At 49.5% G+C, this 142,456-nt stretch overlaps 4 protein-coding genes across 9 annotated transcripts in view; 3 read left to right on the forward strand and 1 right to left on the reverse strand.

Annotated features, from left to right (window-relative positions):
- Positions 1-10,659: 10,659 nt before the first annotated feature.
- Positions 10,660-16,716, reverse strand: Fitm2 (fat storage inducing transmembrane protein 2). The gene is made up of 2 exons (XM_075962970.1): positions 16,448-16,716; positions 10,660-14,339 (listed from the first exon to the last, which is right to left on the reverse strand). The coding sequence occupies exons 1-2, from the start codon at positions 16,618-16,620 to the stop codon at positions 13,724-13,726; spliced, it is 789 nt and encodes a 262-aa protein (XP_075819085.1). The 5' UTR covers positions 16,621-16,716; the 3' UTR covers positions 10,660-13,723.
- Positions 16,717-32,226: 15,510 nt separating this feature from the next.
- Positions 32,227-43,251, forward strand: R3hdml (R3H domain containing like). The gene is made up of 5 exons (XM_075963920.1): positions 32,227-32,487; positions 35,808-35,926; positions 38,111-38,243; positions 39,783-39,898; positions 43,119-43,251. The coding sequence occupies exons 1-5, from the start codon at positions 32,227-32,229 to the stop codon at positions 43,249-43,251; spliced, it is 762 nt and encodes a 253-aa protein (XP_075820035.1).
- A 4,322-nt stretch (positions 43,252-47,573) lies between these two features.
- Hnf4a (hepatocyte nuclear factor 4 alpha) lies at positions 47,574-111,849 on the forward strand. Of its 3 annotated transcripts, none has more exons than XM_075962973.1 (10): positions 47,574-47,941; positions 90,450-90,624; positions 91,513-91,607; positions 97,340-97,446; positions 98,042-98,197; positions 102,000-102,087; positions 103,017-103,172; positions 104,998-105,234; positions 107,891-108,043; positions 108,970-111,849. In XM_075962973.1, the coding sequence occupies exons 1-10, from the start codon at positions 47,893-47,895 to the stop codon at positions 109,110-109,112; spliced, it is 1,359 nt and encodes a 452-aa protein (XP_075819088.1). In that variant the 5' UTR covers positions 47,574-47,892; the 3' UTR covers positions 109,113-111,849. The 3 variants fall into 3 exon arrangements, with proteins under 3 accessions (XP_075819088.1, XP_075819086.1, XP_075819087.1); XM_075962971.1 differs by lacking the exon at positions 47,574-47,941 and adding an exon at positions 86,301-86,539; XM_075962972.1 differs by lacking the exon at positions 47,574-47,941 and adding an exon at positions 86,301-86,539 and having other exon boundaries at positions 107,891-108,013.
- Positions 111,850-141,400: 29,551 nt separating this feature from the next.
- The window catches only part of Ttpal (alpha tocopherol transfer protein like), a 17,078-nt gene continuing 16,022 nt past the window's right edge, over positions 141,401-142,456 (forward strand). For 2 of the 4 annotated variants that reach the window (XM_075962977.1, XM_075962974.1), the window contains exon 1: positions 141,401-141,513. The gene's annotated coding sequence lies outside the window, so the exon portion shown is untranslated. The other 2 variants (XM_075962976.1, XM_075962975.1) reach the window with 2 other exon arrangements.

The following is a 142,456-nucleotide window of genomic DNA, read 5'->3' on the forward strand; positions in this document are numbered from 1 at the left end:
GGGAAGTGAGCTGCTTTTCCTTATTGCTATAATAAAATACCCAGAAATCAACTTAAAGAAGGGTTCGTTTTTGGCTTATGGTTTAAGACCTGTTATGGAAGAAATGCATGGCAGCAGGAACATGAGGCAGCTACTCATACTGCATCGAGAGAGAGAGACAGAGACAGACAGAGAGAGAGAAAATGCTGGTGCTCCGCTGGCTTCCTTTCTTCTCTTTTTAAGTCAGTCCAGGTCCTCAGCCACGAATGGCTCCACTCACACGCATTCAGGGTGGGTCTTCTCTCCTCAGTTCCTCCTTCTAGAAACGCCATTACAGAGAGGCCCAGAGGTGTATCTCCTAGGAGATTCTAAATCCAGTCAAACAGATAATGAAGAGGAACGATCACAGGAAGCTACAGTTTTGTGACCTGGATACAAGCCATCACGGGAGTAAAGACTCCCATCCCTGCCTCAGCACTGCTGGACTCGGGGTTTCCCGCTGTCCCACTGCAGAGGCTGCATCCTGTAGCTCAGAACTCCAGATGTGGGGTCCACCAGCTACCCTGGAACACAGCCTTCAGCAGTCCACTTCAGTGGCCTGTAACTCCAGCTTCCGACTGAGAGAGCACATGATGGTGCAGGTCTAACCACCGCCACATTTCTTCTGCTGTATCCTCAGATCTTTAGTGAAAAGCCAGCCTGGAAAGAGGGCATTCATGAGCCCATGCCTGCAAGGGTCAGGGAAGACAAACGCAACTGGAGAATAAGTACCTAAAAGCGCTGTTCCCTCCATAATGGAGACACACGATTTAGTTGGTCTGCCATCTGGATGGCGAGTTTCTGTGGTGAATGGGGCCCTAGCAGAAACTTTAAATCAGTTTTGATGAGAGAAAGGCCATGTTAAATCCATTTGCCACCTGTAGGTCAGTGTGTGGATGAGCAATTGACTGAGCACAAGGGTGACTAGGGAAAGAAAATGCCTGACATCTCCAAAACAGAGCATCATGGCCAAGAGTCACAGGCAGGGTTCTCCTCTGCTGGACCAAATTATCCCCCCATCCTGTGCTCATTGTTAAAGCACCACCACATGTCGTCCCCCATGGGTATACTTGCTTCCAATCTCCCAGTCTTGCTCTTACGGTTTTCCTGAGCATCCAGGCAAACCACCAATCCTGTGCATGGGTATGAGGTCATATTTCTGGACCTCTGTCTCCATTCTCCATCTTGGTAAAATGGACCATCTTCGGGAGGTACTGCTTAGAATTCCCTCTTCTAGAAGCATCTGCCTCCTGCAGTGCCTGCCAGGGAATTCCTTCGGAGCTGCAACCATCCACTTCCACCTGGTATCCGGCCAGAGTTCCCTTCTTCCTCTGTCAACTGGTCACAAGGAAAGAATCCACTGTGAGAACTCAGAGGTAGGACGAAGCAGAGGCAAGGTGGCATTCTTGATGCTATCTCACTGTCTCTGGATGCAGTGTTGCTGGGTGAGCAGGCCTGGAAGGATAGACTGAGAGCAGCTGACACCGGCTCATGAACAAGAGCTTGGGTTGCACAGTTACTTGGTGTCTCGTGGACAGGTGTGCAGTGGCCTACCCAAAGCTGCTTCTCAAAAGGATCATTCTCATCTGCAGAGGAGGACACGACCTTGTGCCAGGTGATAGTGGGACTCGGGCATTTTCCTCCTCAGGACTTCTGTGGGTGTCATAGCGTAAGCATTGCAGTTGGGAATGAAAGGGATCCTGGTAGTCAGGAGCCAAGGACTACCACAGGTCACAGCAAGCATAGCAGCTTCCAGCCCTGTTCTAGGGAAAGGCTTCCCCAGCGTAACAGCTCTGCTCCAGCAGGAAAGAGCTTCCCCAGGGAAGCTGTTACAGTTAGGCTCCTCCAGTTCCCAGGAGTTTAACAACTCGGCTCTGCTAGGGGAAGGTTTCCCCAGCAAAAGTGTTACAGCCATGCTCTGCCCCACTGCTCCACTCTGGTGAAAAGTTGTTACTTCTCTTCTCCAGTCCATTCCAGACCTCATTCAAGAGATTTATTGGGAGGGAAGAATCCAGGAGAGTGGCTGCCTCTGGCAGGGTGGGAAAAGGGCAGCAAACTGAACAGGCAAGAGCTTATACAGGGCTTCCTAGGGGCAGAATTTTTCCAGGGAGAGTTTCAGGGTGGGAATTAGTCAGGTTTCAGTTCCTTGAGCTCAGTTTGGCTAAATCCCATGTTCAGGGATTGGTTTGTTTCCCTGCTCAGGGATTGGTTTGTTTCCCTGCACAGGGATTGGTTGGTTTTCTGCTTAGATGATGGGGCAGATTTGGCTCTGGTTTCAGGGCCAAACTATGTTTCTTTCACTGGCTCTTTTTAGCCTTTTTGCTCTAATTTCAGATCCAGGGTATATTTCTTTCACTGTCTCTGATCCTATGACCAAAGTGTGTTTCTTTGGCACTGGTTTCAGAGTCAGGGCGTGTTTCTTTGGTTCCGGGTTCAAGGCTAAAGCATTTCTTCCTTTCACCTGGGTCTCAGAGCCAGGGTGTGTTTTTTTAATTGGCTCTGGTTTCAGGCCCAGGGTGGATTTCTTTGTCTGGCCCTCTTACCTTAAACAGAGAGCATGCCCACCTCTCAGGCAACTTAAACACCATTGGCTCTGCGGAGTCGTGAGGTGAAGCTCAGCTGGCAGAGCATCTTAAAGTGCAACCTGACTCTGCCTTGGGACCCACTGAAATCTGCCAGTGCTATGGCCACTCAGTAAGCACTGGCAGTGCACACGAGTGGCTATGTGCTGTCTTCTGGATCCCGACCTAGGCACAGCTCTTTCCTGTTCTTAGCAGGAGGGAGGGGAAGGGCTCTAGAAAGAATAGTCCAACCATTTCACCTCCAGAGAGAAGGCAAAGGTGACCATTTGGGGAGCCCGTGGAGGATACTCTGTGTGAGTCTCCTCTATCTGCCCAAAGAGGAGCAGGACAGAAGAGCAGTGTGGCTGTGGGCTCAGGGTCTCTGGCAGGAGCTTGAGGAGAAGAATCGCCACAAACATGACCAGAGCGTGCTCTAGGCCACGCTCTATAAATAAGACCTAGTCCTCAGCCCAGGGGAGCCGCCAGCATGGAAACTGCAGAGGACTACCACACACAGGACTCTGGGGCGGTAGGGGAAGCAGCCGTGGCCCATGATAGGCCCTCAAAGGCTTTGCATAGAAGTGCTGACTCATTGGAGGAGTAGGAGGAGTGTGGTGTTAATTTTAATTATCAACTTAGCACAACCTAGAATCATGGGGGAAGAGTCTCAGTGAAGGAACGTCAGGCAGTGGCAAGTCTGTGGGCTGTGGCAAGTCTGTTGGGGACTGTCTTTTTTTTTTCTCTTTTCTTTTTTGGTTTTAAGAGGCAGAGTTTCTCTGTAGGCTTTGGAGCCTGTCCTGGAATTAGCTCTTGTAGATCAGGTCTGGCCTCAAACTCACAGAGATCTGACTGCCTCTGCCTCCCGAGCACTGGGATTAAAGGTGTGCGCCACCACCACCTGGCTTTTTTTCCTTTCTTTTGTGTATGGTGTTTTATATGCATGGATGTCTGTGCACCATGCACGCCTGGTGCCTGCAGGACCAGAGGAGGGCATTGCATCCTTGGGAACTGGTGTCACAGACTGTTGTGAGCCACCATGCGGGTGCTAGGAGAAGTGGGGTAAGGGAGATGGAGAATACTGTGTTAGGAAGGTGAATTCTCAGGTGTTTTAACAGGAAGGACACGACGCCAGGGACTCAGGTGAGAAAAAGACCTCCACTAGCAAGAGGAGCGGAATCTATTGTGAAGCCCCTCTGCCACCCCCTTGCTCTGTCCCTGCTGCTGGCCTTCACCTGTATGGTCAAACTCAATCACAGGGGCTGGAGGCCTAGCGTGGCATGGCCCTGAGTGTCACCCCGCAACCTCCTCACACCCAATCACTATGACAAACTAGAGTTAGACTCCCTGGCAGTCAGATCGATAGCCAGAGGGCCATGGTTAGGTAAAAAAGGTGGCGAACTTCCAAGGTGGCTTCTTCCTCACCCTCCTAACCTCAAACAAAAGCCTGGTGTCTTAAGACAAAGGCTTTGTAGACCGTTTTCTCTGCCAGTAGGTCCCTGCTGCTGGACCGGCTCAACAGGTTCAAGGCCAGATCAGGACGTGTTACACGACATTTGTGGGCCAATCGGCCCATCCTGTCTTTACCCCAAATTAGGTGATGAAGAGCCTTCAGAGACTTAAAAAACTACAGCCCTGAAGAAGAAACTGGATATTTGGCTTCATACCCCCTCTGCTTTGAAAAAGGTCTTTTTTTTTTCTTTTTTTCCTCTTTTTTTTTTTTTTTGGTTTTTTCGAGACAGGGTTTCTCTGTGGCTTTGGAGCCTGTCCTGGAACTAGCTCTGTAGACCAGGCTGGTCTCGAACTCACAGAGATCTGCCTGCCTATGCCTCCCGAGTGCTGGGATTAAAGGCGTGCGCCACCACCGCCCGGCCATGAAGAAGGTCTTTTGTTTTCTCTCTGTGTGTGGGGGAGGGGCACGGGTGTTTCTGCACCCCCGATAATCACCTTTCTTCAACTGTTGATTCTGTTCACTGTGCTCAAGATTTCCCCACTGCTACCCACCCCCACTTGAGATTTTTCCTGCCCTTTGATCCCTTAACTGGCAGAGAAAACAAACCTGATCAAGATCCGCTAGACCAGTGGTTCTCAACCGTTCTTCCCAACCCTGCGACCCTTTCAAACAGTTCCCTGTGTTGTGGTGACCCCCCAACTATAAAATTATTCTCATTGAAGCTTCACAACTGTAATTTTCCTACTGTTATGGATCATAATATAAATACCTGTATTTTCAAATGGTCTTAGGTGACCCCTGTGAAAGGGTCATTCAGCCCCTAAAGGATAGAGACCTACAGGTTGAGAACCACTCCCCTAGATGGGAACAACAAGCCCAGGTTTTTGTGTGCTAGGATATGGAAGGACTGATACAGGAGCACACGTGAGTCCTTAACATGGAAGGATTTGATTACAAGGCTTCATGCAGCTGCAAAGGAGGCTGGGAAACCATCTCTGGTTGGGTCACCAGTTGCAGGAACGGGTTTGGGGAGACAGGGAGCTGCCTCTGACATAAGGAATAGCAGAATGGGAAGAACCGTTGAGAACGGGAGAGCCAACGCCTAGGCTGGAAGGCTTTGACTGCAGCCTGAGGAAGAGATGAGAAGCCAAGGCCCTGGGACATTAGTGCTCATTGGATCCTGATCCCATTATGAGAGAGTTGGGGCCAAGAGTCCTCTCTCTTATCTCCTTCTGTCTTTGGGAATATTATGAAGAAAATCTGGGGTGCTGACAGGCAAAGCTGCTATCCAAGTGAGAACTCTATCACTCTATCCGCTGAGAATTATCTGTATGCTAGAATTTCACACAAGCACTTTTATACAAAATCATACAATTTTGACTCATGGATGGAGAAGTTGAGGTTCAGAGCCCAAGTACCCGCATATCAAGCAGTAGACTGAATTTGAAGTACACAAGCAGCCTTTGCTACGAACTGCAGCTCCTCCCACGGAAGGTGGGCTTTATCCATGCCCCACCGATGACAGGCATGTTGGTGGAACAGTGTGACATGAGCAAGGTCTTTGCGTGTGCTGTGTGGTTGGGCTCAGGTGTGGGCACTGTAGTGACCATTTTGAAGTGAGCATGCGCCCAGGCAGGTGCTGTCCTTCCAGTCTGGAACCCGAACAGATCAAGCACAGGGGTTCCTGAGGGGGGCACAGGGGTACCTGGGGGGGCACAGGGGCACCTGAGGGGTTTGCAGAGGCACCAGACAATGCACGGAGTGCCCAGCAGTTGAGGTATGCCCTGAGAGTTAAGGCAGAAGTCAGGGAAGCACAAAAGGCATGAAGAGAGATTTGAGCTACTGCAACCTCTCGGGGCAGGACCGGAAAATCCCCCCTGGACACAGAGGTCTAATCCAGGCAGTTCCCTGGTGGCCCGTCCTCTTCCCTCCTGGGCACTCAGACACTCATGAGTATGTACACTGGGCGACCACACCCGACAGAGGGCAGCAAGGGGCAGCACTTGGAGAGGAGCTGTACCCCGAGCCTCAAAAAAGCTGGAGCCAGCATCTGGCAGCCCTCAGCACTGTCAACAGCATTGCCCTACTTCACCCCGGTCGGCAACATGGACACCACAGATCAATGTCCTTTTCTGTTAGCTGTCCCAGAAATCAGCTCCCCTGCTTTCGGTTACCCAAAAAGCAGACTAGAGCTAGACCCTGGGGACATGACTCTCCGCATCTACACTGCACAGCTAACCTATCTACACTGCACACCTACACTGCACAGCTAACCTACCTACACTGCACACCTACACTGCACAGCTAACCTACCTACACTGTACAGCTAACCTACCTACACTGCACAGCTAACCTACCTACACTGCACAGCTAACCTATCTACACTGCACAGCTAACCTATCTACACTGCACAGCTAACCTATCTACACTGCACAGCTAACCTATCTACACTGCACAGCTAACCTATCTACACTGCACAGCTACACTGCACAGCTAACCTACCTACACTGCACAGCTAACCTACCTACACTGCACACCTACACTGCACAGCTAACCTACCTACACTGCACAGCTAACCTACCTACACTGCACAGCTAACCTACCCACACTGTACAGCTAACCTACCTACACTGCACAGCTAACCTATCTACACTGCACAGCTAACCTACATACACTGCACAGCTAACCTATCTACACTGCACACCTACACTGCACAGCTAACCTATCTACACTGCACAGCTAACCTATCTACACTGCACACCTACACTGCACAGCTAACCTATCTACACTGCACAGCTAACCTATCTACACTGCACACCTACACTGCACAGCTAACCTACCTACACTGCACAGCTAACCTACCTACACTGCACAGCTAACCTACCTACACTGCACAGCTAACCTACATACACTGCACAGCTAACCTACACTGCACACCTACACTGCACAGCTAACCTACCTGGAAGTCTGTCAGAACTGAGACCATTCCAAAGGAGAGATGTCAACAACAGCACAGCTTAGGACCCAACATGCATCCAGAAGCCATTCATATAGTGACCCACAAGTGCTGTGACTTCTCCAGTGTTAATTCATCCCCAAAGCCCTATGAAAACTAGGGCACAGAGAGGTCGAGGAACTTGCTCACCATCACACAGCCAGCATGACGGGTGGAGTTAAGATGTGAACTCAGGTACTCTGGGCTAAATTCCTCACTCCATTGTGTGTAGATGCTCTAGGCAGGGTGTATCTGACTAAGTGGTGACCTCAGGGCAGTGGGATGGTCAGCCCTGACTGTCACCCTGAGTGATCAGGAGATGCCTGTGAGATTAGGAAGGCACAGAGACAGGTAGACTGTGAGCCCTTTGACCTATCAATGGTTTAATCCATGGACGGGCTCCAAATCTAAACAGGTCATCGGGAGGTGGTGGAACTGTGGAAGGTGAGGCCTAGAGGACCCTCGAGCTGGGTCCCGAGGATGTGCCTTTGCTGTTTTTGTTTTGAAACAGGGTTTTGTGTGGCTCAGGTTGACCTCACACTTGTTATGTATCTAAGGACGACTTTGAACTCTTCTTTCTAACCCCACTTATCAAGTGCTGGGATTACAAACACGTGTCTGAGCATTGTCCGCTGTGGGTGGCCACTGCCCTGTCGGGTTACCATGGCTGCCAGAGGTAAGCTGTTTCCTCTCCTTCATGCTCCCGCCTGGGATGTTCTGCCTCCTCTCTAGCCTAAAGAAATAAGAGTCAGCCCAGCCATGAATTGAAACCTCTCAAACCATGAGCCAAGATGATAAGATTTGGTGGCACACATCTTTAACCCTAGCACTGGAGAGACAGAGGCAGACAGATCTGCATAAGTCCCAGGACAGCCATGCATACAAAGCCTGTCTCAAAAAGCAAAAACATCTCCCCCACCCATACATTGTTCTCCTTAGTTTTGTTTTGTTTTGTTTTTTTGGTTTTTCGAGACACGGTTTCTCTGTAGCTTTGGTGCCTGTCCCGGAACTAGCTCTTGTAGACCAGGCTGGCCTCGAACTCCCAGAGATCTGCCTGCCTCTGCCTCCCGAGTGCTAGGATTAAAGGCGTGTGCCACCACCGCCTGGCCTCTCCTTGGTTATTTGTGTCACACTGAGGAACACTCTGCTCTGGATGGTCCATGCACTATTGGGATCACTCATTCCCTTGTCTGCCCAGTCAACAGAAGTCCAGTCCAGGCCCCTGTCTTAATGCTGTGTCCCCTGAGACTGGGGAATCTCAGTACATCAGGGCTCTTCTCCTTCTAGTCTGTGCCTCTTGAGTGAACCCCAGAAACAGGCTCAGAGGCAGACCTGACCGAGGGCACACAGCCCAGATCTTCTGCCTTCACAGCTGACACTACCTACGTCATGCATTCCTCACTACGGCTGTGTTCAGTTATTAGTAAGGAACTACAATCACCACGTGACTAACTGGCATCTGGGTCCTTGACATTTTTGCAGGCAGCTGTCAGGGAGTCTCCCTGCAAGCATTTCAGGGCACAGCCCCTACCTGGAGACGGTTAGGCCTGTGAGCACGAAGCGTGACTACTACCCGGTCATCGTTTGTACAGGAGGTGCTGCTCAACAGTAAAACTCCCCAGTCACTCCCCAGAGGTGCCGAAGCTGGGAAGAGAGCCCATCGGGGCCCAGGTGCTCCTGTCAGAATTCATCTGGAGGTCCACACAGAGACAAAGGCAGTGGGCAGTGAGCAGCTGCAGCCCAAAGTTTGCTGCCTGTCACTCACTGGAAAGCCAGCTGCCACTCAAGCCAAGTGGGCGTTCCTTCTCACATTGTTTCCTAAAATAAGTCCTAATGAGTTCGGGAGGGACTTTTTACCAAGCAAAACAGAAACAGAGAGTGGGGCGGATCCCAGGGTTGCCAAGGTACTCTAGTCTACCCACTGCTCACTGGATGAGGAAACAAGGCCCAGAGATGCTGTTACTAGTTCAAAATCACACCAGAAAAAGCAGTGGTGGAACCTGCCCGAGCCAGGCACTCTAACAGAGCCCAGAGCAAGGCACGCCTACAGGTTCCACCAGCTGCCCAAGTCTGTCTTTAGTCTCCAGGGCTTTTGTGATGAGGAAAGTTAGGTTCTCCAGATGGGCAGAAGTCATGGAATTATCTACATGACCTTGCATGTGCCGTTCCTGTCTTGGTTTTCCTTTCCTGCAGGAGAGTTTGAATTCCTTATCCTTTCAGACCAAAAGGAACGACACCTTCTATGAACGTGCTTCTGGATCCCCAGGGCAGCAGGTTCTCAGTTCAACGTTCCCAGGTCCTGACCTTGCACCTACACTCAGACACTTGATGGTGGCAGGGGCTCTCCTTCCTGAAATGCAGCCGTGTACCACACTTGGCTTTGTAACCCCAGCACACCACCTTAGCTAGGAGGGGGATGGCTCTGACTCAAAACTCCTGAGTTGGCTGCTGCAGGACCAAACAGCGTGAGAAGATTCTAATCTGGGATCCGAAGGCTTTCAGCACACACCACGCAGAGGTGCCAAGTAGGCCAGGCTGCCAGCGAGTGGGCAGAAAGGCACAAAATGTTATTTGGTGTGTGGAGGGTCCCAGGGCTGCCAAGTGACCTTGCCCCAGTACACAGTCACTGCTCTATAGCATTCTGTCAGCGAGGCCTACCTTTCTTTTCTTTCTTTCTTTTTTTTTTTTTTTTTTGATTTTTCGAGACAGGGTTTCTCTGTAGCTTTGGTTCCTGTCCTGGAACTAGCTCTTGTAGACCAGGCTGGCCTCGAACTCACAGAGATCTGCCTGCCTCTGCCTCCCGAGTGCTGGGATTAAAGGCGTGTGCCACCACTGCCCGGCTGAGGCCTACCTTTCTGCTTCTGCCAAGGGGCCAGCTCTCAGGCCTGGCTGGCCCAGACCTCAGGATCCAATGACAGAGAAGAGAGTAAGGCAGGTGAAAGGATATCAGTCTTTTGACCTAAGTGTCTCTTAGAGACACTCCAGCCGTGAAATGAAGGATCAGAAGGTGGCCTGAGTCTGCGCCAGTGAAGTGGCTCATGGGTAAAAGCACCTGCTGCCACATCTAAAGGACTAGGTCTGACACCCAAGGTCCACGTGGGAGGAGAGAACCAACTCCACAAAGTTGTCCTCTGACCTCCACGTGTAGATTATGGCTCATGTGCACAAACGCATGCATCATACACACAATAATAATAAGTAAAGTCCTAAAAAATAGAATCAGCAAGGTGACTCCTGGGGAAAGGCACCTGCTGCCCAGCCTGACTACCTGAGTTTGATCTGCAAGTCATACATGGTAGGAAAGAATTAACTCATGCAAGTTGTCCTCTGATCTTCACATGTTTGCCATAGGGAGTGCACACATACGTGCATACAACACACACAAATAAATTTAATTTAAAAGTTAAAGTTAAGTCAGGCGGTGGTGGTATACATCTTTAATCCCAGCACTTGGGAGGCAGAGGAGGGTGAATCTCTGAGTTTGAAGCCAGCCTGATCTACAGAGCAAGTTCCAGGACAGCCAAGTTGTCTTGAAAACCAAAAAATAAAAAATATAAATAAATAAATAAAAATGTTAAAGTCAAAAAAGTCAATTAAAAACAAATACAGGAAGGAACACACCAAACTCAATAGTGTGGGATTCCATCATCTCTGGTGTACTTTAATTTGCTTGTTTACACATGGGCTCTGTGTGTACATAACAGTGGCATGAGCCATTCCTAAACACAATCTGGTACCCAGACAATGACAGATGCAAGTGAGCAAACCTCCACCCGGGGACGCAAACACAGCATGGCATGACTCTGGTCAGATGCCCCAAAGTCTCATCTTCAATACCTTGGGACAACAGACACTTTGAAAGACGATAAGAGATTTTCAATAGGACACCCAAACTCTGAGTGTTCCCTAAAAGATGTTGGCTTCTCTGCTTTCTCTAGAGGAGCCAGACCATTCTAAACGATGTCAAGAAAAAGGCTTGGAGGCAACAGCCTGATTAGCCCTCATCCTCAGCATCTTACAGGTCACCTCCTTTCATGCTGAAAGAATCGCCTCCACTTTACGGGCAAGGGTAACAGGGCTCGCACGCTGGTCAGGTGGGTTGGGAGTGATGCCGAGACTCAAACCTACATCTCACGGCTGCTCCAGTCCAAACACTCACCCATGCCAGCTTCCTTGCACAGGAGGGAAGGCAAGGGTTCCAAGGAACTCGGGGTGTAGCTCAGGGGTAGAGGGCTTGCCCAGCATGCACAAAACCCTGGGTTCCCAGCCCTGGCATTGAGAGAGGAAAGGGAGGAGTACCACGAATATGCACATGTAATATAATCCATTAATATGTAGAGAACGCTGTGCACCTAAGAGTTCCCACACATAGTCAGTTTAAGGTTAAACCTGGTCAGACCCTGTGAGAAAACTGTCTGGGGCCTTGACGTGACAATAAACTTCTGGGTGCACTATGGCTGTTCCCTTCTGTTGTCACATGACGCCCGAGGGACTTTGCCCGGACCAGCTCTACCATCTTCCCCAGGCCCATTCTCACCCGGGGGATGGGTGGAAACTCCCAGAAGGTGAAACACATTTTCAGTCCTTACCAACTCACCACAGCCCCTCGCTGACACCTCACTGCCCGCCTTCCTTTCCCTTCGGTAACACCATCTTACATCATAAATCATCATTGGTCAAATTGATCTGTAGCTCAACAGGTTACGAAATACATATTACAAATATATCCTTATATTTAAAAAAATTACTTAGTAGCCAGGTATGGTGGCTTTAATATTAGTGTATTTTTAATCTCAGCACTAAGGAGGCAGAGGCAGGCAGATCTCTGTGAGTCAAAGAACAGCCTGGTCCACGTAGTGAGTTTCAGGAAAGTTGGGGCTGCATAATGAGACCCTGACTCAAAAAAACAAACAAAACAAAACTAAATTAAATTTTAAAAAATTAAATTAAAAGTAAGAAAGAAATTACTCTTAACTTAACTAAGCACCTAACAGCCCAAGCTCGAGTCAGGACAGGCAGGCCAAAGCTTATCAGGCAGTGCCGTTACCCAGCTCTGCTGGGTATGAGGCGTCAAAGCAGCTACAAGGGTGATCATCCAAAAGGCCAGGACTCAGTGTGACAGGCTTAAGAGATCACCTGGGAGAGGACAGGGGTCCTCTTATCGGAGACTGGAAGCTTGCCGTGTGGGACAGGCATGATGAGACTTCTAACCCTAGCAGTTTCAGTGAAGGTCATATAATGATATGGCTGAAAACCAGGAGGTGCTGCAGAGAGAATGTCACTCCTATTGAATGTCCTCCTTTTAGGGTGGTTCTGTTGATGGGACAAGGAAAAGGAGGCGGGGCCAAAGTCATGCCACTATGTAATCTGGATAACTTTGCATGGTGGCAGTATGTAATATGGGTGGCTGTTTTCTTGCATCAGAGGGAGACCTTTTATTTCACTTCTGAATTATCATAATCTTCTCCAAAGGTAAAAATTCCTTGCCTGTGGTACTTGTCCTATGATCGTATGACCCTGAACCTTATTCCATCTCGACCAACAGTAGGTGGGCAGGAAGGCCTCAGTACCAACAAGGACTTCACAGAATTACTCTCTCAGCTCAAAATCCATTAAATAATAAAATGTCTGCTTTCCAGTTTGACTCTTGTTATTTGTTTTATTTTTTATTTTTATTTTATTTTATTTTTGAGACAGGATCTTGAACTCTACAGCCCTGGCTGGTCTGGAGCTCACTATATAGACCAACCCGGCTGGCCTCAAACTCACAGAGATCCGCCTGCCTCTGCCTCCCGACTGCTGGGATTAAAGGCGCGCAGCACCATGTCCCCTGGTTCCAGTTTTATTTTTAACAGAGGGAACAACCCTATCAGGTGGGATTTAATACAATATGCCAAGAGTTTTGTTTATAAAAAGTTAAGTTAGTGTTCTAAAAACAAAACAACAACAAAAAACCCTCAAAACAATTTTCACACGCCGAGTGCAGTACTGAAGTTTTGTCATCAAAGAACAAATGCCACGGTGATGATTAAACCATAAGCTCTCACGCAGGGGGGAAGAGGGGGAAATGCGGTTCTCGGTTTCTGCTCCAAAAACCAATGTATAACAATAGACAGCGCAGACGGGAAGATCTTACCAATGTTCACTACATAAAAATCATCCAGGCACTGCAGGGCTGTGGCCCCCGCTGGGAACTGGCCATAGCCAGGTACAAATGTCAGTACTCCAAAGAGGAGGTGGATTACGATAGCCGGAGAGTGTGCTTTAGGCATCGGGGTGTTTAATAAAGAACCTGCCAGAGATAAATGCTCATCTTAGGATAGGCTGTGGGGAAACACTGTTAAAAGGACCAGAGCCAGGGAGACCACAGCAGAGGGAGTCCTGCAGCTCTGGTTCCCCCTGACCCACATCATGAGGCTGTCTGCCGTCCCTCTGCTGAGCCTTAGCTCTCCCTCAGGGAACAGATCAAGGTCACGTCTTGCCAGAGATGAGAAGTATCGGGCAGGAATGGTGGTGCGGCCAGCATGGATGGCATCACCAGCAGAGTCTGAGGCCCGAACGTTTCTCAGACTCCACCCCACCACAAAAGTGCCTCGTAAGCATGGTCTCTGAAGTGGGACCAATAGTTCAGCCAGTCACCGGACAAGGTAGGTGGAAAATCTATCAGCCATTGTCCTCCTGTCCCCACTTGTTTCTCCTTTACTTCTTGTAAGTTTCTCGCTTCAAAGTCAAACTAGAGCTCTGGGGAGGAAGCCCGGGAGAGAAGGACTTCAGGTACCAGTACCCATATGTCCCGTACCAGCCCAGCAAACCAAAAAAGGTGCCAAACACCTTCTGGATCAGGTCGTGGAAATAAACAGCTGTGCACAAAAACATCCATACCCAGATGAAGGTCAGAAAGCCCAGGGCGACAACCAGGGTGGTGATGGCAATGTGGAGGCGGTGGCTGCGATCCGTCTTCACCTCGTCCAAAACGGCCATCTCCTCCACGATCATGAGTGCACAGAAGGTCAGTAGGAAGGAGTGGCCTGAGATGTCAAAGCCGTGCCAGAAGCCCCCTTCCCGGTGGCACTGCTGCTTGCTCCGATGCTCCTGTCTGATGCCTTCCAGGGCTGGGGACTGGTAGCAGCTGCCTGTGTAGTGTTCAATGTTGGAGAAGAGGGCTGTGCAGACATACCAGATGGCCGTGCCCACGAGCAGCGTGCTCAACCGCCTCAGGACCAGGCCGGCCTTGCCCGTCAGGTGGTAGTTGGTGAGGGCAATGAAAGGCAGGAGGAGACAGACTGTCCAGGCCCAGGCCACTTTAACAAAATACCTGACAGAAGAGGAAAGAGCAGGTGAAGAGGAGACATGGCAGACAAGAAATGGCGTCATCATGCTTTGGGTATCTAAGCTCCCTGAGGAAGTTACATGAAATCAATCAAAGTTGTCCACCCAAATAGCTACTGCGTTTGAATTCCTACAACATGCTTACCCAAGCTTTATTTCCTAAGTAGTGAAATTAGTTCATCCATAACTGAGCCACACAGATGTGTCATGACAGAGAGGAGTTCGTAAGTAGTGGACTGGGGTTCAAATCCAGGGCCTGCAATTTTCCAGTTGTGCTACCTGCTCAGGAAAGCAAGACCTGAGCTTCTATCAAAAGTCAGATATGTTTACACAATTCACTTCCACAGAAAAATTCACAATCAGCTGAGGAGGAAGGGGTCATTTGTCTTTAAGTACAGCCCAGGCTGGCATCACACTGCCTATATAACTGAGGATGGTCTTGAACATGGATGGATCCTCCTGCTTCCACCACCCTTGTAGCACCATTGCAGGTATATGCAACCACACCCAGTTTTACATGGTGCTGGGGATCAAACCTGGGGTACATGCTAGGGCAGCACTCTCTCCACCAAGGTGTACCCCCGGCCCTCATTTGTCCCATTTTACAGACAGATTCTGGGGGCTCAGAAAACCGAATACTTTGCCAGCGCCACACGCCAGCAAACACAGACTGAGCTACCCTTTGCCCAGCCCCAAAGCCCTTTTCTACCACACTAGTGGTAATAAGGCTAGCAAGTCTGAGAGAGAGAGAGAGAGAGAGAGAGAGAGAGAGAGAGAGAGAGAGAGAGAGAGAGAGAGAGAGAGAGCGCTTTCCTTCAAGCCACAGGACCAGGGTTCCAATCCTGACTCTGACTCTATTTGTGTATCTTCATGCCTCAGCTGGTGAAGCGGAGAGCGCCAAGCAGTTCTCAAAACCTCTCCCAGGTTCAGATTCAGTGAGTCTGTCAGTTCCCTCCCATCAATCAGCACCATGTCTTGAAACAAAACATTAGAATCCATGGCTACCCTTAAGCAACAGACTAGCATGCCAGCCTGCTGGGCTCCTGGTTCATCAGGCCAGATAAGACAAGAGCTGTCAGGTCTGCCTGCCCGGTGCTCATGAAGGTGGCTGACCTGGGAGTGAGCTGCAGAAAACCCATGCAGAGATCTCAGGCAGCTATCACCATCACTCTCTATTCTTAGCCCGGCCACTCAGTGGGTAAAGATGAAGGGGGGCCAAGGACAGAATGCCTCGTCCCTAGGTTCCAGTGGTTTCTCAGACACCACCAAGGAGACTCACACTAAAACCGTCACCAGCATTGATAAGGAAAGCCTTGCCAAAGCTAAGGGCTGCCAGAAACCCGACCCAGCTGCCAAAAAAAGAAAACAGAGTTTTAAGCAGATAAGAAGAGTTAGGCAGACTCTCAGCTTGCTGGAAACTCTGGTCTTAAGTTCACAGCGAAGGCGCAATTTCAGCTTCCAGACTCCCTGTACTTGCTGCAACGGGGTTTTGTGCAAGAAACGTTCGATATGGGTGTTTTAAAAGACTAGGAAAGAAGTGGGAGGAGTTAGAGAGATGTCCCAAAGAAGTCCGCCGGGGTTGCTTTCCTGGGCAACTGCCATGCACTTTAAACGACTGCGAAAAGTCCAAGGAGATCCAGGAGAAAGGTCACCGGCGCGGGAGGCTTCACTCTTCTACTAAGACAAGGCCGGGAGGGAAAAACTTTGCAGGGTGGCGGGTGGGTCTAGAGGTGGTCTTTAAGACAACGGTGGGGATTTCTGTCACAGGGGTTAGGAGAGAGGTGCCTGACAAGCCGGCAGAAGGGAGGTGACATCTCCCCAAACAGGACAGGGGCCAGAGCCTAACTGGGAGGGAGGGGACGGTGAGCAGCAGCTACAGAGCACCTCAGACACACTGCCACCTCCAGCCCAGCCTGTCACCGGCCCGCCCGTCAACTCGGTCCTCCTATCGGAATCCTTAAACGTAAGGCGCGAGTGTCACTCGCTTTCCCAGGGTCCCCGCGTCGCCACCAGTGCGCGGACGCGGCTGTCAAGACAGGTATCCCTCCCGACAGCTCGCCCACCCAAGCAGCGCCCAGAACCTGGTGCACTCACACGTTGAGGACGTTGCGCTTGTTGCTGAGGTAGCACTCGGGCAGCGGGGACAGCTCCTTGAGGGCCGAGCCCGCCAGCATAGCGGCCACCAGCACCCAGGGCAGGTAGCGTCGCACAGCCGCCCTCACCAGCGTCCCGCGGAGAAACCACGCGCAGCGCTCCAGGTGCTCCATGCCGGACCTTCTCGGCCACCGTCCGCCTCCCGGAACCCTCTCGGCCACCGTCTTGCCCTTCTCCCGGGCTGGTGCCACCGACTGCCTCCGGGCGCATGCGTGCTTCCCGTAAGCTCCGCCCCCCCCAGGGGAGCGCGTACTCCCTCTAGTGGCCTTGAGTGGACTTTGCGGAGCGCAGGTCTGTAACTACCTTGGCCGCTCTTCCTTCTCTAACCTGAGCGCCTCCAGGCGACATGCTGCCAGTACTGCAGGTTTCACTTGGCTTGCGCAACCTGCTCTGCTCATGTTTGTGCTGTAGCTCACTAGGAATTAGATCAGGGGTCAGGCATTATTTGGTTCCTCGCAGAGACATCTCCGTGGGATACTTGCTTTTCTGATCCGCAAACGACAATAAGAAGGTCACTCTTCTTAAGAGCTAGTTTGTGGACTTAGGAGTTCCTTACGGCAGTTCAGATATAGGGTTTGGGGATTTTATTTTTATAAATTTTACCGGAAAGTAATTCCACAAAATAATTACTAAATTTTATTTACTTTTGTTTTGTTTTGTAAAGACGGGGCTTCTCTGTGTAGCCTTGGCTGTCCTGGAACTCACTGCCGACCAGGGTGGCCTCCAACTCAGAGACCGTCAGACTTTGACTCCCGAGTGCTGGGATTAAATGCATGTGCCACCATGCCCAGCCTTACTTTGTTTTTTGAGGCAGAGTTTTACTCTGTCGTTTCGAAAATCCTCTTGCCTCAGCCTCTCAAATGAACTAAACTTAAAATTTAAATTGATAAATGTATTCTTATTTAAAATGTGGATGTCTTCATTACTTTTCTATTGCTGTGGTAGAATACCATGACCAAGGCAGCTTATAGAAGAAAGAGTTTATCTGGGGCTATGGTAATCATTTTTCTATTGCTGCAAAAAGACACCATGATCAAGGCTTTCGGGTTCAGAATTTTAGTCCACTGTCATCATGGTGCCCAGCTTGGCAGCAGGCATGGTAGGCACTATGCTGGAGAAGTAGTTGAGAGCTACATCCTGATCCACAGGCAAAAAGAGAGAGAGTCACTGGGCCTGGCGTGGGCTTTCAAAACCTCAAACCCTACTCTTAGTGACACACTTCCTTCCACAAGGCCACACCTCCTAATCCTTCCAATTCTATCACAGGTTACATTCTTTTGTGACTAAGCATTCAAATGTATGAGCGTATGGGGGTCGTTACTACACAAATATGGCAGGGGCTTACAGTTTCAGTGGGTGGGTCCACGACCATCACGGCTAGGAACATGGCAGCAGGCGTGGTACTGGAGTAGTACCTGAGAGCCCACATCTTGAGACACAACCTCTGGGGGAGAAGGAGGGAGAGAGCTAGCAAGAGAGAGGTAACTGGAAATGGGTGGGCTTTTGAAACATCATACCTCCTCCACCGAAGCCACACTTTCTAATCTTTCCCAAATAGTTATATCAGCTGGGGGCCAAGCATTCAAATATATGCACCTTTGGAGGCCATGTTCATTCAAACCACCATAGTGATTCTGGAGAGATGGCTCAGCATGTGTGGTAGTTTGAATGTAACTGACTCCATAAGCTCAAAGAGAGTGGCACTATTAGGAGGTGTGGCTTTGTTAGCGTAGGTATGATCTTGTTGGAGTAGGTATAGCTTTGATGGAGTGGTGGGGATGGCCTTGTTAGAAGAAGTGTGTCACTATGGAGGCGGGATTTGAGGTTTCATATATACTCAAGCCACGCCCAGTGTTTCAGACCACTTCCTGTTGCCTGCACAAGATGTAGAGCTCTCAGCTACCTCTCCAACACCATGTCTGCCTGTATACTGTCATGTCCCACAATGGTGACAATGGACACCTCTGAACTGTAAACCAACCCAATTAAATGTTTTCCTTTATAAGCGCTACCGTGCTCATGGTGTCTCTTCACAGCATAGAAACCCTAACTAAGAGAGCATGTAACAGCACTTGCTGCCAAGCCAAACAACCTGGGTTTAGTCCTTGGGACCCACACTGTGGAAGGCAAGAACTAACTCCTGTAATGTTCACACACACACACACACACACAAATAAACAAATGTAATAATAAAGCGACTATTTTGTTGACTGAAAATCCTGGGGACTGGGAGTTAGTGGAGTTCACATGAGGTGTTGGTGACTCACTCACTTGGTTTTGTGCCATAGCTAAGCTCTTAGCCTGTGAAGCTGGGTGTCAACAGGGATTCCCAGCCATGAGTCCTTCCTTAGCTACCGTGTTATAGAATCTAACACTTAAAATCAAGATTAAAACCTCAAACCCATCACTTTCTAATTATTTTTCTATGTTTTATTATTATTTCTATTCTTGTTTATCTATTTAGAGTCAGGATCTCATTATGTGGCCCTGGCTGGCCTGGAACTCACTATGTAGAAAGGGCTGGTTTTGAACCTGTGGCCACCTTCCTGTCTCTGCCTCCTTCTTGGGTGTGGGGATTATGGACATAGGTCATCACACCCAGCTTATCTGTGTTCTTGAACTACTTGCATCTGTTGTACCTGCCTGCTATGCCTCTGTGCTCTCTTCCTAGCTCTGTGATATCACACAGAAAGCTTGAAAGCAGCCACAGTGTTACACTAAAGAAGTTGGCAAGTGCTCCAAAGCAGGGCTTTATTTCATCATCGACTATCTTCACTGGGACTTGACTTCATTGGCCAATGTGTAGTTGAATTGAAATCATAGGTGGACAATGGAAACAAATGTCCAGCAAAAATCAATAAAATTGCAAGCAGAGTTTTCATGTCCTGACTGCCCACTCCCAAATAACCACCCAGAGTCTTGATATTAACTGTAAACACTTGGCTGATAGTTCAGGTTTGTTATTAGCTAACTCTTACATTTAAATTAACCCATATTTCTTCTTCTTATCTGTGCTTTGCCATGTGGCTTGGTACCTTTTCTTGGTACGGCATGCCCATCTTGCTTCTCTCCGCATCTACTGGCCACTCCTCTGACTCTGCCCTTCATCCCAGCACCCTTAGTTTGGCTGTCCCACCTATACTTCCTGCTGGCTACTGGCCAATCAGCATTTTATTAAATCAATCTGAATAACAAATCTTCATAGTGTACAAATGGATTATTCCACAGCAAGTCATATTTACAATAAAGAATACATGCTGTATGAACTAGACATGCAGGACCCACAGAGAAATAACTGCTGAACTTGTCTAAAGGTGAGATGGCCCTTCAGGGTTCCTGCTTCATGAAAGAGTCTGCCAGACATTCTGCAGGACTCAGAAAATTGTGACTGACAAACTGCCAATATAGGCAGAACTGTCTTTGAAATTTCCTGCTTCATGAAAAAGTCTGCCGGATACTATGGGCCTGTGGGCTGAAGATTGGATGCTCCAATGGTACAAAGAACTTTGGGTGACTGTCCAAGCAGGGCAAAGTCTCTGTCAGTTCTAGAGTTTTGGAAGTTCCTTACAATGCACTTTCTGTTTACTTAGGTAATATTATATCCTTCTGGAGTCTTTGACGGAGTTGAAGACTAGATAATTTAATTATAGTTTTTCTTAGTTATAATAAAAGATAAAATAGATATAAATATTGTGACTATAATTCTTGCTTGATACCTGTTTTGTTATATGTAAGTTTACTTTGTTAAAGTTAAAACCTCTCCTTTTTTTTATTTAACCAGAAAAGGGAGGTGATGTGAAATTCCCCTCTGTATGCTGTGAATACCATTGGTTAATAAAGAAAATGACTTGGCCTAATAGGACAAAACTTAGCTAGGCAGGAAAAACAAAACTGAATGCTGGGAGAAAGAAGGTGGAGTCAGGAGAGAAGCCATGGAGCCACCACCAGAGACAGACATGCTGAAACCTTGCCGGTAAGCCACAAACCTCATAGTAAAATATAAAATAATGGAGATGGGTTAATTCTAGATATAAGAGCTGGCTAGCAATATGCTTAAGTAATTGGCCAAGCAGTGATTTTAAAAATATAGTTTCTGTGTGATTATTTCGGGAGTGTGGGCAGCCAGGAAACCAACAAGCAGCCTTTTACAACAGGAGAATGACTTTGAAATTCAGATTCCCCTGCCTCTGCCTCCTGAGTACTGGCATTATAGGTCGGTACTGCCATATTTGTCTCCCAAGCTATAATTTATAATTTCTTTATTCATGTGTTTATTTTCTGTCTTACCCCAACTGAGATGCCAGTTCCAGAGAGCATGTGATGTGTGCTGTTTCCTTCTCTGATGGACAATGTCTAGAGCAGAATGTGGCCTTTACAAAGCAGCCAAACATTTGTGTTACTGGATAAATTAGTGAATTATTACTGTTGGTGTGAGGTCTTGTTCATGTTAAGTAAACATGCTCCCCCGAGCTGTATCCAGAGTAAAGACTCATTTCTATGGCTAGAAACACTTGCTTAGCAGTTTAGAGCACCGGCTGCTCTTTCAGGGAACACAGGATGTATTCCCCACACCTGCACAGCAGCTCATTATCCCCTGTAACTCCAGTGCTAGGGGATCCAACACCCTCTTGTGGCCTCTATGGGCACCAGGCATGCACATGGTATACAGGCATACATGCAGACAAAATGCCCATATACGTACATACATAGGTTAAATTTCTTAGAGAATCATTACTAAAGCAGTGAGCAAAAGGAAATTGTTCATGTTCTTTAAATAGACTCTTTGTGAATAGAAAATATATAATGACAAATAACAAATATGAAAGGATTATGTCTTTGATCTCGAGGAGCTCCCACCATTACAAATGGCTGTGAAAGCTGCCTTGTGGTCCCCAGAGTCTGGAAGATGCTGAGATGAAACGATGAGTTTGGCAGAGTCAGTTTAGGCCCTGGAGGAGAGGGAAGAGTCAGGGACAGCTCCTGGAACAGCTGAATTCTCCCCACTCCGAGGTCTGAAGGCTTGGCCAGTGGTCAGCCAAAGGAATGGTGAGAAGCAGCTATTCCCAGAAGAGTGACCAGCCGTGCCCTTTTGTTGGTTGGTCCCTGTGAAATAATTCATTCAGATTGGGAGAGAGACTCTCCCAGTAGGAGGCTCTCTCATCTTCAGTTCCTGGCCAACAAGTTGGATGCTCACCCCAGCACCAAATCCTTCCTCCTGAACTCTTTCTGCAAAGTTTTGCTCCTTCGTCACCTCTGGCTGCCGCTCTATCTGACCCCAGGGAATAACCAGCCTCTCCTGGAGCAGCTGAGTAAGGCTGGTGTCTACCAGAGGCCAGATCTTAGGCCTTTCTAGCAGGAAAGGGTCGTACCCGCTGTCTGTGCCTCCAACACATACAGACTTAGGTGAAGGGACAGCAGGGGTGTGCTATGGGGAGCACCCGCCTTTACCCACCAGCAGCTGTGGAAAGAAGAGCGGGGCTCTTGCTTGGGACCCTCACTACCCCCAAGCAACTTTGTGATCCGCTCCTCCCCAACTCCCAGCTTCCTCCTCTGGACATGCCTCTTACAGCCTATCTTATCTCGGGCAGTGGAGGGTCCAGGCTTTGGAAGAGGTAGCTGTCATTGATGAAAGAGAAACCAGAAAGAGAGGCAAGGACAACCTCATGCCAGGATATGGCTGTCTGCAGAGTAAAAAGGGTGGGGGTATTGGGGTTGAACAGTTAGACATTCTCTGTTTCTTCACCTGGGTTTTAAAAAAATTACTCGTTAAATCCGCACTGACTTCTCATGACTCTCAAATATATGTTATATTTCACAACGCTCCATTAAAGCAAATACATAAGCAACCAATGAAACCATAGCAAAATAAGAAATAGGTAGAGTATGCCAGGCACTGGGCTCTGAATTAAAATCCTCTCGACTGCTCTCTTTCCCACAAGGATGCCCCTCCCCCAGGTAGGTACTGTTATATTCCTTTCTACAACAGCAAACACTGAGGCACAACAGGCTAAGACACATAGTCAAAGTCACACAGCCGGCAGAGCTGGGACTCAAGGTAAGAGATATGTATGCCCCACTGGACAAAGTGCTTCATTCCTGATCCTTACCTGACTCCTGGGTCTAGAGGGTGCGGCTCTAACACTCCCTGCTTTGGGATAATCCAGCACCCACAGCACTTTGCCAAGCTTACCAAGTGACAAGCTAACAGGGTATAAACATCTATTGCTTTGGTTAAAAACACAGATGTGAATTCAAGACTAGCTGCGTGTTCATTACCTGCCCTACCTCTGACAAGTTCCTTGTCCATCTGTTTCCTTGCTGGAAAAGCCAGAAACCTTGTCAACTGCGTTGCCTGCGTAGTATGTGAAGTCTTATTTTGTTCGGGGTCAAGCATCTAGTTAGGGGTACAATAAACGACACCTCTGAAATAAAGATGGTCTTCGGGAGACGTTTAGAGCCACTGGTGAGACAGAGAAGGCAGTGTAACCACCCCCATTTAACAGATGGAGAGTGGCCCAGAGGGTCCCACGGTCCCTTTCCACCCCGCCCTGTCGAATTCTTAGGGTCCAGCTGGGCGGTGGCTGCGGGCCTTGCAGGAATGCGAGGCTGGATGCTCAGACAGGGGGTTCTGACGCCTGGGCTTTTCCGCTCCAGCTGCGCGGGCAGGCGACACAGCAAATTCCGCAGCCACACCTGGCGGGTGCAGCTGTCCTGGACCAGGAGGAGGATTTTCCTAGTCCTGCGGCCGCCAGCCCCACGGGCATGGCTTTGACCCGGGACTACAGGGCCTTGGCGCAGCAGGACCACAGGGTACCCTCCGGGCTTGACGGCCAGCTCACTCTATGCGACAATACCAGTCACCCTCGGGCATCCGTGACTAGCAGCTCAAGCACGCCATCTCTGCTCTCCCGCTCCTCTCTCTGCCACCTCGGGAGGGCGAGCGGCTCTCTGGCTTGGCCTCTGCAAACACCAGGCTGATGTCCGCTGGCCTCTCAACAGAGGTGTCCTTGATAAGGGACATCTCCGGGCACTTCTCCGGAGGGTTCCAGGGGACTGTGGGAGATCAGGCCTTGGCGGTGGTGTAGGGTGAAGGGCTCAGAGCTGCTCTTACGCATATTCCTTCCTCCGGTGCCATCTCCCATCCTCAGCCTTGTGCTTCCTGTAGACTGGCAAAGCGCCGAGGTCCCCTGCTGAACAGTTCTGCTGACCTCCTGGTGCCTCCCTGCTCTCCATTCCCAGTTAGTCTCCGTACCCCCAAATGCTCCCCAAGGTGCACCTGGCGAAGAGGCTGTTCTCCCTGCCTGAGTCCTCACTCTTTCCAGCCGACCCAGCTCCTCAAGATTAATGAAGGGTTTTGAAAATCCCTTGGCAGCGCGTCGGGGAAGGTATTCGTGTATGGTTATGAATTGTATGTTAGGAGGATAAGAATGTCTCCCCATCCCCACATCGTCAGGGTTAACCCAGTTACACTCTGCACCTGGCTAACAGGTAGCTTGCAACTATGTAGTCTAGGCTGGCATCGAACTCACAGAGATCCTCTTGCTTTGGATTCCTAAATGCTGGGATTAAAGGTCTGCACCACCATCTCTCTTTTAAAAAGATTGTGTGTGCGTGCGTGCGTGCGTGCGTGTGTGTGTGTGTGTGTGTGTGTGTGTGTGTGTGTGTGTAATCTCCTGGAGGTGGAGTTACAGGTGACTAGGAGCTGCCGACATAGGTGCTTGCAACCAAATTCTTGTCGTCTGTCTGCAAGAGCAGTAAACACTCCTAACTACTGAACCATTATCTTTCCAGCTCTAGTGTGTTTCTCCTTATGATTTTAAATTGCATTGTTATTCACAGAATACTTTATTAGTTTTTTAACATTAATTTATTTGCTGAAGGAAAGGGCACTTATCATGGCAAGCATGTGGAGATCAGAATGTGTGATCGAAACTGAGACCTCAGCCCCTATATCCAAGGAGTCTGGGATGTTTGGTTCAAAGCATCACCTCAGCCCCTGGCGCCCATCCTTGGAGTGCCAATGGGAGCAGGAATAGAGCAGGAAGCTCCATTCCAAGCCCCCTCCCTGGAAGTTGCCTTGGTCCAGACTCCATCTCCAGGAAAGTTGGCCAAACAGTGACCCCTCCCCAGGAGGGTCAGGATCACTTCCACGGGCTATTTAGGCTGCTCCCCAGAAAAGGAACACGTGGTCTCTGGGTTTTGCGTAGTCTCCCCTTTTCTCTCTCTCTCTTTCCCTCGCCATGTTTTCCTGGGCCACCCCGGAGCGCTGCAGTAAACATGGGCATCTTTTATTCGGTCTAATTTGGTCTGATTGGAATTATTTGCATGGGCAGAGAGGCATAGGAGAGAAATATTCCTAACACAGAGGGCAACCTTCAGGAGTTACTTCTCTTTCATGGGTTTTGAGGAGAGAACTCAGGTGGACAGGCTTGTCGGCAAGTGCCTTTACCAACTGAGCCATCTTGTCAATGCAAGAGAGAATTCTTTTAAACAGATTTTTAAAAATTTTGCAGAATCCTTAAAATTGTACTGAGGTGTAACAATTTTAACCCAATCTTGTATACAAGTAGGTACATTTTTACATACAGTCACCAGCACAAATGTCACCCAGATCCTGACATAAACTACATACAGTCACTGTATCAAGAGCTAGGGAAGGACTGAGGATATGGGTCAGTAGTAGATAGAGCATTCGCCTAGTATTCATGAAGTTCTGTGTCCAATCTCCAGCAAGCATGAGAACCTGAGCTGGGACTCCAGGTACCCACTGAGGAAGCTGGCCATGCCTATAATCCTATCACTGAGCAGGCAGAGACAGGAAAATTTGGGGGCTTCCTGGCTAGACAATCTAGTTGAATGATGAGCTACAGGTTCAGTGAGAGATACTACCTCAAAAGAAAAGTGGAGCCCGGTAGGGTACCTTACGTCCTTAACCTCAGTCTGTGGAAACAGAGGCGGGTGATCTCTGTGAGTTCGAGGCCAGCCTTGTCTACAATGGTGAGTTTCAGGTCAAGCAAAGCTACACAGTGTTGTGGGAGCCCCATTCAATTAACCAATGACATTTGGATAAAATAAAAGACACAACACAGTCTCAGAAACAAACACACAAAAGGGTGGAGAGTAATCAAGAAAGAAGCCCGCTCCCTGTCAACCTCTGGCTTCCACGCATACGCTTGTACCCCCACCACACACAGATACACACATACGCATACAGCAGGACAGCTCTCGAGGCAAGAATTAATAATCAAGGCTATGGAGATGCTAATCACCGTGATTTGATCACTGTATTTTACATAATTATATCAAATCGTCACACCACATTTTTCCAAAATAAAAGATCACATCATCCAGATTTAGGCATCTGGTCAATTAAAATAGATTTGTGGTTCCCCCCCCCTGCTTCTCTGCGCCAGCACTCCAATCAGCTGATCAGTCACCCTGGATCAAAGAACCTTTTTCTTTCCCAGCACTGAACGTAGGGCCTTCCACATACTAGACAAGTGCTCTACAGCTGAGCTACATCTCCACCATGTATTCATCGAATATATTTATATATACTAGCATATATCATTAAATATATAGTATATATGTATTACATTTACCTATTTAGTGTGTTATGGGAGGAGGTAGGTCAAAAGACAACTTAATTCCCTCCTACTTTCGTGTAGATCCCCCTGGGGCTCAAACTCAGGTTATTAGGCTGGCGGCAAACCCCTGTACCCACTTAGCCATATTGCAGACCCCTCTTTTCACTTTTGTGAGATAGGCTCCGTCTAAGCTCAAGGTTAACTTTGAACATACCACCTTCCAGCCTTGCTATCCGGAGTAGCTAGGGTGATAAGACTTTCACCACCATGCCCCAGCTCAGAAGCACCTATTTCTTGTTCCCATTTTACAGACGAGAAAGAGTTCCAGAGAGGGCCTAGGCCTTGGTGTGGGTCATATGGAGTTCTAGACTCCGAAATGCTGGCCCTCACCCGCTACATCATCCTGCTTCCCTCTGAGTGACCCACAGAAGAGCCAGTGCTGGGTAGGGGCAGAGAGAACAAAGTACAAGGCCTTGGAGCCCAGAGGTATTTTATGTATATTTATTTACAAAGCTACCAGATACTCTGAGCCGTTGTGAGCCCTCTCTCTAGGTCAGGGACAGTGACCCGTAGCCTCTCCATTCTGCTCTTCTGGGGACACAGGCCTGGCTACAGGTCAAATCTTGGTGTCCAGATGTACTCGCTATGTGCTTCAGGCAGTGGCCTCCCTCTTTGAAGCTATGTTCTCAACTGTTAAAAGAAGATTAAAATTCCTGTACATAGCTAAGGCAGTGACAGGTGGGCGCTGGGGCTGGGGGACTACTGTGATTGTTAATGTTCAGCTTTCGGAATTATAAAACAACACAAACCCAAAACGTGAACTATGACCTGGGCATCCAGCTCACTGGCTCGTTGGTAGAGTGTTTACAGAGCATGCACAAATGTCTGGGTCCCACCCTCAGCACTGACCATGCCGGGAATGATGACCCATGACTAGAAGCAGAAGGATCAAAAGTTTAAAGTTGGGGCTGGAGAGATGGCTCAGTGGTGAAGTGTGCTGGCTGCTCTTCTAGAAGTCCTGAGTTCAATTCCCAGCACCCGCATGGCAGCTCGCATGTCTGTAACTCAAGTTTCAAAGCTTCTGACACCCTCACACAGAGATACATGCAGGCAAAACACAATGCACATTAAAAAAAAAGTTCAAGGTCATCCTTGGCTATATGTTGAGTTCACGGGCAGCCTAAGCTACTTGAGACTGTCTCAAAATAAAACATAAAAGTCAACTGGGGGGGGGGGGCTGGAGAGATGGCTCAGCGGTTAAGAGCACTAGCTGCTCTTCCAGAGGTCCTGAGTTCAATTCCTAGCACCCACATGGTGCCTCACAACCATCTGTAATGAGATCTGGTGCCTCTTCTGGTGTATATATGTTAACAGAACATTGTATGCATAATAAATAAATCTTTAAAAAAAAAGTCAACTGTGGGGCTAGCAGGATGTGTCTGTGTACCAAGCACCTACCATTGTTTCATTACCCCTCACAGCCTGAGTTCAACTCCTAGGACCCACATGATGAAAAGAAGAACCTCACAAGTTGTCTCCTGACTGGACACACACACGCAATAAATAAATATTAAAAAATTAAACCAATTGTGGAGCCTGTAGCCTAAGGTGTATTGTGGGGTGAGCCAGTCTGTAAGCATGAATCCAGTCAAGCACTAGAAACCCCTTCAATGTCCCACCCCAGTACTTTTAGACTCCTTTCTACTATTGACAGTATTTTTGGTGTGTTTTCCTTTGTAATTTTGTTGCTTTAGGTATATCTCTAGTCAGCTGTGTCTCTTTTTTGTTGTTGTTTCTTAAAACAGGGTCTCAAGAAGTCAAGGCTGGTCCCAGAGTTTACTATGTGATTGATACTAACCTTGAATTCTCGATCCCTCTGCCTTCGCCTCCAGAATACTAAAGATTACAAGTATGCACCACCATGCCTGGGATGTAGCATATCATCTTATCCATGTAAAAACCCTATAGCATTATGACCCTAATTAAACCAGGCACACACATGGTGCGCTTGCACACATGCAGGCAAACTACTCATATACATAAACATTTTAAATTTTTTTTAAAAAAATAAAATTAAAATTTTTTTTTAAAAAAAAAGACTGTGGAAAGGCTTAAGTAGAAGGATTGCTACAATTTCGAGGCCAGTTTGGGCTAGAGAGCAGAACCTTATTTCAAAACAAAGAAAAAACAAGACAAAACAAAAATCCTGTAGCTTTTCTGTTCTTAATGACTGCCCTCCTCCTGCTTGGATTTGGAGTGACAGATCTGGGCTGCAGTCCTGAGCCTGCCAGCTGCTGTGTATTGTCCTTGGACAAGTTGTTTGACCTCTCTGAACCTCTTTTCTTAACTGACAAATGGCCCTGATGATCTCTAAGGGTCTGTCTGCTTCCCACCCCCCTCTGGTCCAGCCACAGTCTCCTGGTCCACACTCTTGGTTCAGCGCAGGAATGGGAGAGACCTATCCTAGCATCCTGATTCCCCTGGGGCTGACTATCTGAACTTGGGCAAACTGCTTAGCCTATCTGAGCTTCCACCTTGTCCGCTGGAGAACAGAGGTGCTGGCATCATGATCATGGAATAAGGCTTAACAAAACTACATGTATGAAGCATTTAGAATGTATCATCTTCCACATGCTCCACAAATGTTGCCTGCTGATGTTATTATTAGCTATTATAAATACCCGCAGCTTGTGCTATGACAGGCATTTCATTGATTGCCTTAAGAGATACCAACAGGGGCAAGATGGCTCAGTGGGTAAAGGTGCTTGTAGCCAAGCCTGACGATCTAAGCTTGACCTCGGGACCCACATGGTAGAAAGAGAGGGGACTACAGATTGTCCTCTGACCATCACAGGTGTGCCGTGATAAGTGAGGGTTTTGTTTTGTTTTCAACAGAATGTCACCGTAGCCCCAACTGGTCTGGAATTCACTAGGTAAACCAGGTTTGCCTTGAATTCACAGTCTGCATCTGCCTCCTGGGTGTGCCATCATGCCTGGCCTCAGCCCCATATTTTTATTATTTTTAACTCCCTCCCCCCCGTGTGTATGTATGTGTGTATGTGTGTATACATGCGTGCGTGCATGCGCATGTGTGTGCACATACGTGTTTCAAGAGTTGTAAGTCAGGTAACATACAGGCTGAGAACCAAATTTAGGTCCTCGAGAACCTTCACCATCTTGCCCCTGTTGGTATCTCTTAAGGCAATCAATGAAATGCCTGTCATAGCACACCCTTCACCATTAAGCCCTCTCTCCAGCCTAGTGGCTCCACTTTATAGACAAAGGTACCAAAGCACAAAATGGTTGAATAGCTTGCTGGTGGCCACTCAGGCAATGATCCTTGGATCTGGTCCAGCAACCCAGGCTGTCTGGATCTAGCCTGCTCCACAACACACCAATCTACACAGCCTCAATCCCACTCTTTGAGAGAATGTCCCTTCCTTGCCCATGCTCAGAAAAGGCAAGAAACAGGCAGTAACTGAACTGAGCAGGAGTAGACACTAACCCAGAGTTCCTAATTTGGGCCACCCCTAATTATTACCTGCCCTACCCTGGCTATTTTATCTGCTGAAAATCTGCTTCATGGAAAGGGGTCAGTCTTGTCCACAGGGGAGCAGAGAGTGTTTCCATCTGTACAATAGGTGTGTCTCTGCCTCAAAGATGCCCTGTGAACTGGGACCATTAATGCTAAACTCTGAAACAAGGTTTGGGCACCTCACATGGGAGTGGTCCAGGTCAGGCAGCCAGAGGAGTTTGGACTTGACAGTCCCCAGTCCCCAAGAACTAGTGTTATTTGTGTCTGCTTTTCTTACCCTATGGTGGGAAGGCCCTGCTGAGGTCAGGGATCTCAGCCTCCCACAGCCTCCTTTAGTTTCCAGTCGTCGTTTGGCCAAGCGAAGGATGCTGTGGCCAGGGACATTGCTGCAGCAGGAGTGTGTTTTGGCGGCCGTGTTGTCTGGGCTGTGGAGGAGCAGTCTGGGTGGCAGCCTGGAGCTAGGGTTTCAAGTGTCTGGGGAGGAAGACCTGGCCCGAGTGACCCAGCCTGTCTTCAGCCCTGCACCACTAGCTGAGCAGAGACTCAGCCTTGACGTGTATGTGTGTTTTGCCTGCATGTATGTCTGTGTACCACATGTGTGCCTTGTGCCCTAGGAGGTGGCGAGCCTCCATGTGGATGCTGGGAATTGAACCCAGGTCCTTTGTAACAAGTGCTCTTAATCACTGAGCCAACTCTATAGCCCCAGCCTGGGGGTTTTCAACCTTGTTTCTTTTACACATTTCCTGTAAATGTGACCCCTAGAATTAAAGGAATGTTTGTTATTTGTGCAAAACACAAGCAACCAAAGAGGAGAGACATGAATGCCAAACCCTCAGTTTCGTCATCTCAGAGACCAGCTGGCTTCCAATCACACCCATGCATGTATATGTAGACTCAGGTGTGCTCATGCATGCACCTGGATGTACATGACAGAACACAGAAACCCACATGCCTATGCACATGTAACTGCACTGGCGCGCACATAGCATCTAAGTGTAACAGCCAAATAAGAGCACATGGGTGTGTGTGAACATGCGTGCACACACCCACAGAAAACACATTGTGTGGCAGCTGCTGTCGTAACTTCACAAACATTGACTCATTTGCTCTCACGAGTGTTTGATGAGACAGGTGCCTTCATTGCTCTCACTTGTACCAGTGAGGGTCAAACAGTTCACCCATCAGCTCGTGGATGTTTTGCAGTGAATGGATTAAGGGGGTTTGAACCCCCTTGCTGAACACACACACCACGTTGTTTAGTAGCTCAAGCCTTCTCCAGGGTTCACCCCACACATCTGCATTTTGTTGGGGGTACAGAGCAGAACATCAATTAATTTCTCTAACTAACAGGGCCCTGGGCACCAAGCAGACTTGGATTTGAACCCAGGCTTTCTTGACTGTGGCCTTCTTTTTCATTCACCTCTGTGGGGTTCAGAGTCTTCCTCTACGAAACAGGACAAGAAGGGATCGTGGCACCGGCCTCTGAATTTTGGCTGTGCTTGTGTGTATAAAGCTCTCATCCCAAGGTGTGACACATGGAACATGTTCATACCTGGATCCCATCATGTCTGCCCATTCTGAGAATGGAGGGCTTCCTAGGGAGAAGTCGGAACTCTCTCCTGCTGCCTTATTCTACAGGGGTTTGGCAAGTAGAGGCCTCCACTGGGTCTGGGATCTCTCTGGATGCATGTCCTCCCAGGCTCCTACCCCTTTGCTATACCCCCGCTCAGCTGGCAGCTTAGCCACAGCCCCTGCACACTCCAGACAGCAAAGGGCTGGAGGGAAAAGCCCACAGAAGAGGCAGGCGGAGCCTCTCTCTGAATGTGCTGGCTAGACAAGGAGGGGGCTGATAGATGGGACGTCAGATGCCGTTGCTCCCCAGGAACTGTTGAAAGTGCTGCGCTACCAGGATATCTGCAGAAGTCCCTGCCTTCTCAGCCACCTCCTGAGGCTGCCTGTTCTGGGTATGTGCCCTAGAGAACTTGAAGCCCGGTCTACGCTGACCTCTCCTGGCCTCCCTTCTCTCCTCTCCTCTCCTGCCCTCTCTTGTCTTCTCTCCTCTTTTCTCTCCCATTCTATTTCCCTTCTCTGGTCTCTCTTGTCTTTTTCTCTGACCTCCAGTGTCCCTTCTGCCTCTGCCATCCTCTGCCATCTGTCCTTCCCATGTCACCCCCTCCATCCTGAGGCTGCTGCACTGAGAAAAGGGCCCGTTCTGCTTCTGTGGGCATCAAATGAGCCCAACATTATGGGATTGGTAAAGGGTGTTTGGCCAGAGGAGATGTCTGACTCCCGGGCAAATGTGACAGGGCCCTGACTTTGAAGTGGTAACACTTTGCCACTCCAGGGTCCAGTCTGGATTAGCCACTGTCTGGGCATTTCTTCTGATCACCTAACCAACTGAGTCCACAGGGGAGGAAGGAGGACGTATTGAGTATCTGGACCAGAGCTGGGCCAGAGGATCTCTGCCAAGTTCCCAGAGAATATTCTCTGGACTGGCAGTGTCCAGGGAGACCTCTCAGGGTTTGGCATTCTCATACCCACCTCTCCTAGGCAGCAGCTGTGCTCGGCACCAGACAGGTACACGATCCCAGACAGCTATGCCTCTTCTGGCCAGCATCGTGGGCCTGGCAGGCCTTCTCCTCTGGACAGGCCACACAGTGGGGGCCTTAAGGATGCCCAACACCACACTGGTCCTGGGCCGACCCAAGAACATAGCTGTGTGGCCCCTGTCTGGCTTGGGGGTGCCCCGGTACCGCCGGAAACGCCATATCTCTGCCAGGGACATGAGCGCCTTGCTGGATTATCACAACCACATCCGGGCCAGTGTACACCCGCCTGCTGCCAACATGGAGTATATGGTGAGTCCAAAGCCTTCCCGGTGCACCTCTCAGCCAACACCAGTCTGCTCACTGTGGCTTGCAGTGGCTGGCTGACTTGAAAGTACTGGACCATCTGCCCGCCTAGCCCAAGCGAACGGAGACAATAAGCAATCCATTTGACAGATGCAGAAAGTAAGGTCGTGGCATAAATCCTCAGCGAATGGGCGTGTGTGGGGATGGAGAGAGAAGAATGCTATCTGTAAGGCATCTTTGCGCCCTGCCAGGCCTTCACATAACCCTCTTTCTTTCAAGACAGTATTTTATCTGTTTTCCAAAATGAAGGGATTGAGAGTCAGAGGACAGGTTTGCCTAAGGTCTCCCAGCCTGGATTGCAAGCCTGGTCTGCCTGCTGCTAAACTGGGAGTTTCAATTAACACAATATGCAGCCCAAGAATTTTGCCTCCACACTGGGAACCTGCAGGGGGTGGGAGACAATGGTGCTTTCCAGACCATCATCTCTCAGCAGAGCGGTGGCTTAACCCCCCCCCCCCCACCATTCATTCCCAGCCCCAGTGGAGGACAGGCAGGCACCAGTGTATCTTGGGTTGAGGAAGGCCAGGAGCCAAATCTCAGTGCAGGTTGGGGTGTCTTCTTCTGTCAGTCCTAATGTCCCTTAGCTCAGTCAGCCCCCAGGGTGGAGGCGGAAAATCCCCCTATCACAACTCCTCCCCAGGACCATTGTCCCCAAAGCCTGGAGAGACAGCCGTCAGCCCATACAGGCGTCTTTAGGAAAAGAGACAGCAGATAGGCCTCCTCCTGCCTAACAAGTGGAAAGGCGGCTCCCTTTCAGCATTCTCTGTGCACTAACTCCTTCATGAAGCCAGACACAGTGCTAAGCCTTTTCTGGATACCATGGAGAACCAGGCTTACTCCCTCAAGAAGACTACTTGTTTGGGATGGGGGGTGAGGGTGGCAAGAAAAACTAAAAGTCACCAACAAGATATAGAGGCCAATATCACATGTCAGGAGGCAATTGGGAAGGGTCCAGAACTGGATGGCAGGCAGCGGGGGTGGGGTGGACCGACTGCCATTTATCTGTTTGCTGACTCCTTCACTCATTTATGAATGCTGAAACTGCCACGCAGAAGGCCTCTAGTTCCCAAATAAATGACACATTAATTGAGCACCAGCGGTATGGGTGGCACTAGCCTCAGCAGGTGTTTACTTACTGCCTACGGTATAGAGCACAGGAAGCAAGCCAGCCACTCCCTCCAGGGATGCTGGGAGAAGCAAGCCAGCTACTCCCTCCAGGGATGCTGGGAGAAGCAAGCCAGCTACTCCCCCAGGGATGCCGAGAGAAGCAAGCCAGCTACTCCCTCCAGGGATGCTGGGAGAAGCAAGCCAGCTACTCCCTCCAGGGATGCTGGGAGAAGCAAGCCAGCCACTCCCTCCAGGGATGCTGGGAGAAGCAAGCCAGCTACTCTCCAGGGATGCTGGGAGAAACAAGCCAGCTACTCCCTCCAGGGATGCTGGGAGAGGCAAGCCAGCTACTCCCTCCAGAGATGCTGGGGAGGGTCGCACTGCTTCTACTTTGTTCCTTCTCTCCTTCTCTCTCTGCTTTCCCTAAAAAGCGGAGGCAGCAAAGGGGTGGGGTAGGGTGGGGTGGGGTGGGGTAGGGTGGGGTGGGGTGGGAGCTTCTTACGTCCCATTTCTCTTTTGCTCGGTGGCTTGTGCCTGCAGATCAGGGTGAGACTAAACGACCCTCACTCCTGAAACCTTTCTTCCAAGCACCAAGAAGGTCTGGGTCACGTCTGTCCCACATTCCCACATGCCCTGGGGTTGCCGTGAGTCATGCTTGTTTGACAGGTCATTTCCTTGCTAGACTGAGGCCTTGGTGCCAAAGACTATTGTTCAATATTTGCTGAGTGAACAAATACTAACACAGAGAATTCCAGGGAGTCACAGTTGGGAGGAAACTGGGTTTGAGGGTGTTGCTTGTTACAATTTTATTTATTTATTTTTATGTGTATGGGTGTTGGGCCTACATGAATGCCTGTGTACCATGTGTGTGCCTCGTACCCAGGGAGGTCAGAGGAGGCTTTGGATCCCCTGGAAGTGAAGTTACAAATGATTCTGAACCTTCATGTGGATATAGGGAATTGAACCCCGGTCCTCTGGAAGAGCTCTTAACGACTGAGCCATCTCTCTCCGGCCCTTAGTTTGGTTTTGAGAAAAGGTCTTGTCATCAGTGGAGAATGTTATTAGCTGTGTTTGAGTCCTCAAAGCTCAGCTGGTGGGAGACTTTAGCCAGACTCTGAATTGTAGGGTAAGGCTCTTCTCTCTTCCCACGTCTCCCAATTTTTCCCTGTCTCATGTAGTCCAGGCTTCTCTTAAACAGAGGAGGGTGTCATCCTCTAGAACTGGAATTATAGGCAGTTGTGAGCTGCCATGTGGGTGCTGGGAACCAAACCCAGGTCACCAGTAAGTGCTCTTGTTCTCTGAATCATCTCTCCAACCCTAGGAACTAGTATTTCTTTTAAAAGAGATAACCCTGCCCCCCAGCTATAAACTGTGAAGAATTTCCACACTGGACATTTATATAACTACGAAGAAGGTTAAGGAGGGGGTTTAATAGGCATTGATGTAGAAGAATCACCAAGGTCACCTGTCTTGTCAAATGAAGAATTGACTATAGAACCGAGCTTACACAGCCATTTGTGCTCTATATGTCTGGATTACGGGGAGTATTTCTGGTTGGAGACTGTTGGGGAAGGGTACAGGCGTGATGAGAGATGTAGAATGTCCCACTTTGCCTTCTGTTGATGTCATATATATAGATAGATATAGATATCCATCTGTTTTTGCCTCTTGAATGCCAGGATTAAAGGTGTGCACTTCCATGTCCTGTTTTCATTATTTTTAATCTTAGATTTTTTTACGTGTTTTCAAGCTTTTAAAAGAGGTCTTGAATTCAATTTTTAAATGAGAATACTGCAAACTTAGAATCAATGATTCTTCTTCATTCTGGGCTCAGTCACACATAGGAAGTGCTGATAACTATTAAACAAATGCCCCAGGATTCCAAGCAGAGCTGAGGACTTTATCTTTGAGGTCTAGTGAGGAAGAAAGAGCACAGGGCCCTGGGCCAGAGACCTGAGCATAGACTCTGGCTCAGCTATGGATTTGTGCTTGACCGCGGAGTCAAAGTCTTTGAACCTCTGTTTTCTGATCTCTACGTGGGTGTGTTGATCTCGGGAGACTGAGGAAGCACGGTGCCAGGTAAGTGGGCTTGTTTGCACCCCGCTTTGGTCATGGTGGTTCTTTACCCTGCAGCAAGTTCCTGGTCGTTCTTTCATCAGGTTTGGGATGAGCAGCTGGCCAGGTCTGCTGAAGCCTGGGCCACCCAGTGCATCTGGGCCCATGGGCCCTCACAGCTGATGAAATATGTGGGCCAGAACCTCTCGATCCATTCCGGCCGGTGAGTGAATCTCTGCCCTTTCTTCATTCAGTCGTTGGACACATGGACGCCGAGTACTTACTCTGACCCCGTGCTACGCGCGGTGGTGGTTACTGGGATGAACCAGGCAGATGAACTCTGCACATATAGAAACTAACTCATCCATAGCTGCAATACTGGGCAGATAAACTGGAGCTCATGCTACTTGAGAGAGCAAGAATGGATAGGAAGACTCGCGTGCTTAATAAGGTGGTGAGGGCTGTGGGGAGAAGAACGAGGACAGGGGTTAGGAGGTGAGGACATAGGGCCCAGGAATGGCAATGGAACTGAACTGCCAGCCTGGCTTTTGTCACCAGGCCAGCTTCTGAGTCAGAACACGGGCGCCTGAGTTCTGAGGAAGTTTGACCTATGTTCCAAAACTTGGGGTCTCCTTTGACCTAGATTAGCTATTTCTAGACTTGTGAGTTTCATAAGACAGTAACAAGGGCTGAGGAGACGCTCCAGTAGTGAAGTGTTTGTCTGGCAAGCACAAGGACCTGTGCTCAATCCCCAGAACCCACAAAGAGCCGAGCACAACAGCGCATGCCTGTAACCTTAGCCCTGGGGAAATAGAGGCAGGAAGATCCCTGGGGATCACTGGCCAGGCAGATTTTTTGGCCAGTGAGAGACTCTACCTCAAAAGACAAGGTAGATGGCATCTAAGAAATGATGCCTAGGTTTGACTTCTGGCCTCCACATGTAGACACATGCCTCACACGAACACATGTGTGTGCACACAGACACACACATAAACATTTAAGAGACGGTCATATGTCACAGTTTTATTCAACCAATTGAGGACATTAGGAAAACACGGCCCTCCCCATCCTATCGGTTTGCCATGCCCTCAGACGGATCAGGGTTGGTCCCGACGATTGAGTTTCTGGCCCCTCTGGGCCCTTCTGCACCTTTGCATGTCACCAACTGGTTGGAGCCAGTGCCAAGCTTGGGGATTGTGACTGGTCTCTCGGAGCCCTGCAGAACTGACCTCAGTGACCGGGTCATTCCTCAAGCTCACACACGCTCTCCCACAATGAGCTTCTTCACTCTGCTGCACTCTCCGCGGCCTGATGGCCAGCCGTTCTGAAACTCACCGAGAAAGGGTGTGAAGAGCGGAGGCACAGTCGCACTTTGCCAGTGTGACTACTCCCAGGCCACCCCTGTCTGCTCTTTGGCCCACGCCTGCCTGTTCAACATAATGATGAAGAGTAAGATAAAATACCAGTGGGCAGTCCAGGAAAGGAAAGCTGACGGTAATACACACATACACAGACACACACACAATTTAAAATAAGTCTTTTTAAAAAAACATTTTACATTTATGTGTATATGTGTTTGTCACATGCACTCTGGTGCCCTGAACTTGGATCTCTGGGAGAGCAACCAGTGCTCTTGACCTCCGTGCCACCTCTCCAGCTCCAACATTTAATCTTTTTTGTTAAAACTGAGACTAAGAGAGATAGGGAGAGCCAGCTGTAGAGGCAACACTTTTAATCCCAGCAGTCTGGAGGCAAGGGCAGGCCAGTCTCTGTGAGTTCAAGGCCAGCCTGAGCTACAGAGACAGACGCTGTCTCAAGAAAGGGAGCCTCCGTGAGAGGGATGGTGAAGGGCAGCAGAGAGCCTCCTCAGGGAAGTCATCCGGGAAAAAGCCCAGAGTAAGTCCAAGAACTGAAGGAACATCCGACTTTTGTAAGTTTGAGGGGACCAGCAGGAAGTTTCATGTGGTTTAATTCAGCACAGCCTCAAGTTCCAGCACAAGACTGCTTCTAAACTCTGTCCCAGAGAGAGTTGTTTGGGAGGCCTGATCTCCTCGGGCAGGTATGGAGAAAGTCCTCAGACCCTATCAGGTACTTCAGTCTGCAGAGAGCTTCCTGGGATAGCCTGATGGTCCTGCATGCCTCTCTTTCCCTAAAATTATAGTTGTGTCTGAAGTGTCACCACTGGCTCTTCACATAGCTCTACTGAGCGCCATGTGCCAAACACAGGTGAGCGCTTCGTCGCCCTCCTCAATCGCTCCTCAGACCATAACCCCTGAGGTAAGTACGACCTGTCTACATCCTACCATCTTACAGATGGGGGATGTGCCAGAGTATGAGGGGACTCACCAACAAGTTGGTGACTTTTCCATCCTCCCTTCACCGTCTTCCATGTTCTCGGCCTCCCCAGGTACCGTTCTGTGGTAGATCTCGTGAAGTCTTGGTCTGAGGAAAAGCGGTATTACTCATTCCCAGCTCCGAAGGACTGTGCCCCACACTGCCCTCAGCTCTGCAGGGGTCCTGTTTGCTCCCACTATACCCAGGTAACTCTGCCAGCCAGGAGTGCTGCTACTCAACAGAACCTGGCACCTCAGAGAGTAATGGGGGGCGGCAGAATGAGAATGAAAACACAGGCCCATGGGCTTCCTTTTGCTTCTTTCTGTAGACAGAGCCATTGAGTATCCCAAGCTGGTCTCTCACTCTGCATTTTCCTGTCTCAGCTTCCTGAGTGTTGGGACTATAGGCCAGCCCACCACTCCCAGTGTGTGCTGGGACTATAGGCCAGCCCACCGTTCCCAGTGTGTGCTTTCCTTTATGTAGACATTCCTGGAAAGCTGTGTAGACCATGCACTGAGATGAATTATATTGAAATACAAGCTCTCACAGGCTTTGAACTCAGAGACATCCTCCTGCTTCACCTTCTGAGATTACAGGCGTTATACCCTGCCATTGTATTGTTTTGAACATTCTGAGTATTTTCTGTTTCTCCAAACTCCTACTATCTGCTTTGTTCTACCACCGAGCTATACCCCAGCCCTTTCCAACTATCTTTAAAAAAAAAAACCAGCCAGATGTGGTGGTGCGTGCATCTAGGCTCAGCACTTGGAAGGCACTGTGAATTCAAGGTCAGCCTGGTCTACAGAGCAAGCTCTAGGCCACCCAGGGGTACATAGTGAGGTTCAAAACATAGTGAGTGTCTCAAAACAGCAGCAACAACAACAACAACAACAAACTCATAGGACATCATTACCTCCACCTTCCCAGCAAAGCGCAGAGGCACAGAGAGGGTCAGAGACTCAGGAAAACTCACACAGCAGGTGATATTGAGATGCTGATCCAAGCGTGTGTGATTCCAAAGTTTAACCTCCAACACTACAGTGGCTTTCAAAGGTTGTCACTAAGAGGAAAATCTTAAAAAGAAAAAATAAATGAAAGCGTATAGAAAACAGTAACGTATCACACACGATATGGATAAATATTGCTTTATACCATTCTTTGGCATGCTGGGTATACCCAAGGGCTTAGAACCACGAGGCATGAGCTCTACTACTGTGCTGAACCCCTGCTTCTTTCAGCCGGCTTCTGTACCCCCTGCACCTATTTCTCCATGTAGCAATATGAAACACATTCCTTACTGCTGGTTTCAGTTAAACGTTATTTTTGAAAAACATTCTATTGCAAAATAAATGTTTTGTTGTTGTTGTTGGCTTTTTTTTTTTTTTTGGTTGGTTGGTTGGTTGTTTTGGTTTTTTGAGACAGGGTTTCTCTGTAGCTTTGGAGCCTGTCCTGGAACTAGCTCTTGTAGACCAGGTTGGCCTCGAACTCACAGAGATCTGCCTGTCTCTGCCTCCCAAGTGCTGGGATTAAAGGCATGCACCACCACCGCCCGGCTCATAATAAATGTTTTAAGCCATCCTCCAACCCCTTAGGATAGGCAGACATGGTCTCTTCTACCGTCCTCCGGCTCCAGGCCCCAAGACTTCACCCAGTCTGTACTCCGCAGGAGTGGGGTCTAGTGACCATGCTTCCCAGGGTTCTCGGGCTCCTCTAACCTCGGCCTACCAGTCTCTGTGCTTCCACAGATGGTGTGGGCATCCTCCAGCCAGCTGGGCTGCGCCCTTCACACCTGCAGCAGCATCCATGTATGGGGCAGCACCTGGCATCAGGCTGTGTACCTGGTCTGCAACTACGCCATTAAGTGAGTACCGCACCAGGGTTCCTCCTGCTCAGTGCTCTAATGGTTTGGGCAATTTAAGAGACTCAATTGACAAAGCCTTTTGTCTGTTTGTTTGTTTTGTGGCACCAGAACTGGGTCTTATACAAGCTAGGCAAGTAGGCTACCTTTTAAGACACAGCCTAAGCCAAGAATCCTTCATCTGTGCCCAAGACATGGGCGTAGGGGACAGACAGAGAAAGGGCCGAAAGGTGGGTGAGGGGGTGGGGATTGTGGCCTGAATTGGCCCAGCTGCCCACCAAGTGGCTAATACTTCACCATAAAGCCGGCCTTTCACACCAACGCCAGGCATCGCTGAGCAAATAGGTGTAGTGCTAGCCCTCTGAGCTCACCCCAAGAAACAGCTAAGAGCACCTGCTCTTGGGAGGGCGGATTGGACGGAAGAGCAAAGACGAACAGAGCATGCGCAGCTCTCCCAGACTCACCCCGCAGCACGTAGGTAGGCAGGAGACCAGGAGCCATCTTTATACAAATCTAATGGAAACACGGGGAAATGGCAAGATAAGTTCCTATCCAGTATCAGAACGCAGCCTTACGGGCATTACAGAGTTTCAGCTCAAAATGAGAAAAAAAAAAAAAACCTGGTTTTTGTTGTTGTTTGTTTGTTTGTTTGTTTGAGACAGGTTTCACTCTGTTACCTAGACTGGCCTGGAACTCACTTCTTAGCCGAGAGTGGCCTCAAGCCTGCAGGGGATTAGACTCTGCCTCAGTTTCCCCAGAGCTGGGATTAGGACAGAACAACCCAGTTTAGCCATTATCTTTTTTTTTTAAAGCAGAAATTACCCTCAAGAGTTTAAACAAACAGAAACCAAACAACTTCTTTTGAGTTTATCATCCAGACCTCCCCACCCCAACCCTCCTCATTCTAGAGTCTATTTTCTTCCTTCCTTCCTTCCTTCCTTCCTTCCTTTCTTTCTTTCTTTTTTTTTTTTTTTTAAGACAGGCTCTTTTGTAGCACAGGCTGTCGTCAGATTCCCAGTGAAGATGATTGAACTTCTGGGTCCCCAGCCTTGACCTTCTGATTGTTGGGGTTATAGGTGAATTCCCTCCCCCCCATGCCTGGCTTCCAAGAGGATCCTTAAAAAATACAATTTATTATATCTGACACTAATCCTAATATCCATGGACATTCTGAAGAGCTCCATGGATGGGCGAAAAAAATGAATGAAGCCTGTTATGAAATCAGAAGCACATCCTTTCCTAAGCACTTGCCATGCCTGGTGGCGCTTGGTGTAATCTCAACACAATGAAGTAGGAGGCAGGAGGGTCAGTAGTAAATGGTCACCTAGGCTACATAGTGAGGTCCAGCCTGGGCTACAAAACGTCCAGTCTCAGAAGCAAAAACAAAACAAGCAACACATAAAACCAACCCAATTACTTTTTTGTGGGGAGGGGGAATGGAGGGTGGATTCCGTTTCCGGCTATAAGGAGTATTCGCTCGCTTAGACTGGAAAAAAATAAAAAGCCTTAGGAGTTGTAGATAACTGACAACAGACAGTAGGGCCAGAGATAAGATACGGGGGTAGCCTGTGGCAAGAGCAAGGAGGAAGAGAGAACGCTGTGAAGGGTCTCAGCCAGTTGAGGGGCAAGTGAAGTGTATACTAACCAAGCCTGCCGCTAAGGGCACTCTGGAATTGTTAAGATTTGTTTTATTTCATTGCTGCTTGTTGTTGTCATTTTGTTTTGTTTTTTGTTTGTTTGTTTGTTTGTTTGTTTGAGACAGGGTCTCTTTATATGGTCCAGGCTGGCCTGAAATTTGCCACATAGCCCAAACTGGCCTCAAACTCATAAATCCCCAGCCTCGGCCTCCCAAGTACTAGGATTACAGATGCGGACCACCTGCCTCCTAGCTAGGGCACAGCTAGTGATGAGATTCTGTAAGGCAGGACTCTGAGAACTATGGCTCATGGCCAAACCTAGCTTGTGGCCCATTTTAAATAAAGTTTTATTGAAACGTGGGGTTACAATTCCTTTATCTCTTCTCTACAGCTGTTTTCATGTCACAGAGACACAATAAATCATACTTAAAGTTTTAGTAAAATATAACATAAAAGATACCATTGAGTCTTTTTTAAGTGAAGAATTCAGCGACAATTATTACCATAATATTGTGCAAGCATTGCCATTTTATTTATCTCTATTACAGTCATTTGTTTGTAGGGGTGGTATCCACACACCTCAGTGCACAAGTGGAGGCCAGAGGAAAACCTCTTGGAGTTGATTCTCTCCTTCTACCATGTGGGTCCTGGGGATTGAACTCAGGTCCCTGGGCTTGGCGGCAACTGCCTTGACCTGCTGAGGCATCTTGCTGGCTCTGTTGTTTCTTTTGAGACAAGGTCTCACGTAGCCCCAGTTGGCTTTTACCTCATTAATTAGCAAATGTTGATCCTGTTCTAATCCCCTCACCTCCAAGTGCTGGAATTATGGACCTGTGGTACTGGGAACTGAACCTGGGGCTTTGTACATGCTAGGCAAGCTCTCTATCAACTATTTATCCATCCCTTCTAAACTTTTCCCTTTTCCGTCAGCCCGGAGAAATCTCTATACCATTAGGCAATAGTTCCCTATTCTCTTCCGTAAAAGGTGGAGGTCTTTTGAGAGGGTAGCTCTACAGCTGAGTACCTAGATTAAGCCTTGAAGACGCGGAGGGTCGTGGCCTTAATGAGGCTCCACGAGGGGCTACTCATGCCTCGTTATCCTCATCAGCTAATTATCAAGCTCCCATTTGCACAATATACATATAGCAAAGGGGTTTTTTCCATGGGTCATTTCACATCATTTTCATAGACACTGTCTCATTTATCTTATTCAGAGAATAATATCAGTTTCCAAGAAACGAAGTGGCTCAGTCTGTCACCAGGATGAGAACTCAGGACCAGAACCCAAATCTGCCCCCTCCAGGGAGACTGGGAGAAGGCGAGAAAGCCAACCCTTATAGAATGTCAGTATTTTCCAAGGACAGTGATGCTGTGCTCATATGCACAGGTTGTATTTGTGCTGTTGTCTGCATCCCTATGGAGGAGAGACCTGCTGGGTTTGCAGAGAAAGAAACCAGGGCTTACAGAAGTGCCATGTTCAAGGTCCCATGCACAGTGGACCCCAGGGTGGAAATGTGGAAATCTGTGAAGGCTATTTCACCTAAACATTCCCTAATGTTGTTTCCCCTGGGCCTGTTCTTTTGTAGGGGCAACTGGATTGGGGAGGCGCCCTACAAGACTGGGAAGCCATGTTCTGCCTGTCCCTCCAGTTACCAAGGCAACTGCAACAGCAACATGTGCTTCTCTGGACTCAAATCCAACAGGCTCCCATGGATCTAAACTAACCCAATCTTTTGGTGTCCCTGGTTGGGCGTGCTCCCTCCTCAAAGTTGAGAGGGAAACAGGGGTTGGGCAACCCTACAGTTCTTTATAAACTCCTTTTCTTAAATGTCCAGTACATGCCAAAGGTATCTCCTCTCCCTTCCTTAGTAAAGTCTTTCTTTTCTATAATATCTAGGGAAAAATGCTTTTTTTTTTCTTTTTGGTTTTGTTTTGTTTTTGTTTTTCAAGACAGGGTTTCTCTGTGTAGACCTGGCTGTTCTGAAACTCACTCTATAGACCAGGCTGGCCTTGAACTCAGAGATCTGCCTGCCTTTGCCTCTAAGAGTGCTGGGATTAGATTTATACCACTATGCCCAGCAAGACCTGCCTTTTTTATTTGCCTGATTCTCTGGAGCGAGGGCTACTGGGAACAAAATAGGAAGCTTCGTCTGTGACTCTGAAGCTTCTAACCCAAGACTGTCCACCTAGCGAAAGGCTTTTGTCAAACATTCTCAACCTGGGGCTGTAGCTCAATGATACTTGCTTGCCTAGCAAGCACGGGCCCTGGCACTGCACAACCCTGGCACGGTGGTGTCCGCCTATGATCCCAGCATTCAGGAACTGGAGTCAAGAGGATTAGATGCTGAAGGCCACCCTCAGCTACACAGCAAGTTAAGGATAACAACCGAAAATGACAGCAATGAAACAGCTTTCACCTAAGTCTTGCCTCCAGCCATCTAAATCCAGCCTTTCTGCCAGCCTTCCGGGACTGATGATTTCCTCCTAGGTTGGATAAATTTCAGGTCCTAACGATTTTTGTTTGTTTGTTTGTGCATATCATATCCCCACCCTTGGTACACTTTCTAGAATGACCATAGGGTCCAGCCTTGTCTCATACATAATTGAGTTTGAATTCATACTTTTTTGACCTTCCTGGAGCCTCTCCAATGAAACAACACAACCCCAAGTTGGCCAAGGAACAATTTCTGCCTCTGACAATCTTCTCTGTAGCACTCTGTCTGCCCTGCTGTCTCCCTCTGCCCATCCCTGCACTCCCTCTGCCCTGCTCTGCCTCCCTCTGCCCTGCTCTGTCTCCCTCTGCCCTGCTCTGCCTCCCTCTGCCCTGCTCTGCCTCCCTCTGCCCTGCTCTGCCTCCCTCTGCCCTGCTCTGTCTCCCTCTGCCCTGCTCTGTCTCCCTCTGCCCTGCTCTGTCTCCCTCTGCCCTGCTCTGCCTCCCTCTGCCCTGCTCTGCCTCCCTCTGCCCTGCTCTGTCTCCCTCTGCCCTGCTCTGTCTCCCTCTGCCCTGCTCTGCCTCCCTCTGCCCTGCTCTGTCTCCCTCTGCCCTGCTCTGCCTCCCTCTGCCCTGCTCTGTCTCCCTCTGCCCTGCTCTGTCTCCCTCTGCCCTGCTCTGTCTCCCTCTGCCCTGCTCTGTCTCCCTCTGCCCTGCTCTGTCTCCCTCTGCCCTGCTGTCTCCCTCTGCCCATCCCTGCACTCCCTCTGCCCTGCTGTCTCCCTCTGCCCTGCTCTGCCTCCCTCTGCCCTGCTCTGTCTCCCTCTGCCCATCACTACACAGTGTACTATTCCTTCTTCGCCTCTACAGACTGGTTCTCTCCCTTGCAATGTCATTTTCATTCCAATAAACCATTTCCCCTCTCCCCACCCCATCTCACCCAGAGATCATAAAACACAAAAGTCCTTTTGTCTGTAGAGATAGTAAAATTTCCTCCTTCAGACCTTGCCCTCTTGCTGTGGGGCCCACTCCCTGTGAACTAGAGAGGGCTCCATTCAAAGAAAGAGCTCAGACTGAACAGAAAATTCACCCCTTCACTCAGAGCCTCTGTGAATTGCTGGAACAACGGAGTCTTCTCCCTGATCGTCTCCACCAGGCCTTGACTGGCGCATGTCACTCTTATCCCTTTCCAGGACCAATACAGCCCTTTGGTCTCCGGCCATGGCTCTTAGTGAATCCCCTTTCACTTCCAGGGGTGAGAAATCAAGCGAAGAAAATGGGGTTGGGTGAGAGTGGTTGAGGGTAGCGGGGCTCTGCCTGAAGTAGGGAGGGGGTGGGCAATCCGCAGCAGCACAGGTGTGGGTTTTATTACTCTGCTTGGCAGAAGAGAAAGTGTGACGGTTTCCAAAAGCTGGAAGTGAGTGAAAGAAGGCCAAGGATACAGCTGCAAGTTTATTATTCCAGATAAAAGCCTTGTGCTGGGGAGATAGCTCAGCTAGGGGAGGGCTTCCCTGGAAAGCAGGAAGCCCAAGGATCCATCCCTCGTATCAGATAAATCCCCATCCTGTAATCCTAGCACACAGGAGAAGTAGGTGGGAGAATTAGTTCAGGGTTACCCTTGGCTACAGAGAAGTTTCAAGATTTCCTATATATCCCATTCACAGATGTGAATACATTCCCCCATTATCCATGACAATGGGAGTTTTCATTTTAATTAATTTATTTTTATCTGATGTATATGAGTGTTTTGACTGCACACATGTATATAGATATATGCATAACTGTGAGCCTGGTGCCTACAAGAGAGTGTCAGGTCCCCAGGAACTAGAGTTATCAGACAGCTGTGAGCTGCCATGTGCTGGAGCCAAACCTGGGTCCTCTGTGGCATGGGTGCCCTTAACCACAGATCCATCTCTCTGGCCTCTCTCTCCTTTTATGAAGGGATGGTTGTGCCCCAGAAACACGAGGGCTGTGAGCTAGAGGAGAGGGTGCCTGGTACTGACAAGGCTTGAAAGAACACCTCACACGCGTGAGCGTGTGTGCGAGCGCATGTGTGTGTGTGATGGCCCATGTTAGGGAAATAGGCAGGGGACAAACCATGAAAAGCAGTTTTAGGGCTCCATCAGGGAGTACTGAAGAGGAATGTTAAATATTAAATCCCATCCCTGCAGACAGAAGCAGGCCGAGCTCGGTAAGTTCAAGGCCAGCCTGGTCCTCACAGCAAATCCTAGGTCTGCGACCTTCTCAGGGGTTTTTGTTTCGTTCCAGCATGAGTGGTTGGCTCAGTGTAGACAGGAAGAAAGCGAGATACTCAAGTCCTTCCTGGCTTCGAGCTTCCTCGGGGAAGGGACTGGGAGGGAAGCAGAGTGGCTAAAGTAACAGTAATCTTAGAGATTTAACCCGGATGAGAACTCCGGAGGCTGAGAATGGAGATGAGCGGTACCCGTCAGTGACAAGTAGGTAGTGCTTTCTTGGAAATGGCTGGAGAAGTGCCCAGAAGAAGAGGCTGAGGAAGGGTTAATCAGCTAGCTGGTTTGGGAGGTGTGGCAACCCATCGTGGAGAAATTACCATAAGGAAACAGAAGAATTTAGCACAAAGAATCACCAAGAAAATGGTGGAAGCTGGGGTCTCTCATTCCTCTGAGTTTCAAATTTGTCTTTTGAAAAGTGTTTTAACATGAGATGATCTAGACTAGAGAATCCCAAGGCAGGCCGGGAGCTCCAACAATGAGCCAAATGAAATGAGGTGTTAGCGAAAAACAAAAACAAAGAACCAGGTGGTGGGTTGTCATGTGCGAGAGGTCTCAGACCAGACTGCAGACTTCCACAGCGGGTTGCCTGTGGAGTAGGACCGGAGGCCAGCAGAAGGCTGTACACCAGCTGGTCCATCCCAGACAGCACCTACCTTTGACTATGATGTGATTAAGGTTCGTCTCTTCCGTTACTCCACAAATTCCATATTGAGAAGGTGATGTCTGCTTGACCCATTTTTACATCACTGTTTAACACAGAACGCCGCTCATGCAGGTACTCAGGTGGCCTGAGAGATGAGTGGCAAACCAGAGCCGTGACCCCAGATCTTCTCTGCACCCAGTGTGAGACTCCAGGCAAGCAACTTCTTGAGGCAAGCCTCACTGTCCTTTATTTATTTACTTTTAGGTTTAGTTTATGTGTATGGGTGTTTTACCTGCACGTATGTCTGTATGTCACACGCGTGCCGGTGCCTGTAGAGACCAAAAGAGGGCATTGGGTTTCCTGGAACTGGAGTTACAGATAACTGTGAGCTGCCATGAGGGTGCTGGGAATACAGCCCGAGACCCTCAGGAAGATCAGCCAGTGATCTGAACCACTGAGTTATCTCTCTAGCCCCCTCAAACTCCTTTATCTCAAGGTTTAATTAATCCTAGCAATGCCTATGTTCAACTCCCAGCATCCAGTATGGTGTGCAATAAATGTAATTCTCCACCCTCCTTCCCCCTCTACCCCTCCCTCCACTTCCCCTCGTTTTTCATGCACTCGTCACACCCATAGTCCAGAGCCATAAAACTCCACCCATCACGGACTCAACTCCCCAGGCCCCGCTCAACCCCTTCTCCCAAGTTGCAGGGCTGATGTTTCCAACATCTGGCTTCAGGTTCTCCTAACCCCAGAGTCCAGGACTGGGGCCTGAGTGGACCTCAGGTCTAGCCAGGTTGCCGTTGCCATGGCAAAAGCGACAATCCCCAGCCACAGGTTCCCTAAGTGACTGGTTACTCTTTAACGTATCCACCCACCTTGGGTGATTAGAAGAATCAATAAGATAACCGGGCGGTGGCAGCTGGCTGTGCTCACTGCCTTCCTGGTGGACCGGCTCCCGGTAGCCCCTCTGCTGCGGTGTGTGGGCTCCAGCTCCTCCATGCCCCCCAGTGTCCAACTGGGTACTCTTGGTCATGGTCAGTGTGAACGCGCCCCTCGGGGCTCCAGTGGCGAGTCCTTATGGTAAGTAAAGCCAACCTCTGGGGCTGGGAGATGAATGGACAGGGTAGGATCATGGTCAGGCTATGGAGGCTATGGGACAACCCCACGTTTCTGATGGGCTCCAAGACCCTAGACCCTTCAGGGGTTCTTTTAGAATAACTAGAATCTCAGAAGAAGCTGGGCCTTGCTCATTAAGGTCTCTTGACAGGACCGTGGCCGTGTGGGCAGACCTGGGAGGGGCTGCAGAAGCCTGCGGCCAGGGTTTGGTGCTTTTCAAAGAAGGCTTTTCTGAGAGCCAACACCCAGGGAAACTTTCCGTAATTCTGTAGAAAGCAGGGGTCCCCAGACAGATACTTCAGTGGTGGTTGAAATCCCTTGAAAGTGGTACTGAGCCTGACTGTGCAGCCAGCTGGGGTGGGACCTTGGCAGATGAACCCCAGGGGACAATTGTTGGTTTCTCTACCCTCCCTGGGGATAAGGTCGATCTTGCATTGGGCATGTGAAGCTGGGGAAATGTGGTACCCACCGACTGCAGAGGCTTTGGGTGACCAGCAAATGGGGATGGTGTGAATTTATAATGGAATGTGGACCCATTGTTGAAGAAAAGGAATGCAGATGTGTGTGCAGACAGAAAGTCTCGGTTGCGGCAAAAACCTGCGGATATTTCTGATAGCAAAACGGATGTGGTCCTATATATGTACACATGGGTTTGTATTTGCATAGAAAATTCCGTGGGAGGACACAAAGGGAGTGGTGACAGTTTTGTTTCTGGGGAGAGAGATCCAAGAGAATGTTTTCCTCTTGAGGCACATTCTAGATTAAATAATAATAATAATAAGTTGGTGTATTTTACGGAGCTAAATTACATGTGCACATATATACAGAGCTTGGCCACTGGAATGCTATGCATCTTGGCTCTGTTGCTAGCCATAGGATGATTGTCTGAGTCCTTGAATGTCTCTGTGCCTCCACTGTTTTCTTTGACATGGAGACAAAGTTAGAGCCATGGATCCATAGGGCCACATGGAGGCAAGATGTAAAGCTCATGACATCACACAGACTCAGTAAATATTATTTAACATCATTCTTTTAAAAAAATATGCATTTATTTGCCTGCTTATTATTTGTGTGTGTACATGCTTGCATCATAATGTGCCAATGGAGGCCAGCACATCCGTTAGGAGTTGGTCTTCTCCTTCCATCATGTGGGTCCCAGGGATCAAACTTAGGTCATCAGCCTTGCCAGCAAGTACTTTACCCACTGAACTGTGCCATCAGGCTCTCGATGTCATGCTTAGCAGAGGCCAGAAGACCAGTGACTTGTCAGGGACTGTCACTTCTGGCTTGTCTCGGATTCTTTGCTTTAACTCACTACTAAGCAGAATGTGACACCATGGAAGTAGCAGAAGCTTAAGAATCAATGGCTTGGGACCCATCCCACATACAATCAGTATGACCTTGGAGGAGTCACTTCCCTCTCTGAACCAGCTTCCTCTTTTGTAAATGGAGCCAATTTCACTGGATTGGAGATTACAGGGGCATAGTTGAAGAGCTAGAGTTACTTTAATTCATAGTTGTGAGATTTGGTTAAACCTATAGCCAGAGGAATTGATTCTGAAAGGGAGCAGTGTTGTAGGAGGATACTTGTTGGTTCCCGATTGCTCAGCCCAGAAATAATCACACAGAAACCATATTATTTAAATCACCGATTGGCTCTAGCTTCTTATTGGCTAACTCTTACATCTTAATTTAATCCATCTTCATTAATCTGTGCATCACCATGAGGTTGTGGCCTACCAGCAAAGTTTCTGTGTGTCTGTCTCAGGCGGCAGCGTGTCTGTCTCAGGCAGTGGCTCCATGGCTTCTCTCTGACTCTGCCTCCTTTCTCCCAGCATTCAGTTTAGTTTTCCCACCTAGCTCTTTATGCCCTGCTCTGCTACAGGCTCAAAGCAGTTTCTTTATTAACCAAGTGTATTCACAGCGTACAGAGGGGAATCCCACACAGGGCAACACTCGGCTTTGCAAACTATAACTTTTCCATTAGCATTGGCTAAAGGTGAAGGAGAGGCCCACAGAGTCCTCCTAAAGGATAATGTAGTAAGAACACCACTCAACAGCATCTCTGTGTCTCCCAGGTCCATACTTCAGAAAATGTTCATTGTCGCCGGGTGGTGGTGGTGCACGCCTTTAATCCCAGCACTCAGGAGGCAGAGTCAGGCGGATCTCTGTGAGTTCGAGGCCAGCCTGGTCTACAAGAGCTAGTTCCAGGACAGGCACCAAAAACTTCAGAGAAACCCTGTCTCGAAAATCAAAAAAAAAAAAGAAAAGAAAAAGAAAATGTTCATTGTCCTTTCTCTTTAGATTCTTTGCAGTGTTTACCATGTGCTGGTATCCAACATAGAGTTTCCAGCATAGATAGATGGGTGGATGGGTGGATGGATGGATGGATGGATGGATGGATGGATGGATGGATGGATGGATAGGTGGATGTTTGGATAAATGGATAGCTAAATGTATGTATAGATAAATGGATAGATGGAGAAATGATAGATGGATGATGGATGGTTGCATGAATAGCTATATGTGGATAGTTAGATAGGTAAATAAATGGATATATGGATAAATGGAGGATGGATGAATGGATGGATGGATGGATGGTTGCATGAATAGCTATATGTGGATAGTTAGATAGGTAAATAAATGGATATATGGATAAATGGAGGATGGATGAATGGATGGATGGATGGTTGAATGAATAGAAGTGTGGTTGAATTGATGTGTGAATGGCTATATGGACAGTTGGATGGAAGGAAGGATGGATAGTTGGATTGATGGATAAGTAAATGGATGGTTGAGTGGATAGTTGGATAGATTCATAGTTGGGTGAATGGCTATATGGACAGTTCAGTGGTTAAGTAGTTAAATAAATGGATGCTTGGATAAATGGATGATTGATGGACAGATGGTTGGGTGGATGGGTAGACAGATGGATGGTTGAATGGCTGAATTATGGTTTGATGACTAGACAAGTGGGTAGTTGAATGGCTATATGGTCAGATACTTGGTTGTGTGGTTAGATAAAATTTATGGATGTATGGATAAGTGAATGGTTGGATAGATGGATGATTGAATGTATGTATGAGTGGATGAATAGTTGACTGAGTGTATGCATATGTCTGTGTATATATATATATATAATATGTATCGATCGATATTCTTTATTGTCTCATTTAATGATTGCAACAGTTATGTGAAATAAATAATATTGCTGTCTCTGAGAAAAAACAAAAAACTAAGATTCGAGATTTTTAAAAATAAATCTTATTTGAGATATGATATAATCAGCTGTTGTCAATCCTCTTGGCCAGGCCACAGATGTGATTTCTTAGGGAAAGGGGGGCTCCAATGCCCAGAGTCACAGTATACATCACCCACCCCACAACAACAAAACAAACAATTTAAAAAAAACACCGTTGTCCCAGGATGGTGACTCATTTGCAGTAGCATGTATGTGGGGGTGGGGGTAGCCTAAAACCCCATTTTATGATAAAAAATAATAAATCCAAGTTAGCATCCCAGATCTTTCTTTTTCTTCAAGCTGCACGGTTAGCTCGCCTGAATTTTAGAGTGCTCATCTATAAAGTGAACTAGGGAAACCTGCTGGGAGACTCTGAGAAGAGTTCTCATTCTGGAAAAAGAAAAAAAAATACTTAGAGGACGACCCTTATATTTAGGTTAGCTCGGCAGAGGCAGTGAAGAGCTGGGCCTTGCAGACCAGCGCTGGACACATGAGTGCTTAGACCCAGGTTGTTTCCTGGTTTGAGCCTTAGCAGGACAGTCTCTTTGGTGGGACGACAGCAGATGGACTTGGACTTCTGAATGTCCAGTCTGTCCACAGCACACTTGATTTTCCCTCACACTAGTAAGAGACAGTCTCTCTGATCAGATAGTTGATGTGAATTGAAGCATCCGTCCCCTGACTAGACCATAAACTTGACGAGGTCAGGGACATCGGCGGTTTGTTTGGCTTTGTGTTGTAAAGTCTCACATGATGACTGGCACAGAGAAGCATTTGTTGGATAAATCCACCAGAAAGGTTTGAACAAAGAGATCCAGAATGGTGACCCTCAGTGTCAACCAGCTCTGGGCACTTCTTGTCCTTTCTGTCAATCTCCCTGTGTTGACTTTTGTATCTTGTGTCTGTCCCAGTCTAGACCCAAAGTGGCTATCATGATGATCTTTCTATGCCTGAGACCAGGGGAAACTGGAAGAGTTTCCCTCAGTATACTTGGGGTTCTACCCACCCTCCACTTTGCTGGGTTTTTTTTTTTCACTAATATTTTTCAATTAAAAAAAATCAAGTTTCAAAAAACAAAAGGCTGGGCATGGTGGCACACACCTTTAATCCCAGCACTCGCGAGGCAGAGGTAGGTAGATCTCTGTGAGTTTGAGGCCAGCCTGGTCCACAGTCTACAGAGCAAGTTCCAGGATAGGTTCCAAAGCTACACAGAAACCCTGTCTCGGGGGAAACAAAAAAAGTTTCCTTAGAAATCTTTCAGCAGACTTTCCTAGATTAAGAGATTAAGAAAAATTCAAAGTCGGAAGTTCAGGATAGGCTCCAAAGTTACAGAGAAACCCTATCTTGAAAAAAACAAAAACAAACAAACAAACAAAAAGGCTCAAAGTCAAGGTGGGAAGATGTGGGAAAGTCAAGGCTGGTTTATCCCAGCCCTGCTCCTCTGTTACCGCAGGTTTCTGGACCTCAGCACTACCAGGATGTTGGCTGGACAACTGTCGTAGAGAGCTCTCCTGCAGTTGTAGGATGCTAGGCACCATCCTTGAACTCTACTGTTCTCACCAGAGACCAATCATGTGTCTCCCCATCAGCTGTGGCCACTGAAAGACTCTAGATTCTCAACATGTGTTCCCCCAGAATATACACCGCATCCATTACATGGGATCGGGGATAGCCACTGTGCAGTGTTGGCTACAGGGAGGATTGGTGTTGGCTGTAGGTGCCAGGGTCTAGCTCCTAACTGACTGTCCAGCTGTCCTGGGCAACTGTGAGGATAAGAGGCAGTGCTGTGCACATGGTGTAGTAATTTGACCCCTGGCTTTGTTTATTTTCTATCTTTGTTTCCCTTGATTATTACTTGGTCCCCTTAGTAATATATCATTCCTGTTACAGCTCTGACCTCTCCGAGGACCAGGTCTGAATTATCTGGTTCTTTTCTTCCCCCTGTATTTGCATGCTTTATACAACAGGTTTCTATGGGGGGGGGGGGCTCTGTGTAGTCTGAGAGACTAACTGAACGGATGAATCAGTGGGAAAATGGATGGGTGGATGGATAGGTGGGTGGGTGGATGGATAGATGGGTGGGTGGATGGATGGGTGGATGGGTAGATGGGTGGGTGCGTGGATGGGTGGGTGGGTGGATGGATGGATGGATGGATGGATGGATGAATGGATGGGTGGGTGGATGGATGGGTGGGTGGGTGGGTGGGTGGGTGGATGGATGGATGGATGGGTGGGTGGGTGGGTGGGTGGGTGGGTGGATGGATGGATGGATGGATGGATGGATGGATGGATGGATGGGTGGGTGGATGGGTGGGTGGGTGGGTGGGTGGGTGGATGGATGAATGGGTGGATGGGTGGGTGGGTGCGTGGATGAATGGATGGATGGATGGATGGGTGGGTGGATGGGTGGGTGGGTGGGTGGGTGCGTGGGTGGACTGAAATGGCCAGAATAGCAACACCTGCAAGTGCTTAGGACAGGAAAGGAGATAAGAGTCATTTAGCCCCTAACAACAGGTCTCCATTAGGGTAATAGACCTGTTTCTAAGTGTCAAATGAACCCTGAATTTTTCATGGGATAAAGGCCTCATCCTTTTGGCCAATTGCAGCAGCCTTGGGACAGAGGCCATTCTTAGAGGCACTCTGGGCAAGTGACTCTCTCACTTAAAGCTGTGCAAAGGTGGGCTCCTTCCTTCATCCCTCTGACTGACACTTCCAGGATCTAGTGGGGGATCTTGGCAGGTTCTCATGATGTAGCCCTAGTTGGCCTAGACTCAATATGTAGACCAGGGTGGTCTCCAAGTCACTGAGATTCACTTGCCTCCTCCTCTGGAGTGCTGAGGTCAAAGCTATGCACCACCACACACAGGTTAGGATTTTACTTTGTAGCCTAGGCTAGCCTAGAATTCACTCTATAAACCAGGCTGGCTTTAAGCATACAGCTGTCCTCCTGCTTCTGCCTCTTAGATCCGAGATAAGATAACAGAGTGTGCCACCATGTCCAGCTTCAATGTCTTTATTCAGTAAGTAAAACTTGGACTGTTTGTAAGGATTCCGTGAGCTAATGAAGGACAAAATGTAGTAATAGGAGCGGCAGGGCTGCGTCCCCAGCACCCTGGCCGCCCGCACAGCTAGCTTTACCTGAAATAATTACATGGACACTGTATTCTTTTAAACACTGCTTGGCCCATTTCTATCTAGCCTCTTCTCGGCTAACTCTCGCACCTGGACTAGCCCATTTCTAATCATCTATGTAGCACCGGTCTTACCGGGAAGATTCTAGCCTACATCCATCCTGGGTCGGAGCTTCATCACGTGCATATTCCGGGGAGCGGGGAGCATGGTCACTTCCTCTTCCTCCCAGCATTCTGTTCTGTTTACTACACCTACCTATGTTCTAACCAATAAAATGGGCCAAGGCAGTTCCTTTATTAGCCAATGACCTTCCTCCATCAACAAAAGGTACAAACTATAGCACATTTTGTTCCTTTGAGGATGATGGGCTGTAAGTTGAGAAGAACCCCATATGCTAGCCAACGACAGGGTCATGTCCAGTGTCTATGGATGCTCTAAGCTTTCTTTCCCAAAGCGTAGTCTTTTCCCACCAGTCTCGCAACCCCTCCACACATCTTTCCACCCTGCCTCAACATGGAAGCCTCTATGATTCAGGTTCATAAGCCTGGCTGGACATGAGAAGCTTCTCTGTTTTTAGTGTGTGTGTATGTGTGTGTGTGTGTGTGTGTGTGCGTGCGTGTGCTGTGCAAGTGTATGCATCTGTGCAAATGTGCATGAGTGCGTGCACTTGTGTGTATATGTATATATATGCATGTATATGTATGTGTGTGTACATGTGTGTGCATGTATACATGCACTCGTGTGAGTGTGTATGTCTGTGTGAATATGTGTGTATCTGTGCAAGTGTGCATGAGTGCATGCTTGTGTGTCCCCCCATGTGTGTGTGCATGTGTGTGTGAATGTGTGTATGCTCGCATGTGCATTTGTGTGTGTGTGTGTGTGTTGGGGGGTCCTGGTGTAACACAGAGCACTGTAGTACTCTTTGGGGTCCGTCCTCTCCTTCCACCTTGTTTGAGACCTGGTCTCTTCAGGATTCACTACTGCACATCAGACTAGCTGACCAGGGCCTCTTGGGAGATTCCTGTCTCTGTCTCCCATTTCCCCCGTGAGCATACTGGAATTACAGTTGCACACTGCTGCATATGGCTTTACATGGGTTCTAGGGATCCAAACCCCAACCCTCACAATTGAGCATCAAGGGCTTTATCCACTGAGCCATGTCCCCAACTCTACATCTGGAGAATGAGGATCTCCTGAAGTGAGTTCCAAGCATCTGTCATTTTTATTGAGGTTTAAATGTGATGTTTGACATCCCAGTCAGCTGGGATTTGGAAGCTATTGCCTCCCTTCCTGTCATGTAGCAAAGGGGAATGCATCCCCAGAATGCACCTTAAAGCCCACTAAACCCCTTACTTCGCCATGTTCTTGTTCATTCATGTCTTCAACAACTGTCTACCGGGGCAGTGGGGTACCAGACACTGTGTTAGGCATTGGGAACACATGGGAGACAAAATATGGTTTCAGAGCTTGGCTCCATTTGCTGGGATGGTGAACAAGCCAACAGGGACCAAGGAGAGAGCAGCCTGACATGGGCAGCAAACTCTGGGAACACAAGGACTCTTAGAGGAGAGGATGAGGGACCTCTTGTCTCTGGGAGAGCAGACTGATATCTTAGCTGGACCAGAAAGGTTTAGCAGGAGTCATCCAGGAGAGAGGAGAAGGAGCGAGTACCAGCTGGGGTGACATCCTACGCAAAGGTCCAGAGCCTGGCTGCACAGGGCTGACTTTATCGGCACTCGGCAGCAATCCTTTATGAAGAGCGCCCTGGTCCTTGCTGGCTGTTTTCAGTGGCTGGCTTATCCAGTCTCCAAAAGCAACCTGGGATACTAAAGTGCAGAAGTAGGGCCTTCTGTTTTTTCTGGTTCATGTGTCCCAGGCATGAGAATGGGCCTCCAGCCAGGAGAGAAATGTTCTCCTCGGTGACCCTTCTATGTTACACACATGATGCTGGACATATTTTGACCTCTTTGATCTTCCAAACAAGGTGTCAAGGTGGGGAGCCTTTTGTTCCTTTGTTTTTGAGGCAGGCTTCACATTATAGCCCAGGCTGACCCCAAACTCTTGTCACTGCCCAGCTTTAGTCTCTCAAGCCCTGGAACTATAGCCATGTGCCACCAAACCCAGTTTTTGCTTTTTTAGGATTAATCTGTATGTGTGTACCTGTGTATGCCATGTGTGTGCAGGTGTCCCAAGAGGCAAGAAGAGGGTGTCGGATCCCGCAGAACTGGAGTTACAGGCAACTGTGAGCCATCCACCGTGGGGTGCTGGAAACCAAACCCAGTTCCCCTGAAGAACAGTACGCCTGCTAGAGCACTCAGCTAGTTGATTCAGATCCCAAAGCTAGAAGTTTGGAGACTTGAACTCACGTGCAATCCTCCTGCTCCTGAGTACTAAGCTCATAGGAGGGAGCCTCTGGTCTAAGGCTTGTTTATTTGTTAGATACATTTCAAAACAGGGTATAGTGTATAATGCAGGCTAGCCTTGTATTGGGTAGGTAACTGAGAATAACATCTAACCTCAGATATTCTTGCCCCCCTCTCTCTCTCTCTAATTTAATTTAATTTAATTTTTTTATTTCGAGACAGAGTTTCTCTGTGTAACAGCGCTGACTGTCCTAGAACTTGCTTTGTCGGCCAGGCTGGCCTTGAACTCACAGAGATCTACCTGTCTCTGCCTCCTGAGTGCTGGGATTAAAAGTTTATGCTGCCACTGCCTGGCTCACCCTGCCTAGCTTTAAGATGGGTTGTTTATTCCCACCCTGTTCACAGCAATAGACTTGGCATTTCTAAACAAGTTTCCCTGTGCTGCTTAGAGAGAGGTTAGACTGTAGCCTCAAGTCACATCAGGGCTCTAGCTGGGCTGTCAGCCCTCACGTTAGCACCTAGAGGCTGTGCTGCGTAGCTGCTGTGGCTCCTGTTCCTGCCTGGGTTCAGACGGAAGTCTAGCCGTGTGTCTGGGGGCGTTCCTGAGTGGTCTGTGTGTCCTCTCCCTCTGATGCCTAGAAGCAGAAGCGCGGCTGACATCTTTCATGGCCGTGATAAGGGTGGAATACAGTCCACCTATAGTGGAATTTTAAAATGAATTATTGATTTTGTGGTGATGAAGATTAAATTGAAGGCTCTAGACAAGTGCTCTACCACTGAGTCACATCCCCAGCCTGTATTGTCCCTGGAAGGGGCTATCCGTGTACCCCACAGAAAGGGACATGTGCATCTCAACCATTGGGGGTATTCCCGTAGCTATAGAGGGTGTGTGCCTTTCACATGCAAGGAAGAGTGGGCCTACTGTGTACTAAGCATCTTTTTAGCTGTTACAAGAAGTGTAAGTGGAGCAAACAGAAGTGAAGGAGGGAGAGGGGACAGGTTTCAAGAGGCGACTGTCTGGAAGGGCATGTGCGCTTGTACTTGTGACCACAGCAATACTGGTCTAGTGATATGTAATCCCAATACATGAATGTAACCCAACACTCCGGAGGATCAGAGTCGAGTTCAAAGCCAGCCTCTGAGACATAATGAGTTCAAGGCCAGCCTAGAATATTTGAGACTCTGTTTGAAAACACAAAATAAAGACCAATGAGATCGCTTTATCTGCATTATTCCTAATTCTCAAAGTGACCCTATGAGGCAAGCAGTGTTGTGGCTCATTTTACAGATGAGGAAATGGAGGCACAGATTCTTCAGGTCACTCAGCCAAAGTGACCAAAGGCACTTAGGGGTGAATGGTGCCAGCCCAGGCAGGTGGACCCGGGGCCTGTGCTTTTACTATGCGTAGCATATACAGTATATACAGTGTTGGGGACTGAGAACCACCAGACCCTGAATTTCCTGTAAACAACTTGCTTTCCTCTGCTCTGAGCAGCCTGCAGCTGCCCTGAGCATGAGACCCTATGGCAGAGGAGTGGTTTCTGATGAGTCTGCAGCTGAAAGATCCTGAGAGCTAGGGCATGGCCAAAGCCCTAAATAAGCTACCCCTGAGCACAATAAAGGGGGCATTCTTGTATCAATGATGACCCGTGTCCCCTTGTCTCTGTCTGTGTGCATATGTGTTTAACTCTCCAGCCCCTTTCCCGGCTTGCGTGTCCCATAGTTCAGGCTCCACACTACAGGTGTAGTACGGTAATACACAGAGTAGCTCAGATGGCGGTATAGTACAGTATATACAGTATTTATATACAGCATGTACAGTATGTACAGTATATATAGTGTGCATAATATATACAGTATGCACAGCACATACAGTATATGCAGCATGCACAGATATGCAGTGTGCACAACATATACAGTATATTCAATATACACCATAAATAAGCATACACAGTATATCAGCACACACAACATATACAGTATATGCAGTATGCACAGCATATGCAGTATGCCCAACATATATGGTATATACAGTATACACAGCATACACAGTATATGCAGTGTGCACAGCATATGCAGTATGCCCAACATATACGGTATATTCAATATCCACCATATATACGGTATACACAGCATACACAGTATATGCAGTATGCACAGCATATACAGTATACGCAGTATGCACAGATATGCAGTATGCACAGTATATGCAGCATGCACAGATATGCAGTATGCACAACATATACGGTATATGCAGTATGCACAGTATATGCAGCATGCACAGATATACAGCGTGCACAGCACATACAGTATATGCAGCATGCACAGATATGCAGTATGCACAGTATATGCAGCATGCACAGATATGCAGTATGCACAGTATATGCAGCATGCACAGATATGCAGTATGCACAGTATATGCAGCATGCACAGATATGCAGCATGCACAGATATGCAGTATGCACAGATATGCAGTGTGCACAACATATACAGTATATATAGCACAATACGCTCTGAATCAAGGCTGGTGATCAAAAGGTTTAAAGCCACAGGACAGAATGTTCAAGGGTTCATGACCACACTTCCAAGCAGCACGACTTTCATCGTGTCCCACAGAGAACAGGGCTGGCCGTGTCAGGACATAGACAAACCCTTCCAAACCTTTCTGAATTTGTTTTACATTGAATTAGGAAAATTTATAATGGCATATTGAGGTGTTACTAGAAAAGCTCTAAAACAAACAAACAAAAAAAGGGCCATATTCTTTTTTGTAAAAAGTTAACGTGGACTTTCAAAGAAAAAAAATAGCAAGTAAGTGTTTGCATGTAAAGAAAGTATAGCCAGCCGGGCAGTGGTGGCACACACCTTTAATCCCAGCACTTGGGAGGCAGAGGCAGGTGGATCTCTGTGAGTTCGTGGCCAGCCTGGTCTACAGAGCGAGTCCCAGGACAGCCCGAGCTACATAGAGAAACCCTGCTCGACAAACCAAAGAGAAAGTACAGCCAATAGGAATGAAGAGCTGTGGGGAGGACACCGGAGGTGGGAGGCCGGGGCGACTCTGGAGTCAGGGAGCTGCATCCCTGTCCCACCCATTCATTTCTAGTTGCTTCCTTATCTCACGCCTCCTGCAGAACTCCCTACTGTCCAAAGCACTTTGTAAAACTCAGCTCCTTCGCTTCTCCTCACCGCCCAGTGAGGGAGGTGCTGCAATGATGTTATTTCTCAGGCAAGACAGCAAGGTTCAGAGAGGTTAAATAACCCACCCCAAATCACACAGCCCCTGAATGATGGAACTTGAACCCCACCTAATATGTATGAAAGAGAATGGAGCTATCTGGTTTAACAAACAAACCCGGAGAACATTCCTCCTTTGCACAGTTTTCCAGAGGACACCCCGCCCCCACCATTTCTTAGTTCTTGGAAAATGTCTCTATTTTTTTTTAACCCATCACCTCTCTTTTTTTATCACCCTTTATCACTCCTGGTTCTGAGAACGGGGTGAACAATACCGGCTCTGCTCCCCATTCTGGTAACCCTGCTGACAGAGGGAATACTGGGGTTCCCCAGCTTCTTCTGTGACCGGCAGAAGTGTTCTGTGTGGAGACTATCAGTTTTATATGTGTTGCTGGAGGGAGCACACAGAAGGCCTTGGCAGCCGTTGACAACAGCTCTGGATAACAACAGCCCAGCCATGAGCTCCTTCAGCTGAAGACAATGAGATTGCAGCCGCACGTGGTACCACATCTGTAATCCCAACTCCTGGGAAGCCATGAGCTCCTTCAGTTGAAGACAATGAGATTGCAGCCGCACGTGGTACCACATCTGTAATCCCAATTCCTGGGATGGTGAGGCAGGAAGATGATGAATGTGTGGTTAGCCTGGGTGACAGGGAAACCCCGATTCAAAGCAACGACAAAAACTCCAAACAAATAAAAAAGATCACCACGAAGGGTGGTGGCTCTCCACGAGGGAGGAGAGGTGGAGTCCCTTGCTCCGACGGCACCTGCAGTGTGGCGAAGACAAGGGACACACAGCTCACTGAGTATGTAATGTCACAGCCTTAGGGGATAATGGAGTTGATGGGGATGGACCCATGGGAGGTGGTCTTAGATTTGGGTGGCCAAGGAAGACCTCTGAATGGAAGTCATGAGAGCCAATCCAAATTACGAGAAGAAATCAACTCTGGAAAACTGAGGAACGAGGTCCTTTGGCAGAGGAAGCAGCTCGCACGAAGAGCCTGAGGAAGGGATGAGTCTAGCGCTAGGGGCGAAGGTTGGGAAGGGTGAGGGTTGTGTTGATAAGAAGGCCAGTGTAGTGGGAAAGAGGTTAGCACCAGGGGCAAAGAAAGCAGACCCTCAGACGAGCTCAGATCTTGCGTGGTCTTTATGGCCACAGTGAAGAGCCGGGATTTATAATCCACAGAGCACCAAGCTCCAGAGCAGTGGTTCTTAACCTGTGGGTCTTGACCCCTTTTGGGTGGAAGAACCCTTTCACAGGGGTCGCCTGAGACTATCTGAAAACACAGATATTTATGTTATGATTAATAATGATATCAAAATCACAGTTTATAAGGCAGCACCAAAATAATGTTTCTGGTTGGTGGGTCACCACAACATAGCGACGGCATTGGGATGGTTGAGACCCACTACCCTGGAGTACCCAGCAGAAACCTGTTGGCACGGTGATGCCCTAAGCCTCTCCAATGCTGCCCTAACCCCCCACAGCCTTCTGACATCTGTTCCAACTCCCTTCCTCCTTCTCTTCACTCTTTAAATTTTTTATTCTTAATTTATTTAGGAACAGCATCTCAAGTAGCCCAGGCTAGCCTTCAGTTTGCTATGATGGCTGCAGCTGGTTTTGAACTCTGATCCCCCAACTTCCTTCCACTTTCCAAGCATGGGATGCTAGACTTCCACAACCAAGTCTAGCTCTTATTTACCTCCAAGACAGTCTCGTAGAGCCCAGGGAGGTCTTGAAATTCACATCCTCCACTCTCAGCTAGAATTCCAGGCCTGCTCCGCCCTTCCGGCCTTGTGTTTGTGTCCAGATGTCGGTGAAGTTTGCAACAGCGAGGACAGCACTCAGTAGGTGCTCCACAGATATTTTCAGACTGTGCAAACAGATGAGGACAGTATCGTCCGCGTACGGAGCAAATGGCTAGGTTTGTGGTGTGGGAAGGAAGCCACAGCCCCTGCCTGGGCCCTGCCCTAGGTAAACATACCTCCCTCTTCCCAGACGGCCGCTGTTTGACAAATGTCTGTTGTTGGATAGGCCAAGGCTGGCCACAGCACTGCCAAGGCCCCAGGATTCTCCAAGACAGGCAGCAGAGGCAGCCACACTTCAGGGAGGACCTGGGAGGACCTCTCCTCCCCCAGAGTTTTTTGAACAGTCCTGAGAAAGGCCAAGAAGATAGAGAGACTCTGGGAGCAGGCCTAGGAGACAGAGCCCAAGGAACTGGGACTGCGGGGTTTAGCTGCGGGCACAGGAGGAACCAGGAAACAGTCCTGGGCCTGGACCTCAGCGTCTGCCTTGTCTGAGGTTCGATTTTCTCATCTGTACAGTGAAGGGCCGTGTTTGGATTTGTATATTTGACACAGGGTCTCACTCTGTAGCCTAGGCTGGTTTGGTGGCCTCTAACTCATGGCAATCCTCCTGTCTGAGCCTCCTAACTTCTGGGCTATGGGTGTTCATGTAAGACAGGGTCTCGTGTAACCCAGGCTGCTTCTGAACATACTATGTAGACAAGAACAACCTTGTACTTCGTCCTTCTGTGCCTCTACCTCCCTAGAGCTGGGATCACAGGTTGGGGTCCAGTACACCTGACCTCAGCTTCCATTTTTTTCTAAGAAGGTGGAAGGTCGGGCTGGGCAGATGGCTCAGTGGTTAAGACCACTTCTTGCTTTTCCAGAGGACCTGAGTTCAGTTTCCAGAATCCATGTTGGATGCGTCACTGTCATCTTTAATTCCAACTCTAAGGGGGATCTGATGCCTCTGATCTTCACCGACACACACACACACACACACACACACACACACACACACACACACTTAAAAATAAAAAAAAATTAACTTTAAGGGATGAGGAATAACGTTAATGCTGTTTCCTCCTGTTCTCCCTCCCTTCCTCTCTCCTTTCCTTTCTTCCTCCTTTCTTCCCTTCCTTCTTTCCTTCCTATTAAGATTGCACTCCCAGATAGTTAGGGCATGCTAGCCGGGGCCAGGCCACAAGTCAGTGTCAGAACCCAGTCTAGAATGATGAGCATTGAGGTCACCTCTCATCTGGCCTTTACCATGAGATGTCACAGGAATGACTCTGTTGTCAGGCGTGTGAAAAATGTCCCATTGCAGAAGCACAGATTTCAGGATCAGAGAACTCAGAGCCCTTCACACAGAGCCAGGTGTTGGGCAAGCAGTGTGTAGAACCCCAAGTGAGTTTCTTCCCTCCCACTGAGCTCCTATCAAGCCAGTACAGCTCTCTCTCCCGCTGGCTTTTCCTAGAAGTGCCATCTCTTAGATGTATTTCCACACACCTGCAACCTGGTTTCTAGATATATCACTTTAGTTTTCTTGTTTGTTTCGCTTCTTTGATGGTTTGTTTTTCTTTGAGACAGGGTCCCAAATAACCCAGGGTGGCCTTGAACTCACTGTGTAGCCAAGGATAACCTTTAACCTCTGATCCGTCTGCCCCCACCTTCCAGTGTTAGCACCTGTGCTAAATACAGGTGTATGCTACTGTTAGCAAAGGTCATGGTCTGGGCCTGCTCTTGCCAGGCTCTTGGTCTTTTATCCAAAGAACTGAAAATCAAGGGCCACACAGATGTGCAGAAGCAGCAAGATAACTTCGTCAGAAGCAAAGCAATAGTGCAGGTTATCCAGGGAGACATCGTCGTGATTGACAGGGGCTACACAAGCGAGAACACTCAGGAGCCCTGATTGTTTCCCAGGCTTCCTTTATGGGGTTCAAGAGAAGGAGGAGCCACTTACTAGGAGGTACACTTGGGTGGTTCTCTATTAATTAGACTATATAATCATTCTCTGCTTTGCATGTCCCTTCCCATAATGTACCTGTTTCTAGTCATCTGCCCACCCAATTATGCAGAGACATGAGATGGTAGAGGATTCTCCGTAAGTTATTACTAGAGGACAGTGTTTTGCCTTTCTGTCATGCACCCAAAGCCACTTTAAATCAGATCAGCCCTTCTGTCCTTCACACTCAGGTGTGCTGGAAACACACTTGTACAGAAACTGCCTAAATCTGAGTGTTACCAGGGGTGGAGGATTCGTCACAACTGGGTGTGCTGGAAACACACTTGTACAGACCTGTCTAAATCTGAATGTCATCAGGGGTGGGGAATCCTTCACACTCGGGTGTGCTGGAAACACACTTGTAGAGACCTGTCTAAATCTGAATGTCATCAGGGGTGGGGAATCCTTCACACTCGGGTGTGCTGGAAACACACTTGTACAGACCTGTCTAAATCTGAATGCCACCAGGGGTGGGGAAACATATACAGAGTGAAGAGTACATGTAGCCCTATGCAGTGGGAGCCCACAGGTGTTCAAAGGCTGCAAGATGCATTACTTACAGAAGAGCGCACGCGCATAGTGGGTACAGGTGAAGGAACCAGACCACCAAGTGTGTTATCGCAGGAAGGGGTATGCACAACTCCAAACTTGGGGGCCCAAGTCAAGCTATTTCCTTTGCTCGCCTGCCTAACCACCATCCCTGGGGGATGGAATGCTGAGAATGGAACCCATGGCCTAGGCAAACGCTCCACCAACTGAGCTACACTCCCAGCCCAATTTTCTAGACGTTCTAAACAGTAGGGCTTTAAAAATTAAGTTAAGAATGATTTCACACTCCTTTAACGCCAGCTGTTGGGAGACTGCTACAGGAGAACCAGGAATTCAAGGCCATCCTTGGGTGTGGAATGAGTCTGAGGCTAGCCTGGGCTACGTGTGACCCTGTCTCAATCAAGAAGACTATATTACTGAATTGTATGTTGCTGATACACAGGAACACAGTAGGTGAACCATCCCCTAGGTCCCTAAGTCTCTCTCTTTTCTTAAGTAGAAAACATCTCAAATATAGAAAAATACCTAGAAGGGTTTTTGTTTTTGTTTTTTGTGAACAAGGACAGATCCACCTTTCACTATTACCAGATCCTTCCATGTGGTTATATGTGCTTTGAGTTTAGTTGTCCTTGTTTTATTATTTTATTAGTAGTGGTGTGGTGTGTGTGTGTGTGTGTGTGTGTGTGTGTGTGTGTGTGTAGGCATGCATGTGCCACAATGCATACATGGATGTCTTGAAGTAACTTCCAGGAGTTGATTATCTCCTTCCTCTACCATTGGCTCCTGGGTTTCAGGCATGTGTAGTGGTTTTAGCTGCTGGGTTACCTCACTGGGCATTAATTATCTATTAATGTTGGTTATAATCTAGTCCCATGGATCCAAGACTCTATCCTGACCTTTGTGGGCATCGCATGATGAATAGACATATATGTAGACAAAACATACACACAAAATAGTAAGTTTCCAGGGACTAGAGAGACGACTCAGCAGTTGAGAGCACTTGCTGCACTTCAGAGAATCAGGGCTCAGTTCTTAGGGCTTCTTCTGACCTCCCTGAACACCAAGCACACTTGAGGTATACACACATGTGTGTACACAAAACACATAAAATAAAAACGTAAAAGCCTAAGTAAAGCATATTGATTGATTGATTGATTTTTGTGTGCATAGAGAGAGATACATGCATGCCAAGGTGCATGGGCAGCTCAGAGGACACTTTGTGGGTATTGGTCCTCTCCTTCTACCATATGAGTACCGGGGACTGAACTCAGGCGGTCAGGCCTAGCAGCAAGCACTTTTACCCCCTGAGCTATCTTGCCACCTTGCTGCTATCACTGATGTTTTGTTTTGTCTGCCTATCTGTGTGAGACAAGTCTCCCTAGACAACCCAGGTGGGCTCGAACTTGCATCGCCTCCCAAGTGCTGGAATGTGAGCTACCGAGTCCATCTTGAGAGCTGTTGTTCCTGTGGCCCACCGTTCTGAAGTGAGAAATGTGTGGTGTGGGCACTTCCTGGGAACTTTCGTGGTGTCTTATCTTCATGATGTCATCAAATGCTAACTAACTCTCAGAGGCCCTTCCTCCAAAATATCATTAGCATAGGTATTTGGCGATTAGATTTCCGATATCTGGACGCCTGGGGACCCTTTCACACCCTTTGATGATGTCATTACACTTTTGTCTTGTGGATGAACACTTGGTCCAACCTTAGACATAGAACAGGTTACCCGTTATTGACGGGTTTTCAGGCCATAATTTTTTCCTTTCATTTTCAGTTATATGCAGAGCTGTCTGTCTTAGTTAGGTTTCTACTATTGTAAGAGAACACTGTGAGCAAAGCGACTCGGGGAGGAAAGGGTTTATTTCATCTTATAATTCACAGATCACACCCCATCACCGAGGGAAGTCAGGGCAGGAACCAAAGGCAGGAACCTGGAGGCAGGAACCAAAGCAGAGGCCATGGAGGAGTGCTGCTTACTGGCTTACTCCTCATGGCTTGCTCAGACTGCTTCTTCTTATACCATTCAGGCAACTGCTCAGGGTTGGTATCACCCACAGTGAGCTGGACTTGCCCACATCAATCCTTAATCAAAGCACTACCCATAAATTTTTCTACAAGCCAACCTTACAGAGGCATTTTCTCAGTTAAGATTCCTTCTTCCCAGACATGTCTAGGTTTGTGCCAAGTGGACGAAAAACAACCAGCACACTGTACTAGGCTGGGTAACCATGTTTAAAACATTCTCAACGAGGGTGAATGAGATTGGACGTGGAAGTACTTGTTTGCTGGTGGCAGGAGAACCTGAAGTGCATTCATTAATGAGTCAGGGTTCTCTAGCAGAGCAGAGCTGATAGGAGAAAATAAATGTGTAATTGAATTAGATCAGTTGACACTGAAATAATACTGCCTGAGACACTGAGGCTCTGGGAGGTGCCTTGTCCTGGAAGTGGGGTGTGTCAACAGTTGGGGTGCTTCCACGGTGGCTGTCTCACACTAAAGAGGTGCAGGATCCAGAAGTTGCTCAGTTCCTGAGGCTGGGAGCCTCAGCAGTTCCAGTTGAGTGCCAACCCCTGGAGGGTTCCTTCGTCACGTGGATGTGCGGAAATGCTGATCCTAACGTCTGTGGAGGGCTCAGCTTCAACAACAGGGAAAGTTAACTCAGCAAGAGGAAGGCTAAGAGAGCCAGGGGCCAAGTTAGCAAAGGCTCTTTCTTCTGCCATGCCCTTTTTATCTAGGATGCTACCAGAAAGTGCCACCTACATATGGGATGCATCTTCCCACATCCCTTAAGGCTATAAGACAATTCCTCAAGTGAGTGACTTTGAAACCTAATCACACAAAACTCAAAGTCACCTTCATCTATATAGCCAGTTTGATGATAGCCTGGGCTACAGGCGACCATTTAAAATAAAAATCAATCAATAACATACGAGTCTGAAGCCAGGTGGTAGTGGTGCACACCTCTAATCCCAGCACTTGGGAGACAGAGGCAGATGGATCTCTGTGAGTTCGAGGCCAGCCTGGTCTACAAAGTGAGTTCCTGAGTTCCAGGATAGCCTGGGATGTTACACAGAGAAATCCTGTTTCAAAAAACAAAAACAAACAAAATACACACACACACGTCTAGTTCAGCTAGCATACATGAAGCCCTAGACTTGATCCCCCATACCACATAAGAATCCACTTGTGCTGGGCAGTGTGGCATATTCAGCACTCAGGAAGCAGAGGCAGGCAGATCTCTGTGAGTTCAAGGCCAGCCTGGTCTACAAGAGCTAGTTCCAGGACAGGCTTCAAACCTACAGAGAAGCCCTGTCTCAAAAAAAAAAAGATCTACTTGTAGGTGTAGGAGCTGGAGAGATGGATCACTGATTAAGAGTGCTGATCACCCTTCCAGAGGACCCAAGTCCAATTCCCAGCACCCACATGGCAGTCAACTACTATCTGTAACTCCAAGACCCGACACCTCACACAACCACACATGTAGGCAAAACACCAATGCACACAAAATAAATAATAACAATAGAATCCACTTGTAAACTCAGGAGATGGAAGCAGGAAAATGAGGAGCCCAAGGTTATCCTTGCCTACTCAGAGAGCTAGAGACCCCGTCTCAAAAGACAAACAAGAGGAAGAGCTTCGGAGGTCTCACTTCCCTGTAAGGACATGTTTGAAGTCCAACTGGTTGATGGAGGACAGAGAGGCATTTTCTTCAGGATAGTGTACCCTGGTGAGGTGCTCACACTTCTGTAAACGGCCCTAATGACCTCTGGGGATCTCACATGCACACACAGGGTATGAAGGCGGAAAGGGGGGCTAGTTAAGAAGACAGGAAGGATGAGTGGGAAGAGGAGTGGGGCAGGAAGTGTGATGGAGGGGGAGTTTGAGTAACGCCACACTGCTTCCCACAGAGGCTACACTAGTTTATATTCTCAACAGTAGAGCACAGGGATTTCCATGTCTCTAACACCTCACAAGCCAGGTAGGCCGGAACTCACTATGTAGACTAAGCTGGCCTCAAACTCATAGAGATCCCTGGCCTCTGCCTCCTGATTGCTGGGATTAAAGGTGTGTGCCATCTATGCCTGGCTTAAGTTGGGTTTTGAGGCAGAGTATAGGTATGTAACCCAGGCTGGTAGTGAACTTGAGATCCTCCTGCCTCTTCCTATGAGTTCTGGGATTGTAGGCTTGCACCAGAACACCTGATTTTCTTACTGTTGGTGGGAGTTTTTGGTTCATTTTTGTTTTTATTTTATTGTTTTTGGAGAAAGGATTTCTCTGTAACTTTGGGGCCTGTCCTGGAACTCACTCTGTAGACCAGGCTGGCCTCAAACTCACAGAGCTCCACCTGTCTCTGCCTCCTGAGTGCTGGGATTAAAGGTGTGTGTCACTACCATGCGGCTACTATTGGTGGCTTTTGTTTTGCTTTTCTCCAATGCCCAGTGATGCTAGTCTTTTCATGGTTGCATTGATCATTGGATCATTTCTCTGAAGTGTCTGTTCAAGTCCTCGGGTGTAGGTGTCTGTTTTCTGATGTCAGGCTGTTGTATTCTTACCAGCGGCTCAATGATTTACGGTGGGTTGCCTTTCCACTCTGTTGATAGTGTCCTTTTGATGTGGGTTCTTTGAGAGCAATGGAACTTTTCTTGGCTCTTAGTAAGCTTAGCCCAGGGATCTAGAGTGCTGGATGATCACGGTCATCAAAGCCATCCTGAACCAGTGGCTTCTGGGCTCATTGTCTCCGAAGAATAAGAAATGCAGACCAGGAGAGAGCAGAACGAACATCTATTAAGAAAAGTGAAAAGGACTCCCAGAGGGAAGAAGCCTCCCCTCCCCACCCCCCGTCGCCTCACCCTGTGGTCTTCCATGGGTCCTATGGTGGGAACTAAAGGCAGACTGAGGTCAGCTTTATTGGGCCCGGTCACTTTCAGTATATCATGGCCTGGAACTGTGAGGAGTCCACATGTCCTACACAGCTCTCTGAACCCCACTAGGGAACTTCCCATGTTCCAGAATGACCTTGAACCCCTGATTTTCTGCTTCCACCTTTTGAGTGCTGGCACCACCCTGTCCACCTTATCAACCTCATTCTTTTACACATGGGGACCCCACGTGTCTGCACTGTGTTTGAGTTCAGTCGTATTTCATTTGAGATATTTGACCACTGGAGAGGCAGCTCTGACCAGCTTCCGGGATCCACAACCCATGTTCCCTGACATCATGGTTCCCGGACTTGCCTCTGAGAACCTCCCACCCCAGTGACAAGAAGCTAGCATCTGGGTCCATCAGCATTGTCCCTGGTAGGACAGTCACATTGGCCCAAGTTTTTCTCCCATCTTTTGATTCTGCTTTGCTCCCTGGGATCATAGGAACCAGAGAATTCTTATTTCCCAGGAAAGTCTTTGTTTTTGCAGTGCCAGAATGAGACCCAGGAATTTGCACATGCTGGGTAAGCAGTCTAGGGATCCATTTTGAACCCAAGCATAGCTGCATGCTGGGCACCTGTATGCCAGGTGTGTGAGGCTTATCACAGTCACTGCACAAAGCTCTCTATAAAGAGGCGCTATTGTTGAGTCCTATCTTGTAGGTGAAGCAAATAAGATCTGAAGAGCTTGTAACTTGCCCAGGATCAGATAGTTCAAAGGCCACAGCCACAGCCCTTAGCAGAACTGCCTCTCTGCTGCTCCCTAGCGTCCGGCCCACTCCTCTCCACACCTTCAGTCATTTCCCAAAAGGCACCCTATCCTGTCATAAGTGTTCCTCTGAAAATCCCGTGTCCATTTTTGGTCATTTCAGGACAGTGTGCAGAGGGCATTGGCTCTTCCAACCTGAGCACCGCATTCTCATGAGTGACACAGGACACTGTAGAACTGGAGTCGCTGTCTCCAAATAAAACCAAGGGCTCTGTTATGTCCGTCACCTGCCACTGAGTGAGCCATTTCCATCCACAGCATCCCTGGGATTTATTTTTAACCAATGAAGAGGAATTTTCCCCCATCCTCTATGGTGTTTACACTGATTCAAAGACATTTGGGTCATTGTGTTTTGTTTCTTTATTTTAAGACAAAGCATGTAGCCCGCGCCTGCCTCCCACTGCAGCTCAGGCTGACTTTGAACTCCCGATTCTCTTGCCGCAGCCACCCTGGTGCTGGAGTCACCGAAGTGTGCCACTGGGGCCAGATGGAGCTCAGATCTTAAGCCTTCTTTGTTTCGCAGCTGACATCTTTGCGGCACTCGCAGTGTGCCAGGCACGGCTCCAGCCCTTTGCCCACATCAGTGCCAATGACCCCACGGTAGCCCAGGAGGCTGCAGGTTGCCAGCGATATTCACAAGCGAGGAAACAGACCCGGGGCTGGGGTCCAGTGCAGTGGTAGAGTGCATACAGTCAAGGCCAGGAAGTCAAGGGTCAGAATCTGTTTATCCAGCCCTGACATGGCTCTGGTGCCACACTTTCTAACCATCTCCACTGGGTGGTAGAGGACCCTTGCTTTTTTAACAGAGAGGGGACAGACCAGGGACACAGAGGCAAACTATTTCAAATCAGGAGTTAACAAAGTGGTTTATTTCGTTATGATTGTTTCCCATTGCTTTCTAATTAGGGGATGATATTTCACTTGATGGAAATAAGATTTCTTTTGAAAATAAATCTAGGGCTGGAGATGTAGCCCAATCAGTGGGGTGTTCGCTGAGCAAGTGTGAGCACCCCATTTCCAGCGATGCATAAAAACTGGCTTAGTGTCACATTCCTGCAGTTCCAGCACTAGGAAAGTGGAACCAGCTCATTCTCAGCTACCTAGCAAGTTTGAGGCCAGCTTGGGCTCCGTGAGACCCTTCCTCAAAAAGTTTAAAAAAAAAAGTTATACCATAAAACTCAGTAAAAAGACGTGATCTCGTGCAAGAAAATGTGTGTGTAGGTAGCATTTGAAATGGTTTTCAGATGACAGAAGCAATTCTGGTCTTGGAGAAATCTGTGATACCTTTAGGAAGTTTGTCCCAACTGATCAGGAACGGCTAGTCTGTGATCAAAAGGCCGGTGCCTGGCTCCGCTTAGCTGGTTTCTGGCTCTCTTACACTGCATTTCCCTCCATGGTCAGAAGGGGGCGCTCCTGACCACGATTACTCAATACCCACCCTGTTGAAGCAGACTAGTCTCAAAGCTTCGGACTGGGGCCGGCACTACTTGTTTCTCCTCACATCTCGCTGGCAAATGTCACAGTCATGTCCTACTTCAGAGAACAGAAGTATGAAGCTACCTCCTGCCTGGAAAGAGCGTAGACCAATGTGAACAGACCAGGGTAGACTAGTCCAGCCCCCTTCAATTAGCCTGTCCTTACTCACTGATGTCCTGCATCTGGCCTTCGAGCCCCTGTTCCTAGGGACCAGAGAAGGTGAGCTTGGCAGCCCTTCTATAAACAGATACTTCATGCCTATTGGTGAGGGTGCTGTCCCTTCACAAACTGGCCAGTCTTTATCTAGTTTCTGGAGCGACCTGGGCTGCAGCTAGGCTGTGGCACTGTTCTGTTTTGAAAGGACAGAAGAGCAGGCAGCTGGAAAGGGGAGGGAGGCAAGGGGAAAGCCTTATGGGGTGCAAGGCTTCAGTCCTCAGGAGACCCTGGAGGAGCATTTGAAGGGATTGAATTCAGGTCATCCAGCCAAGAGGCAAGCACCTTTACCCGAGGAGCTCATTGAAAGCATCCTCATCAATTCCTCCTCAGAGGCCTCCTCAGAGAACTCTGTCAAACAAATCTCTATTAGCTGCTTTTTCTTGGTCTCATTTGGAGCTGTTGAAGGTTTGGGGTGTACTATGAGGGAAGCAGTCAGAGGGCATCTCCACAGCAGGGGCTGGAGAAGAGGGAATAGATTGTCAACAAGTAACTGAACACACGGGCCGTGTCAAGTTGACATGGGTAGGAAGACATAATAGAGAATAAAGGTTGAGGAAGGCGCAGAACTCATACAAAGCGTGGGAAAAGGACGAATCCAGGGCTGAAGATCCACTCCCTCTCCAGGGCATGAAAGGAGATGCGCAAAGGCCCGAGACATAAAGGAAAACAGACGGAGGAATGACAGGAGGTTGGAGACATGGGACACGGTAGTAAAGCCCTTGGGATGGGAGCTCTGTGAGCTGCATGAACGGCACTGTGGAGGCTTAAAGAGGGGAGAGATCGGGGTAAGGTATGTTTGCGCATGCGCACCCTCAGGTTTGAGTAAAGAGTAGGTGGCACCGGAGCCAGAGTGGGCAAGGAAAAGCTGTATAAAGACTTCTGCTGGGCCGGGCGGTGGTGGCGCACACCTTTAATCCCAGCACTTGGGAGGCAGAGGCAGGCGGATCTCTGTGAGTTCGAGACCAGCCTGGTCTACAAGAGCTAGTTCCAGGACAGGCTCCAAAACCACAGAGAAACCCTGTCTCGAAAAACCAAAAAAAAAAAAAAAAAAAAAAGACTTCTGCTGGTTTCCAGAAAACAAGGCGATTGTGCCAAAGCTGGCTGTAGTGGAGCAAAAACAAAACGAAAGTTCTAGCTACCATGGACTGGGGTTTTTGATGACGACTCTGGAGGGACAGGACGGTGGGGGGTTAGGGACGACAGCTCCTTGTGAGGATGAGGGTGCTAAGAACCTAGGGATGGAGCAGGCCATCCTGTCGCACAAAGCTTCCAGCGTGTTTAATATGATCCTCCTTAATAACTAGATGTGATTTTCACTCATATCTTCTGCTAACTTAATTTTAGAGTACACAGGTGTAGTGTATATGTATGTTTGTGTGAGTTTATTTGTACCGTGTGTGCAGGAGCCATGGAGGCCAAAAGGGTATCGGAGACCGTGGAAACGGAGGTACAGAAGGCTCTGAGCTGCCACATGGGTACGAGCGTCCTCTCCAAAGACAAGAAGCACTCCTAAAAGCATTGCGCCATCTCTCCAGCCTCCATGTTAACTTTTGTGATGGGGGAGTGGCATCTAATGTTATGAATGCCATTATAAGTGAGGGTGAATGCAAATGAAGGCCTGGGGACTTCCTCAAAGGTGCCCGCACCATGGCACCAGGGGTAGGAAACAGAACGTGGGAAGTTGGAAATGCAGAACAAAAGGCCTTGGGGATCATGTTTTTTTTTTGTTTGTTTGTTTGTTTTTTGTTTTTACCTTGCATTCTGATTGGTACAGTGGTTTGGATTGCACTGAGGCCTCTGAGGAATTTATGTGACATTTCCCATATTGGCCACTAGGAGGAGCTCTGGAAGGCTAAATAGCGGTGCTGGGCACAGATTTGCAGACCTGGTTCCAGCTACCCTGCGCCCTGCTGCAATGGGCCAGAAGAGGGTGTCGGGACGCTGAGCTCTGTTAGGTGGCCACGCTTCTCTGCGCAGCTCCTTTGGCCCCTTTCCTCTGGCTCTCAGCCTCGCCAAGAACATTGGCTGACCCGGGAGTCGGGGTGGGAGGGTGGGACCGTGGGTTTGCGGAGGATTGCGAAAGCCGAGATCCAAGGTGCAGAACTGCGGACTGGCGAGTGACTCAGCAGCCAGCAGCCAGCCCCCTGCCTATCTGTCCTTCCTGAGCAGTGGTTCTCAACCTTCCTAACGCTGCGACCCTTTAATACACTTCCTCGGGTTGTAGTGATCCCCCGACACACACACCATAAAACTATTTTCGTTGTTACTTAATTGTAAATTTTTGCTACTGTTATGAATTGTAATGTAAAATATCTGTCTTAGGCGGGTCTTTCGACTCCCAGAGGAGTCACGACCCAGAGATTGAGAACCACTGCTCCTGGATCACGGCTTTAAGTTCTCCTAACTCCTCACTGGGATGTAAGATGTCTCCTCACGGGAGAGGGCTGCTAGCTCAGCTCCCCTCTCCAAGGCAAGGGTCACCTGACCACCAGGTGCTGTCATGGCTCTCAGCTTCCTTGTTCTCGTTCCTTTTTTAGCTACTTCCTTTACTACCTGTTCCCACCCCACCTTCCCACCAAGATTCAAGCAGGCAAGGCGGAGCATGGAGTGGCTGGACACAGCCCTGAGTTCTCAGCTCCATTTGGACTTGAGATAAGACACATCCTTCCTTAAACTTTAAATCATATTTTTATGTTTATTTGTGGCATATGTGAGAGTGAGCAGGTGGCCACAGGCCCCTGTTCCTGTGGAGGTCAGAGACACAGTTTCTGTGTGATTATTCGGATCTGGGCAGCAGGGAAACCAAAGAGCAGTCTCCACTTACAAACCTGCAAGGATGGGTTCTCACCTTCTTCCAGAGACAGGCCAGGAGTCCATACCTTTACCTGCTGAGCCATCTCGCGGGCGCCACCCCATATATATATACTATGAGTATATCTAATGTATTGTTTGGGATATACTTATGCTACAAAGTATATGTTGTTTTAATGAAGTTACAATTTCACTAGGTGTTTTTATTTTCACCGCTAACTGCAGTCCTGTAAGGGAAGGCCGTTGCCCACCGTCTTCCTTGCTCAATCTCCAGCCTCCACAATAACGGTGCTGATACAGCTGAATGCTTGGCTAGGTGGATTCCTTCAATCCTTCCCTCGTTTCCTCGGCCAACCCATTTATTTTAAGCCCCACTGGGTCCCTGAAAAACAACGATGAGCAGGCAGCGCAAAGGAGGAGGTAGTCGCCATCTGATTCAACAGTGGTGAATATGGTGCAGAACTCTGGGGGCTGTGAAGGGACAGAGGAGGAGTCCCTCAGTCCACCCAGGTCATCAGGCCTTTTATGGAGAAAGATGACCAAGACAAGTGGGACCCCCAGCCCTGTCAGAGAGCAGGGCAGGGGCCTGGGGCTCTGCAGGTGGCTGTGGAGGGAGTATCATCCAGCCACTGGGTGTCACTACCTACCAGCGGACTCCAGGTGATGCCAGGGTGGCTTTACTATACTCATCTTCCCCATGGGGAAACTGAGGGCAGGAAGGGATAGACTGGGAAGGGAAAGTGGAGCTTCGAGCTCACGTCTAAGAGACTCAGAAGGGAGCCCGCGCTCTTCTAGAAAAAGCTACTGTGCTGAGGCCCAGAGCCCCAAAAGGAGGACAAGGATCCTGGCTCTCAGAGGGGTAAAGGACTCTTTCTCCAAATGTGGTTGGCTCCCAGTGTAGCAGGAGACGTGAAAAGACAGCAGGAGGTTTTAGCGGGTCCCCAAAGGCAGCTTCTGTGCTTCTCATTTCTATCTAGGTTGGGACTTGAGGCCCCTTCTTGAGGCCTGTGGCCGGTTACTCCCATGGGTCCTGGAAAGGTCTTTGGTCTCCATGGTGACCACTTCCCACCATCCCCGAAATCTCATTGTGACCAGTATTAAGGGGATTAACTAGTCGGCAGCCCTCCCAGGGTCTTGGGTGCCAGAGAGGCAGCAGGAAGTGGTTCAAGGATGAGGAGGTTGCCCACCGTTTGTGACCCCATAGGACCAGGAAGAGGATGTCGGACGGGGGCCAGGGCTTTCCCCAGGACCCACCAGGTATGCTCCTGAGTCCACACCTGTCTAGAAGGAAGCTCAGGGTGGTGGGAGAGAGGCGAGGAACTCAGGGAGAAGTCCAGAATTCAGGGTATGTGGGAAACTTTAGCCCCAGCTCAGGAAGGCCGAAAGCCCTAATAGGAGATGGACATTTGATCAAAGTAGGGTTCAGAGCCCCTCAACAAGAGACGCTTAGGGGGTACTCCAAGGCTGATTAACCATGTAATCTTCATTTTTCAGTTGGGGAAACTGAGGCAGAAAGAGAGGAAAGTGAGTTGCTCAAAGTCAGTAACGTAAAACAGGTGACTAATTCAGAGGAGACCTCAAAGTAGCCTAAACCGAACACTGGTCAAAAAAGAAACTAACAAAGCCCCTGTCACACACCCTCTGTGCCCAGAAGCCTGAAGCAGCCTGTCTCACAGCCCCGCTTTCTTCCCTTCTTATTGCTTTCCTTTGCTGACATCCCCAGCCATAAAACCACTCAACTGAAGGCTGGCAGAGAGTTCTAGACAGGCTCCACAGTGCTAAGGGAATTGACCACAAAGCCCTGATCATGCCACCAAAGGGGCGGCTAGTCTCCGAGTTCCGATTCTGATGGCTTGTTCACCCTTTAGTCTCTCTGGGGATGTCCTGGAGATCCAGCAACCAGGAAGGAAAAGTAAGGCCCAGGGACTCCCCAGGAACTTAGTTGGTGGTGTGCTTGTCTACTGGGAATGAAGCTCTGGGTTCCATCCCCAGCACTGCGTAAACCAGATGGGATGGTGCACACCCGTAATCCCAGTACTCAGGAGGTACAGGCAGGAGGATGGGAAGTTCAAGGTCATTCTCCACTAGATACCAAGTTTAAGGCCAGACTAAGCTACCTGTATGAAACTGTGAGAAAATAAAAATCCGAGATTCAGCGCCCCAGGAGACTAAGTCTCCTTGGCCAAGGCTCGCCCTAATGGTGTCAGGTGACTGACAGACCACCACAGAAAGCGAGAAGAGCCCAGTGCGGAGCAGTGCAGGAGGCTGAGTGACAGACAGCACGGGATCTGTGCAAGCTCCAGGAAGACAAGGAAAAGTAAGAAACGGCCAGGATGGTGCAGAACCCGGGAGAGGTGGTGAGCAGAGTCCAGGGAAGCAAGGCTTCTCAGCAGGGGCCTTCTTATATCTGGATTTAAAGCCATAGCAATGTAGCAAGAACTAAAAACTTTAACAAATGAGGTAACATAGTAAATAATAACAACAACAACAACATGCACCTCCATGACAACAGGTATGCAGCCAAGATTGCGGTGCACGTCCTAGGAATTAGCTCCTGTCATTTCATCCTTGACCTGGAAGCCAATATGGTGTTGCCAATAATAACAGCAAAAGCCATTGGTACCTGGAATCGGAGCTGTCTGCAAACTGGAGACAGAGCCAGGTGTGGTGTAAACACCACCCATGAGTCAGCGTTCTGACTTTGTGAGCAGTTATCCCTGACCCACCTCACAGGTAGGGAAACTGAGCCTCACCATAGGTTTGAGTCATACATCGTCAAACCTGGACCCACATTAAAGCATTTCAAGCTCCCAGTGGCCCCACAGAAGTTCTGAATTATGGCTGCCCACCAGACTTCTCTGGGGATTTCCAACACCTAGCACCGTGTATGTGACGCCAGATTTTATCCCAAGAGTGTGGCTACATAGCTCAGGCTAGCGCCTTCCACTCACCAGGATGTAGCTCAGGTTGGCCCGGAATTTCTGAGCCTCTTGGGATTACAGGTATGTGCTGCCTTGCCTGCCTGACTACCCAACCCCAAGATTTGTCTGTCGGTTTGTGATAGGGCTTGGGAATCTTTGTTTCATCTTTCTTTTATTCTCCATGCAGTGCTGGAGATGGAACCCAGGGCCTGTCACATGCTAGACAGGCATGCCACCCCTGAGCACAATCCCTTCAAAACCAGGGTGGAAAACCCTTTTATAGTCTCAGGTGAGCCCCGCAGTGGTGGTACACGCCTTTAAACCCAGCACTTGGGAGGCAGGCAGATCTCCGAGTTCGAGGCCAGCCGGGTCTACAGAGCGAGTTCCAGGACAGCCAGGGCTACACAGAGAAACCCTGTCTCGAAACCAGAACAATCTCAGGTGTTCCATTTCATTATCTGGACTGAAATTCTGCAAGGTTTTCCAAAGTGAGAAACCAGGGCCAAGGAGAGCACTGGCCTTTTTCCTGAACCACAGACGGCTAAAAACAAAGCCGGGACCAGGCAGTCAATGACTTCATGGAACCTTTGTTCAAAGAAGTGGAAACCCCTCCTGATAAGTCAGGCCCTGGGGCTTTGGAACTAGGGCTTGGTTTCCACCCCTTACCCCATCCCCCACCTCAGCCCTCTTGCCTAGAACATTTGTGCAATGAACAGCCTGTACACAGTGATCCTGGCCTGTCTCAAAATTCCCAAATACTTACTTTACCCTGATAACCTGAGACAAATCCCCGGGACTCCCTCCGGACAGAAGTCAGGGGGATTAAGGGTGACTTCTGAATGGCAGAATCATTTCTCATGCCCCCCAAAACCACGACTTGGGCTATCAGAGGCTCCCCATCACCCCTTAGGCCCTACAAAGGTTAAGGTCACCTCACAGAACACAAACAGGACAGTGACACCCTCAGCCCACATGTCATAAGCCACCTGGCAGTAGGCAAACAGCCCACAGGAAACACCACCCACGGGACCCAATCCTGGCCTCTTTCCTGATCGTTGCTGACCATCCGCTTCTCAGACCTCCTAAACCTACCCCATCCGCATCTCCCACAGTGCACTGCTTTCTGCTCACAGCTGCTTCCCCGTCCTTATCCTGCCCGCCTTCCCTGGGTACTTACTATATCCGGGAAAGTCTTCTAAGGATGGGGTGGTTTGGGGACCAGGAATACAGGTTCCGGAGTGAGCATGAATTTGAGTCCTACATTTTATTTCCTATCAACTGTGTGAGCTTGGGCGCACGACTCAACGTCTCTGGGCCAGCTGCTTTACAAACCGCTGATAAAAACACCCCAGCCCCAGATCAGTGCGAGGATTCATGAACGAAGTCCCCTGATACAAATGTCCGCACATTGGCTCTGTGTGTCTTTGACACTATTTCGTCCTCATGGGAGAAAATTAAAATGTAGGCATTTTCTCAATTCAGAAGGGAAGAAACAGAAGCTAAAGGGTCTAGACAGTCAGGGAAGTGTTTTGGGTTCCGTGTCTTTTCTCTAGGGATCTGATGCTTCCAAAGATGAGATACAGTCAAAGCTAGGAGCTGCCTCTACTTCACACACCTGCTGCAGGGACTACTCACAGGCCTGCAGGACACAGATGACATCCCCTGACTTAGCCGCTGGTAGCTCTCAGAGATCGGTCAGCAGAGGGGAAGCCCCTTGCCCTTGATGTCCTTCAACACATCACTCACTCAGGCCCTAGGACACCCAGGCTATCAAAAACAGCCTGTTCTTAGAAAGATGCACCCCTTTCTTTCTCCGTTTCCCTATCTGCTGGGTCTGGGCCAGGGCTTTCTTGGCTGGAAAATGAACTGTTACCATCTCATCTGATGCCGGGTGGTGGTGGCACAGCCTTTAATCCCAGCCCTTGGGAGGCACAGGCAGATGGATCTCTGTGAGTTCAAGGCCAGTCCGGTCTACAGAGTGTGTTCCAGGACAGCCAGGGCTACACAGAGAAAACCTGTCTCAAAAAACCAAAACAAACCAAAGGATCTCATCTAAGAAGGCACCATCTGGCCCCCTCTGGGCTCCTGGGAACCCCAGGATCCAACTTGAAAGCCTCCTTTGCATTCCACTGAAGATTCCCTAGCTGGGACATTAGAACCAAAATCTGCTGCTTCACATCCCCCTTCGGGATGCTTCCCGCTGCCTTTATCTCCCTGTGGTAACAGAGCAAATATGCTCAGGCCCGGAGCCGGGGCACATGCACGCTGTTGACTCTTGAGCAAAGCCACCCCTCCGGAGGACGCAGCGGACGGAGGCTGTTGGAGGTGTGTGGAGAGGCCAGTGGCCTCTTGCATAACCTAGGAGGCCTCCTGCCCACCCCGGGCCTTTTCAGGGTTAGGGATGAGGCAAACCGCAAACTCATGCCCAGTTAATTTTTTAAAGCAAGACCAACAGACTCAGCAATGATTAGCAGACGGGTAAGTTCATCTTAATCACACTGAGGACAGAAAGTGAGGAAGAGGCCACTGGAGGCCCGGGGACGGGGCCCAGTTATCAGTTAACCACATAAGTGTAGTTTCCTTCTAAAACCACGGCCTTCAGCTCCCTCATCGTCCTCTTTGATATATTGTGGTCCCTGTGTGAGCCAGGGCACATCAGTCATTGAGTAGAAACAACATGCAGTCATCCACGGTCTGAGTTGGGAAGGCAATGGAGTCCCCTTTATTAAGACAGAATTCATTAGTCACCTCTAATTAGCCTAAAGCAAGTCCCTTCTCCCCTCTGGGCCTGTGGAGGGGCCCCAAGTCCCAACCTGCAGCAAGGTCTTCAGGGTCTCCGTCTGACCTCTGGGTGGCTTACAAGATGGTTTTTCCAGTCTGAAGTTCCAGGAAGTCTCAGCGAGACTGAGCCATGGTGGACAGAGCTCAGGCGCTCAAACAGGAACAGAAAGGCCCCCGAGGACACCTACCTGGCTTCAGTTGTTGACACCAACAAGAATTAGATTCCAGCTTCAGACAGAGGTGGTCCTCTCAGATAGGAGCAGAGATTCCTTGGTGGTGAGCTGGGGGCTTCAGGATGGCCTAGTAGGTCCCAGCTGCCTAGGGCTCCTACCCTCGGGTCTTGGGAGCTGCCAAAGGAAACGGCAAAGCCAGGCCAGTCTCAGGCCAGGTGGCTGCCTGGACTGGAGTTTGGTCAGCAGTTGGGGACCTATATTGTGAGATAGTTAGGACTTTGTCCACAAACTGGAATTTGAAATTTCAAAGGGGCGAAGCTGAAGGCCCTACCTACCCCAGAATAGAGATGGCTCTTGGCTTCTTGCCCCCACGACTTTTGTTCTTTGTCTTGATAAGTGCTAGCTTCCCCTGCCCTGCACCCCGGGTGGCAGGTGGGGGAGGAAGGAGAGGAGATAGAGGTGAGGTGAGCTCGGGAGAGGAGAAGCTAAGGCGCCAGGTGGCCCCAGGTGGCTGGATGTCTGTAGTGTGCCTCTAGACCTGCATGTGGTCAGAGACAGAGCCGTGGCTACTCAGGTTCAAGATAATGCCCCTGCTGTACTGCGATAGAAAAACCAGCTGGAGCCAGACCCAATCTCCAGGACACTGTAGCTATTCCAGGGCCCCCAGGAGTCAGGGGGCAACACAGACAGGGAGGCCCTTGAGCTCCATAGTCAGCTTTGATCCAAATGGCAGACTCCTCTGCTGTACGGGTCATGGCCCTTGGGCAAATGTATTTTTACCTTATTGAGTCTCATTTGGTCTTATACCGTGAGGACATTCTGGGCCTCAGGAAATGTGAGAAGACTTGGGTTCTTATCTTGAGGCCAGACACGTGCGTCCACAACATTTGCTGTCACCACAGTTTGCTCTAGGGGCTAAGGATGCTGCTCAGTCAGGAGAAGGCTAGCTAGCACAAGTGAAGAAGGGCTTCGGTCTGAAGCACTGTATGAACCAGCCATGGTAGCACACGCCTGCCACCCCAGCCCTCAGAAGACAGAAGTGGGGGGATGGGAAATTAAAGCCATGCCGGGCTACATAGACAGAGTGAGGGAGAAGGATATGATCCGTTATGGCAGGGCCTTTAACCTCCACTCACATCAGAGATGTGATCTCCCAGCTCAGCTCCTGGCCAGCAGCCACCTCTCTGGACCATCTTCTTTCCTGCTCACTCCCTGTCTCCAGCTACAAGGTGAAGAGGTTGGCCCTCCAGGCAAGCTTTGAATTCATCTTTTCCAGAGGCTGCCACTCCTTGAGCTGAGGCCTGGCAGCTCAACAAGAAAGGACAGAGGTGAAGAACAAGTCCCACACTGAAGGTATCCAGTCTGAAAAACCTAGGAGTTCCCCAGAGTAGGGGTTCTGAGTCCCAGTGGAGCCAGGAGTCCCCAACCATTGATGACAATCACTACTGTTGTACACTGTATCCCTGGGCGTCCATGAGGGAGGTTCCAGAATCCTCCTCAGATATCCAAATCCACACGTACTTGATAACAACACCTGATATCAATGACTGTTGCATTTGCATACGACCTCTACACAGCCCACCGTATTTTTCGCCATCTTCCGGCTGTGTGTGCCGCCTTGGGAGTGCTACATAACTAGTTTTTAGTTGTTAAGTTAAATTACTTAAAGGGTAATGACAAGAAAAAAAATATCCGTACAATGGTCAGGCAAGTGGGGCTTGCCTGTGTTCTAACCCCCAGGAGGCAGAGGCAGGGGGATGGCTTGCACCAAGGAGCTCAAGGGCAGGTTGGGTAACACAGTAGACTCCATATCAAATAAATAAATATCTCCTGTTTGTACATGTTGACATAGGTATACAGAAATAGTAATAGCAATGGTAATAATAATTTTGGTATTATGTGTCTTCGTGTTTGTGGTTTATTCAGTCACGTGCACATGTATGTATGGGATGTATATGCGTATGTGGTGTGTGTACGTGTGTGTGTGTCTGTACATGTGGAACGGACATCAGGTGTTTACTTCTGTCACTTCCCACTTTGTTTCTTGACAAGGACTCTCATTGAGCCTGGAGCTCACTGATTGGTTAGGCTGGCTGGACAGCAAGCCTTGGGAGCCTCCTGTGTCTGCCTCCTATTACTGAAATCAGAAACACGCAACACCATGCCCGGTTCCCCATGTGGGTGCCGGGGATCTGAACTCAGGTCCTCGGCTTGTACAACAGGCACTTTACCCACTGAGCCATCTCCCCAGAACCTTTTGGTTATTTTTAAATAAAAGATATTTAATTTGTGGGTAGAGAGAGAGGCGAGGTAGGGGTAGGGACAGAGATAGAGAGGTGCAGTGGGGGTGGGCACGATCTCGTCAAGGTCAGACGACTTTGCTTTAGGAGATGGTTCTCTCCTTCTGTGGGCTCCAGGAATCGAACTCAGGCCAGCAGTTTCGTGAGGTAAGCACCTCATAAACCACCTCTCCAGTCCTTTTGTTACTGCTGTTGATGAGACAAAGCCTCATATATTCCAGGCCGGTCTTAACGCCTCATCTCCTTCGCCTCTACCTTCCAAGTGCTGGGATGGCACACGTGTCCATGATGCCCGGCTCTGACACCCTTTTGCCCTAGGATTTCCCACCCAAAGTGTCAGTCCCTGAATACAGAACCTGTGCGTCAGAACTGACTTACACCCTGGTCACTTATTGCCCACAGTGGCCCACCTGCGGCAAGGACCCACTTCATTTTCCTGACGCCGAAAGCAAAGCTGACGGAAGCACAGTCTGAGGCCAGGGTTTTGATCCACGTGGGTTGGACTCCATGATCTATAGAAACAAAGAGCGGGGACAGCCGGGTGACTGACAGATCTCACTTAATCATCCCCAGACAACAGCAACAACAAACTTCACAGGTTAGGCCCGTTTTACAGAGACACTAGATTCAAAATAGCTCGTCCCTGACTCCAGGACGATATGGGTATGATCGCAAAGCTGGCCTACCTGGTGAAGGAAGGTGGCCGGGAGGGAATTACCCAGAATAAGCTGAAGGTAGAAGGAATTCTGAATGAGACAGTTATGCAGTTTATGATCGCTGGGTGGTTAGGTTGCTTACAGGGTGGGACACGGGTGTGGACTGTGTGTGCCATGGTTTGTATACCTAGCAGCTCTTCTCATGCGAGCTCCCTTGTCCTTTTGGTAGATCTCCGTCTCCACACAATGTGTCCCGGCCAACCCTAGTTGATCATAGACTGTATTTAATGGACCCTACATTGTCATCTATAAAAAGACCCATTGTTGGTTTGTTAACCCAATAAAATTCTGACTTGCTAACGATCACATTCCACTTGTAGAAAACGGGAATTGTGTCTCTTCCGGGCGACGAGTCACATGTAGGACGGACATGTTAAATGTCGTGGAATAGCTGTGGGTGGCCCTGTCACAGGTCTTCCCTTCCCTCCCAGCCCAGCCCTGCTCCCAAGATCTCTGCAACTAGTGTTGCCAAGTGGAACTGGAAAGGACCTGAAAGTGTCTGAAGTCAACATCAGGCCTTTTTAGGATCTCAAGGTGTGGGCTGCAGGTTCCGATCTTTCCTCCCCCCTTCAACCAAGAAGTGGAGGACAAGACAAGGACCTCCCCCGACTGTAACGAAAGGGAGAGTTGCCCAGAGAAGAGCCACCTTGAATAGTGACAGAAAATGTTTCTATTTGTTTCCGATCCTGTGAACATGTACGTGACAGGAACAGGGCGTGACAGGGATCAAACGCAGATCAGCAAGCATGCAAGGCTGACAGGTATAGCTTCTAAACGTAGGGCACTTCCCCCTCCCCTCCATCCTAATCTCTCTGCCTCACAACTGCCTCCCCCACTCTCTTCCACCATCTTGTCTCTAGGGACAAGATGAAAGGGGCATAACAAAGCCAAGCGGTACAGAAAGAAGGCTTCCAGCAGCTGCGCCAATGTGGTGCCAAGGCACATGTCCTCGCCCGCTCTCTAACTCACACACCCATTGCCTCGCTCACTTGCTCATTGGTCTACCCTTTTGCACACTCATGAATCTCGCTCATTCAATCAACTCAGACATTAATTACCTGGTCTCCTAGTCACTCTCTTTTCTGGCTCACACACTCGTTCCCTGCCTCTCATGCCTGCTCTGTGTTAGGACCGTGCCGTCTGAATGCCTCTTTCAAGCAGGCCCTGAAGCTTTCAGAGCTGCTGCCTTCACTCTCAGCCCTTAGTGACTCTCTCTCCCCAGCTAGTGTGGAAATCTGGAAAATGTCAGCAGAGGCGGTGGCAGCAGCGGCGGCGCCCGCCTTTGATCTCAGCATTGGGGAGGCAGAGGCAGGTGGATCTCTATGAGTTCAAAGCCAACCTGATCCACAGAGCAAGTTCCAGGACAGTCAGAGTTATTACACAGAGAAACCCTGTCTTGAAAAAAAAAAAAGGTCAGCAGAGAAGAACACACAGGGAGATTGCATAATTGTTCAAACCCAAAACAAAACAAGTACAAGGGAGCAGGTGCACCAAGCTCATAGTCAAACCCCATAAAGAATGTGGTCAATGAGATGAAAATGTAAAGAAAAAAGGCTTTAAAGGCTTAAAAAAAGGTGGGCTGGGGATGTAGGACTGAGAAACAGCTCAGCAGTTAAGAGCCTTGGCTGCTCTTCTAAAGGACTGGAGTTCAATTCCCAGCACCTACATGGTGGCTCGCAACTGTGTAACTCCAGTTCCTGCGGGGTCCAAACACCCTCTTCTGGCCTCCACGGGCACCAGGCATGCATGCATTGCACAGACATACATGTTGGCAAAACGTTTATACAGATCATCATTTTTAATCTAAAAACAGAAACTTAAAGCCTGGAACGAGTGTTGAGACATGCAGAGACATCCTGAGCTATCTCCCTGTGACTGTACAGGGGTACATCCATGAAGCTCACCCCAAAGGGAAGAGAGGGACAAGAGAAACAGGGAGGCAGAAAGGGGGCACAAAATGAGAAGAGGAGTTAGTTGGGCATGGTGGCACATTCCTCTTAATTTTGGCTCTTGGGAGGTGAAGCAGGAGTGTCAAGAATTTGAGCACTGCCTTGGCTACATAGCAGAAAATGATGGGTTGGGGATGAGGCACTGGCCTGCGTACCTTAACAGCTATTTTTAGGTCTCATGTAATGCCCAAGCGATCCCTTCAGATTGACTGTGGATTTGATCGAGAGGGAAACCAAGGCTTGGAAGGAGAACCCTTTACCTAGAAGTCATAGTTAGCAGATGGTAGGTGTCTGAGCGTAAGCTTAGGTCTGAGGGCCTGATTGTGCCTGGCTTGGGAAGGGTGGAGGCTGTGGAAGCATTCGGTGTGACAGGGGGCCATCCCTGGCGTCTGGTCCACCTGGAGCATCCGGGAGCTGTCAGGGATCAGGCAAGGGATTCATATGTGGGTCCAGGAGGCTCCTGGGGCAGGTGAGAACCCAGAAGGGAACACGAAGAGTCTTCTTCAGCAAGGATCCAAAAGGTCCAGGGTGGGTCTGGGGTCCAGATTCCCAGCTCAACGACCCTGGGACAGCTTTATCTCATTCACAGCACTAAGGATGGAAGTCAATGATTTGGGAAGTGGTTGGAGATAGACATGCCAGTGTCTAAGTGTGTCAGCTGGGATATCCAACTTGGAGGGATGTTGGCTTGGGGGCTGCTGAGGTAAGGGTTTGACAAATGTCAGCCCTGTCCAGTTCCTGCCTCGGAAGATTGATAACTGAATATTAATGACCTGGGGCCCAACAGTTGTAATTAGCACCCCAGGTGTCAGTCAGAAACCAACAAACAGCCAAATCCCCGTGGCTCCACCCAGCCTACCCAGCAACGGGGGTGATTAACCATTAACCCCCACCCCTCCCCACAGAGCCTCCACCCTCGGCAGAGGCTAGGCCAGGACGCCAGGCTGAGTCTCCCAGAGGACAGTTTGAAACAGAGGAAGGCAGAGAAGGGACCTGGGAGGAGGCAGGGAGAGGGCGGGGACGGGGGGCTGGGGCTCAGCCCAGGGGCTTGGGTGGCATCCTGGGCAGGGCAGGACAGGGGGCTGAGCCGTGGGTAGGGGAGAATGCGACTCTCTAAAACCCTCGTCGACATGGATATGGCCGACTACAGTGCCGCTCTGGACCCAGCCTATACCACCCTGGAGTTTGAAAATGTGCAGGTGTTGACCATGGCCAACGGTAGGTGGGGGCAGTTGTGCCCAGGTATGGAGTGAATCTTTGGCTCTGGACTTTGGGATGGGAGGAGAAATACAGAGAATTGTAGGTTGGTCCTATAGGCTCGTACAGGTATTGCCAGGTGAAGCAAGTGGACCCACGTACTGTGGCCAGAGGCATTCTGGGTGAGGGAGGCCTGCAGAGGTGGATTTCCAACAGAAACATTTCCCAGATCTTCCCTAGTTAGGTCCTGGGATCTCAGGCTGCCTTCCTCACCACGTTACAACACCAGGCCATGATGGTGAGCTTCCTCGGGGTGACTGCGGAAATCCCACCCGACATGGTCCATCTTCAGGCCCCTGGGCCTATGAGCAAGCAACAAAAGCCCTGTCCTGTTCCTAGAGATGGGGACAGGAGGCATAGCTATATTTCAGGGGAAAGTGGAGTTCAGGGGCGGCCGAGGGAGGGGAATTCTCAGGCTTCCTAGCTAGAAAAGCCGGCACAGCCGTGTGGTCTGCATGCATGGCCCTACGTGTCCATGTAAGTGTGTGGGTAGCGTGGCAAACACAAGAACACAGCAGCCAGTTTGTTCCCCCTTTAAGTTTGTGTCCTGGCTTCATCTGTCCGTGTTTGTTGAGTGGTCTGTGATTGTATCTCCAGGGGCGTCCGTTTTTCTTGCTTGCGTACCTGTGTGTATGTATAGTGTCTGTGAATCTGTGTCACGGGCCTATAACATGATTGTGAATGTGGACTGGTGGGCATACTCTGTGCTTCCTGCCTGGTGGCCCTGGGTGGCACTTTGCGTACGCGCATGTGCACACAGCCCCTGTGCTGCTGGGCAGCGTTCGCTGATGTACACAATTGTGTCGCTCCGTTGCATGGGGGTTTGTCGTTTTATTTTATTTTGAGGCAGAGTCTTTACGTAGCTCTGGTTGCTCTGAAACTCACTACATAGACCAGGCTGGCCTCAAAATCATAGAGATCCCACCACCTCTGCCTCACCAGTACTGGGATTAAAGGGTGCGCCACCATACTGGACTTGGTTTTCTTTTCGTTTTGCTTTGTTGATTTTATGTAGAGTATACGTTCCTGAGCTGGCCTGAAACTTAGAACATATTCCCAGACTGGCCTGGAACTTGGGATCCTATACTCCAGCCTCCCAAAATAGCATGGTTTTGTTGTGAGGGTCTTCATTATTGCTGTGTACCAGACACTGGGAGTCACATCAGCAGCCTGTGTGTTTGTCTCTGAGCCGATTCTGTTGTCAGTGTGTGTCGCTCCGGCTCAAACATCTGCTCCAATATCACTGAGAATATGTCTGGAGGGGGTGATGGTTTTCCTTTGCCAGGGAATGAGAAGGTAGACTTCCTGGCTGGGAGTGGGGGCAGAAGGGGGCTGGTAAGCTCCTGGATAGGAGGGAACCAGCTTCTAGACTAGCCCTGGAGAGAAGGCACTTGGCTGGGGCTGGCCTGCTACCACCTTTCATCCATGACTCTGACGCTATAAGGCTCAGCCTGGAAAGCTGTGCTCTCAATCTGCCTGGAAAGAAGAGGCATCGTGTGGGCTCTGTCCATGGTCAGTCCCCCAACTGCCTCCCCTAGTACCTCTTGCCCTGTATGGTGTGACCTTGGGCACACCACCTCCTCCTTTGTCTCTTGTGCAGTATAAAAATGTGTTCCTCCTTTACCCTAGCCTGTTGGCCAAAATCTTTCAGAAGGATGGATGCTTCCGAAGAGGTGCTCAGGGAGAAACGTACTAAAGTAGTGAATAAGTTGCTTCTGCCCTGAGATAGTATCATGTGACCCTCTCCGGGACAGTACATACTGTCACACTCCTGGCCACCACACAGGCCCTTCAGTCTGAACCTGCAGGCAAGCCCTTAAGTGTCTTGAGTACACATCAGTCACCCCCAGCTCTGGAAAAACTCTTCCTCCCCAGCCTCGGTTTCCTTATCTGTAAAATGGAGATGGTAGCACATAGTATAAATTATACAAGAGCTTCTTTTAGTGTTTGGTCTTGGCCCCAACACGTTTGTCCTCTAGGACTCTGTATACAATGGAAGGGGTCTATATGCCCTGCCGAAGTTCACAGAGGTCTGGAAGTTGGGGTTATAAGAGGTTGTCTTCCAAAGTCAATGGGCTTCATCCTGAGCTGATGGTTAGAAGGTTCTAAGGATAATGGCTCCTACCTTCCATCCTCAATTCAGAAACAGCAGAAGGGTCCTCACAGATACCCAGGCATGGGCAGCATGGCCAAACACAGCACATCACCCCATAAACCCTGCCCCTCTGCCTGGCAGCATTGTAAACGAAACTGGGCAAGTCCCTTTCCTCTCTGAGCCTCAGTCTTCTTAACTGGGCAATGGAAATAGCCTGCTGACCTCAGAGGAGATGACCCGGCTAATTATGCCCAACCCAGGCTGCGCAGCAAGAGGACACCTTGCCAATCTCTGCCCGAGTTGCGGGCTCAGCTCTCCCCGGGGGTCGAGGGAGGAGAGGCTGTGGGAGAAAGGGCACCGATGAAGCTTAACAATTATCCCTGCCTTGGGAATAATTCACCAGCTGCAGGGGGCTCCACTCTGGACATTCAGGAGTCCTAAGAAGGGTTCAGCCAGGAGCCAGCAGAAATGAGAAAGGGCTGCAAGACGCCTGCTGGGAGCGTTCTCTTCTGCAGAGAAGCACTTAGTTCTAGAACCTACTGAATGCCAAGCACTTCCGGCAGACTCACTGAACCTATAAACAGCTCGGGGAGATGACTATGCTCCATATGACAAGTGGGGGAGGCAACGACAAGAAATAACCCAGTGTGCTACAAGACCAAAAGGGATCCAATCCTATGCTGCGAGGCTGTGGGGTCTATGCTTTGGCACCCCACAGCCCTCTCCCATTTGCAATAGGCCATTCCCTTAGGAATCCAAGGTCATATGCAGTCTCTATGGAAAGGCCCCCTCGTGTGTGTGTGTGTGTGTGTGTGTGTGTGTGTGTGTGTGTGTGTGTGTTGTGAACACGCCTGCACTTTTGTTTTGGGAGAATTATTATAGAGTTTATCATCTCCTAAGGGTGATTTTTATTTTTTCGGGACAATGTCTCAAGTAGCCCAGACTAAACTCGAACTTATTATATCGCCGAGTTATTATTATGAACTCTTGATCCTCCTGTTTTTACATCTCCAGTGAAGAGATTTCCTAAAGAATTGATCTGTGATGGAAGATTTGCCTTTAGATAAAGAGAGACCTGTTGACTTTTTTTTTCCTCTTTAATCTAAAACCAACCAAACCAGTTTAACTGATTCCTTTTATAGTTGGGGAAATTGAGGCTAGGAAAAGAAGCTGGTCCAAGACCAGAAGTTAGCTAGGGGTAGTACTGGTACAAATGCCCAGAATTCTTGGCACACAAACTGAAACCTCCTTTGCCAGAGGTCTTGAGTGCCCTCCTCCACTCTTACGGGGCGATAGCTTCTAATCTGTGGTAAAGATGACTCCACATCCACCCAGACCCTTGTCAGCACCCAGCCAGAGGCAAAGGATGCTCTCCAGGTATACCTTTCCCCTCCTTGGAAGGGTTCGCAGAGTCTGAGGCTAAACTCAGGTTCCCCTGTTCTGTTTCTCCTGATGAGGAAGAGGCTGGGGGAGTCGCTGGCCCTTCCGAACTCCCAACCGGGAGTCTATAAGTGGCTACATGGTAGTCAAGTTTCACTCCTTCCTGAGGAAGCTCTGTGGAGAGTGAGTCCTTGCAGGTGCCCAGGAGAGCAGCCGTACAGGCGGTTCTGGTTTACAGACTGGAAACTGAGACCCCCAAAACCAAGTGACTCTGAGAGCAGAAGGATGGAGCCGGCATAACCCCCCAGCTCTGGAGAGCCCACTCGAAGTCTCAGGCTCTCCCCCCACTTCACTCTCTGTCCCCCTTTGGTTCTCACTCACTCTCTGTTGGTGTAGACACATCCCCATCTGAAGGCGCCAACCTCAACTCATCCAACAGTTTGGGCGTCAGTGCGCTCTGTGCCATCTGTGGAGACCGGGCCACAGGCAAACACTACGGAGCCTCGAGCTGTGACGGCTGCAAGGGATTCTTCAGGAGAAGCGTGAGGAAGAACCACATGTACTCCTGCAGGTGAGCAGCCGGCTGAGGCCTCGACTTACTCAGCTGAGATATGGGTGTGTTGGGATTCATGCCCTCCAGGGTCCCTCTTGAGGCACCTGCCCTTCCAGACCTTCCAGATGGTCTGTTTTCTTAGCATCTGTGCATCTGGGTGGGAGCAGCAACGTTAGCAATCGCCTATCAATCATAGAGAAGATAGGACCGGCCCTCCAACCTGCTGTTTTTTCTAGGTTCCAACAAGTCATTGGCCCTAAGCCTTTCCACTTATCCCTGGGGTTCCCCCAAGATTCTGAAAACTCCCTCTTTCAAAGGCATCTCTCATTTTGGATAGCAACAGTAAAATATTAGCAGTGGTTGCCTGAGCATCCGCTGTCCCATGCCAAGCCTGTAATATCTCATTGTCACCTGTCAATGCCCTTCTGAGGTGGTCACAATTATTATCCTCATTTTGTAGATGAGGAACCTATGTCTTAGATAGCTAGAAGTTTAGCTGAGGTCATTCAACTTAAATGAGTGGTGGAGTCCATGTTGAAACTCATATCCTCCCCATAACCTTGCCTTTCCCTTTTGTGAGCCAACTGTTGACTCTAAGCCTTAGCCAGCAGCCTGCTATGGGCTATGCACTCTCATAGAATGTGGTGAAAATATCTATGCCTCTGGTATCCAAGAGACTAAAGTTTCCAACTCAACTCTGCTGGACTTCAGTTTCCTACGTTGAGTGGGACTTTCAGACAGTCACAGACCCCTCTGGCATCTGATGGGTTAACATTAGAACTCATGGGGTGCACAGATGGAGCAAGGAGGGAGCTGGGTCAGGGTCAGAAGAAGCTGGGGTCCTCGTTCTGCCCTAAGAGGGGGAGCCTGCATCTTTTCCATCCCACCATCCGGCGCCCTCTCCAGGTTTAGTCGGCAGTGCGTAGTGGACAAAGACAAGAGGAACCAGTGCCGCTACTGCAGACTCAAGAAGTGCTTCCGGGCTGGCATGAAGAAGGAAGGTGAGCCTCCCTCCGCACTCCCTACACCCTGCCCCACCTGCACCCCGGCTCCAACCAACCGGGCATTTACAGCTCCAGCCGTCCTTTATGGCTCTGTGACAGGCCCTGGGATGACTGGCTAATGGCTGAGAGGAGGGAGGGCCTGGAGATCTGACCACAGGGAGTGGCTGGGCTTGGTCTTGAGAAAGATTCAGAGATAAAGCTCCCACTCACTCACTTCAGCTCCCAGCAACTGCCACTGAGGCCTTCCTGTGCCACCATGAGGCGGCTAAGATGGGCGCGTTCTCTAATGGATACCGCGAGCAGTAGGAAAAGCACCACACGGCAAACACCCAATCGCTGACTACCAAGACTTCATAAATACGACCAGAGGACCCTACTCTGGGCATCCTGTCCAAGGACAAGCACCCCAGTTTCCTTAGTTCTCATTCCTAGATGTCAGGCAATCTCTAGATTTTTCTCTTCCAAACAGTGGGATGAGGTCCCACACCAAGCCAACTCCAGCCGTCAGACAGGAACTGGCTCTTCCTCCAATGACTCTTCCTCTTTCTTTCCTGTGACAGTTCTGGGAGGCTGGAATGAACACTGTCCCCCTTTCACAGCAGAGGGAACTGAGGACCACAGCTGTTAGCCACCTTGCTGAAGTCCCCATGGCAGTTACTGGAAGAGCAGAGGCCCCAACCCCAGGCTCATGTTGTTGGGACACCTCAGTGCTGCCTACACTGTGCCCCACACTGTTCCCTACACTGTTCCCTACACTGTGCCCTACACTGTTCCCTACACTGTGCCCTACACTGTTCCCTACACTGTTCCCTACACTGTGCCCCACACTGTGCCCCACACTGTGCCCCACATGGTGCCTGCCAGGCCTCATTTGCACATTGTTTTCAGTGGCCAGTGCTGTAGCATGGTAGTAGAGCCAATGCCTGGTAAACATGCAGGGCTCTGGGCCAGCCCCAGCATACAGGAGAGAGAGAGAGAGAGAGAGAGAGAGAGAGAGAGAGAGAGAGAGAGAGAGAGGAAATAAAAAAAAGAACTATTTTCCTCTTAAGCTCACAAATAAAAAAAAAGTCTTTAAACATTTTTCTAAATAACTTGAGTTCATTTTCAAATCCCTTCCCTTCTCTCAACTCACTTTTCCCAGCTGACATTTACTTCCAGCCCACACCGTGTTCTTCTGGCCAGACCCTCAGTCTAGCTCTATGAGAACACACACACACGCACGTGCACACACGTGCACACACATACACACACACGCACGTGCACACACGTGCACACACGTGCACACACATGCACACTCACATGTGCACACACACGCACACACACGTGCACACACATGCATGCACACACGCACACACACGTGCACACACATATATACACACACGCATGCACACACACGTGCACACACACACGTGCACACACATATACACACACACGTGCACACACATACACACACGCGCACACACGTGCACACACATACACGCACGCACACACGTGCACACACATATACACACACGCGCATGCACACACACACGCACGCACACACGTGCACACACATACACATACACGCACGCTCACACGTGCACACACATATACACACACACGTATGCACACACACGCACGCACACACGTGCACACACATATACACACGCGCACACACGCACGCACACACACACGTGCATACACGCATGCACACACACACACACACACATATCCCAGGATCCAGTCCACACTGGACTGAGTGAGACAGAAGGCAGACTGAGCATGACAGCCCCCCTTCCCAGCCTCTGCTCTCCCGTTCCGAGATTCTTCTGATTGCCTGTCCCTCAAAGGGTCCTTGCAGGTCCTCAGCACAAATTCAGGAGTTTTGCTGGAAAATTAGAGCCCAAGTGTATGCACACCGTACGCTGGCAGACCTCTGCTTCTCTGACATGGGAGTGGGGGCTTTTAGGGCCCCATGGGCATGTTGCTCCCTGGCTCGCCTCATCTTCTCATTGAGGACTGCTTTGTAAATCGGCTGCGGCGCATGTGTGAATGTTGGAGACCAGATGAACGACTAAGGACCGCATGTTCTTCAGTCCTGATAACTGGCGATTCCGTATTCCCAAGCACAAGTGCCCATAGGGCATTGCGTCTGAGAATGCTTCTCTCCTATAGAATGGTCGGTGCGTGGGAGAAAGGCAGGCAGTCCAATGGGGCAGGTGGCTAGCTAGTAAGTCTGCCTGCGGTCATGTGCCATGTGTCTTTTGTTAAACAGTTTCTGGGGGGGACTGAGGGAGACTTTCAGCCCCTCTGGGCTCTACTTGTCCCAGGCATCCACAGAGCAGAGTCATCCTAGATTCCAGCTCCTGGGAGAAGAGCAATCCCACCCCATCCAGTCTTAGCTCACTCAGCCTTGAATTGAACTGTTTGCTTCTTGGGCTGGGAAATAACTAACCCTTCTGCCAGGAGGACAGGAGAGCCACTGAGTCACTGACAGAGAGTGTTACAGCCAGTAAATGCTCCTGTTGAGTGCCTGCATGTGTGTGTGTGTGTGTGTATACATACACACACCTGCATTATTGAGGGATTGTGAGCAAAGCATTCTGGGCCACCGTGGGCAAGCTCTAGGAAGGCTATTGCTCATTCTGCCCAAGTCTTAGCAGTCCCAGAACCTTTCCTTGGCTTGATGGAAAGATCCCAAAGCCACTGACCGGGTGTCTAGACACATCTTTTCGCTTATTTTCCTGTCAACCTCTCCTGCACATGGACTTAGGGACTGACACCCTAAAGTTCTCGAGGACCAGCAAGGGAGCTGGAAACAGGGCTTCCAGAGCAGCTAAGGATAGTAAAGAAAGATCTACCTGACTCTCAGGTAGGGAAACTGAGGCAAGAGAGGTGATACAATGGGCCGGGATGGGGCGAGAATTAAGACCAAAGATAGTGAGAATGAAGCCTTCACGCGCTCTGGGTTGAAATTGGGAAAGATCCGTTTAGGGTGGCGGGTTCTGTTCTTGGTGACTGAAACCTCCTGGCATAGCAGAGAAGAGCTTTAGATCTCACAGGCCCAGGAGTCCTGCCTGGGCACAGGTTATGCCACAAAGCCCACAAGAGGCTTCCCTGGAGGGCAGAGACTGTGGGTGGGGGAGCCTAGGGAGTGTTCGTGAACAAGCAAATGGTGGAAAATTCTGTCCTGCGGAGAGGGACGGAGAGGGACGCCTGCCCGACCTTGGCTCTTGGTCCCAGGACAAAAGGGCCCAGCCTCTGGCAGCAGAAAGCGTGGCCAGAGACAGGCCAAGAAGTACAGAAGAGCATGGCCCACCCTGTAAGATCTTCCTCACAAGCCCAGCTCAGCCCCCAGGGCCGACCCAGGGTTCTCTAGGAAGACAGGCTCAAGTCCTCTCCACCCCATCCTGTCGGTTAATATTCAATGGAAGTTACATTAGGTCCCCGACCCCGCTAATACTGCGCAAACATTAGGAAAACATCATTCCGTGACTGAGCTCGCTTGGGTGCTGATAAGGCCAGGCCAACCTTGAGGAGCTCTCTGTACAGCTGCTGACAGCAGTCTTTCATTCCGCCCGCCTCCCCACAGCGCCCAGTGGGGGCAGGCGACAGGGCAGGCTGGGTTGCCAGGGAGGGTGTGGCAGGCTGGTACAATCAGTGTAGTGGGGGAACTTGTCCACCTCAGGGTCTCGGTCCTACGCCGCCTGACTTCTCTGTTTCTGGGTTTTGGCGGCAAGGTCTCGCTTTTTTCTTTCCTTTTCTTTTTTATATTCATTACGATTATTATTATTGTGTGTATGTGGGTGTGGGTGTGTGCACTCGAGCATGTAAGTGCACTTGCACTCGAAGGCACACTCAGAAGGCAGAAGAGGGCGTTAGATCTTCTGATGCTGGACTTACAGGTGGTTGTGAGCTACACGGTGTGGGTGCTGGGAACCAAACTTTCATCTTCTGGAAGCGTGATACGTTCTCTCATCAACTAAGCCTTCTTTCCAGACCCCGTCGGCACTCCAAGCTGGCATATCCTCCTGCCTCAGCTTCCCAAATGCTGGGATTACAGGCATGAACCACTATGCCCGACTCTAGATTTCAGCATTCTGAAATCCAGAAGTTGAAGAGGGGAATGTGAGTGTCCCTTGAAGTCACGTGCTGTCTCTGACATTACTTCTTCACTCCACAAATATTTACTGCATTCCCACTGCGTCGGGGTGTGCTTTAGGGGCCAGGGGGACAGTGAGCAAGAGGGAGGAAGGTCTGACTTCTGGAGCTTTGGAGCTAGATAATAAAGAATTCAGCAAAGCATGCCACAATAGATAGGGAAATTGAAACAGGAAAAGAGGGCAGAGTTTGGGGCATAACACAGTGTCAGAGGAGGCTGAAAAGGCACCTGTGGTGACTTTTGTTGTGGTTTTGTTTTGTTTCTTGTGGCCTGTCTGGATATCTAGACATAGGGAAGGGCAGGTGTTGGGGACAGATCGAGTGACGGGGGGATGGGGGGGTGGGCATCCAAAGGAGCTGGGATGAGATACTGAGACAGCCATTCTAAGCAGAACGTGATAGGAGACCTGGGTGTGTTCAGAGGAATCCCTGAGAGCAGCCCAGCCCCAAAATGGAAAGCCAGCTGCTTCGGTTCTCAGGACCTCTAGGAGGACCTGGTCCAGCCGAGGGGAGAGTGGTATGACAGCCTTCACACAGAAGGTCCCCGAGCGCCAGAGTGTATGGGGGTTGTCTGCGTACAGGACAGACACTGCCTGCCAATTTCTAAGATGGAAGACAGGCAGGGAGTTGAGGGGAAGGAGCTTCGGAGAGATGCGGAAGCAGAGGCCCCAGAGAGTCACAGAGAGAACGCTCTGTAGCCTCATCCTCACTCCTTCCGCAACGAGGCCCCTCAGACTCCAGAAAACAGGCGGAGAGGGTGACTGACACCTTAGGCCTGTACTGAGTTGACTGGGGTGGATGGTGGGCTGGAGGACTAAGAGACGCCTTCGGTCCTTGCCTTCTAGAGAGTTCCTGGTATGGGGAGGAAAGAGATTGCTTTCTCCCTCATCCTCCCAGGTTAGTCTAGAGAGCAGGATTCCTCCCAGCAGACAGTCCACTAGGGCAGCCGGGCCTCCAGGTCCCAACCCAGGACTTCTGTCTGTCACTCAGGAATCTCAGGGCCATCCCTGTGTCACCAGGAGGAAAGGGTTGATCATTTGGAAGGGAAGGGGCCAACCAACTTGCAAGCAGGGGTCGTGATTCCGGGATGGTGGCAGATTCTTGCCGCACTACTCAGACTGGTCTGTCCTTCTCTGAGTTTTCACTAACCTGCCCCTCATGGCACTCTGTCATTCCTCCAGTCTTCAGTATACAGGGCAGGGGGAAGCTTTGGTGCCTGGGGAGCTTTGCAAACAGAGTTAGAAAATCCCACACATGACAGGCAAAAATGACTCAGTGGGACGTCAGACACCAAGCCTGACAATAACCTGATTTGACCATTCCTGGGAACCACGTGGTAGAAGGAAAGAACCAACTCCTACAATTTGTCCTGTGATTTCCACACATACACCATGGCACATGTATGCACACACACACACACACACACACACACACACACACACACACACTCGGTATACGTCCACCTGCAGCACGCTGGCAGCCCCAGTCCAGGTTGAAGCCTCTCCTTCCATATCGCCCAACTCCTTACCGGTTGTGGGACGCCCCCCTCCCTCAGGGCTCCTTCTTACCTCTCTCTGCCCTTCTCATAGCTGTCCAAAATGAGCGGGACCGAATCAGCACGCGGAGGTCAAGCTACGAGGACAGCAGCCTGCCTTCCATTAATGCGCTCCTGCAGGCAGAGGTCCTGTCTCAGCAGGTACTGAGGGACCCTCTCACCTCCCTGGGCTCCCTCTCAGGGGGAGCTCACTTCTTCCACTCAGCCTCCTCCCACCAGACCCTGGAGCCTCACACAAAAAGGGCCACAGATACCGTGGAAGGAAGCCCAAACCCAATGCCACACACAGCTTTTGTAACAGATAGAACTCAAACCTAGGTCTGGCATCGGGGGGGTCTGTCTAGTTCATCACAGTGGCTGTGTTCACAGGCCACACAAACTGCTCTCCTTGAGGGCTCAAGAGCAGTCCTACCAAAAAGCAGTAGCAATTGGGCTCAGTCACCCTCTGGCATGACCTCAGACAAGTCACAGCACCTCTCTGGGCCAAGGTGACTTCATATATGGGATAAAGATGATGCCCTTTTACACCCAAGGGAGGAGCTAGATGAGACGGGAGCAGGGCAGGGTGCAGATGGCCGTCCCAATGGAGTGCTCCCTGCTTCTGAGTCCTCCCTGTCCCTCTGCTCAGAGCTGCTTACTGACCCGGCAGTCCAGGCAGAGCTGCCACCAGACAGGGGACTTCCTAGGGAAGTTCAGGGAAACCCCGCTTTCCCCAGCATTCCCTTGTGTCCCACAGATCACGTCTCCCATCTCTGGGATCAATGGTGACATTCGGGCAAAGAAGATCGCCAATATTACGGACGTGTGCGAGTCCATGAAAGAACAGCTGCTGGTTCTGGTGGAGTGGGCCAAGTACATCCCAGCCTTCTGTGAGCTCCTTCTGGATGACCAGGTAAGGGCACATGTGCTGGGAGCAGAGGTGGACACTGGCCATCAGGGCCCAGCTGACCTACCCAAGACATAGCCTTGGGCTGATTTGATTTTACTCAATGAAACGCATATGGCTCACGTGCTCCCAGAACTGTCTAAGTCAATCTACAAATATTGACTCAGTCTCCCTAAGGACTATGAAGCAGGAATGTTTCCCATCTTCCAGGTGAGGAAACCAGGGCACAAAGAGGTTAAGTAAATCACTCAAGGTAACACAGCCAATAACCTGCATCACTGGGATTAGAACCAGCCAGAAATGCTCCAAAGTCCAGACTCTTAACCACCGCATCATTCAGCATTCTTGGAGGTGTTGACAGGAACCTAAAACCGGGAATCAGGAAATTTGACTTAAGCTCTGGTTTTAAGACCAGTTACCTGAGTGATTTGGGGCAAATTACTTTACTCCAAGATCCAGAGTTCTTATCTACCAAGTGGAAGTTATCTCTGAAGAGCATTGTCAGAATTGGGGCCATTCTTGTTTGAAAAGTCCAGGCTGGTGCAACAGCACCTCAGCTGAACCTCCCCTGCCTGCCCTAGTATTATGTCTCTTGCTTTCCCCCAAGATGGTTTGTCAGCATTTGGTATTCCAAGACAACTTCTCTGGACTCCCAAAACGGGGCCAGGGAAGGGAAGTGCCAGGGTAGCAGGGCTGTGTGCGTCTTTGGATGGGTGAGTTTCTGAAATGTCTCGTCCAATGGCTCCCAATACACACACTCCTTGGCCTCCACAGACATCTTCCCTGCCTGGGCAAGGAGAAAGAATCAGTCGCCTTCCCAGCACTGAAAGCCCCAGTTCTTTGCCCACAAGTTTGATATTGCAGCATCTTGTGTCTTGTTATTTGTTTGGGGATTGTTCTCTTGCTTGAGACAAGGTCTTACCATGTAGCCCAGGCTGGCCTGGAACTCACTCTGCATCAGGCTGTCCTCAAATGCACAGAGAGCCGCCTGCCTCTGTCTCCCAATTGTTGGGATTAAAGACGTGCAGCGCCACGCCTGGCTGCATACAGTCTTAATGCCTCAGAGAAGTTACACAGGCCCACAGCTGTTTCTCTCTGCAGAAACTGCTCTGCCTCTTTAAACACCTATAAGAAAGGCATGGGGCAGCTGGGTGGTGGTGGCACATGCATGCGTTTAATCCCAGCACTTGGGAGGCAGAGGCAGGCAGATCGCTGTGAGTAGCCTGGTCTACAGAGTGAGTTCCAGGATAGATTCCAAAGCTACACAGAGAAACCCTGTCTCAGAAAAAAAAAGAAAGAAAAAGAAAAGAAGAAAGAAAGGAAGGAAAAAAGGAAGGAAGGAAGGAAGAAAGAAAGAAAGGAAGGAAAAAAGGAAGGAAGGAAGGAAGGAAGGAAGGAAGGAAGGAAGGAAGGAAGGAAGAAAGAAAGAAAGAAAGAAAGAAAGAAAGAAAGAAAGAAAGAAAGAAAGAAAGCCAGCCAGCCATAGGGCACTCTAGGTCAACAACACTGGCCTGGCTGCTCCTTAGCCTTCTGCTGGGTCTGGACCCTAGAGACATCCCTCTTTTGGAGAACTGACAGTCAGGGATCATGTCCAAGCTGTCCCTGACTTCTCCCACTCCTCCTCGTGCTTCAGCCTGTCCCTCTGCTGGAGAGCCTGAATTAATGTTTAATCCCCTCTGTTCCTTCCCAGGAACTTAGCAGGACAACAAGATACCCCCAAGCTGAGCAATTGTTAACCTCTATTTCCCACCCAAACCTCCCTGGCTGGGGCTCAGAGCATTCTCTGAGGGCAGTGATGGGTGGCCAGTCACACGGGCCAATCATTAATGCCCCCTTGCCTGCCCACACCGCACCTCAGCTGTCATGTCTGAGGGTTGGACCTGGGAACCTATGCATGGTACATAAGGAGATCATATTGCCTACCATGGCTGAGGCTACCTATGAGATTTGGGGACATGGCCTTCCAAGGGACCCGCATTTCCATTGTTCCAGGGACCATCATCTTGTTACACCTGGGTAGCCAATTCCTGGATCTAGAAGGCCAAGTCTGACAGGATAAGGGAACTAAGGAGAGGGACTTAAAGCCCAGAGCACATCAGCCCACCATGCTGGGATTTGACTCAGTCTTGCGTTCTGCGCTCTGAGAGCCACAGAACTAATGGTTGAGAGCACCACCACAGTGCCTCCTGGGTAGAGTATGCTCAGCGATTAACATCTTCTGTATCCCTTCCTATTGTTCACAGAAAATAGAGTCTCACCTCCAAGTTTCCCATTTCTTCCCACTTTGGGTTTCTCTCCTAGACTCCAGGCATGGTGAAGTGGAAAGGGGTCATAGCAGGTGGGCTCAGGAGGAACCGGAACCGGGAGGAAGTCAGGGTGCCGGCTCAGGCATTCATCCCCTCTCCATTCTTTCCTTCACTTGTTTCAGAACAGATCTGTGTGTCTGCTGTGTTCTGCAGACTCTCTAGGCTGAAGAGGCTTACTGTGCGTTCCCATGGCCGCGGCCTCTCTTGTCTCACTGCTCTGAGCTCCTTTCCTTCTCCCTCCCTCTCTCCTGCTCCCTCTTTTCTTCCCCTCCACTTGACTATTGCAGCACCATCCTCTTCTATCCCCTGGCCTACGTTACCAATCCCTTTCCTCTCACTCTCTCAGCCTGACGGTTCTGTGAGCTCGGAGACTGTGGTGACCCCACACTGTCTGAACGAGTGTCTAGGAGGGATGGTGAGATGGTTCAACAGGCGAAGGCTCTTGCTGTCAAGGCTGATTCCCAGGACCCACAGGGTAGAAGGAGAGAATCACTGTTCTCTGCCCTACACACACACACACACACACACACACACACACACACACGTACACACACACACACACACCAATACATTTTTTAAAAGAATGACACATTCTGGGCATCTAATATTTGAAAGAGCACAGAGCAGCACCTCCCCTCACCTCGCAGCATGGCTTGCTACCTGCAGCCTCTCACCGAGCACACAGATCCCCAGGGACATCAGTCTGCTGTCATTCTCTGGTCTTCACACAAGGCTCTAAAGCACAGACGACAGCCTGTGAAACACTCAGACTTGACCTTGAACTTCAGTCTTCACAGACTGCCACGAAAAGACAGGGCTTGATGATGCGCTGTACTTGGTGGGAGCACATTCTAAGAACAGACATTCATCTGGAAGCTCACATAGATTCTCTGAGAATCCCAGAATCTTACAGCGTCTGCAGTACAGACACCGTGGACATCTATAGCACCAGTGACTTCCCAAGCTCAGTGCAGCTTTGGAACCAACAGGGAAGCTCCTGCATATTTCAGGTCCAGTTCCTACACACAGACCCAGAATCACTAGTAGTTCAGCCCAAGACTATGACTTTCCCTAAGGTGCCTTAACAGTTCCCTACAGCTGGTAGGACCTCGGGACCCACAGTTTTAAAACATCTGGGACAAGTTAACACTCTTGAGAATCTGATCTGAGGCATGCACACCAGGTATGGCCAATGCCCTGATGAGGCCGGGGCATGGCTCCTTGCCCAGAGATGGAGACACACCAGTTCAAGAGCAGAGTGAACTGGAGGTGCCCTGGTTTGGAGAGCACAGGCTCCACCTTCCTGGTCTCTGTAGAATACTTTCTATACACCTCGCTCTGTCAGTCATGGGAGGAAGGCAGAGGTTTTGTGGGGTGTGTTTCAGAGCTCAGGTAAGTAAAGGCAGAAGGGACACAGAGCTGCCTTGTCAAGGCCTCTGACCTGGACTATGAGCAGCCTTCCTAGAGTGCAGCTGCTAGACTTCACCCTGTCTCTCTTCCAGGTGGCCCTGCTCAGAGCGCATGCCGGCGAGCACCTGCTGCTTGGAGCCACAAAGAGATCCATGGTGTTCAAGGACGTGCTGCTCCTAGGTGAGGGGGCTGCTGGTCCCAGACAGAGCTGGAGGGGTGGAACCCAGCTAGGTACACCCAGGAAGGAAGAGTATCTCCACATACACGGACCACGCAGGCCGGTCAAAAACATCCCAAACTGGATACACTGTTGCAAGCTGGTAATCCCAGCTACTTAGGAAGCTGAGGCAGGAAGTTTACAAGGTCAAGACATGCCTGGGTGGGTTATGTGGAGGGCTCAAGTCAGCCTGAGAAGCATAACATGACCCTATCTTCAACAAAAATAAAATATAATTTTAAAAAAAATCTAGCAACTATCAGTTGAGATCAATAGAAACAGCACTAGCGAGACCTTAAACTGGCTTGGTTGGGAACAGCACCTGTTGCCAAGATTTGCAATCTGAGTTTAAGCCTAGGGATCCAAGTGGTGGAAAGAAAAAGTAGACTCCTGAGATTGTGCACTGACCTCTGTGCATGCCCCATAATACACAGACTGCTCCCCCAGAATAAATAAACCCTTTCAGTACAACAACCCCAAGATAGTTGCTAGATATTCCCATTTTATAGATGAAGAAAACAGAGGCACAAACAAGTCAAATATGTTAACTAACTATAGCCAGCCATAAATGACAGAACCATTCAGATGGTGTGACCCAAGTCCAGAGTCTATCCCTTGACCTTGACGCGTTAGTGCCTCCCAAGTGGACCTTGGCTTTCCTTCATCTTGAGTCATGCAGATAAAAGGAGTTTGGGGGAACACAAAAAGGCCTCTGAAAAAACTAAGACTTCAGGCGTTCACCTTCCTCCATTGGCCTCAGGTTTCCGATTTGTAAAATGGGCATGGTGACCCCAGTAACTCCTCCCAGGAGCACCAGGCACACAAATCACAGTCAAGGGTGACAAGAGTCAACCAAGGTGACAGTCCCATCTTCCCCCCTCCACCCATCCAGGCAATGACTACATTGTCCCTCGGCACTGCCCAGAGCTAGCAGAGATGAGCCGTGTGTCCATTCGCATCCTCGATGAGCTGGTCCTGCCCTTCCAGGAGCTGCAGATCGATGACAATGAATATGCCTGCCTCAAGGCCATCATCTTCTTCGACCCAGGTACCGTCCTCACCTCCTAGGCTTCGCATCCCCAAACCTATCGTCACGTTCCTGATGGACTCACTTGCCTTATGACACCAGAAGTCATTCATCAACCCCATGAGGCAGACCAGAGTTCCCAGGGAGGAAGGGCTTTGCAGGGCACAGATTGCAAAGGCCTGGGTTTTACTTTTCCTACCTTCCTTCTTGTCCATCATCCCGAGCATCCTTTCTCCCACCCTCCATTACTGCTGCCCTCCTGTCTCTGTTGATCAGCGCTGCAGCTTTCAGCAATACGCATTACTCCTGTCCTGTCAGCGACAGACAGCCTCTTCTACCCTTCACTTGCTGGAATGAGGATACCGAATCCCCTCCCCCACCTTCCTTCAGTCTCTCTCTGTCCTCTCCCTGATGACTGTGCTGACTCTTATCCCTGAGTTTGCACAGTACGTCTGTAGTCAAATCTTTGCACAAAGCCTGCTTTTGTTTCTCATTATCTGAGACTTGCTGTCTTCCCTTACCTGCTGGAGTGCAGGACCGCTGGGCGCTCGGCGCTGTCCTTGGTGCTGGTCCCTGATTTCGCAGAGATGGCCTCTAGCAATTAAAAGCAGCCAAGAGGAAAATGACTGCCATTTATTGAGGCCGCCCAGGTGCGCAGTTTTAAACATTTCATGCAGAGTACATATAGCATGATTCCCGTGAGTTAGGAACCATCTTCACCCCAGATCCAAACAGGGAGAAAGTGTAGAGAGGCTGATTGATTCAGCAAGGTCACACAACTAGGAACCTGAAGAACACAAATTTGTACTTTGGGCTGTTAATTTAGACATGTCTCTCCAACTCACGGTCTTGCTTTCTGCTTGCAATTCCCATTTCCCAGAGGGCAAGGGTCTAGTTCCAGTCCTGTGGTGCAAAACTCTGGGCTGAGAGGGTGGTCATTCCTCAGCCACAGCTGCGATAGTCCTGGCCCCAAGGCAGAGTCAGCAGCTTGGTTGAGGGCAGGGGGACCTAGTCCAGGCCGGTATAGAACAGGTATTCAATAAAGATAATTGACTGAATAAAAGAAAGTGCAAAGTATGGGCGGGGTCTCTTTCTGCCAGAGGAACTGAAGCCTCAGTGGGGTCCCCAGGTGACAGAGAGCAGCAGGCAGGAAAGGGGAGGGGAAACTATCTTGATGTGGCCAGTGCAGGGTCTGGATGGTGGAATCTCATCTGTGGGCCAGAAACCCCAAGTTCACATCATAGTTCTGCCGGCAAATAGTTGCATGAACTGGCTGAGTCTTCCTTGTTTCCCCTTGCCTGAGACAAAGAGAGACTAGGGCTCTCAATAGAAGAGCATCAGCCTAGTGTGTGCAAGACTCTCAGTTTGATCCATAGCACAGCGTAAGACAACTATAAAGAGAAGTGAGACTGTAACGTGAAGTGCCAGGCTTTGTCTCTTTTTAAGCCTGGATCTTAAACCACTATTTGTTCTAGAGGAAGCTAGCTGTTGAGGACCCCAAATTCTTGTCCCAGCACTATCTTGTCCCAGGTTAAGACTCCCTGGTTCATGGGGCTGGAAAGATGGCTTGGCAATTAAGAGGACTGGCTGCTCTTGCAGAGGTTCAATTCCCAGCACCCTCATGGCAGCTCACAACTGTCTGTAACTCCAGTTTCAGGGGATCTGACATCCTTGCACAGATATACACATAGGCAAAACACCAGTACACATAAAATAAGATAAATAAATCATTAATAATAAATTAATTAAGAAAAAAGATTCCCTGTGTTCCAAGGTCAGTAAGTCGCCCAGTTGGAGCCTACAGGTTAGGGGTTTTGGTGCTCCCTGACCACCTCTCCCATTGCAGATGCCAAGGGACTGAGTGACCCGGGCAAGATCAAGCGGCTGCGGTCGCAGGTGCAGGTGAGCCTGGAGGACTACATCAATGACCGTCAGTACGACTCTCGGGGCCGCTTCGGCGAGCTGCTGCTGCTGCTGCCAACCCTACAGAGCATCACCTGGCAGATGATCGAACAGATCCAGTTCATCAAGCTCTTTGGCATGGCCAAGATCGACAACCTGCTGCAGGAGATGCTGCTTGGAGGTCTGGAGCACGGGGCATGGCGGGGGTGTCCTCTCTTTGTTGATCTGTAGTGCTGGCTCTTGGGAGACAGGCTTCTCGTGGACCTACGCTGGCCCTCTAGACTTCAGCGCTTCCTCAGTGGGAGCCTTGGACTATCCGCTTGTGTGTAGGACCTCGGTTTGTCATCAGGAAAAATGTGGAGATAAGGACAGAGGTCCCTTTGTTCAGACACTGAGGGTCTAGCATGAGTCAGTCAATCACTCTTGGAAGGAGGGGAGAATTTCATGGATGTTAAACCCATTAAAAATGGGTTATGTGAGGACCTTTAGCTGAGTCGACCAAGAGATGCCTCCCTGAAGTGGTGTCTAAGACTGGTGGATAAAAATAAGTAGATTTTAATATCTTGAAAAGTATTCCAAGCAGAAGTTATTGGTTCCAAGCTCTGAGCTAAGATTTGTGTAAGAGATGGAGGAGATGAAGGTGGAAATTAATTAGAAACCAAGTCATAAACAGGGCTTGATGGGCCATGATCAAAAATGTCACTTTTGGCCAGGCAGTGGTGGTCCACACATTCCTTTAATTGCAGCTCTTGGAAGGCAGAGAGAGGCAGGTGGATCTCTGAGTTCTGAGCGGAAGGCCAGCCTGGTCTACAAAGTTCCAGGAGAGCCAGGTATGCGTAGAGAAACCATGTCTTGAAAAGAAGAATGAGTTTTATATAGGAGCAAACTGTGTAATTCCAGCAACAGAGAAGCTGAGGCAGGAGGACAGTGGATTTGTGAGGCAGCCTGGGAAATATAATGAGGCTTTGGAAAGAAAGAATGAGAGAAAAGAAGGAAGGAAGAAAAGGAAGGAAGGAGAAAAGAGGGAGGAAGGAAGGAAGGGAGGGAGGGAGGGAGGTGGGGAAGGAAGAAGAAAGAAAGGGAGGGAGGGAAGATAGGAAGAAAAATGGGGAATGGAATTGTGTTTTATTCTCTCTGCAACTCTTGTCAAGAGACTGAAAATGCAGCTAAATTTTAAACAGGCCAGTCTGATTTAGGGGTCAATAGTGAATTACAGGGGGCAGTGGAAGCGCCCAGGAATGTTACTCTCTTCTGCCATCTGAGACAATGGTGGCTGAAAATGTGGAGGTAGAGCAGGCAGAGAAGGAGAGGCTCTCTGGATGCCACGGATGCTGAAGCAGGGAGTGACAGAAGAGAAAAAGTAAAGGGTCAAGTTCTGCTTTGAGTGGCAGAAACAATGGTGGAATAATTTACTGGCAAGGAAGATGGGGGGACGACTTGAATCTGGGTCTCGGGTGGTGAGCAAATGACCCAGAAGATCCATCTGGACTTGACAGGAGAGGTGTGTTGGATATTCAAATGGGACAAACCTCGACTGTGAGTCGATGGCCCAGCAATAGAGGAAAGGCAGCCTTGGGTTTTCTAGCATCAGAAGTCAGAAGCTGTGTCATAGAAGGCTTTAGAAAAGACCCATCAGGGGCATGGGAGAAAGGCAGGAAAATTATAGAGTAAAAAAAAAAAAAGGTGTGCTTTCAGGATGACAGGGCTACAGTGGGGTTAAATGAGGGGAGGAGAGAGGAAGGGGGAAAGGTACGCTAAAGGAAGAAAAGGGAGGGGAGGGTGTGGGGAAGGGACGAAGTTAGAAATCAATGAAGGACTAGGAGAGAGAGAGGAGAGTGGAAGCTTGCAGGGTCTCGGTCCTTTGCTGTGAGCAGCATCAGAGGGTTTGGGGGATGGAAACCAGGTGTGGAGAGCATCACAGAGTAGGCACCGGGCGAATGGGAGAGTGATGAAGCAGAGACAGGGCAGACAAGCCTTGGATGGTGCTCCCCACGCAGCGTAGCTGAGCCAGAGCTGAGGTTGGCTGTGAGACGGTAACTCTAACCACAGACCACGATCACCCCTCAGGTCTAGCCCCTCAACAGATAGGTCTGCGGTGGGTGACAGAGTCAGTATGAGAAGTAGAACCGGAGGCTGGAGAAGCGATGCAGGGTGCAGCCACCTCCTGATGGAAGCCAAGGCTCTCTGCCCCCGCACTGTTGCTATTTGGAGAGGCGTGGTTCTTCTGAGCAGAGATGTTCTGCGTGTTGTTTAGCTGCACGTCTGTCCTGTGTCCGTGAGATATGAGTAGAATCTCTCCAGGAATCACAATAAAAAATATCTCCAGAAACTGTCTTCCAGAAGAGGACAAAATCACCCCACCTGAGGACCACTGTCAGGCAGGAACTCAGTGCATTCTCAGCGACCCTGTGAGCTGGCGGCTGTGGTGGCTCAGGTGCCATTGCCACCAGCATCAGGAGTTGTGGTCTGTTCGCCAGACACATTTGGGCGAGATAATCCCTCTGGATACTGTTATTCCATCTGTAGTATGGATGATAATGGTGTTCATTCTCTAGAACTAACAGGAGGATGAAATTGTGTAAAGAATTGAAAGTGCCATAAGCCAGTGCCCAGGACAAGATAGGCGCCCACTGACCATTTTACCATGAAACCAAAGAGCTCACTCATTGTATTTAAACTCAGAAGTGCTGGTTTCTTTCAAGCCACGAAGCCCACAGACACGCCTGGTGATTTTCACATTTCTAGGCGGACCGCCACACTGGGGAAATGATGCCACAAGGCTGTGGTTCTTTCCCAAGACTTCTGGTTCTGACTGATGCCCTCGTTTCCGTCTACAGGGTCGGCCAGTGATGCACCCCACGCCCACCACCCCCTGCACCCTCACCTGATGCAGGAACACATGGGCACCAATGTCATAGTTGCCAACACGATGCCCTCTCACCTCAGCAATGGACAGATGTGTGAGTGGCCCCGACCCAGGGGGCAGGCAGGTGGGCAGCCTGGGGTCTACCCTGTAAGGGGTAAGGAGGGGGGGACCTAAGAAAGGAGGCAAGGGAAGATTGCGTCTAGAAGGTGGAACCAAGAACACAGTTCTCTGTGTTCCAGAGCAAGGAATGGGGGTGGGGATAAGGGTGTTGTTGGTTAAAGCTCTTTATTCAGTGAGGCTATGCATTCAGCAAGGTGACGGACAATGTCTACCAAATGAGGCAAGCCACTAGGTGAGGGGACCGTTGAGCTTGTTTGTTGGGCTGAGATTTCCATTAGATGAAATCGTCCACCGGGTGAAAGTGTTCGTTGAAATAGGGCTGGCCTGATGAATGACGCCATCCTCTGGGCAGCTGAAAGAGACTGGCAGTTCAGTAGGACTGCCCACTAGGCTACGGCCATCCTCTGAGGGGAAATCGTCAGTGACTAATCGTCAATGGGATGAGGTGGCCACTGGGATGAAAGGGATTTCATTGAGTTTGGTCTTGGGAAAGTTGTCTTCAAAATGAAAGTAGCCACGCAGGTGAAAGTCACTCACCCAAACTGCGATGGGAATGAAGCCTCTTCGTTTGTGTTACTCTTCTCCCAAAGACTGAAGACATGCCAGTTTCAAACCAGTTAGCTCAAGGCCTCAGTTTCTGCTCTTTCTTCTGAGTCAGAATATTTTTATCACACTTTGTATTCCCTTTGGGAACAGTCACACCTGGGCCCTGGCCTGGGAAAAGCAGCCTGAGTCTCCGTATCAAACGGTGGACAGATGGCTGGGAGGACTTCATAGAACGTAGAAGTTTGAGCTGTAACAACCTTAGGAATTGGATCCGTCATCTTATTTTATATAATGTCTCAGCAGGTGGGAGGGCTTTCCCAGGCTCTTTGGTTATTCCCACAAAGGCTGGAATCTTGAGTGACTTCTATTTCTTTCTCCCTTCAGCCACCCCTGAGACTCCACAGCCATCACCACCAAGTGGCTCAGGATCTGAACCCTACAAGCTTCTGCCTGGAGCCATTGCCACCATTGTCAAGCCTCCCTCTGCCATCCCCCAGCCAACTATCACCAAGCAAGAAGTCATCTAGCAAGCCGCTGGGGGTCAGGGGTTCTGCTGGCTCACACCCTCAGAGAGCACCTGGGTGTAACTTAGTCACAGCAAGGAAGATGTGACAAAAGGGGCCGTTCCCAGAGCAACCATGGAAAGGGTGCAGAGCCCAAAACCATGGGCTGAATTCCACATGCATTGCCACCCCTGACCCCACACCCCGGAGGGCAGGGCTTTGCCTTGAGGAGCCCCCAGCTGGGAAGTTTTCTGCTGCCTGGACCACTTTTCCCAAGTTGAAGCCACTGTCTTCATCTTCATCCGTATCTTCCCTCAGCTTCTTCTCCCCGAAGGATGACTGTCTGCAGATGTTGCAGGACCTTGTTGAAACACAGCTCCCTTTCCCTCCCGCTGCTGGGGCCTCTTCCTTCCTGGTGCTGGTCAGGGGTCTGGATGCAAAGCTCCTGAGGCTGAGTCAGCTTGCAGTGTGGTACTCCTCTCTTCCAACCTCAGGCGACCCCCTTTCCCATCCTCCACTGTTACCTTCCTCAGCCATTCTGTCTTCTCCAAAGCCACCTCTCGGGAGGCTGAGAAAGATGTGGCAACCATTTCCCCATTCATGCTGAGAACCTTTTGTAAGCACTGACCCGGGTGAGGCAGAGGGTAGGAGTCACCACCTCTCTCCCCACTCTGCCAACACCAGCATGATTCTTCCCTCCCGTACTAGGCTATACCTTTGGAGCGATGAGCCCTATGGCTTCCTATAGCAGAGAGTCATCCAAGGGGAGACAATTGCAACAGAATGTAGAGAGATGTTGGGAGCCATGGGGAAAGCATCTAGAGAGAGGCAAGCTCTGCCTCTGTCCTTTGAGAGGAAAGAGTGGGCTTCTGGCTAGCACAGCAGGTGACAGACCAGTTTCCAGGAGCCTGAATGAAGGCTCAGGGGTAAGAAACATAGTGTGGGAGGGAGACAATGAAGAAATCCGTTTCCATAGCACTGAGATGGGACACACACTGGGGACTATGGAACCTTGAATGCTAGACTGAAGTCAGAAGTAGCTGCGGTGTGGTGCTGTCAGAAGCTGAACACATCCTGCAGAGGTAGGGCTACTGAGACGGAGTAAGGAGGCCAGACTAGAGCCTGGGGCTGGGACAAAGCAATGGATCAGGGCCGTCCCCAGGGCCTGTCAAGCTCTCTCATACTCCCAGATGGTGCCATAGGCATTGACATCCACTATCTCATAGAATCTTCAGAAGATTAAAGTACAGGATCTTAACTGCCTCATAGGAAGCTCTTGTCTCCCCTGTGATGGAGCTCAGAGATTTCACCATCCTTTACCAGTATCAACGCCAGAGGCTTGCTCTTTCCAGAACGTGTCAGCTAGAGGGTGTTCTAAAGTCCCACTGGAAATCAAGAATCCTGTTTGCTGAGAAGTAGCCGAGCGGATTCGTGACTCCTGTCCTTTACTCTCCCCAAGTGTGAGTGAGGAGCAGCAAGGGTGTGGTTCCTGGAAGAGGGACTGGTCTAGTCTGGGAGTCCAGGGCTGAGATAGTCTGGGTGAGGGGCAGGAGAGGGATAAGAAAGCCTGGGCCAGGCTTGCTTGAGAAGCTGCATGCAAGCTGCATCCTGGAACTGCTAATCCCCAGCAGTCAGCACTTAGCCACTGCCTGACTCTGGATGGCTTTGAGGAGCCCCTACAAAGTGCCACTGACCAATGTTTCCAAGGCTGGAGGTGTGATAAGCAGGAGGAAAGAGCCATAAGATTAACTATCATGTTCCATCAGGGCTGGCACTTCTGAGTGGGTGGAGCTAGCATCCCAGTGTCCAGAAATCCCAACTTCAGTGATAGGGTCCTCTGTAAAACGGAGGGGTACTGGGGCCACCTGCTTAAAGAAAAAGAACACCACAGTCCGGGATGGTCAGGATGGGTTGTCCTTAATCCCTTAGGCTATGTCTTGGGTCTCAGGACAGACTTGTCCATGCTCAGAGCCCTCAAGGCTTCCTTGGCCATCCTCACTCCAGTGCTCCCAGAGGCTCCAGGCAGATCGCTCAAACTGCTCTGGTGGACAGCTAGCCTCCTCCTGGACATTGCCTCCCACTCTTTGCCTCTCCATCCCCAGTGATGTTCATGAGAGGGGTAGGAAATGTTGACCTTCAGGGGTAGCAGTCTTCTGGTGTAGGGGTCAGCCGTTGCCCCCGTCCATCCTTTCTGAAGGAGAAATCCATTCCACACTAATAGCTATTACAATATGGGAAACGTGAAATAAAAGTTTACCCTTCTGATTATAAGCTGAGGACACTATGTTGGAGTTTTTTCCTTCTGAGTTTTGGTCCTGCTATAATACGATGGACTAAGTACAAGCTGGTGGTAGAGAAAGGTGGGTGCTAAGCTTTTCCCCCGAGACCACTCTCCTTTGTTCAGGGAACTCTCAGAAGCTTCCAGCATTCAGGAGGCTTTCCTGAAGTGGACACAAGAGAAGGGAGGATTGGACACAGATGTCCTTGCTTTCTTGTGACAACCACGCCATTCACCCTGGCCGTTCTCTGTGGCCTACCCTGGTAATAGAAATAGTGAACTTCGTACCCAGCATTCATAAAGTACCCCCCCTCAGACTAGTTTGCACATGCAAACATCACTGGGGTCCCACACTGAGCCCCAAATCCCACCATTACTGCCTAAGGGGTCAAAAAAACCTTCAAAAATCTCAAAATAGGTTCTTATTCTTGTGTTTTAGCATAATTTTATCCAAAAATAATAAATGGCACGTATGTTTTCTAAGCCCTTGTATTGGTGTCTTTTTTCCCCTTGGTGTCAGAATAAGAGTCTGGGACATTCGTGCTGGGTAAGATTGCCTCCTTTTCAGTCTTCCTGCCTAGAGCTTAAACTTTATGGATAATCTCCTATCATATAGATGGCAAAACTGAGGCTCAGGGAGGTGATTTTCTTTGAAAAGCAGAGGGAGAAATCCCATCCCACCCCACCCCATCTGTGCGTGTGTGTGTGTGTGTGCGCGCGTGCTTGCGTGTGTGTGTGTGTGTGTGTGTGTGTGCTTGCGTGTGTGTGTGTGTGTGTGTGAGTGTGTGTGTGTGTGTGTGTGAACATGCACGCGTGTGCTTTTGCATTTGCATGTGGAAGACTGCACGTGTATATGTGCTGATGCCCAGGGAGGGCAGAGAATGATTTCCTGTGTTTTTTGTGTGTTGTTTCAAGGGCATCATCCATCTTGTTTCTGGAGACAAGGTCTCTCACTGGCATGGAGTCCACTGATTAGGCTAGGCTAGTGGCCAGCAAACCCCGGCAAAGGATCTGTTTGTCTTCATCACTGGGATTGAAAGCTTTTGCCAGGGCCTAGGGAGATGGCTCATGGATGAAGAGCACCAACTGCTCTCCCAGAGGACCAGGGTTCAATTCCTGGCACCCACACGATGGTTCACAACCGTCTATAGCTCCAGTTCCAGGAAATCCAACTCCCCCTTCTGGCCTCCAAAGGCACCAAACACAAATGTGGTACACAGGCACACATGCAGGGAAAACACTCGTGCACATTAAATATTTTTAAAGTATGTGACTCCACACCTAGCCTTGATACATGGGTTCTGGGGATTGAACTCAGTTCCTCATGTTTACAAGACAAGCGCTTTACTAACGGATCTACTTTCCCAGCCCCAACCTTGGTAGCAGGTGTATGGGGAGAGCAAAAGCGGGTCTTCCCTCCTAAACAGGGAAGGGATGAGAGAGAGGACGTGCAAAGATTTGGAAGACTAGTCAGAGGCTCCAAGATGGAGCTCTTCTAGGGGCCACCTCAATCTTTGAGACACATGGACGTAATAAGATGTAACAAGAGCAAGAATAACCAAGTGGTATGTGTGTGTGTGCGTGACCATCTCCAGCCAGGCCGCTAGTCATCTTGGTCCCTTCCTCTTAGGTATGCTGATAGGTCATTCGTGCTACCTGAGACTTTCTTTGGCTCCTCAGGCTGCCTGTCACTCAGTGCTCTCTGTGTTTCTGGCCCTACTGTGAGCACTGAGGCCCTGCTGGGGATGCTAGGGTAAGAAGCTTCTGGTTCGTGTGTTGGAAAAGAACCTTTAAGGGAGAGCTGGCAGGAAGAGCCCCCTAGAAGGCCCAGGTCTCAGTCAGCCTGTAGTGATCTGTCCGGCCCCTACAGATCACATCCCCGCATTTGTGAGGGCTGAGCTAGAGCCAGCATGTGGAAGCTGGGTACCCACTTCTCTTCCCAACTCTTTTCCTGATATTGTCAGTGATCTAAAACTGGCCACAGTGGGTCATCTCACCATCACAACTGACCAATGGGACAGCAGGGCTCTTCTCATGGAAAACCCATGTATCCAGCACCCCAGAGCATCCAGGGATGGGGGACCTTCTGATGCCCAGCTACAGTGGCGTTTGTAGCTCTTTGCAGTCAGTGCCGTGCAGGGCAGATTGCAGGGCAGACCGCTCCACTTCCGCAAACCCCAGCTGTAAACCAGGGGTACTGACTGCAGGGAGGTTACCCTCAAACAGTTTCTGAGGAGAGACTAGCCATTCACTTTCCATCTTCAGGGGCACCCACTAACTGCCCTTCTTGGGTCCCGGGGTCACTTCCAGCTTCCTGTCCCTCCCCTTAGCCCTGAACACCAGGAAATGTTTGGATGATGTTGCAATAAGCTGTTTCCACTCCTGCCAACATGGCTGTGGGGGTGGGGACCGGAGGAGAACATTTTGGCCCTAAACTGTGCTTAATAAATCCATATCAAAACCATAAACCTCAGACTGCCATAAATTCCCCGACCTTGGTTCCTCCACCTCACCTGCCCTTTGCCCTCCAGGCTCAGTGTAGGCAGTCAGAGCCTCGAATTTGGTTCCCATTTCAGCTGCTAAACAATATCCGGAAGGTGGCAAACAGTAGTACCCTCATTCTGAGACAGTAAAACCCCAAGTGAGAAAAGTGAAGAAACTACAGGCTGACTGAGACCTGGGCCTTCTAGGGGGCTCTTCCTGCCAGCCCTCCCTTAAAGGTTCTTTTCCAACACACGAACCAGAAGCTTCTTACCCTAGCATCCCCAGCAGGGCCTCAGTGCTCACAGTAGGGCCAGAAACACAGAGAGCACTGAGTGACAGGAAGCCTGAGGAGCCAAAGAAAGTCTCAGGTAGCACGAATGACCTATCATCCCAAATTGACGAGACTGCCACCTTCCTCCGTTGTCGAGCCCAGATCACCTTTGATTGACATTTCTCCTGTCTGTGTATCTGTCCAAGCTGAGGTCCAAGAGACCAAGGTCCCAGAATCCCTTACAGCTGTTTGATGGTGGAGTAGGGTCATGATGTCAAGTCAATGTTCCTGGAATGCTTCCTCTTTGCGCCTACCTTGCCGGGCATAATGAAATTCCACCACTCTCTGAGCAGCTACTGTTCTGTCATATAAGTCAAGGAGCAGGCTCAGGAGAAGAAAGGGACTTGCCAAAGGCTCTTAACTGGTGTGACAGCTGATCAGGTGCCCATTGTCTGACTCCAGAGGCCACCACGAGGACACTGGGGAGCCACTGATGACTCAGTCCTTGTGCAGTGGGCATAGTGGGAAGAACCCTGGAAAGTGACAAAGGTCAACGGGCAAAGACCCAGGATGAGGCGTTCTGGGATTACAGAGAAGTAGCGCCATGAGGCGCCTCCCTCCCAGAGCTCATCTTGCTCACGTGTAGAGGAACAGCAACACGTAGCTCACTCACTGTTGAGGGCCAAGGAGGGGCAGCGAGCTGGGAAGGAGGGAGAGACTGCTGGTGCCGGGGGAAAGGGAGTGGCACGCGTGTAGATGGAAAGCTACTCAGAGGCTAAAGCGGGGCAGACGAAAAGTCCACTTGAGGTGGAGTTGAAGCCCGAGAAGCCAATGACGGCCTACCGACAGGAGGAGGTCAGCATTCCCCATCTGCGTCTGAGCCGCAGCACAGGCCACTTGGACCTCTCCACCCTTGAGCATTTTCTTCAGTTCATAAACATTCTCTTTAGACTCAAAATAGCCACTGACACAAACAGGAAGTGACTCCAAAACTAAGGTGGAAAGGAAACTAACTTTATGCCGTAGGCAGAAATAACTGGGCAAAGTTCTACTTTCATTTCTTTCTGCGTGCTTGTTTGTTTTAAGTTTTTAGTTTTTGAGACTCTGTCTCCTGAGTACAGACTGAGAGTCTGAGCTGGTCTCATTCTTTAAGGCAGGAGGATGACTTAAGTCTGTGAGTTTTCAGCAAGCCTGGGCACCATGGTAAGACCTGCTCTCAAAAATAAAGGGGGATGGGTGACTGACAAGCATCACAAAGATATCAAAGGCATCTTCTCACCCAGTGGGAAGCTTTTCCTTGGAGTTTTCAGAAGGAAAGACCAGATGGCCGGTGGTGGCACACGCCCTTAATCCCAGCTCTCACAAGGCAGAGGCAGGGAGATCTCTGTGAGTTTGAGGCCACCCTAGTCTACGGAGTGAATTTCAGGATAGCCAGAACTACACAGAGAAACCCTATCTTGGAGAAAAAAGAAAAGAAAAACAAACAAAGACCAGAAAAGGGGCAGACATTGGGGACCATGTCACCTGATGCATTCCCATGACTCTGTTAAATCTCCCAGCATCCCTCATCTTACATCTAGAAGCATACTTGCTTGTCTGCTCACAGGGGTGGGGACTCAGATGATGGACAGAGGAGTCCTGGAGGACAGTGGCCAGTGTATGTGTTTGGAAGGTCGCTGTGGGGCTGGAGAGGTGGCTCAGTGGTTAAGAGCACTGCTTGTTCTTCCAGAGGACCCGGGTTCAATCCCTAGCACCCACATGGCAGCTCACAACTGTCTGTAACACCAGTTCCAGGGAACCCAACACCCATGGCAAAACCACCAAAGCATATAAAATAAGATAAATTTTTAAAAATACCGATGCCTATACAATACTGGTCTTCTAAACCTTAACATTTGAGGGGAAAGCCACAATGGGCCAGGTGAAGCGGAGAGTGTGCTACCGTGGTGGAAAGACTGGGGTACTCCGCCACGTGTCTGCACTGCAGTAACTTCAGAAGAGGGGAGAACAGCCTAAAGGTTCGTTGGACAGGTACTCAGAGGTTGCCCAGGATGTGCTGGGAGCTTTGTGGGCTCTTAGAGGTAGGGCCAGACCGGCTGGGCTTTCTGGAGCCTCAGAGATGTCTTTTTATAAATAAATGGAGTTTATTTTCAGTGAGAACTCCAGGTTCTTAGAAGTTTTAAATAAGCAATAATTCAACCTGCTTCATCTTTTCTTGTCTTTATTTCCTGCGTCCTTCTTTCTGTTTTAATTTATTATTTTATTTTTGAAGGATCTCACTATGTGTCCTAGAACTGGCTGTGTAGGCTAGGCTAGTCTTGAACTCACAGAGATCTGCCTGCACCTGCCATCTGAGTGCTTGGATTAAAGGTGCCACTACCACAAACAACTCTGTTCTTAAAGTGACATTTATTTATGAGTGTGTGTGTGCATGCATGCATGTGCATGTGTGTGTGTGCACGCATGCAGATGCGTGTGTGTGTGTTTATAATTGTTCAGGTTTGTGCCATGGCATGCATATGAATGCCAGAGGATCATTTTCTAGAGTCGGTTATTTTCTTCTACCATGTGGGCTCCAGGGGTTGAACTCAGGTCAAGTAGAAAGTACCTGCTGAGCCATCTTGTGGCCCCACCCCACCCCTTTATAGACTGGGCCTTGTATAGCCCATATTGGCTTTGAATTTTCTATGTAGTCAAAGACGACTTTGAATTTTTGATACTCCTGCCTCTATCCCCTGAGTGCTGGAATTATAGGTATTAGTCACCAAGCCCTGTTTTATTCGGTGCTGGCAACTGAACCCAGGACCTCACGTGTGCTAGGCAAATGCTCTACCAATTGAGCTGCATTCCCAGGCCCTGCTTCGTGTACTTGAAAGACCTCTTCTGATATGTTGAGAACAGTTTATATGACAGACAGACAGACACAGCTTGAAGGCAGTGAGCTTGGGAGCAGTGCAGGTGAGGGCAGGTGCATGGATAGATTCTTCAATCTATCGCTCATTTACCTGCTACAACATTTTTAAAGTACAATTTGCTTATTGTGTGTGTAGGAGGATGCCTGTGTGCTCCATGATATTTTAGTGTGTGTGTATGTGTGTTGGGGGGGATCCCCGTGTGTACCATGGCATTTTAGTGTGTGTGTGTGTGTGTCTCTGTGTGTGTGTGTGTGTGTGTTAGGGGGGATCCCCATGTGCACCATGGCATTTTAGTGTGTGTGTGTGTATGTGTGTGTGTTGGGGGGAATCCCCATGTGTACCATGGCATTTTAGTGTGTGTGTGTGTGTGTGTGTGTGTGTGTGTGTGTGTGTTGAGGGGAATCCCCATGTGTACCATGGCATTTTAGTGTGTGTGTGTGTGTGTGTGTGTGTGTGTGTGTGTGTGTTGGGGGGGATCCCCGTGTGCACCATGGCATTTTAGTGTGTGTGTGTGTGTGTGTGTGTGTGTGTGTGTGTGTGTGTGTGTGTGTTGAGGGGAATCCCCATGTGCACCATGGCATTTTAGTGTGTGTGTGTGTGTGTGTGTGTGTGTGTGTGTGTGTGTGTGTTGGGGGGGATCCCCGTGTGCACCATGGCATTTTAGTGTGTGTGTGTGTGTGTGTGTGTGTGTGTGTGTGTGTGTGTGTGTGTTGAGGGGAATCCCCATGTGCACCATGGCATTTTAGTGTGTGTGTGTGTGTGTGTGTGTGTGTGTGTGTGTGTGTGTGTTGGGGGGGATCCCCGTGTGCACCATGGCATTTTAGTGTGTGTGTGTGTGTGTTGGGGGGATCCCCGTGTGCACCATGGCATTTTAGTGTGTGTGTGTGTGTGTGTGTGTGTGTTGGGGGGAATCCCCATGTGTACCATGGCATTTTAGTGTGTGTGTGTGTGTGTCTCTGTGTGTGTGTGTGTGTGTGTTAGGGGGGATCCCCATGTGCACCATGGCATTTTAGTGTGTGTGTGTGTATGTGTGTGTGTTGGGGGGAATCCCCATGTGTACCATGGCATTTTAGTGTGTGTGTGTGTGTGTGTGTGTGTGTGTGTGTGTGTGTGTGTTGAGGGGAATCCCCATGTGTACCATGGCATTTTAGTGTGTGTGTGTGTGTGTGTGTGTGTGTGTGTGTGTGTGTGTTGGGGGGGATCCCCGTGTGCACCATGGCATTTTAGTGTGTGTGTGTGTGTGTGTGTGTGTGTGTGTGTGTGTGTGTGTGTTGAGGGGAATCCCCATGTGCACCATGGCATTTTAGTGTGTGTGTGTGTGTGTGTGTGTGTGTGTGTGTGTGTGTGTGTGGGGGGATCCCCGTGTGCACCATGGCATTTTAGTGTGTGTGTGTGTGTGTGTTGGGGGGATCCCCGTGTGCACCATGGCATTTTAGTGTGTGTGTGTGTGTGTGTGTGTGTTGGGGGGAATCCCCATGTGTACCATGGCATTTTAGTGTGTGTGTGTGTTAGGGGGGATCCCCGTGTGCACCATGACATTTTAGTGTGTGTGTGTGTGTGTGTGTGTGTGTGTGTTGGGGGGATCCCCGGGTGCACCATGGCATTTTAGTGTGTGTGTGTGTGTGTGTGTGTGTGTGTGTGTGTGTTGGGGGGGATCCCCGTGTGCACCATGGCATGGGAATGGAGCGTAGAGGACAACTTGCAGAAACCGGTACTTTTTTAGTTTGTTTGGTTTTTGTTTTGTGAAATAGGATTTTTCTGTGTAGTCCTGGCTCTCCTAGAACTAGTTCTATAGACCAGGCTGGCCTTGAACTCAGAGATCCGCCCATCTTTGCCTCCCAAGTGCTGGGATTAAAGACACGCGTCTCCACCACCCAGCTAAAGTTGGTTCTTTTCTCCCACCATGTGGATCCCTAGGGATGATCATCAGGCTTGGTAGCAGGTGCTTCCCACTGAGCCATCTCTTCTAGCCCTACAGTGAGGACTTCTACCAGCCTCACTAAGGCCCCAAACCCACCTCACCTCATTAGCTATCCCTGCAGAAGACAGGGCAATTTCTGGCATATTAAATAAGGAGTATGAGAGGGAAGATGAAGGGGACTCCGCAGCAAGAATGTAGGTGCCCCTCGCTGGCAAGCAGCAAGCAGAGCTGAATTCAGCCAGCAGCGTAAGTAAGCTGGTTCTTCTGGTTCTTTCCTTAGAGTCCTCAGTTAGGAAAAGGGGCAGCTGACTTTAGGACACAGCCATGTCAGGCCCATGCTTCTGACCTGAGAACACTGCAGGGCAGGGGTATCCAGTGCACATTATTTGGTCACACTAGAGATTTTCAATAGAGACCAAGTACAGGTGGCGGTGAGAGAACATCACACAAGAGAAGATCACGTGACCGGAGGTCACATGAGAGGAGAGCAATCCAGAACTTGTTGAAGAAGAAAAGCAAAGCAAAGGTGGCACTGGCACCCTGGGAGGGCACGAGGAAGAGTGGACCAGCCACGGTTTGAGTTGAGCTTCAAGTGCTGCTTGAGATGTCAATGAGATACCTCCTGAAGCCCTAAATATCCAGATCCTGGGGGAAGTTGGGGCTGGAGATGGGAAGTTCACTTCGAGTTGGGAAGAGTGGTGTTAGCCTCTTATCCAGGCACTCAGGAAGCTGAGGCAGGTGAGCCAAGGTTCTGGGGTTACATAGTCAAAGAAACCTTGTCAGACAGAAAGAGGGATAGGGAAGGGGTAGGGCAGAGGGAGAGGAGAGAGAACAAATGACCAGTGCGTCCAACATAAACCTCAAATGCTCTGTATTGCGGGAAAGAGGCAGGCAGACTCGGCAGAATCCCCGTGATCCTCTGTAAGATGTTCAAGAAAGACAAAACCACAGGGACAGCTGCAGCTACCAGGGGTTGATGCTGCTAGGTAGGCGACAGAGGCGCTCAGGGGACCAGGTTTGGAAACATTCTGACATCTGGACTGCATGGGAGGCAAGACTTCAAGCATTTTGATGATGGGGGATGGGGTGGGCGGGAACAGTGACTTGATCTCATTTAAATGGGTGTAGGTAGCAAGGAGGTGAAAGGTGAGGGCTTGTCTTGGGCCAGACCGCACAGAGGCTGGGAATAAGGTCCAGCGAAAGCAAACAGGACAAACGCCGATGGTAAAGAGAAAGGTTTCCGGCTCCTTTGCTGTGGGCCTACTGTGTGCTACACAGGCTCGCTGTGGGGAGGTTGAATGAAGTCTTACTATGCAGAGGAAGGGAAGCAGCTTGTCTGGATCCACAGGCAGCACGATGTGGCCTGGTAAGAAAACACAAGTTACTGTGTCCCACATGCCATTCCAAACGACTAAGGGAATGAAAGAAAGAAAGAATGAATGAATGAGTGCCCGAATGAGTGATTGTCAGTGCACTCCAGGTGGTGAGGCCTCAAAAGCACACTCAGGCCGAGACTATGAGAAACGTGGTATTTTTAGAGAAGTGGGGGCCATAAAACCTGTACCAGTCCCCAACGCCCAGCCCCTCCTCCCGAGCTCCGAGATTGTGCCCGGCCTTGGGAAGGGCTCCCCAGCCTTATCTTGGGGCAAGTGAAACTATAAAACTCTTTATGACTTTGAGATCATGTCTGGCAGGAGCAGCGATTGTTGCCATAAACCCAAGCTGGCCCTGGAAGGAGGGCGATGCCCTGGGTTGCAAAGAGTCAGGGGATAGTTGAGCAATGCCAAGGGAGTGGCTGCTCCGAGCTGAGCGCTTTGGGGCCTGTGAATCAGAGCCCATCACAGACTTAGCCCACACTGCCCCTGAGCGGTACTCAAAAATTTAAAGTTCGCCGCGCCTCTTCCCACGTTATAATGCCATTGAAATTAGGAAGCGTCTTTAAATCACACATCCCACAGGGGCCTCAGTTAGATCACCTGATGATTGTGGCCTGTGGTTCTGGTCAGCTTTTCTTTTTTCTGTGCTCTTGTTGCTCTTTCTGTTTTATCACAAGTGACATTGGGGCCATTTAAGGAAGAGTCATGAACAACGGCAGTTTCTGGAAACCTTCCATTGTTAAGGAGACTAGAGCCTCTGTAGTAGCAGAGGGAGACCATCTGGAGATGCCCACGGAGCAGCCCCCCTAGAAGGGGTGCACAGTGGAGGTGTGGGCCAGTGTGGACAGTGAGAAGTGTGGGGAACGGCGGTTCTCGGCGGCAAAGGGACCTGGAGCAGCTGGGTGAGGACTTCAGAGTTTGGGGAGTCCCTTAATAAATACGGTTTTTTTTACTTATATTTTCTTCTTTCTTTTCTGTTTTCCCCATACAGTCCAGGATAATCTCCTTCTCTCTGTGTAGCTGAGGCTGGTCGTGAATTTCTCGTCCTCTGTCCCCAAGAGCTGAACTTACAGATGTGCCCCCACCACATCTGGTTTATGCAGTGCTGGGGATGGCACCCGGGTTTTATGCTAGGGGAGCATTCCACCAGTGAGCCACACACTCAGCCTAGTGTTTTTATTTTTCTGAACAAACAAGAGAGCTACACAGATCACTAAGAGTCCTGGTATAGCTGCTCAAGGCTATCATCTCAGCACTTGAAAGGCTGAGGCAGGAGGATATCCAGTTGGAGGCCATCCTGGGCTACATGGTGAGTTTGAGCCAGCATAGGCTTGTTTGATAGTAAGACCTTATATCAAAAAAAAAAAGAACTAAAAACAGAAAAGAAAGAGGACGGGAAGGAAGAAAGTATGAAAGGAAGAAAGAAAAAGACAGACAAACACGCCTATAAAATGGCTGGCAGTGTTGTCACATGTGTGCCCAGCGTGTGCAAGGCTCTGGTTCAGTCTCCAGACCACACAGACAAAGGAAACAAAACAAACAACAACAGCAACCCAAAGATCTAAAAATCTCATCTTTAAGAGTATTGGGGGGCCATGTGACGACGGAACATCATGACCAGAAGCAGCTTGGGGAGGAAAGGGTTTATTTAGCTTACATACCCCACTCAGACTCTGTTGAGGGAAGCCAAGGCAGGAACCCAAACTGGGCAGGAATCTGGAGGCAGGAGCTGATGCAGAAGCCGTGGAAAGGGGCTGCTTACTGGCTTGCTCCCCATGGCTTGCTCTCTTTCTTACAGAGCCCAGGACCACCTGTCCAGAAGTGACTCTGCCCACAATGGGCTGAACTCTCCCACAGTCACTAAGAACATGCCCTGAGGCCTACCTGTAGTCCAATCTTTTATTTATTTTTATTATTATTATTATTTGGTTTTTTGAGACAGGATTTCCTGTGTAACAGTTCTGGCTGTTAGACCAGACTGGCCTTGAACTCACAGAGATCTGCCTGCCTCTACTTCCATGGGATTAAAGATGTGCACCACCACTGCCTGGCTCTGTATGTAGCCTGATCTTATGGAGGCATCTTCTCAACTGAGGCTCCCTCCTCTCTGACGACTAGCCAGCACACTGGCTGAACATGTTTGCTGTCAGGGCCAGCAACATGTGCTCAACCCCTGAGAGGCCTGCATGGTCGGGAAGAGAATCAACTTTGGCAGGTTATCCTCCGACCTCTCTCCTCATAGCCCACGTAATAAAACGGAGAAGAGGTCTTTCAGGAGATAGTGAGGATAGGACAGGCTATGCAGCCCACCCAGACTCTAACTGGAAATCCTCTCGTCTTCGCATCTTGAGCGCTTAGGTTATAGTTGTGCACAACCACACCTCGTTCCAAACGTTGTCTTAACAAATGTAAAATAAAAACTCTAAGTGACAAGAAAGTACTATGTCACCATTTGGTTGGAGGTGTTTCCTTTCTACGTGGTACACAAAATGCTGGTTGCTCTTACAACCAAGACCCCTCGACTCCACCCCTTCCATCTCACCCAAGGCAAAGGATGGATGAATGACAGAGCCCGAGCCAAGATCTCAGCAAATCCGAAACCTGTGCTCTCTCAGCGCCCGGCCTGACTTGATGCACATTAGCTGCCAGGTCATTCATCACTCAAAGTCTTGTTCCAGCTGAACTACTACCACCTGTGCCGTGTGAGGCGCTCTGGGAAGGTGTGAGCTGCCTTGTTCAGGATTCCCGCCCAGGAGGGTTTATAGAATGGCCCATGGACCAGCCACCCTGTTCCACTGCTCACACCAGTCCGGCTAAGCCTGCTCCAAATGAAACTGCCAAGTGGCCTTCATGCCCTTCTCAGGACGCTGGCTTTGTGTGTGCCTGAGACACGTTCTTGGACTGGCGGATGCGACTGAACTATGCCCTTATTGTCCCGCTGGGGCAAAGGAGACTCAGGGAGGTTGTCAGACTTCACAGCAACAGGAAGAGTTCTAGACTCTACATCTCATTCCCTCAGATTGCTTGGATCTAGATGAGTAAGTAGGGCAGGAAGAACAGGGGACTAGAAAAGGAGCAGAAAGAACGGACATGCTGGTCTCAGGTTTGCCGAGGCCTGTGTGTGTGTAATCAAAGGTCTTGGTCTGGGGCTTGCCAAGACCACACAGTTCTGGGAAAGCTGCGCTTAGGGGACAGTTGAGGAGGATTAAACCAGAGCAGGCACAGCTATCAGTCCCACCATGCCCCACTTCTCCCTACCGAAACCCCTCCAGGGCCTCCTATCAGGCTTGGAACAAAACTCAAGCTCAGTTGGCACGGGTGTTCATGCCACTACTTGAAAGCCGGAGGAGGCAGGAAGGTCGTGAGTTGGGAACAGCCTTGGCTACAGGGCAAGCCCAAGTCTCAAGACAAAGAAGCTCACAAATAAAAGGACCTCTCAGGCATTTGGGGGGCTGGCTCAGTGGGTGAGTGGGGGTTGCTACTGAGCCTGGCATCCTGAGTTCGATCCCCCCACACTGACAGGATGGAAGGAAAATGCTACAAGTAGTCTCTGACCTCCACAAATATGCCATGGTGTGTTGCCTGCCCTCACATAAAAAAAAAAACCCCTCTGTGAGTTCAAGGCCAGCCTGGTCTACAGAGTGAGTTCCAGGACAGCCAGGGCTACACAGAAAAACCCCCTGTGTTTCAAAAAGACAAAAGAAAACAAAACAAAAAGCCCCTCAGACTCACTGGGGCCCTGAGCCCTCTCCTCCAGTAAGCAGATCCGGATCTTTCCCTGTATTCCCGCCTCACGTTTAGTCCCTCTGTGGTCTTCCCAGCCCAGACCTCTGGGCTACTTCCTGTGTGTCTACATGCCCAAGGGCTCCCCATTTCACAGCTCTTTCCTGAGGTCTCTTTTGCCTGGCACACACTTTCCCCTGCTCTTAACACAGCCACTTCCTCCTACCCATTTGGGTCTCCGCTCCACTGTGGTCTCCTGGAGACGCCTTCTGTAAATATAGTTACATGTAGGAGCTTCTACACGCTCAACAATCTCCATTGTAATGGTTTAAGTCTACCCTTACTGCAGGCAAGGGCCCTAAGCTATTTGAAGGGAATGGGCATGGCTGAATGCCAAGCAAACTTCATCTGCAAAGCGGGCAGCGGGCTGGACTTGGCTTGAGATCTTAGCATCTCAGCCCTGTTCTAACTTGTCATCTTGTTTGATTTTCTTCATTGCCCTGAAAACTTCCAGAAGCATCTATATATTTGCTTATTGGTTTATTGTCGTCCTCTCCCCTTCCCTCCTAGGGTGCTAGCTTCACAAGAGCGGGAACTTGAACAGTCTTATTCAGCGTTACTGTGTTAGCTACTCCCAAGTTGTCCCTTGAAGAGCCCCGGTTCTCTGGTATCCATACCACTGTGTAATCATCCCCCACAGATTGGGCTGCCCTGAACGACCACTGCAGACTGTGGAAGCTGTAGAATGCGGCTTCTGAGGTACTGTGTCTTGGATCCCCTGCTCTAGGGTATGAGGGAGCCATGATGAAGACACTCAGGGATTCATGGAGGTACACCGAGGCTTACTGCCAATAGGCAGACACAGAAACGAGCTGCATTAAAATGAATGGTCCCGCCCATTAAGCCTGCTTAGTGACCATGGGTCCAGTGACACTTTTCCCTGCACCGTCATGGAAGACCCTAATACAGAACCCACTCGCCTAAGCCCTTCCTGAAGTCCAGCATCCCCAAACCACGAGCTAACACGGGCTCGTTGCTTTAAACCATGGTAATTAATCTTGGCGCCTCCGTTGCAGAGCGTGACATTTATATTAATGTTGACCAAAATATTTGCTTAATTAATATTGGTTAATAAATACATTAGGTGCTCAATAAATATAAAATACACTGCAAGAACAAATATTTAAAAGATAAGTTTCTATGTGAATGGTGGAGAAGGTGCAAGCTAGCTCAGTCAGTGGTAGAGCACTTGCCTAGCGTGCACAATATCTTGGGTTCAATCCCTCCCTGGTGCTGATAAAAATAAATAAATATTAAAACTATTTTTAGATTTTAAAGTTGAATTTATTTATGTATTTGTATGGGGAGGGTGAGCACGTATGTAGTATGGGTGTGTGCATACTACAGCACACATGTGTATGTTGGAGAACAATTTGCAAGTTCATTTTTCTCCCTCCACCATGTGGGTCCTGAACTGAGCTCAGGTCAATGGATTTACATGACAAGTGTCTTTACCCTCTGAGCCCAAAAGAAATCAGTTGAAGGACACAGTGAGGACCTTTCTAAGTCACTAATAGTTCTTAGTCAAGAAGTCTGAACTAGAGTTTTTCCCACTCCCAGATCCTCAGCTTCAGAGATTCTCAGTTTAGCACACTGCTGAGATTTTCCCGGGTTCTGCTCACCAAGTCTGATTTCTACAGTCTTGGAGGTCTGTCATTCCCACATCTTATGACTCATTTATCCACAAAAATCTTCCCTCAACAACCTTTTTTTAAAGATGTGTTTATTCTTAACATGCTGTGGGTGTTTTGCCTGCAGATACCTCCACCAAATGCCTGCGCTACCCACAGAAACCAGAATAGGGCGTTGGGTCCCCTGGCACCGTTGCTACAGATAGGTGGTTGTGAGCTGCCATGGGGGTGCCAAGTCCTCCAGAAGAGCAGCCGGTGCTATGAACTGCTGAAACATCACTCTGGTCCCTCAGCTCTTTCTGTGTGGATGGGGGGGGGCTAGGAGAGAGATAACCCCCTTTCTCCTCTTGTGGTAGTAAAAGGTTGGGGATCTTGACAGGATCGTGTACACACACAGGATGTGTGGCAAGTCCTGGAGCGCAGAGGCTGCCATCATTGGAGCGGGAGAATACAAGCGAGGGGAGAGAAGGGCGTTCAGGAAGGAGCGGGTAGCGGGGATCAGGGGTGAGAGGGAGAACCACTCTTCATCTGATGCCCTTTTGCCCAGTTGCATGTTTACTTTTCACCAAGTACACACGGCAGAGTCGATCAATGGAACAAACAATCATGATTAAATAAACAATTCAGTTAGCGGGTGCTTTTGTAACTCCGAGCATGCTGCCTGCTCTTCCCTGTGACGAAACACTTATTTCCTGGTGTCTCGATCCGTTTACTGTCTCTGTGACAAAATAAAGAGGCATGACCATCTATAAAGAAGTATGCTTAGCTCACAGTTCTGGACTCCGGGAAGCCCATGAACACGGTACTGGTATGTGTTACAAGCCATCCATCTGTATCATAACACGGTGGAGGGCATTAAGGTGAGACAGATTCATGGTGCTACCCCACTTCTGCTATGACTTATTACCCATAAAGCCACAAGCAGATCAACTCCAGTCAATTCCCCCCGAAGTTCCTACCTATCAACTCTGCTGTGTTAGAGACCACACGTCAAACACACAAGATCTGGGAGACGGTATTCAAACCACAGTGCTTTCACATCCTTCAAGACGTGTTCAAGCCAGGCCTTGGTGGCGCACGCCTTTAATCCCAGCACTCCGGAAGCAGAAGCAGGCGGATCTCTGTGAGATCGAGTCCAACCTGGTCTACAGAGAGAGTTCCAGGACACCCAGGGCTACACAGAGAAACCCTGTCTCAAAAATCAAAACGCAAACAAACAAACAAAAAAGCCGTGTTGAAATGCCCATCTTCTGGGCCCTGCTGCTGTCTTCCCCATGAGCACCGTCAGATCTCCTCCAGTCCCTTCCTCCCACCCCAGGAGGTGTCGGGCCTTCGGACTTCTGGTAAAATTTGGCAAAACAAAGAATCCACAGAGACCAAAAGCAGCGCGAGGGAGATGCTGGACTCTGCATTTACTTCCGGCTGAGGCTGCATCGTTCCTCAATGGCTTCAGCTTCTGTTTTGGTGTCACTTCCACATCTCCGGCTGGCCTGGGCCAGTACCACCATTCTGTGTGTGTGTTGTTGTTTGCTTTTTTGTTTTGTGGCCTTCCCTAGAGTCGCCCTTTGCCTTCCTACCCCGTACAGTGCTGGGGGTGGAAGACTCCTCCATCCTGGGCCAGCACACTGCCTCTGAGCTACATCCCCAGCCCTTGAGTCATTTTTCCGTTGCCAAGCTAATGAGGGGTGTGCCGGGTATCTAAATGGGTGGAGGCTAATGACAATGTTTGTGGGGTGCCAAGGACCAAACCCAGGGCCTTGTGTGTGCTAGACAAGCCCTCCAGCAGCTGAACCCTATCCCTGCCCTGGACTTAGAATTTTCTATCCATTTTATATGTCAGGCTTTCATGGGTAAAGGGTTTTATGGCAAAGAAACGATGAGATTCTGGAGGTTCTGGATTTCGCCCATCAGAAAGAGACTGCACGAGGCAGGCTGTCTTAAGGTGATTCCTGGGTGCTGATGGGTGCTGGAGATGTCTGTAGGAATTAGGAGTCTCCCAGCTGGTAGCAGGCCACTGTGGTCATTGCCTTATGGGTAAATGGGGACCCTCTATTCAGATCTTCAGCATACAAATCCTCGGGGCCTACTCCACCAAATGACAGTGATAACCACTCAGACAATACTACAGACCCAGGCAAAGTGTCAGCTGGACATGTGGCTAGAAAGGCCTCTCTGCTCACAGCTCCACCAACCCAAACATCCACAACCACCTCTTCTCATCACCTTTCCTCTCCTGGCCCTAGTCCTCCCTACCAGAGCCCACAACTGCCCCCCTCCTGTCCTCCGTACCCCAGATGAACCCAGCATCCACGTCCCGCAGTGTTTATATAAAGCACAATTACCTTAGCCCCACCTCACCTAATCAGGCCACACGGAAGAGCATCCGATTTTGAGCCCTGTGTGATGCTGCGCACTTGGAAACTTTGTACTCAGGAGGCAGACACAGCAGAATCTTTGCAAATTTGAATCCAGCCTGGTCTACACAGTGAGTCCTGGGCCAACCTGCGCTACATAGTGAGGGCCTTTGTCAAACAAGAACAAAAACAAAAGGCCCCACTCTGCCATCTGACCGCATCTGACTGCCCTCTTTGCCTCAGACTTCAGCAACCCTGGCCCACAGCCTCAGGACCCATGAGCTCTTGTTCTGTCTGCTTGGGTGGCTCTTCTGCCACAGCTTCAAAATCACTGCTTGGACTGGAGAAATGGCTCAGAGGTTGAGAGCACTGGCGGCTCTCCCAGAGGACCACCATGTGTTACCCATCTGGTTGGGTCTGACATGCTCAGTATTTCCCTTGCCAAAGAAACACCTGTAACCACTACACGTTACAGAGACCTGATCGATTCACTTCCTCCCAGGCCTGGGGAAGGGCAGTGAGCAGGCAGTGGCGGTGAGTGAAGGAGGAAAGGCAAACCCTAGCACCCCGCAGACATTTACTGAGGGCCACTCTGTGCGGGACATCAGCGACTCACGTCATGTCAGAAGGACCGAGAGAGGGAGCCAGGGCTGGACCCTAGCTCCCCATTTCCTGAAATGGGGTCTCCCCCTAAACAAGCCAGTCAGGAGCTTGTCCGTTAGGGCCTCTGAGAACTCACAGCTTCTTCTTAGATGCCAGGGGTCCCCTTCAGAGCCCCCATACTGTGTTTATTAAAACGGAACCTATATATCGCAACAGTTCGATATGGAGAAACACAGAGGACAAAGTTCAAAATGACGACATTTTGCTCTCCAGAGACAAGTCATCATCCTGAGAGAGCTGGCTAAGCCAAGCAGTCACCAGCCAGTCCCATGGGTCCAAGCATGGAACCCCCAACCTCCCCCGAGTCAACTTGTGCACTGGTTTCGTGAAGCTGTGCACTTAATAGTGTTAAGCAGTGTCGCATCTATGGATTGTGCCATAGGAACAGTTTAAAAAATCAGAAGAGCAATGCACTCTATGTATAAAATCCTCCGTAACCAGGGCTAGCTGGGGGGAGGGGTTGCTGGGGAGATGGCTCACCGGTTAAGAGCTCCTGCTGTTCTTCCAGATGGTCAGAATTTCGTTCCCAGCACCCACAGTCACCTGCAACTCCAGTTCCAAGAGATCCAACATTCTCTTCTGCCCCCCACAAGCACTGGTACACACACGGCATACATTTACACACACACACACATATTTTAAAAATAATTTTTAAAAATAGTGTCTAATGAACGGGGTGTTTGCAAAGTTAAAATGAGAAAAGGTTCAGGTGGGGGAGGGTATTGCTTTACCCAGCACTCAGAAGGCGAAGACAGGCGACTTTCTGGGAGTTTGAGGCCAGTTTGGTCTACACAGGGAGTTCTAGGACAGCTGAGTTAGACAGCGAGACCCTGTTTCAAAAACAAACAAACAAAAAAAACAACAAAACAAAAGCGAAGATTTTGTGACCTATTACCCTCTGAACACAGCTCAGGATTTGTCGGAAAGAACCCAGTCCCTGAACATCATGTTGATAGTGACATTACTTTTAGTTTAGGGTTTTTATTTTCATTTATTTATTGGGGATGGCGTGCCTGCCACAACTTGGGAGTGGGGGGTCAAAGGACAACTTTCAGGAGTTGATTCTTTCCTCGTACTACGTGGCTCCGGAGATTGAGCCGAACTCCTCAGGCTTGAGTGGTAAGTGCCTTTACCGGTTAGCCAAATCTTGTTGGCCCCTTCAAGTTTCTTTTATTCTCAAACGCGTTGGTATCTCTCTACTGGCGATTGGCTGGAGTGCCCCCAAGTGTTCACATTCTGTCATAGCACCTCAGGGACTGCAAAGGCTACCCCGAATCCAAGCTTTCTCTGAAAAATGTGTAGTTTGTTAAATTAACAAATTAGTTAATTTCACTATGATGTTATATATATATATATATATATATATATATATATATATATATATATATATATATGAAAACTTTGTTCAAGCCCCCACTGCCCTCCTTGTCCTCCTTGTCCCTACTTCTCCATCTCCTTCCTCCCCTAATAATCCTCCTACTTTCAGGTCATATGTGTGTATGCACACACACACTGTAGTTCAGTCTAGACTCCCTTTATTTAAAAGGGAGTGATATTTTCTTTCTTCTTACTTGTTTAATTAATAGTTAATTAATTATTTTTATGTCTATGGGTGTTTAGCCTGGGCATGTGTCTGTGTACCACATGTACCTGGTGTCCACAGAGTCCAAAAAAAGGACTCAGATCCCCTAGAACTGGAGTAAGTGAGTTGCCAGGTGGGTGCTGGGAGCCAGTGCTCTGAACCACTGCGCCATCTCTCCAGCCACTCCCATTGCCTTCTCTTATTCCCCCTTCCTCCCACTTCTTTCGCCTCCCATATCAGAGAGCATGCTAATTATGCATTGTATTTTTAAGTGTGTGTTCCACATCTTTTTTTTTTTCGAGACAGGGTTTCTCCTTGGCTTTTGGTTCCTGTCCTGGAACTAGCTCTTGTAAACCAGGCTGGCCTCGAACTCACAGAGATCCTCCTGCCTCTGCCTCCCGAGTGCTGGGATTAAAGGCATGCACCACCACCGCCCGGCGTGTTCCACATTTTTTAAAAAGCATGTGGTGTTTGCCTTTTCGAGTCTGGCTTATTTCACTTACCATGATGGTCTCCAATTGCACCCATTTTTCTACAAATGATATTTCATTTGGGGAGGGGGTGGTTTTGTTTTGCCTTTTGGATTTTTTATTTGTTTGAGATGAAGTTTCATGTAGCCCAGGCTGTCCTTGAACTTGGCTTGTAGCTGAGGGTGGCCTGGGCCTTCTTGGCCTCCTATCTCCAACTTCCCTGGTATTGGGGTCACAAACACACACCGCTACACCGAGTTTATGCAGGGCTGGGGGAAGCCAGCGCTGGGGATGTAGTCAGTGCTTACCTAGCGTGCGCAGAGCGCTGGTTTTGAGATCCGGTATCTAATAAGATAGGACGGCCCATGCCTGTAATTCCAGCATTCAAGAGGTGAGAGGATCCACAGTTCAAGGTCATCTTTTCATTATTCTTTACAGCTGAATACAATTCTATGGTGTATTTATGAACTTTGGACCAGTCCTGGAACTCGCTTTGTAGACCAGGCTGGCCTCTGCTTCCCCAGTGCTGGGATTAAAGGTGTGCGCCACCACCGCCCGGCTCTTTTTCTTCTTTTTGTAAATTTATTTTTATGTTCACTGGTGTTTTACCTGCATGTGTGTCTATGTGAGATGCCGAGCCCTGGAACTGGAGTTACAGACAGGTGTGAGCTGCCATGTGGGTACTGGGATTTGAACATGGGTCCTCTGCAAGAGCAACCAGTGCTCTTCCCCGCTGAACCATCTCTCCAGCTTGCCATATATTCTTTATCCATAGCTGAGTGCCCAAGCTGTATCCATATCTTGGCTATGATACACTGGGCATCAATAAACCTGAATAGCTATGTGGAATGCTGACATAGCTTACTTGGGGTGGATATCCAGGAGAGGTGTAGCTGGATCATATGGTAGGTCTATTTTTAGTATTTTGAGGAACCTACATCTGATTTCCATAATGACTACAACAGTTTACAAGCTTGAAGTCTTGGTTCCAAAGGGCAATTCTTGGCTTTTCTTTTGTTTCAAGGCTACATTAAAAAAAACAAGTACCTAAACCTACACTAACCCAATGAGTCCCAAGTCCAGCCCCGGCCTGGCCATGATACTACCCTCCCTGAAGGGCGCCAGAGGGAACGCAGCTGGGAACAGTTCTACCTCCTCTGATTCAGGTGCCGACACAAACGTGCTGTGGCTTTTCAGGCACTGTCACCACAGTACCATCGGAAGCTACCTGGGCTTCAAAACACTTTCACCTTAAAAATCAGCACAGCGACTTACACCAGTAAACCCGGCATGTCCGGAGCTGAGGCGGGAGGCTTAACGGTTCAAGGTCAGCCTGGGTTACCTCGTGAGACCCTGTCTCCAAAAAAACCCAAACCAACACAAACGGTAGTAATCACAGCTGGCTCTTGACAACCCCATGGAGACGTGCATGTCTGCTTTTCTTCGGTGTTTCGAACGCCCTGCAGAGGGTATATTGTTTTATTGTCTTCTCCTTTCCCCTCTACAGTGAACTTTGGGCATCTCTTACATCAGCTAATGATGTTGGGACGGAAAGTGCCTGACTCAAAGGCTGAAAAACTTGAGCAGTCAGCAAGCACTGGCCAGGGAAGGCTGATAACAGTTAAGATTTACTAAGAGCTTTATGGTGCCTGGCCTGGTGCTGCTGGTATAATGGGAGTGCGCTCTCATTTGATCCTCGAGGCAATCTGGAGTCTGTTATTAATCAGATGCAAACCTTCAAGCGTAGTGTTCCTAGGTAGTATACCTGGGGGACACGAGGGAAGGTCTTCTAAGTGGAGAAGAATCATGTGACAGGCCCTGAAGGTGGCCAACTTGGAGTCACACTGTGAGATGATAAAAAGGGGAAGGGAAACAAAAATTTCCACTCAGTGAGAGCACGGCAAAATCAAAACAGATCTGTAATTTTTTGTATCTACCATACGACCCCCATATCTATATTTTTGGTTGTGAGCCTAGCCTTTAACGGCTGAGCCATCTCTCCAGCCCAACCCCCATTTCTAGAAAGTTTGTGTGCGTGTACACGAACACCACGCACAGAGATTGGAGGAAAGCGTCAGGGATCTTCCACCATCTTCCTCCACCTCAGAATCGGAGACATGATCACTCACTAAACCTGGAGCTTGCTGGTTCAACTAGAGTGGCTGGTCACCAATCCTGGGGCCCTACCTGCCTGTCACCGCCTACCCTGCCCGGGATCGCAGACGCACATCGTCTCACCGACTGTTGCTTGTTTATTGTGTTGCTGTTTTGCTTGCATATATGTCTGTGCACCGTGTGTGTTACCCCCATAAAGTCCCAGGAGAGGACATCAGATTCCTCGGAACTGGAGTTACAGACGGTCGTGAGCCTCCATGTGGGAGCTGGGAATGGAACCTGGATCCTCTGTAAGACACTCCCCTGTTTTTGTTGGTTCCTTTGGTTTTGTTTTTCGTTTGGTTGGTTAGGCTTTTGTGTAAATGCTGGGAATCCAAACTCAGGTCCCCATGAATGAATCCTCCTAGTGAATACTCTGCCAGTGAAGGTGTCTTCCCAGTCCACTTCCTAAATCCCTTTAAAAATGTGTTCTGGGAGCTAGTCTGATGGCTTAGCGGTTAAGAGTGCTGGCTGTTCTTCCAGAGGACCCAGATTCAAGTCCCAGTACCCACATGGCAGCTCACAACTGTCTGTAACTCCAGTTCCAAGGAATCTGACACCTTTACACTAAAAGCACATAAAATAAAGTTAAATAAATTATTTAAAAAAAAAGTGTCCTGTAGAGAAACATCCTCCCGGTCTCTGGGAGGAGACTCACCCCCACCGCTCTTCTGCTCAGTAGACAACTTCATAATTTCACATTAGGACACTCAGCCAAGCTGCCAATACAGGCTCCCAATTCGATTTAGGTGCAAGCCTCCTCCATAGCCTGGCCAGGTTTGCTGTGGGACGAGGACTAGATGCTTGTCATCCCCTTCCTTTGTGTCAGGGGTGAAATGGATGCCTGTCATCCCTTGCTCTGAGCCAGGGGGGTCATAGGGATGAGGAGGGTAAACAGCCTGGCTGTCTTCCAGCTCTCTGGACCCAGCAGGCATCAGAAGCTTCCAATTTAGCTGGGCACCACTGAGATAGCCAGGTGTACAGGCCTTTCTTGCCTTTGACCTTGGGGAATACACTTCTTTAGCAAGTGCACGGGAGATGGGGGAGGGATTCCCCTTAAGAATCCAATCCCTGTGCCGCGCAGCCTCAGGAGGCAGTTGGTCACGGGGTGGGGATGGGGGACAAGCAGAGTCCTTCCTATAGGCAGTCTCTGCTCACCATGGCCCATGGGAGACCCTCAAGTACTCTCCCTGAAATGCCTGTGTGCAGGCTGACCTTGGCAGACGCAGACTAATGTTCAGTTGCTTGCATCTCAGCCCTAGCTGTCCCTGCATCAAACTCCCAAACTTAAGTTTTCCAAATAACACCTCTCTTCCTGTATCTTCCCCCAGAAATGGCAGCTGCAGCGTCTGTCTGCTCCCTCTTCCCATCCCGGAGACCTGTGGATAAACACGGGGCTCAGAGGAAGGGGAGGGGCTTCCGTCCCTCCAAGCCAGATCTTCGCATTGGGGAGTTTGGCACTGTGCCCTTGAAAAAATGATCACTGGCTATCCCAGGAGCTCTTTCTCCAACTTTGTACAGTTCCCTTCTACCTTCCTGAGCCTCGCTTTTCCCATTTCTTCAGGGGGTAGTGATATTTACCCACTGGGCTTGTGATGATGTCAGGAGTGACCCAGTGAATTTACACAGCATCATCAGATCTGACACCCTGGGACTCCCACACAGACCCACAATTCCTTCCCTGGGACCAGTAAGTCATTTGACCTCTCTGTTTTCTCCCCTCCTTCTTTTCCTTCCTCCTCTCTTATTTCAACAGGGTTACACTGTGTAGCCCCAGCCAGGCCTTGAATTCACTATGTAGCCCAGGCTGGCCTCAAATTTGAGATCCTCCTGCCTCAGGCTTCTGAATGCTGAGATTATGGACTTGTGTCTTGTTTGCTCAGCTGCCACATGGTGTGCTCAGTAGAGTGAACACACAGGGAGAGCCTAGTACAGTGCCAGGCATGTGGTCAGAACTAGGTCTAGGCTGTACATTAAGGCAGTGGAAGGTGAGGTGAGCTCTTAGGCCGGCGTTGATGCAGCAAGGGGTGGGTGTCCCCCATCTGCCCCCTAATCATTTCAGGCCATGTTTTGGAAAATATTCAGTCTGGCTGGGATCCAAAGCCCCTGGGAACAGACAGGACATCCTGTCCTTGTCCCTCCAGGCAGCCATGCTGACTCAGGGAGATCGATGTGTGACCACAAAAACACAGCTGGGCTCTGACCTCTTCTGGGAATTCCACACGGCTAAGCCCTGGGTACTACCCTGCTCCCATTCAGAGACCTGGATGGCTCCCTTCTAGGGCCTGATTCTGGGCTCTGGAGCAGAAGGTAGCACACGGAGAAACAGAAGTCCCTGGCACTTGAGGCAGACCAGGCCTGGGGGTCACAAGCTTCACATGACCCTCCGATTGAAGTCAGACATCTCTCGCGCTTGCCAAGGCCCTGGCTCTCCCCCTCCCCCCAACCCAGCCCAGGTCTGGACACTTTTCCAGCCAAACCAGGCTCCAAAACCACTGGTTGGGCAACCCTTGACCTCAGACTGGGTCAGACCCGTCAGTGAGATTGTTGAAGAGCGTGGGATGTTTCTTTTTGAATCCCAAGACCTAGAGTGAGCCCTCCCCATCCCAAAACTCCGGCTCCCAACCTCTCAGGGTCATTTACATGTTCTGTAACTTTGGGCAAGTTCCTCTACCTCTCTGAGTTCCAGCCTTGCTCCCTCTCCAAGAACTTCGTGACAGCCACAGGGGCAGGTGCCCAGTGAGGGCAAGTTATTGTTGTAAACAGCATCAGATGCCAAGCATAAAGTAGCGTGGGCACAATCCATAGGCGTCTCTGGGCTCAGTCTCCAGCCCTCCTCTCTTTCCCTCACTCATAATCAAACTAATGAACAAACAGCAAGGGGTATAAGCTGTGGAGTGTGAGATGATCAGGGTTCAATGCCAGGGGCAAAGGAGCCACAAGTCCCCACCTCTCCCTGAAGACCTTTAGGCAGTTAATGGGTGCTGGGAGAGGAGAACCCTTTACAACGTTGGCAACACAGCTTAACTGCTCAGCTGGTAGAGAAGCTTGCAGCCAAGCCTGGTGACCTGTGTTCAATCCTTGGGACTCACATGGTAGAAGAAAAAGATGATTCCCACAAAAGTTGATCTCTGACCTCTACTCATGTGCCATGTGTCACACAAACACATGAGGTGTACACATACCACACACAGATGCACTAAATAAATAAATATAAATTTAAGAACAAATAAAAAGATGTTTGATCAGTTCCTGGGTGGCCACCAGTAATTTCTTCGAGCCTTGTAAAAATGGAGTTGTGAGGAGTCTGTTATCTTATATGCTCTGGGATCTGTGCCTGGCAGACAGCAAGCCCTGATAAGGACTAAGCATTTCTAAGCATGTTCATAATGTTCCTGGAATCATAAAGCTGTGTTTCTGATGATTCACACGGGACTCATAAGTAGGGAGGGCCTACTATGTGTCCGCTGCTATGGGAAACCATACAACCTGAGCGTGCACAAGCGCACACACACGCATGTGCACATATATACTTAGGGAGGTAAGCAGTTTGATTTTCACTTTTTAAAACCTTGATTTTAAGGGGCTGGAGAGATGGTTCGATGGTTAAGAGCATCAGCTGCTCTTCTAGAGGACCTAGGTTCAATTTGCAGCACCCACATGACAGCTCACAACTGTCTGTAACTCCAAGATCTGACAGCCTCACATGGACATACATACAGGCAAAACACCAACGCACATAAAATAATAAATAAATAAACAATATAAAAAACAAATAATAAAACCTTGATTTTATAAAAAACAAAGCAGAGGCAAAAAGTCAAATTAAATGTATAACTTTGCTGGTTATGGTGGCGCATGCCTTTAAACCCAGCACTTGGGAGGCAGAGGCAGGTGGATCTCTGTGAGTTTGAGGCCAGTCTGGCCTACAGAGACTCTGGTACACAGAGAAACCCGTTCTCAAACAACAACAACAAACAAACAAAAGAGTTATTTCTCAGCTAGGGAGAGATGGCTCAGCAATTTAGAGCACTTTCTGCTCTTCCAGAAGACTGGGTTCTCCTAGCACCACACGGCAGCTGTCAATCATCTGTAGCTCCAGCTCCAGGGAACCTAATGCCCTCTTCTGGCCTCTGAGGGTGGTGCACAGACACACATGCAGGCAAAGCACCCACAAACAGAAAATAAAAAACAAATCATTTTTAAAAGGACTTATTTCAAGACAGGCATGGCACGCATAACCGTTGACCTGGTTTTGACCCTGGGACCTACATGGTGACTCCTGTAAGTCGTCCTCTGATCTCCACACACGCATGGCGATGTCACACACACACACACACGCATGGTGATGTCACACACACACACGCATGGCGATGTCTCACACACACACACACACACACACACAAAGGAACACATGTAATTTTGAAAGAGTATAATTTGTGGCCGGGTGTGGTAGCTCCTCTCTGTAACCCCAGAACGTGGGAGGCAGAGGCAGAACTGCTGCAAGTTTGAAGCTACCCTGCTCTACACAGGGAGTGCCAAGCCAGCCAGGGTCTCAGAACAAAACCCTGTCTCAGAAACAGGGGTCGGCGTATCCGCGAGCTGCATTTATATGCTTATACATTTCATTTTTTAAAAAATATTTATTTATTTACTTATTATGTATACAGTGTTCTGTCTGTGTGTATGCCTGCAGGCCAGAAGAGGGCACCAGACCTCATTACAGATGGTTGTGAGCCACCATGTGGTTGCTGGGAATTGAACTCAGGACCTTTGGAAGAGCAGGCAATGCTCTTAACCGCTGTGCCATCTCTCCAGCCCCTATACATTTCATTTTTAAATGGTCTCTTTAATCATGCCAAAAATCCCACTGTAAGTATATACAGCTGAAAACGGCACAGGCACTCCTAGCCACAGCGGCACACTAGCAATGTCAGGATTTATTTCTTTGGAGGTGGGACAAAGCTCGGAGAGCAGGCTGTTTGCAGCCTTCCAACCCAAGATGCAGGATAAGCTGCTGCCTTTGATGACCTTTCTGCTCTGGAGTGGGGTGGTCACCGTTAACAGACATTCTGAGTCACAGTGTGCCCGATCTCTGCACAAGCCACTCCTCTACACAAGGCTCACCGCCCTCCTTTACACACGGTCTTTTCAATGTGATATGTCAGGCCTGCTACTTCTGAGTGTCCAAGACAGAAAAGAATGCAGAAGTTCAAGTCTCTACTTGACCTCTTAATTGCTCTGTAATCATGGACAGTGTATTGCCCTTCCTTGATCTGAGCCTGCTCTCCAACCTCCGAAGCCACAGAGCCCAACTGTGAATGGCCTCGACGACAAAGTAAACGTTGGCACTGTGCTGTCGTAGATTTGAGTTCAAATCCAGCTCGTCTCAGATCGCTTTCTGAACTGGAATGTCCTGTTCTGTAATCGGCCATCTCCTCTGTTCCTGTCCACTGGATTATTAGCAGGCATAAGTCAGATGGTCGGAGCCCAGTGCTTCACTGTATCCAACTGCTCCTCAGGAAGAAACTCTGGCTCTTGCCTTATTTGAGATCCTTCCTCCATTTCTAACCATTCACTGTGAGCAAGGAACTTTCCCCATACTCACCACGCTGATCGCCCCCTGCTGTCAGCATCTAGAACTGCAGCCTGTGCTCCCAGTGCCAGCAGTAGACCTGGACCTGGGTTAAGGATGCGTTTAATCTCAACACCTAGGACAGCAGGGTCCAAAGTGTTGCTACAGATCAACCGTCTATTTGTTCAGCTTGAGGAAAGTTCATTATTTTTTGTCTTACAAGCCATTTAACTAGCTTTTTTTTTTCCTCAGGAAGACTATGTTGGTTACTTTTCTGTTGCTGGGATAAAATAGTTCCACAGAACCAGAATGAACTCTTCCTGTCTTAAGCCAGGGAACGGTCCCAGGTAAAGTCTTCCTACTTCAATGAACACGACTAAGGTAATGCTGTACAGGCACTTCGCCGGTGGTTCTAGAGTCTGTCGGGGCAACAATTAGCACTCACGGATCTAGAAGCTCTGGGAGTTTGAAAGGCTTGGCCAAGGTCATAGTAGATCACCAGATTTTGGTGGCTGAATAATCAACCATGCCCTGCCCCTTGAGATGTCCTCATCACAGCCTCTGAAACACACAGCTATTCTGTGGGGTAAAAGAGAGGTTGTAGATGTGATTAAGGTTCTCTCTCTCTCTCTTTTTTTTAAGATTTATTTATTTATTATGGATCCAGTGTTCTGCCTGTGTGTATTCCTGCAGGCCAGAAGCGGGCACCAGATCTCATTACAGATGGTTGTGAGCCACCATGTGGTTGCTGGGAATTAAACTCAAGTCTATCTGGAAGGAGCAGTCAGCGCTCTTAATCTCTGAACCATCTCTCCAGCCCATGATTAAGGTTCTTGAGATAGGGAGCTTATTCTGGGTTAACAGGTGGGCCCAATGTAATTGCAAAAGTTCTAAGTAGGAGGCAGAAGGACGGGTGTGATGGTGGAATGCTCTCAACTGCTTGGGAGGTTAAGGCAGGAGGATGGGAGAGGTACTGAAATAGTCTCAGCTTCTCAGGAGCCTGAGGCAGGGGCTTTGGAAGTTCAAGTCCAACCTGAGACAAGGTTTTATTTCATGGCCCTGGCTGTCCTGGAACTCATTATGTAAACCAGGCTGACCTCAAACTCACAGAGATCCTCCTGCCTCTGCTCCTGGAGTGCTGGGATTAAAGGCACTAGCACCACAATGCCCAGATTTCTCAGATATTTGAATATGACTGAAAGAAGAGACATGCGCATTCACACTTATAATCCCCGCACATCCAAACCGGCACAGGAGGACTGAGAGTTTGAGGTCAGCCTGGACCACAGCAAGTTCCAGAGCAGGCTGGGCTATGAGACACTACCCTAAACAAACAAACAGCCCTTCTGCCAAATCTTAAAAGACTTATGTAGTTTAGCAGTAAAACATTTGGCTAGCATAAACAATGGTCTGAGTTCGAACCCCTGCACACACTCACACACACACACACATGAAGAAGCCAGGAGTCATTCATTCGTAGCTGTGAGAGCCGAAGCAAGATGGTGCAGCAATGTGGGGAGGGCCAGGGACGGAGTAATACCATAAGCCTCCACAAGTACCTAGAGAGGATGTAGCATCGCCGACTCCCTGGTATCTTTAGTTAGGGCAAGAAAACCCATTTGTGTTGTTTCCAGTCACCCGGTAGTGATTTGCTGTAGGAGGAACTTGAAACTAATACTTAGATCTGTGGTGAGGGGAGCGACAGGACACCTATTTAAATTTATTTAAATTGGGGTGTCTGAGAAACAACAGTTTCCAAAGAATGAGCATGTCCCAAATGTTACATAAGACACATTGTCTTAAAAATAGACTTCTGTTTATCTGAAATTCAAATTTAACTGAGTGTTCTACATTTTATTTGGCAACCTAGAAGTTGGGGATTGGAGAGAACCTAGGATCACAAGTCTCACAAGTTGCAACCTGGGGTGACTGGTACACATTTATATGCCCAGCACTCAGGAGATAAAGGCACCAGGATTGTGAGTTGGGGGCCAGCCTGGCCTACATGATGAAACCCCATACTAAAAACAACAAACAAACAAACAGATAAACACAATTTAGGATTCCCAGACCACTTCACACTTCTCCTCCGCAGGCAATTTGGCATCTGGAAAAACCCGGTGTCCTTACATCCCTCCTGGACCCTTCCCAAAGCCCTAAGACTCCTCTTACCCATAAGGAAGGGAAAGGAAGAGGTGCCTTAAGGTCATTCCTTTGGATCTGACATTCTCTTGGAAATGATTTGTTGTCCTTATCGTACCTGAAAGAGGAACCTCAGAGATTTGCCCCCCAAATTGCAGTTGTACAAAACAGGGATATGTATGTAGTGAGGGTAGTTCATGGGCCAGGCACGGAGCTAGTGAACTCCCTTTCAAACTATGGCTGTCTGGAGACAACCTCGTGAGCCCCAAAGCAGGAAACAGGTAGTTACTGAGTCAGGAACCGTGTTACTCAGGAAGAACTGACTCCAGGAGGCTAGGCATCAAAATGGCTCAGCTGGTGGTGTACTGACTCTGGACAGCCAGGGCACAAGTCAGCCGAGGGCCAAGGAGTTCTGGAATGCAGATTCTGAGGTCTGGGTCTGAAGCCGGTTACAGCACCTCTGCCTCTTCCCTGTCGTGAAGCCGGGGATTTGCAAAAACAGGACAATTTAAAGAGAAAATGATGCAAACACTAGGCATGCTGAGGCAGTATGTTCTAGGGAAGCAGCTGCTTTCCTCCTCCAGGCCTCAGTTTCCCCTGTCAACACACCCGGTTGCACAGCCGGGGCCACCAGGTGGGGACAGATCCAAGCCAACGCCGCCACGTTCACTCAAGCGCGCTCCCAGGTGGGCACCGCCTTCGCGCGCCCGAACGTCACTTCCGGCGCGAGGGCCGGGCGGGCCGGCTGCGGAGTGTGGGTCTGTACTGCGCTCTGCCAGCCGAGGCTCCTGCCGCCGAGACCCGCGCTCCGCCTGCCGCCGGGCTGGTGAGTGCCCGCTAGCCTGTGCGTGCGCCCAGGGGCCAGAAAAAGGGAACCCCAGAGGGTGAAACTGCCGGAAGTGAGCCAGAGGGGCGGGAGACCCCAGGAAATGGGGACACCTGGGGAAGGGGCTACCGCCGGAAGTAGGGGCCTTGGACCGCTGTCAGCGGTTCGAAGGTCTCTGGGGCTCCGAGAGAGATGGTTTCCGGCCTCCGGTTGTTTGGGGAGAGAGGGAATGCTCCACGGGGAGATGGCTCCAGGTGGGGAGGATGCTAGGTTTTATCTCCTGTCCCCAAGGCCACCCATCACGTCGTTCCCCAGACTGACAGCCACTGCTGAGCCCTTGGGGATACAACAGGAGGCTGCAGGTGGAGGAGAGAGAAGATGAGGCCAGGGTGGGGCTTGACACTTCTCTCTGCCTCACTGGGCAGGGCTTGCTGTACTTCCCTTGATGTTTACTGAGTGCTGTCATGAGCCGGCACTGGGGGCTGTGGTGAGCCTGGTCTCTGCTCTGTTGGGATCACTAGGGGGTGAGTGCTGGCTCCGTATCCTGAAGATGAACTGTGCAGTTGACAATAGAGTTGAGCAGTGGAGTGGTGCCTAGCATGTGCAGGGCTGTGGGTTCGATCCCCAGCAGCCCACAGGAGGAAATAAGACAATGGATGTACGATGCAGAGTTTGACTCAAAGCAAAACCCTGAAGCATGCATGACCTCTTTCCATCAGACCACTGTGATGTAAGCTGCACAAGGCAGGGATGAGGTTTTCCGTTGTGTTCCTAGCATAGTCGGCACAGTGCTTGACACCTGCAAGAGGCAGTCAGTAATTCTCTGATAAATGAACCGGTGGGAACTGACTCTGAAGGGTTTCACGTAAACACCTGTGACACTGAACAGACATTTCTAAAGCGCGATGGGAACCCAGGACTGTGGAAACCTGGAGGGACTCGT

Source organism: Microtus pennsylvanicus, chromosome 2 (genome assembly GCF_037038515.1).
Source record: "Microtus pennsylvanicus isolate mMicPen1 chromosome 2, mMicPen1.hap1, whole genome shotgun sequence".
Classification (NCBI taxonomy): Eukaryota; Metazoa; Chordata; class Mammalia; order Rodentia; family Cricetidae; genus Microtus; species Microtus pennsylvanicus.

Excerpts from the sequence above, each read along its gene's own strand:
- Fitm2 (XM_075962970.1), bottom strand. The coding sequence starts at position 16,620 with ATGGAGCACCTGGAGCGCTGCGCGTGGTTTCTCCGCGGGACGCTGGTG. Across the intron at positions 14,340-16,447 it reads AAGCGCAACGTCCTCAACGT|GTATTTTGTTAAAGTGGCCT; the intron begins GTGAGTGCACCA and ends CTCTTCTGTCAG.
- R3hdml (XM_075963920.1), top strand. The coding sequence starts at position 32,227 with ATGCCTCTTCTGGCCAGCATCGTGGGCCTGGCAGGCCTTCTCCTCTGG. Across the intron at positions 38,244-39,782 it reads TTTGCTCCCACTATACCCAG|ATGGTGTGGGCATCCTCCAG; the intron begins GTAACTCTGCCA and ends GTGCTTCCACAG. Across the intron at positions 39,899-43,118 it reads GTCTGCAACTACGCCATTAA|GGGCAACTGGATTGGGGAGG; the intron begins GTGAGTACCGCA and ends GTTCTTTTGTAG.
- Hnf4a (XM_075962971.1), top strand. The coding sequence starts at position 86,425 with ATGCGACTCTCTAAAACCCTCGTCGACATGGATATGGCCGACTACAGT. Across the intron at positions 102,088-103,016 it reads CAAGGACGTGCTGCTCCTAG|GCAATGACTACATTGTCCCT; the intron begins GTGAGGGGGCTG and ends CCACCCATCCAG. Across the intron at positions 103,173-104,997 it reads CATCATCTTCTTCGACCCAG|ATGCCAAGGGACTGAGTGAC; the intron begins GTACCGTCCTCA and ends CTCCCATTGCAG.